This window comes from Thermobia domestica, chromosome 7 (genome assembly GCF_964235325.1).
Source record: "Thermobia domestica chromosome 7, izTheDome1.hap1.1, whole genome shotgun sequence".
Lineage (NCBI taxonomy): Eukaryota > Metazoa > Arthropoda > Insecta > Zygentoma > Lepismatidae > Thermobia > Thermobia domestica.
The window spans coordinates 186851232-186973738 of record NC_137460.1 but is presented as its reverse complement, the minus strand read 5'-3'; the positions used below and the strand labels follow the sequence as shown (position 1 = coordinate 186973738).

General features: G+C 35.3%; 1 protein-coding gene across 3 annotated transcripts; it reads left to right on the top strand.

Annotated features, from left to right (window-relative positions):
• The first annotated feature begins 4815 nt into the window (after positions 1-4815).
• LOC145690619 (valine--tRNA ligase-like) lies at positions 4816-109080 on the top strand. 3 transcript variants are annotated; one of them, XM_081765683.1, is made up of 19 exons: positions 4816-5070; positions 6923-6996; positions 12499-12706; positions 21170-21416; positions 23775-24003; positions 31472-31651; positions 32750-32874; positions 45225-45370; positions 51453-51569; positions 60187-60430; positions 62536-62658; positions 64678-64785; positions 77328-77487; positions 83643-83929; positions 85600-85809; positions 89251-89365; positions 100156-100334; positions 103393-103542; positions 108942-109080. In XM_081765683.1, exons 3-19 carry the CDS (start codon positions 12621-12623, stop codon positions 109008-109010), a joined length of 2775 nt encoding a protein of 924 aa, XP_081621809.1. In that variant the 5' UTR covers positions 4816-5070; positions 6923-6996; positions 12499-12620; the 3' UTR covers positions 109011-109080. The 3 variants fall into 3 exon arrangements, with proteins under 3 accessions (XP_081621809.1, XP_081621808.1, XP_081621810.1); XM_081765682.1 differs by lacking the exon at positions 6923-6996; XM_081765684.1 differs by lacking the exons at positions 6923-6996; positions 12499-12706.
• The last annotated feature ends 13427 nt before the right edge of the window (positions 109081-122507 follow it).

Sequence of the window (122507 nt, the reverse complement as noted above, 5' to 3'; positions counted from 1 at the left end):
AACGAAGTAGATGAAGACTGAAAGTACTTATTACTTACATAAAAAAGTAAAGAAATGAGTATAATAGAGTTACAAATGAATGTCATATATCGTGCAGCCCTTAGATCCAGAATTTTCAGGATGAAAAACGTGAATGTTTGTCCTTCGTAAGGAAATTCATCATCGTTACCTTAGAAAGTGCTCCCTAAGAATTCCTCTGTACGCATTCACTTTGAAAGGAATTTAAATATGTACCATTAGGAGATCCAATTCAATACATCCCTATTCCCTAGGGGGCCATTTTGTAACATTACTGGTTTGATTTTTGTTCGCCTCTGTAAGGGGCAAGCAATTTTATACGTCGGTCTGGTTCAAAATATGTTAGTTCCTATTTGGGCATCGACATTATCTAACGATAGGTAGTCTCAGCGTTGGCTCAGAAATACCAACAAGGCCGATTTTACAGCCACTGAACTAAACGGCTATATACACACACACACACTCCACAAGTCTTCTTTATATTAAATATCGAATTGTTAAATCTGATGGAAAATCATTTGCAAGTGATATATCATTGACTCCTATCAATGATTTTTAAATATCACATTAAGTGAAGTGAAAGTGTATTTAAATATCAAATCGAGTTTATTTCACCTAAGTACATTCATATCTACCATACAGCCAAAAACTGTTAAGTTGTGATGACTTTACTGAAAATACATATCTACATTGTGCAATGTGGTTTCAAGATACCCCTTAACAAATGTATGCAGCAACCAGTGATAATAAAGGATTTCAACAATACTACAACTATTAAACATCGTACAAAATTTGACATGTTTGAACACATTCATTGTTATATTTTTAACCAGGAAAAATTTTTAACTAAAGGGGTGGAACTACGCATCAAATTGATTCCTGCTAAGCAACATTTATGCCTCATCGATATTGATCCTTCTATCTAAGCAAAGGGGAATGGTTTAGACGCTACCTTACAAATCAAAAAGTATCTAATAATTGTAGAATAGAATTAGCACACAACAAAATACTATCATGAGTTATTCAACACCTACGAGATATCCTCTTACAATAGTGTAGATGAAGTAATTCACACCAGAGGAACATCGTCATGGATTTTCAAAAGAACATAAGAATACATTATGTTTTTTTAATGATACACTGCATGTGGAATTATTAACAGCTCTTATATCAAATTATTTATCCCATAACCAGGCCCGACGAGAGGGTGGGGGAGCTGGAGCTTTTCTCCCTGCAAATACAGCGGCAAAAGAGTGGTCCGGCTAATACAGAAAGTGTTACAACCTTTGTACTAGAAAGAAAATAGCAGGAGTAATCTTCCGGGGCTAAAATAATGTATCAGTGATCAGAAAGAGTCCAAATTGAGTGCTGAAACTCTGTAGGACAAACGGGATTGAATGTTACTTGTTTTAAAATACTAATATCAATCAACAGGAGCATTGTCTTGCAAGCAAGAAAAATTACTTTGGATGTCGAAGTTGTCAATATCAAGCTTGATAAAAGATCTAATACTACTACGCAGAAAATGGTAAAACATTTTGGAAGAAATCTAGGAACAATTTCAGCTTATCCAGAAAGCGCATAATCAAGAAACGTTTAGCAGACGGAACTCTTGAAGTACAAGAAAGAAAGAATTTTGAAAAATTTTCAAACAATTTTTGGGTTATTCTGGATTGTGTTACAGTCTACCTTAAATGCTGCTACAAGGGTATACATGATCTAAACAAGGGTAAGCATGATCTAAACATGCTACAAGGGTAATTTAATTTCCTTTTGAAGTATCCAACATTCAGCAATGATGAACTTGAGGGAAAAGTAAGAACTTGGTTAGAACTATACAGCAATGATGTACCAGATGATATCATTAATGAAATGGTTCATCTATAAGCTATTCAATCTGCTAAATTTAGTGCTATTCTGACACCATTTCAATTGCTCAATACAAATCTTGACCAAAAACTAGTCAACATTCTTTCAAATGTTACTATTGGTCTTCGTATTTTTCGTACTCTACCAGTCTCTGGCGGGTGCTGAAAGATCGTTTAGTGCACTTGTAAGAGTAAAGAATGTCCTTCGGTCATCCGAGATTATCTGACTTGGAAACTCTTATAATGGAGTCTACTTCAGTCCTTCAGCTAAACTTTAGTGATATAATAGATACATTTGCTATAAGGAAAGCGAGAAAGGCTGTTTTGTAAATTACAAAGTGTAACTCTAGTAATGTAATTAGTGTATGTCGTTGATGTAATTACTATAATGTAACTAGTAAATATATGAGATATACCTAGGTAGTTTGCCAGTTTTTATACCGGGCTCAATGATAACCCCGGAGCCCGAGTTGGCTCTCGACGAACCTGTCCATAACCATTATGTAGAGATGTTTGCAGTGTGAGAATTATCATATTATCATCAATTACCTATAACTATTATAGTAAATACCGACCATTTTCCAAAATAAATAGTACATTGGATAACAGCGTAGTATATATAAATAATAAAAGATATTTGCGATTAGTTTGATACATTCAAATTTCACCCTCTGGCATACAATATACTCAAATTTTAAAACGTAATTGTTTGTATTTTAATAATAAACAAATACAAAGTTCGAAAGCACATTCTGCGGACATTATTCGTACCTACATTTATGTTATAAAGCTGCAAAAAGAACATTAAACGATTTTCATCAAATATTCTCTCCTATAGCTTTAAATTTTTATTTTATCTTATTTTATTTATTTTTATTGCTATTATCTTCAATAAAATAGATAAAACAAGTTTTAATTTTTCGTTATTTTCCCTTCATCTTAGACTGCCAAAAACTACGTACCCTACCATCTTACCTCTTATGAGGACAGAATAACCATTACTGTAATGGAAAAGAAAAGAACAGAACAATCTACATCAAGACTTTAGCAGCAATAACAGCAAAAAAAACTATTAGAAACATCTTGTAAAGGTGAGCTTTTGCTGTAAAGTGAAGATTCAAAAAGAAATTTAAACTAATAGCAGTGAGCAACGAAACTCGTATAAACGACAACTATTATTCTAAACATTATATCAAACGAAATCGAAGAACTTTTACATAAGAATTGAATAACATTTCATTAGCACGTTTTTAATATAAAACAGACTTTTACTCTCTTATGCAAATATTAGTTATAAATTGCTTTATTATTATTATTATTATTATTATTATTATTATTATTATTATTATTATAAGAAAAACACTTTCTTCCATAATATAATACCTGCTTTCCAGTAAGAATTGTGTTTTATGTTAGATTTCTTCACTTTCAATAAAAACATATCTCTCGTTTTATGTACACTGAATTGAAGTATATATTATTTCTACATAATCAATCAAACAATCAATATCTGAACTGAGTACAATAATCATAAAATAAGTCGCATACATGTAAATATATAAATATTATTATTATATTTAGAAAGAAAATTTACGTAAACTTATGTTACATTATGTGATTTTAGAAATAATAAAATAATGAATTTAAACACTTAGTATACATTTTTGAAACACTTACGAGATTTATTATTATCAAAATAAAAAAATGATAAATCTGACAGGATTCTTTAAAATCCCTAATCATTACATTATTTTAAAGATTATTAGTATTATTCTAAAGCTTTCAATTTGTCGATGTTTAAAAATTTATATCATATGTGAAAGGATCACAGGACATAAACACAGATTTCTTGTAAACAAAACATATGGTTTTCCTACATTTTATATGTTGCACAAATAATACACTAAATTTAATTTATTTTTGAAACTTTTTTGTTTTAAATCTATATTTTAAGCACATATATATTTAATAAACCCTCCAAAGGTTATGTAAATAAGTAAATATTGTTTCCAAAAACAAATCTTACATGTAAGCGATTTTTAAGAATAATAAAATAGTAAATTAAAACACTTAGTCTATATTTTAAAAACAAGTTAAACAATTCCTAATAAAATAAAGGAAAAGATAAAAATGATGCAATTGTTTAACATTTCTAATCACTCCATTAATTATTTTAATTATATTATGATTATTCTAAAAGTTACAATTTCTTGAAATTAAAAAAATCCTATCATATTCAAAAGATCACATGCACACAAACACAGATTTCTTTTTTACATAAAACATTTGATTTCACTACACTTTTATAGATTGCACCAAAAACGCATTTCGTTTACACTGTTATTTAAAAATTGTTATTCTTCATTTAAATGCCTTTTAAACACATGTCTACTTCATTAATATCCACCAAATGTTATTTGTTTTTCCCCACGAATGGGTTGTTTATATATGATCTAACATTTCATCTTAAATTTGATCAATTAATTGGTCTTTACACTTGCATTTCTAATTTTCGTCTCTCATCAATTTCAATACCAGTAATATGCACAAAATATCGATGCTCATTGAATGTATTTTACTCTGTTCATCAACACATGTATGTAGACTAGCCAATCCTCAACAAGTTAAAACGGGCGAATTCGGATTCCACACGCGCCATTTTGATTATGATCTATCATGACCATTTTTTTATTAATGCAAACAATTTCAATATTTACTACAATTTAATCTTCTAACAAATTTTTAGTGTAATAGTGGATATAGCTACTAATTCTGCCTCGTAATAATTTTAACATTTTATAGTGTAATAGTGGATATAGCAACTACGGCTGCCTCGTATATATTACATTTCTAATATTTTAATAAATTTTATTATTGATTTTGGATCTAGTATGGCAACATTGAAGTTTGTTTCAGTGTGCAATTCGTTCTTCATTTCTTTAAATGTAAATATACTCTTGCACTTTACTCAAGTATGTTTCTCATATTTAAATTTCAATTCGTCATTAGATGATATTGGAATAAAGTGAAACTGTGATTAATAGATAAATTAAGTCAATGACTCATTGCCAGCTAAAAGCACTGTGTAATATCATCACAGACTGAAGGATGAACAGAAAATTTATAAGAATTCCATGTTTACACTTTAAACGGCATGTACATGGGAGGAAATTCAGTGATTTACGTAAGTTTTATAAATATAGTTGTTGATGAAAGGGAAAATGAAGAGTTAATGTGTAATAGTAAATTTTACGGCATTACTCGAGCAGACGGTTCTACCTTTTTTTTATTTTTTACATTCTCTGGTTAGGTTAGAGCTTTTAATTTCTTTTAACAGAGCCTGCACGAAATGTGAAGCTCCATTACTACTTGTAGATCGACTTTAGGAGGGATCAGTATATATACAGTGTGGACGTATAGCATAAAAACTGCAGTGCATAAAACACAAACCAGCTTGTATTGGGTGGCCCCTGAAAAGCACAATGTATCCGAGTCAGGGCAGGAGCGCTTCTGGGCGGCTCGAACGGCAGCGAGGAGACGCGTCCGTAGGGAGCAGGCGCTTCAGCGACTGGGGTATACGCATAAACGTGGTATTATTTATTGGGTAGGACCGTCTGTTCGTGTGAACCCAATTTTACATTAGCGTTGTGAGTCTGTATCCTTATGCAAAAGGTAACGTTGTAACCAAATCGTCCTTTATGTGCATGTCCACTCTCGCTAACATACCTGATCCAGCGGATCCATGCCCGCCCGGTCTTCAATGGGATCTTGAGCTTTACCCTCCCTTGCACCGCACAGCATGTAAAAGTGGCTCGTGCTGCGCTTCAGCCTTGACTCGGTTAGATAACATTCATGCATAATAGTGGCCGTCTAGCACAAGTTGATGTGTTTTAAGTGAATTTGGGTTTTATTCACTGCAGTTTTGTGCACTATGTGCACATGTTATAGTTATACTCAGTGCTCCTAAATTTAGTCTGCAGCAATTAATGGAATTCCTCCCTTTAACACTTTCTATGCTGGTGATAGTTCATTTCCTTCTAAGAGTAGTTCATATTCCTTAAATATAGGTATCCCCTTGTTTGGCAACCTAGTAATTATAAGAAAGAAATATTTTTGTATGCGTTTTGTAATGTTGATGTCCCAGGAACAAGTATTTGATAGGGGGCTCCACACACAATACACCATTTAAATGTTTATTTACATAATACTGTAGTAGGGTGTTGTTTATAGTGTTAGTTGGAAACTGAGAAGATAAGAATTCATTGTTTCCGGTATTTCTGAGTAGTGCGTAGTTCGCAACATTTGACAGTTGAAAGGTATCAATTTTGCGCAGGAATACAATACAGATGATTACGTATCTAGTGACGAGTAAGGAAGCATGAACATTAGTAGTATTTGTGGTTAAAAATTAAAAATATACAATAAAAATGAAAAAGATACATATTAAAATAGCAATAAATTAATGGAAATACAACGTTGAAAGCAGACTTTTGTGGGTCTAATCCGGAGCCGCCATCTGAAGAATTGCAGAACCCTGCTCTAATTGAACTTATATTTAATACCATTAGTGTTTGCCCCCTTTCTGTGAAATACATGGCCACCATACCTAATCACAGAACTATACCAACTACAAACCAACTTGAAAAATTCTTGTACAGCAACACTATTTTCTGTGGCAAAACATCAATTGGCGATGCTAATATAAAATAATAGCATTTATACAGATGTACCAGTTTGTAATTTGTAGAGGTACAATTGTAACATTATTTTATTATTTTATTGGAAAATGTTTTTTAAAAATGTCTTCAAATATTCCACTTTTTGAAGAATATATTTATTCACCCTTCTTAGAATAAAAGGGCTACTTTTAAAAGAGAAAGGCAGATGTCCCGTTGTGGACACAAACCTACGTGCCCAGGATAAAAATGAAAAGTGATACAAGTACAGTGAAAAACCGTATATTAGGTTAGATTTTTCTACCTTAGTTCGTTTATCTTACGACTCGCTTGAAGATCTATTCTTTGCTTGGTCACTAGGCTAGATACGACACAGCTGGTATTTCACTGAGTATACGAGGAACAAGGCAGATATTGAGAATGAAGGAATCTTTGTGAGTACAAAAACTTTACATCCCATAAAAAGGTGCAACATTGTATTTACGGTAAGAGAATAGTTATGTCTAAAGCCCGGATTTTTATGTAAAAACATATTTTTTTATGTCCAAACACGCACATGCCCAAAACAAACTTTTTTAACCCAATTAAGAGTCTGCAAGTGTAAATTACAAATTTCATTTCACATAAAAGTACGTACGTATTTTCTGAAAGAGTTATGTGAATAAATATTTTACACATTTTTGTTATAAATACATATTTTTAATCATTTTTCCGTTGTTTTATTCTAAATTTCACAATGATTCTTTCTTTTGCTCGAAAGAAATTAACATCGGGAAAAGAATATGCTACATAGATCTATCCATCGTATTTAGAAGCAATTTCCCACGTTTAGAAACAGCGTCGTCATAAATTCTGCTTATCAGCGCTGGAGTAACTTGTGCCAACCAAACAAAGAGCTTCTAAAGAAGAACTTTGTACTTTGAAGCCAAAACTGAAGGGAGGAGGAGTGACCGTAGGTGAAGAGAAAATAATCATAGGCGCAGCACTGGTAGCTTTTAAAAAAAACTTTCAGTTACGAATCACGTAACAATTGTCAGGCTGTTCGATGAATCTTTGCACATTTTTGTGGCCGAATGGTGTGAAATACGACAATGTTTTGCTTTTTCTGACTGATGGTGCTCCTTATACGAGGAAAGCTGGTAAAGCTCTTTCCGTATGCTACCCTAACATGATTCACATGACGTGTCGTACACGCCCTACATTGATTGTGTGAAAAAATCCGAACCCTTTATCCGAAAGTGGACAAGTTAGTGTCAAATGGGAAAACATTTTCGTAAAACAAACTAGAATTGAGCTTTTTAAAGGAACAAATCCCGATCTTTCACTTCCTACAACACCCATAATCACGCGGTGGGATACCTGGCTTAATGCAGTACTATATTATGCGGATCATTTTGAAGCATTTGTACGTGTAGTAACTAAACTAAACCCAGACGATAGTTCATCCTTTTAGTAAGGGGCAATAGCTTGAAATGTGACTTGGCTTTCATATCTCCCAATTTCGGTTTCTTGACTCACTCTATAAAGAAACTAGAAACTACGGGCGATTTATTGAGTATTTCGGGTAAAGGAGTAGAGTGCGTTGAAAGAAAGCTGAATGTTCTTTCTGCTTCGAAAGCTGAAGTCGTAAGAAAAATAATTTAAGGATTTGTTTGAGAAAAACATTGGATAAAACCCATGTATAATATCTGAAGTATGGAAAGGCCAAAACACAGTGAAGTTGGTGTGAATATTCGTGGTATACCCTTTTTCAAATACGGTATGCTAGGTTAACATCGTGTAATGTAGAACGTTCCTTTTCTCAATATAAGGTATTATTCCGTGACAATAGGCATGACTTTACGATGGACAATTTGGAAAAGACGTTAGTTATTCACTGTAATGTCCATGGAATTTCGACAGCTGATGAATAGGAGCTATTGGTAAGTACCAGTATTTGTTTTTCTTATGTTGGGCGTTTTCCCATACTTTTCTTTGTTATTTTTTGTTAACTATTTTTTAATTTTTAGTAATTTCTAGGAAATATTTTTTTCGTTTTTTAGCACATAAAAATAAATATTATACAGCTTTTTAACACATAAAAATCCGGGCCCTAGTTATGTCCAATAACAGGATATTTTCGTATGTCACACAGTAAGATTTGATTTTATAATTTCTTACTGTAGTTTTAATTGACAAGAATGTAAATTTGTTTAATTCGTTATATATCAGAAAATTAATATATAATATTAATATTATTATATAAATTTAATGTTATTAATATTAATTATTTTAATAATTTTATTATACTGCTGTTTATTTTATTTTATTATAACAAAAACTATATGGACACCAGCATAGAGGATAGTCTTAAGCCTTAACCCGACAAATGGAGTACCTGTGGGAAAATATTGGCTAGTAATACATGAAAAAAGAACATTATTCAGATTAGTTACAGTTATTATTAGTGTATCAAATTTCATCAAAATTTAAGAAAGTAAGGTAGAATTTGTGTAAAAATTGTGTTGATTTGACATGGAATGACTCGGCTTAAGAAAAGAAAAAAGAGGATAATATATTTCGGCTTGGAAGGCACAGCAGGCAGATGTAATATATTTGAAAGAGTGCATTTACCATCTGCCATTTCCTTTATTAAAACTGAAGTTTATTAGTTTTAGCTGATATAGGAATGCATTAGTCCTTGATTTGGTTTAAATATATTGATATAAGATAATCAGAACAGGAATAATAATGCCATAGTTTTATATACTCATTGAGGTTTCAATAGTTCAAATACGTGCTTATTTATCAAACATATTTCCATGTGATCACAACTTGTAGCATGGGATAATCTGTTACCTAAATAAAAAAAAATGGTATTTTTTGTATGAGTAATGCTGCTTACTCACGCAAAACAGCAGTTTTAAAAAATAATAATGTTATTGATGTCATTTTTCGTATATAAGATACTACCTAGATTTCTAAGAATTTCCCTGTAGAGAATTTACTTTAAATTTTAATTTCCACTCTTATCTTCAAGATATATCACCTCGGATTTGTGTGCAACGATTCCAGTAATTTTCCTATTATGGAATTCAGCTGGCTGTAGCTTATTCAAAAACCCTTGCGGTTTCGCTTGAATCTCATCTATGGAATTAAAACGCCAACCGTTCAATTAAAATATCACTTTAGCAAAGAGGTAGACATCGGAAGGGAAGTTGGGCGAGTAGAGTGGGGGATAGTCTTTTTTAACCTGAATTCGATGGTCTCATTGATCGTCGTTCAAAAGACGATGAGCAAACTTGGCTACAATTTCTCATGGTCATCTCATCCACTAAAATACGTTGACATGTTCCGTATGACAGTCCAACTCTATTACAAATATGGATTGTCTAACTAACTAACTAACTAACTAACTCTATGGCCTATGGAACCCGGAGGTTCAGTGCCGCGTTCACAAAAGCTCTCCACTGACTTCTATCCTTAGCTAATTGCATCCAGTTTCTACTTTGTATTCCTATCTCTGCGAGATCCATCTTAATATTGTCCTCCCATCTGCGCCTAGGTCTTCCTAATGGTCGTTTTCCTATGGGTCTACCAGTCAAGACTTTGAAAGCGTTTCTACTTTCTTCCATTCTAGCTACATGACCTGCCCACCTAAGCCTCCTAGACTTGACGACCCTAACAATGTTGGGTAAACCGTATAAACTATGTAGTTCCTCGTTATGAAGCTTCCGCCATTCCCCATTCTCGTTCCTCTTGGGTCCGAATATTCTTCTCAGGATCCTGTTCTCAAATACTTTCAGTCTATGTTCTTCCCTCAGAGTAAGCGACCATGTTTCGCAACCATACAGAACAACAGGCATGATTATCGTTTTATATATTTTAAGCTTCAAATTCCTCGACAGAATTCGCGACGACAAGAGATTTTGAACCGAATAGTAACACGAATTCCCTGCTTTTAGTCGACATTTAATTTCTTCGTGAATATGATTTTCGTCTGTTAATATTGATCCTAAATATTTGAAAGTATCTACTTTATCAAAAGCATTATTTAATATTTTAACGCATCCACAATTTGCCGTATTACGGTCCCGACGCACTTCCATGTATTTAGTTTTATCTGCATTTACTTCTAAACCCATGTCCCTGCAAGCGTTTAATAAGATCTCTGCATTTATTTCTACTACTGTTCTCCTATCATCCCCTATTAAATTTACATCATCAGCATATGCCATAACCTGGTGAATGCCGTTCAACTCTAGGCCCTGGTTGCTATCTTTGATTTTCCTTATGGCGTATTCCAGCACAAAGTTAAATAATAATGGCGACATAATAATAATAATGGATTGTCTATCTTCTGTAATTAGGGATCACTACACACATTTCTGCGATTGTTTCCGCGGTAGGTGTACGGTCGAAGGAATGCCGTATCGAACAGTGGCACAATGGGTGAAATTGTTTCGGGAAGGGAGGAAACTCGCTCGGGAGACAAACAAACATAAAATTAAGTTTTATTATTATTATTATTATTATTATTATTATTATTATTATTATTATTATTATTATTATTATTATACTGGAGGTTGATCACTGATGAAATGTGCGTAAATTAGCCGTGTACGTAGTTTTAAGCCACAAAACAGTGTTCCACATCCTACATAACTTTCTTGGATTTTACAAAAAAAGCAGTGTGGCGGATACCCCATCAAGGCACCGAGATGTGAAAATAACAATTCTATACAAATGCACTGGATTTGCTGCATGTTATGAGAAGGAAAGTGGCAACTTCTTTTGGCGCGTCGTCACTATTGATGAAATCTGGGATCGCTCGTATGAACCGTGCTTGAAGCAGCAATCCAGTGCGCTGAAACATCCTGGAGCACAAAGTGGTGGTGGAAAGATTATGCTCCTAATGTACGTTGTGGCATACGACATTATGGGGAAATCCAGGGTCATTCCATATGTCACTGTAGATTACTGCAATTTCTTTCGATATCATTTCAACTGCCAACAGCATTTGCTGACAGCGACGCCCATCATCTTGGATGACAATGCTAGCTGTTACATAACAAATGCTATACAAAATCTGCGAAACTAACAGTATGAAGTCCTGGGACGTAACTGTATTTCCTGGATAAGGGTCTGTGCGATTACTATCTCTTTGCTAAGAGGAAAAAGCACTTCATGAAAAGCATTAGATACAAGAGAAGCTATCAGCGGTGCCAAACATTGATAAAATGGACATGCTGACGGTATACGGCGCTTTTCACGAAAGGTCGTAGATATGGTGGAGGATTACAATGAAGCCTTGTAGCTACTATTTACTTTGCTGATAAAGGCAGGTAAGTATTGTGCTAGTTTGGAGCTACTTCTTATGCAGTTCTTCTATTATAGAGTTTCCAGACCTTGTAGGCTGTTGCTGGCGCTATTTCATTCCGTAATGTATGGTCACATAGATTTCCAACACATTATTTATGGCGTTCTCAATCAACAGTCTTTTAATTCTTAATTTAAATTGATAGCCATTTGCCCAGTGATGATGGGTTAGCACCAAAATTGTTTATGTATTCCCGCACTATCCGTTCGAATATACATCATTTGTAGGAGTGTAAATAAAATATTTCAAATAGTGACACATAATTATTCATTATTACAATATTATTTCTGTTGACAATAAATACAATGTAAATCCATTCTATAATAAATACTTGACCCTGATGACATTCTAGCTCATTTAAGAAATTAAAATATACTAAAAAGCATATTTTGCTTTTAGTCTTACTATTGCTATTACTATTTCAAAGGTCATCATGTGGGAGCTCTTGTTAAAAGGAAAAAGCTTCAATTTTGTACTCTTATTGAATTGTTTCTATTTTGTATTACTGTCAAACTATATGAAAATGAGCTCTTATTAAGAACTTTTATTTTATTTTTATTTACTTTTTTATTTTCAGGTAAGGCAGCACACTTTCCGTCAGTATATAACCCTAAAGAAGTCCAAAATGATTGGTACGAATTATGGGAAAAACAAGGACATTTCAAGCCGAGTATTAACGATCGGCATGAAACATTTAGTATGATATTGCCTCCTCCTAATATAACGGGCACTCTGCATTTAGGACATGCATTGACATGTACTATTCAAGATGCTTTAGTGAAATGGTAAATAGATACTATAAGTTATCAATTGTACTCTTAACCTTGAATGTTCAGCAGATAGGGTCAAGAAATAACATCTGATTGTAAGGAAAAAAAAAAAGATTTTATATTGCATATACATATATATATATATACAGAGTGTTGATTAATTCGTGTGTCAATTTCATTTGTTCACTGTGCAAAAGTGGTATGAGGCAAAGCCGTGGAATTTGGCGTAACTTTAGACGAAGGACATAAGTTTTGTTTCGCCATAGAAGCATTTCACTTGTACTGAAGGTTGAAGAGATATAGGGTCAAAGATCAAATTTCGATTTTTTCCTTATGGGATTTCAATGTTAAATTCTGAAAGAGCCTGAAAAAACGTAAATCGAAGTGATAACAAAGAAAAAGCTGAATGTTATGATTCTACGTCGCAGGCCACGCAATATGCGTCAATCAAGTGTCAATATCAGAGGTCACTGTCAGATCAAGGTCACAGGTCATCTTGAAAACCCATTTGAATACTCTGAAAACAACGCAATGTCCGTACCTCATCATGTCAAATGGGTTCTCAAGATGACCTGTGACCTTGATCTGACAGTGACCTCTGACCATGACACTTAATTGACGCATAATTAGTTGGCTTGCGACAGAATCATACCATACAGCTTTTTCTTTGTTATCACACCGATTTACGTTTTTTCAGGCTCTTTCAGAATTTAACATTGGAATCCCATAAGGAAAAAATCGAAATTTGATCTTTGACCCTATATCTCTTCAATCTTCAGTACAAGTGACATGCTTCTATGGCGAAACAAAACTTATGTCCTTCGTCTAAAGTTACACCAAATTCCACGGCTTTACCTCATACCACTTTTGCACAGTGAACAAATGAAATTGACACACGAATTAACCAACACTCTGTATATATATATATGTAACTTTCAATCAACATCTTGCCGGCTTTTTAAAATTTCTTTTTTCATTTCCATACACTATTAATAAATGTAAAATGCACAAGAAGCTATTATTAAAATGTTTCATTCAATTGATTTAGTTTTACTAAAAAAAGGCTTTATTCTAAACATAAATGTCATTGGAAAAAAAAAGTGTGAAGGTCAAAGAAACGTGTAAAACCATCTATGCATGATCTGTAGCTTTAGGAAATAACTCCAGAATAATGGCTTATGATAGAATACTCACTTCTTCTGCATGGAATCCCTGGTTCGATCCCATCCATGTGAGGTTGTGGTGAACAACATCGTGCCTGTGGGTTTTCTCGTAGTCTTCCGTTTCCTCCAACATTCGAATGCTACAAATTGTTTTATAATCATTCACTTCCATTAATCAATCTTCTGCCCTAGCCTAGAGGACATAAGTGTGGACGTTAAAGATTTTATTTCATTTTCAGGTCTTAGTACCTAGGTATATGCGATATGCATAACGGAGTATCAGAGGAAGAATTTTAAATACGTTAGTTCTTGACAATAATAACTCTAAGACATTTTGTAAAAGGAGAGGTTTTAAGGCAACACATTATGCAACAGATAGGGTTGCATACTGAAATGTACAACTTTTGGTAGATGTTTACGTATGAAATATAAGTGTACAATACTTACAGAGCGTATTCAAAAGAGGGTCGAACCTTTTGAACAAGTAGCCAACCAGCACGCCCAACGAGCTATTAGTACCGAGCACACGTATTGATAGGTTTTGAATACGAACTGCCATTTGCTCCGTTTTCTGTGAGTATTAGTTCTCGAACTATGTTTCCAGAAGTGAGCACATACATAAGCTGTCTGTCACATTGATAAATAAGTTGCAATGAAAGAACTTGAATAACGTGGATGTACAAGCGAACCTACGTTGTTTTAGCTTTGCTTTCTTGAATCCGGGATAATGAAGTGAGATATAAACTGTTCAATGTGAACCATGAAATTTGTGACTACTTTTAAACCGTGTATTTAGTAACTTAATCGCGTAAACTATTAAACAATTCAGATCGTACGAAGCTAAATATTTGATGGCTGTATCAAAGCAGTAATAGTCGAAGACCGTAGTTGTTCACGTTTAATTTAAGACCTTATTGTTCGATAAATATTTCGCGAATCTTCTGTCACTATCAAACGTAAACAAACAGAAGTAATTTTTCTCGATTAGACGCGGCTGGCTGCAGCTAAATCAAAGTCCATTAAATTGCCGACGTTTAGACGATGAAATAAAATTCAACTTCAGAAATGAATGAAAATGAAATGTTTCAGTTTAACGTTCCACGATTATGCTCTTTAGGCTAAGGAAGACGGATGATTAAGGCAGGGAATGATGATGGAAAAATTGGTGGAATGAAATGGGAGAACCACGAAAAAACTCACGGACACGATGTTGTCTACTGCAAACTTACATGGCGGGGTATCGAACCAGGGACCACACACCAGAGGTAAGTGCTCTACCACTGAGTCACCATGCCCCCTCCAACTTCAAAAATACCCGTATGATACAGAGATTGAAGAATGTGTTAGTACTGTATGTATATAATTATAATTTAAAAATGCAACGTTCCAAAGGAATGAAAACTTGCCTTTTAAAAATAGCTCTTCCACTGACTTTTTTTTTACTGGAAAAATGTTCATTCTTTTTCTTTAAAATTTTAAGTATAAAACAAGTTTTTTGTACTCTTTTTTTTTCTATTTTAATAATAATAGGAATAATTGTATTCTAAAAGGGAAAAGTTTCAAACATTCCAAGAACTAAGGCAAATGAACTATTCTACAGAAGAAAATGACAATAATTTGTAATTTAGGATCGTATACAACTGCTAGTATAAGATTCAAAGATAAATATCGCTTAGGTAAAAGAATTCATGTAAGTTTTGAATAAGATAATGTGTACATATACAGATTATAATGCATCTATAATTGGCATAAATTTCTCTGCATCCATACCATTTCCGCATCAGGAGTAAAGAAAATTTATTTCCCGAATTAGACTTCACCTTCTTACATTCCTAGTTTGCAGGATATTAATATGCAACGATATAATAATATAATAAACAATCTCTGCATGTTTTGCTTCTTTGTAATCATTTCATGATAAAGGCTTCGAAGTGTCTGTTTGCATATTGTAGTATCCTGTCAAATCTTTTGTGCACTCCTATATTATAATGATAAATAAATTTTATACGTAATATATTTGTGATTCTTTTCTCTTTGGTGCAGTATCATTCAGTATCTGTTAATTCAGAATTATATATAGTGTATAATGTTAACAACCAGAAATTTATTTCATACACATACGTAAATAAGGTTCTTATTCCATAAGTACTGATTCATTTCCAATAAAATTCTGTATAAGTTGAGTTATAAGTCTTAACTTTACAATAGTTCTATAACTCAAACAACAAGCATGTGTATACACCGTGATTCACCGTAAGTACAAAGTCAAACTGGCCCAAAAAGTGGTGTAGCAAGCGGATTGTTTAACATGGAGGTCGCCACTCCATCAGTTTTTAGTGGCGGTGACGATGAGTTCTCAATAACGTCTGATAAGTGAACGTGAACTGGGCATAACGCCGCGATAGCAACCTAAAGCATTTGTCATGGGAACCACAGGTTATAAAAATGTCGGAGATCAGGCAAGATCCGGTCACCACAGAGTAACAAATTCTGAGGACATGCGACACGCCATTGAGAAAAATCAATCTACCAGCAGAGGACGATTGTCAAACCAACTCGACATAGCCCAGTCTACCATAGTACGTCGCTTTCACGAACTCGGTTGCCACATTGTGTCACATGAGTTGACCTCAGTTCAGATCCAGAGGTGTGTGCCGACAGCTGCTGCAAAATCTGCGTGATGAGGATTTCCTGAAACTGTTTGCCACATCTGATGAAAAGTAAGTATTTTTGTGAAGTCCAAATGCGCAAAAACAGTGGTTGAGCAAGAACCGGTCTTCAAACGACCGTTTCGAGTATAAAGTCCTGCTTTGTGTGGTGGAATTACAAGGGGTGACTTACCTCAAGTTCATTACTTACGGCCGTACCATCAATGCCGACCTTTATTCCGAACAATTGGAGCGACTGTATGCTGCACTACGCCATAAATTTTCTTTCCTTGGTAAATCGAAAACGCTCCCTGCTGCAACAGGAGAAGCAAAACCACACTCTGCTCGAAAAGCGCAACAAAAGATCAGGAACTTGATGGCATCAGACTGATGCCGCACCCAGGATATAGTCCTAACCTTGCCCCTTCGGATTATCCTGTTTCAGTCCTGAAATTATGATGCTTCACCAACCAGTAGGACATGGAAATAGAAATAACTGATTCCTTTGTCTCTAAGGACAAGACGTGGTATCGGCATGCAATCGAGAAACTGACTGGAAGGTGGCTGCAGACAGTCGAACACGAGGGGCTATACTTTGAATGTTAACCTGCCTTCATTGTGTTGTAGTAGATACAGGTATCTTGTGTACCAGAATATTGCAACACTTATGACTCCCCTTGTACAGTATTACTATAACCGCTACTCTTACGGAGGCCTCTTTCCGAACTGGATAATGTGGTTTTATTCATCATGAAACCTTACTACAACTCGCTGCTTACCTCAAGGATTGTTTCCATTAATCAGACTAGAATACACAGCGCTAATCTCCCGTCCACCATTACGACCATTAAAATAGGTAATCTAAAATAGACAATGGTTTTCACTTCTCAAGCTGATCACCAACTACCCAGACAACATCAAAACCATTACTTACCGACTGCTCTTGGTGGAAGCAAATACATTGACCATAGCATCAAATGTATATAAATTACAACTCGGTTGTACACAGCAATATTGGCATTTAAAATAAACTAACAGTTGCTTTAATAAAAGACAGAACATCTTTGGTGCGTCTTGGGGTATTATTATATAACAGTCCGCAATCTCACTGGTTTCGTATTCATGTAATGTCGTATTAATTCTTAAACTGCCTCCTAATTCATGTTTTCTAACTTGCGTTTGGGAATTGTAGAATTATAAATTCTAGGAAGAAAACATACAAGTTACTAAATTTCTACCGTAAGTGCTGAAGTTATCCTTTTTCCCGAACGCAAGAAAAACTTGAATTTACAGGAAGTTCAAGAAGTAGTCTGGAGATTACATAAATAAGCAACAGTTTACGAAATATTATAGAAGTCCACAAGACGCACGACACAGATAAAAATATTCGCTCTCTTTTACATGAATTAGTGCATTAAAATACAAATATTGATATACTACAGTTGCTTCTTTAATTACAGTTGTTTCTTTAATTTTGGCATTTTTTTCAGGGTTCGCTGATTTAAACCAGATGGATAAAAAAAATGGTTTAATAAATTTTGGATAATTTAAACCAAAAATTAAATTTGAAAGAAAAAAATGTCAAAAATCGTGTGAACTTTATGGTGAAATTTTCTCATATCTCAAACCATTCAGAAGATATCTTCTCATACGCTACAAACTTAGATCTTCTGTACTCTGTAGTCTTTTGAAATGGTCCATTCATTTTAATAATATGTCTAGGTATCACTGTGTGCATTGATTCCGCTTGTACAGTTGTTTGTCTTTTTTTTCTTCTTTCTTTATTCTAAAGTGACTCACAAGTATGTGGAATGAGAACAACGTATTTGTATCATAGAATCGTCCCTTTTGTTATCAAGAGATCCCATGTTGATTCCAGATAAAGGACAATTTCTCTCAGATGCAAATCAAGTAGGGTTCAGATTCCACTTTAAACATTAAAGTTGCCATATTTTTCAGAGAGAGAAAAAAACTAAGATCTTACCTTTGGGTGAGGGGGCTGGAAGATGCGTAGTATTGAGCATTTACATATAAAAAAAACATATATAGTAACACAGAATAATTTTCATTGTAAATTGTGGCAGCTTCATTAACAAAAAAGTATATTACAATTCCCAATGGAAGATCATGTGGCTCGCATTTCACGTTAAACACACATAACGTCGATCCTCGTCTTACATAACGTCGGTGCTGAAAGAGACGATACACTTAATCCAACCAACCAAGTGTGTTACACAAATCTTTGTTTACTTTCAACTACATTTTATTAAAGATTACATCTCTTAACAGGCTACTTTTTTTTTTTTTTTTTTTTTTTTTTTTTTAATATACGGTCAGAAATACCTGCAGGACATATCGAAATTCAGATGTTATATGTTGATAGACGAGGGCTAAGATGATAAAACCACATTATTCTTAATCATAGTTTGGGATGTCGGCTAGATAGAAGGTAAAAACAGAACCTATTATATTTTCTCTGAATGCTGGATTACATCGCCGGGTTGCATTGAAAGTGTGCAAGAAATCAGTTCCTATAATTAAAAAGAAAGAAAGAAAAAGAACTAATAAAATAATATAAAACATTTTTAAAATTTCACAACTGACCTCTTTTATTTATTTAGAAAAAAATAACCGGAAGAAATCGTTTTACAGAGAAAGTAAAAACTTATAACTTAAAACGTGCCAAATAGAAACCGCAAAACTTACGGGAAAAATGTAAGATGTAGCAACTTAAAGTAAGCTGTAGGTACCGTCTTTCATAACCTGGTTGTTGCATAAGGACGTTAAGCCCAATCATATGTAATTAAGTAAATAAAGCATTGCTAATAAAACTCCAACTGACCAAAGCAGTATATATATATATATTTAAGATTATGTGTATACTGCTTTGGTCAGTTCGAGTTCTATTAGCAATCTTGAATTTTCCAAAGCTGCAATGAATAATGAATTTATAAATAAAGCAAATCTTTTTAAACCAGAGAAACCTGGTTACAAAAACTGGTTTAAAACAAAATAATTTAAAATAAATGAATTTTGCCAACTGTTTTCTTCTAATTGAAATGTGCACAATTTCATAGTACTTTAAAGCATTCCAACGTTTGTTCATTTTGTTGAGTTGATTGAGTTGATTTTAGTTTAGCGTCCCTTTCAGCAGCGAGGCTATATGAGACGTGGACCTACTGATTAACGTGGAATCCGAACCACATGAGCTCCCGCCGGGAATCGAACCCGGGTCTCCCACGCCAAAGGCGCGTACGCTAACCGCTTAGCCACGGATTTGTTCATTTTGTGTATGCTTTCATTGTTAGTCGTTTATGTATAACATAATCCGAGTAGATGTATCTTTACTTATCCTTGTATACGAAGTTCAGCATTTATCATTAGAAAACAGCCATTTGCTGATCATATTTGATATAAAAGTAATTAGTGAAAGTAATGTAATAATTTAGTAGTATAGTTCTTGATGTTTTGTGTTTCGGAGGTTGGATGGTTTGACATACTTCATATTACCCGTGTGTAGAAAATCATTTCGCTTATATCTTTGTAGTATTCAAGCATGAGGAGTTGTAACTTAATAATTGCTGTTGTAAACACTACTTAGCAATTAACTTTCGCTAATAAAAGAGACAAACTTCTACATTTATGGATCTTCAGTTTTAATTTCTTCGATATTGGTGAGGACAATAACTAGTTTTGTATCATAAATTATCTGTATTTAATCTACTTTTTATTCCCTTATTTACGTATGTCTAAGTAATTGATTATTCTAGTTATAACAAAATAATAATAATAATAATAATTTTGTTGGTTTGCTTAGTGCAGTTTCCGTGATATATCTTTACTATCTTTGCTTCGAAACCATTTTTGTACCCATTGTTAATTGACCTCTATGAAATTTACACAATCGATATATATATAAACAGCTATATAAGACCATTTAATAATTCTATTGCCTTCTATTGCCATGTTCAATCAAATCATATCGAAATTAAAGGCGAGAATGTTAAGACAACGCACATTAATGTTTTTCCATATGTTAACCTTCATTATAATGGCTATAAAATTATCGACTATTGGCTTTCCATAGATTTTTGTACGAAACTTGGTATTCGTCGTGTATATTAATAATTCTAGAAAATGGAATTAATTGCTGTATTTTCTCTTCCATTGTTTGGTTTAATCTTAAGATATTAGCATTGAAATAATTTCTCAAAAATAATACCCAGCCCCCGCCAAGTGAACTTTGTGGTGGACAAACACCGTGCTCGTGGGTTTTCTCGGGGTTCTCCCGTTTCCTCCCACTTTCTTCATTCCACCATTTCACTCATCTCTCATCATCACCGTCTCCTTTAGCCTAACCGGCATAACCGTGGGACGTAAAACTCAAAGATTTCATTTCATTTTTTTCAAAAATAATACAGGTAGCTGAGTTTCATTTTCTATAAATAGGAAAAATTTTGTCATTGTACTTATTACATTTGGTAAAACAATTGTTGAGTCTTTCAGATAAAAAGAAAGAATAAAATGTTGAAACTGGTATAAGACATTTTTCGTGGAAAATGGAGACATAAGAACTATTGTTTGCTATAATTCCTAATGCAGCGTATACACTAGAAACGTTATGTAGCACAATGTTGTTAAATAAAGAAATGGTTTCTTTAATGCAGGTACCGCATGAGAGGAGTGCCAGCCTTATGGATTCCTGGAACTGATCATGCTGGAATTGCAACACAGATTATCGTAGAGAAAATGCTTTGGCAGGAGAAAGGACTAACACGACGTGACATTGGACGAGAAAAGTTTGTGGAAGAGATAATGAAATGGAAGAATGAGAAAGAAGGTGTAATAATTCAACAGCTAAAGAAGTTAGGCGTATCTCTTGACTGGAGTAGAAAGTTTTTTACAATGGATGAAGTTAGTATTATTATTATTAGTGTTCTTCCTGTTGGCAGGGCCTGGTAGAAATGATTTTATTTATTTATTTATTTATTTATTTTACCTTTAAGGTTCGTGTCTGGAAATATTTCTTACACATTTTTCGATCTTTAGCGTGTTCCTTTAACCAAGTGATAAAAGCAAACTAATATTCATGGACTACGTAATGATTTGGGAACAGACTGAAGCAGGAGTACAAAGATAACCGCGTGCTTGGGGTAAATGTAGATAAGAATATTTTCTCTATATAAACCAATAGACAAATGAAGCCACAATAATTTGAAGAAAGTATTTCCAATAAGATGAGTAAACAAAGGTAACAAGAATACCATTGATAAAGCAAAAAACTTTCAAGTATCTTGGTCCAAATATGTCGGCCGAATGAGAGAGATTGCTAGGGAGCTGCAACATGAAGAAAGATTTTACCGAAGTGTGAAGCATATGGTATAAGATTGGAATATACCTAGAATAATAATTAATTGATACGATGAGATGCACATCTACCAACAGTAAATAAAAAATTTCAGACATCTTAAAACATTCAAAAGACATAAAATCTGCGTACAGTTTCGAGGTATTCCTCTCCTCTTCCTCGGCGCATCTGAAGAAAACTTGCTGCTACAAGATAGATATGCTAAGTTACAGAACGCACAGACAAAGAATTTCATACATCATAATCTTTTATATAGCAGTAAGTTTTCTTCAGATGGGTCAAGTAAAAGGTGAAGAGTGCTTCGAAATTGTACACGAATTTTGTCTTTAGAATGTTTTAAGATACGATTTTTTTTAAAATTTATTTATTTACGGATATACCCAGGATAGCTAAGATACTACTATACAACATGTGATTTGTAAACATGATAACCTACGCTACGGAAATATGGATTATGACAAAAACAGTGAAGCAGAATATAAGCAATGGAAATCGAACCTCCAGGAAGTATAGACAAGAAAATATCGAATTATCAAAAATGGAATCACCCACTCAACCAAGAGAAAGAGTAGGAAAATTTAATCTTCACGTATGGACGGGTATAAATAGTGGGAAAAAAAAATCCAACTTGTGATAATAACAGAATAACAGAGTCAAGATCAGATTACAGGTGTCAGGGCAATACAAACGGATGTGGAAAGTAGAAAAACATCCAGGATGAAGAATAGTGTAGTGAAAGAAGACTTTGGCGAGAAGTCGTATACATCTCGACCCGGCAAGATACTGAAATCAGATATTTACGACAAGAATGATGTACACATATATATAAAACCATATGCGAGAGACATACAAATTATCAAATCATTTTGAAATTAAGATCAGGTAAAATCTTAGTTTCCCCCAAAAAGTTTAGAAAAGCATCTCACGGGCTTTAAAAGTTGTTTTATTGATCCACTAAATAATTCAGGATATTTATCGCACTCAATGTGAATGTAACTCCTCATATATAGGTCGAACGAAGCACAATATTAACACCCGAAATAAAGAACATATTAGACAATCAAAAAAGTCATGAGAAGAATGTATGTCGGGATTGTCACTTCACTTAAAGCAACATACGCATAATATAAAACAGTTTAAAATGTAATAGGTTCAGGAAAAACAAAAAAATAACCAGAGATTAAAAAATCACTCGTTATTCATAAATATAAACCGGATTTAAATCTGGATTCTAGAAACATTGATAAAATCTGGCTAACTACCTTTGATGCATATTTTGGTTCTAGCAATAATGACGTAGCATAAACACCATGCCTTTTGAAACTTAACTCTTACTTTCTTTCACTGTACTCTACTCGTTCTTTTTAGTACCCTTTTTTTACGTTATGTTCGTAGTATGTATTCCTGTTCTCATACCATATTTCTCTTATTCGTTTTTATCCTTGTTATCTGATCACTGAGGACGGAACTAGCTTATTATCACTGTACGTCCGGAGAATATTTAGTTTTCACACAGGACGATGTATTGCTAAGTTACCAACTTTTTGTTGAATTATAATCTTAGAAGTTAGAAATTCGTCTGAATAGAAGCTAATTTATTTAGGTCTTCAGACTTACTTTATTAGAATAAAATCTCGGTTTGTTCTGTGATCTATTAACCAGTGCGGTAAAATTACGTCATTCTGATAGGTATTTCTAATGTAAAGCGCAGACTGAAATTCGGAAAATTTAGAACAAAAATGTTAAAATGTTAGAAAGTAAATGTTTGGATACATTCAAATAAAAATAATAATAATAAAATATTGTAGCAAACTTTCACCATAATGGCGACAAAAATTGTTGTTAGAGCAGCAAAAATTGTAATATTCTTTTTTTTATTATTTTATTTATCTATTTTTACGCAGAAGCAGTCATCGGCAGTAATAGAAGCTTTCATGTTGTTATTCCAAAGAGACCTTATATATCGTTCAAATACGTTGGTTAATTGGTCATGTATTCTTCAGTCTGCAATATCAGATATTGAGGTGGAATTAAAATCGATATCGGGACCAACGCTACTAAATATCCCAGGACGTGAAAAACCAATAGAATTTGGAGTATTAATGGACTTTGCTTATAAGATAGTTGGTGAAGGTAAGTGGAAAGATCATCAATTGAATACGTTTTTGTCACTAAAATAGTAAAAGTAATATTTGCCTGCAAAATAAAATCATTTATAAAGAACTTTACTCCTTACTTCATGAAAATATTTTAACTTCTTATAGTCAATGAATGTCTAGAACTAGATTTTTGTTTCCTCTCTATTTTAACTTCTGTAAGGAGATAGTCCAGGGTGGCAACAAACTTGGAAAACCAGAAAGTGTCAGGAAATTTAAGAAGACGAGAAAAAGTCAGAGAATTTCGATTTGCTAAGAATAATATTTTATAAACGTTTAAAGTTAAAATTCTGAGACTTTTTATTATACCTATTTTTTTTGTTCTTAACAGTATGTATAAAAAATAAAAATTTTACACAATTTATTTCCAACAAAGTACTTAAGTGAATTTCTACATTCCACTTTTTTTTTTCTAAGTAATAGTTCTCAATACTTTACTCAGAAAAATAATTAAGACAAAAAAAAAAAAAAAAAATTAAATCCCGTAACAATTCCAGAGGTAACCGAAATATACAAAATGATATACAAAGAATCAATGCATTACATAATATACGAAATTCCAGGCAACACTATGCTGTGCAATGTGATATAATTGAACCTTCATATAACAGTACTTGATGGTAGATGTGGCTAGCGTGGAACGGGTTAACTATTTAAGATAAAAGCTTGTTCCATAATAGGAGCAGAGGGGAATGATTTAAAAATACAAGTTGCGTTTCCCCGCTGAATTGCTAAACTGAGTCTCTGTATTAAAAATTGTTTGCTCCGCGGATATCCTGAACCAATTTGTTTTACTAGATTCTTTGCCTCTTTGCTGAAAACACCCATTGTTTCAACAGAAAAGGGAATGAAAAAATGGTCCTCTTTTAAGGATTTATATTTTAAATGTTTTCGTCTGCACGCTGTTTCTGCCGCACTTCCAGCTTCCTTAGATGTTGATACGATATGAGAAGCTGCAAAAGTATCAACACAAGTGACATCCCATACTAGACATTGCCCATTTTCCCAGGGGATTAACGTGATGCCATCTGGTCTTTTCCCATCATCCCTTGATAAACCTGATGGTTCTAAAATTGAAGGCACGTCTATGCTGGCCAAAGCTCGCTTTAGGATATCATTTAATTCAGTGTGACGGGACACTCTGCCTGTGCTTTTGGGACAGCTCAATGGATGCAAACACTTTTCATTGTCTTGCTCCCGACAAATGCATGTAAATTTTTTTACACGTGTTTATGCCAAGGCGTAGAGCAACATAAAGACAAAAAGAATTGTTATCCATGAAAGTTCCTATATTCCTCGATGGAATTGATTGCAACTATGCGCCAGATTCTTTTTCTTGTAAGGCCTTAAAGCGAGCTATATCAAATACATTATCCAAGAATAACTCTTGTTCAACAATTGATTTTAAGATTATTTTGTCCCAGCTTTTCTGTACTTCCAATGTGGATGGTATATCTTGTCCAAATAAGAACTTCCGTACGTCAATTGCCTCTGTCAAGTGATGAATAACCACATCATCAACAGGAATGTTAAGAATGTTGGAGATGAGTGGTCTTACCCCATAACAGGAGGAAACAAAAGCTGGAAGACTGAGGTCGGAGACTCTGCGGATGTTCAAACCTCCGAAACGAATTGGAAGACTAGCCTGTGTCCATTGTATTTGATTCATAGATATATTTACGATGAACTCTAATACTCTTTTCAGGCAGGCATCCATTTGGAGAAGTAGAGATGGCATATACCATGTTGGAGTAGTTCGAAGAAAATATTGTAACTTTGGTATACCCATGCAGTTTTTTAGAAGAAACATGCCAAGTGAGATGGTAAAATTTTTAAACGTTCAATAACAGTTTTAAGCTGATTTAGGTGCTTATTAAGAGCTATTTCGTAACCTGTTTCATGCAGTGGAGCACCTAGAAGAAATAACTGGTTCGCATTAACTGTTCGAAGACCAGGAAGAAGCTGTTGAAATTGCGATAAAATAGTGGGGTCCACTTGTCCAGATGTGAAAAACAGTTCACATTTAGAAGGATTAACTTCTAAACCAATGCGTTTAGACTCTGCTAATAAAATATTCACATCCTGAAAGACGGATTGTGGGGAACCACCCAAAGTACCATCATCCAGATAAAGTAAATTCAGTTCAGATGTTAATTTGTGCAAACTATAGGATGGATTGATAAGCTGAAAAGCATTGGGCCAACGGGATCTCCTTGTTGGCAACCGACCTGGGACAGTATTGTTTTCTCTCCAAAAAACAGCATTGATGGACAAGCATAGCTTTGCCAGAAAAAGGGGTAGGTGGCAGGGAGCTGTTGCTTTATTTCACTTAACATGATATCACGTTCCACCGTATTAAAGGCATTTTTATAGTCTATTTTGAGAATGACGTGCTGTGAATTTTCATGGTTCTTGATAAAAGTTCGAGTTGAATGAATAATTGCTTCAAACCCTCTTTTCATTGCGAACCCTAATTGGTTGGCCTGAAAATAGGAAGAGCATTGCTGATAAACACTGGAGCATGCGAGCTTAGAAGCCAATCTTCTTAAGGTGCAACCTACAGCTATAGGATGAATTCCGCCTTCTTTCTTACGGAGTGCGCAAAGTGTGGCTCCAAAAAAATATTTTCGTATATCTTGAGGCACTCTTCCACACAAAATGAGATTAATTAACCTCGTTAGGTTATCCAATAATATTTCAGCTGCTTCCCCTGCCGATTTTGATATCATATCCTTTAAATGTTGTGGAGGTAAGCCATCAATGCCTGGAGCTGAACGACTGGGAAAACTGTAGATGGCTCTCGAAACCATCTTAGTATCCACCGTTTATACAGGGTCACTTTCTAAAGGAGGATGTGGAAACGAGAGTTCCCTAGATGGCGTGGGGTGTTTGTTGGTGAGAAGCTTATAGGTCTCGTCGTTCACTGGGGCCAATGTGTCCTCTGAACTTAACAATCGAATTGCACCTTTTGTGTCAAAATCCAAAATTTTCGCTGCCACTCTTTTGGAAAGCTCTGACTTTTTCTTCTTTTTGAAGCGATTTGTTGGTGGAGAAGACAAATTTAGGTTTTCTTTCACGAGGTTTGTGAGAGATTTATTCTTTCTCTCAGTTGGTATATGGAGAGAAATAAGGGAAACTTAATAAGGGAAACTTAATAATTTTTTCCAGGCAAAAAGATCAAAGATCACATTTTCAAGCCCTAATATGGCGTAAAGCACATATTACGAGTTCTGAACTACCTACAGTGACTGACTGAGGTTGGACTGTTAATGGAAAAGTTCAATACGAGCCAATAATGTGTGATATTCCTTGTGGACCTAAAAAGCTTCTCTCAGCGATGAACTTGAATCATGGATATGAGATGGATACCTCGAAACGGACTACGCAGATACGGTACTTGTTATTAGGATAATGCGAAGGATAATAAACTTTCGTAAAACAAGAAGGAACTGAGCACTGTCATAACTCGATTAAGGGAAAGCCCTTGTTATGTGACTTCTTATTCTACTCTTTCGTGAACCAGTCCGTTCGTCTTTCGATCTGCTTCTGATCGTTTGAACAGCTTGAACGGAAATCAGGAAGTGTTTGTGTGTTTCCCTTCCTCCCTCTTAACCATTTCTTGTTTTTTCTTAGTGCATTCTGAATGTGGTGTCATGGTGAGTGTACTGTATATTAAAAGATTAATAAGAATTAATGTTATAAAGATTGAAGTAAGAAGGACAACTTCGGATTCTGGAAGTGTTCCGATAATTAACGTGTGGATTCACATCATAAGAAGAGTATCCTTTACTTTTCAGCAAATGAATATAATAAGAAAACACATGACTGGAGCACTTATTCCATGATAATTAAAACATATTTCTAAAATACTTACGAACATCTACAGAATTAACATTAATATGGATCACATAATATAATAAATTGTATTAATAGGTGTAATGATAACTGAAAAATATTAATTGCTTCTCTTGAGAGAAATATTAGATTTTGTATACTGTTCTATTCCTTACGTTTTATATAACAACGATTTCAAAAATTTTAAAAAGTCGTATTTCCTGCTCCTTTTATAAATTTAACTATTTGTCATAAATAAATAATACAAAAATGATTATTTGTCAATTGAAATATTTTCTCTTAGGAAAAATTCTTTGTAAAAAATTTTAACCAAAACGGCTTCATCTATGTAAAAGGTGATAATAACATAATGTATAGAACGTACTTAGACCTTCCTTTCTAAAATAATAATAATAAAAAAAAAAGTAAATTAAAATCGAATAATTAGGAGCGAAGTTATAAGGGATTAAGCGAGCGATGACTCATCATTTTTTCCCACCCCTCCTCCCTCCCAGTCGCGTGTCTGACATGTCCACCATCACTTTTCACATTCTCTACCTTGTAAGAAACAAAATGATACCATCCACCATAATCTACCGTTAAATTGTACACGGGATGAAAAAGTGATCATTACAAAACTGACTGTAGTCTAGCCTAATTTATATTTGGTCATTTAGAAGAGTTGACTGTGATACTAATGACTCCCTAGCAGCAGCGAGTAAAGATAAAGATTATCGTTGAAAAGAGAAAATAATCAGCATTTAATACCGGAGAGGTTTAATATAAAGAATTAGAGGAGGATCAGATGAGAAGAGAATACCAGATTGAAACACCGAATAGATCTCGATATTAGAAGGTTCTAAATACACTAGTGTTAAGGATACTTAGGTTAAAATTAGGGATAGCATTAAGAGTAAAAGTGGGACACCGGGAAATATATAGGAACAAACCATAATTCGACTAGGAATGCACGAAACTAGTAGAGAAGAGAAAACTGGCAAAACTGCATAGCCACAACATCCGAACGATAGAACAATGTAAAATTTAATTGATATCAAGTTGAAACTTTCAAATCCATAAAGAACATTATTTTTGAAAGCTAACGTTATTGAACTTGAAGATAACTGAGAACAAACGTATTCGGGACATGTATAAAAGCATCAGCATATTTGAGAAAGTTCGTCAACCTTGCTCTTATATATTAAAGAAAACAGACGGAACACTTCCCACGGATACGGATAGTATTTTGAATATATATAAATATTTCTTTGACAATTTGCTAAACACGCAGCCAAAAAATTCATGGAGAAAGTAAAAGCCACATATTCCAGAACCTAAGCGAACAAAAATACAAATTGCTATAAAGAAATTAAAGAAACACAAATCTCCGGATGTAGTTAACTGAGTTAATTGTAGCTGGAGGGTGAAAATTGTGGGAGGTGAAGACTCAAATTCTTCCTGAATTGTAACAAGAAGGAATTGCCACAAGAGTGGGAAGAATCAATCATTGTTTCAATCCACAAGAAAGCCAACAAAACTGATTGTAATAATTATCGAAGCATCTCTCTTTTGTCTATAAAATCCTCTAAAATTTTTGTTAACATGATAGACCCCATACTCAGATGAAATTATTGGAGATTATCAGTGCTGATTTAGGCAAAATCAGTCAACTGTCGACCAAATATTTACTGTTAACCAAATACTCGAAAAGAAATGGGAATACAACTCCCGAGTACAATTATTTATTGGTTTCGCAAAGACCTACGACTTGGTAGGAGGTAAACGTAAAACATTCTTACCGAATTTTGTCAAAAAAGCTAGTTAGATTAACAAAGGTGTTTTAAATCAAATCCAAAATAAAATCGAAGTACGGGAATACTTCTCCACGACCTTTCATGTCGAGAATAGCCTGAAGTAAGGGGATGAATTGTTCTCATTATTATTTGATTTTGTTCTGGAATAGGGGGCGCTGTGGCTCAGTGTTAGAGCGTTCACCTCCGGTGCTTGGGGTCCCTGGTTCGATCCCAGCTCACGCCGTGTGGACTTTGTTGTGGACAAACACCGTGCTCGTGGGTTTTCTCGGGGTTCTCCCGTTTCCTCCCACTTTCCTCATTCCACCATTTCACTCATCTCTCATCATCACCGTCTCCGTTAGCCTAACCGGCATAACCGTGGGACGTAAAACTTAAAGATTTCATTTCATTTTTTGTTCTTGAATACACTATATGGAAAATCAAAGATAGCAATGAAAGCCTAGAGCTGAATGGCACTCACCAGGTTGTGGATTATGCTCATGTCAATTGTCATGTATCTAGGAATAATATTAATATACCAAAACCCTATCCACAAAGAAATTAAGTGTCGACTAAAAGTAGGGAATTCCTGTTGTGATTGAGTTGAAACAGTGTTGTCTTCACGAATTCTTTCGAAGAATTTGAAACGTAAACCATATGAAATGATCATTATGCCTTTTGAGTTGTGTGGGTGCGAAAGGTAGTCTCTTACTTTTAGGGAAGAATATAGACTGAAAGTATTTGAATATAAAATTCAAAAGGGGTAAGAAAGGGGAACGGCGGAAACTTCATAATTTATACCATTACCGGTAGTGTATGTTGTTAGGGTCAGTAGATTCAGAAGGCTTAGGTGGAGGTTATGTAGTCAGAATGAAAGAAAGTAGGAATGCTTTCAAAATTTTAATTGGAAACCCAATCGGAAAAAGACAATATTAAGATGAATCTCTCAAAAATAGGAATATAAAGTAGAAACTGTATCTAATTGGCTAAGGGCAGAAGTCAATAGAGAGCTTTTTTGAATACAGCATTGAACCTTCGGGTTCCTAGGTCATAGGTTTTGGTTGGGTAGCTAATAAAATAGCGTTAGAGCAAAACTAACATTGTTCAAAATTAAAAGGTAATCCTATATTCTATTCAGATCTAGAAAATACTATTAAGGAGAGAACGAAATAATTAAGTTGCAAACATTATTTAAATGTCAGTAAAACGACAGAACTTAAAAAATAATAATAATAAAAATTAAAACGAAATAATATAATAAGAATAAGAATAAGAATGAAACTTGATTGTAGTCATAAGAGATACTTTGAATGTGGAAAGATTGATTGCTTAGATTGCAGTTTAGCATTCCTTTTCAGCATCGAGGCTAGAAGAGATGTAGATCTAAAGATCAAGGTGGTATCCGAACGACTGTAATGCTTTCAGATTTCAAGGCTTTCGCACTGGGAATCAAATCCGGATCTATGTGTCTCAATTACGAGGATTTAAGCACCAGACCAGAAGTAGGGTGAATTGGGGAAGAGATTGATGAGTGATGAGTTCGTTTTAAAATCTAGTTTCCAAGATATTATTCGGGAAATTAAATTGATTTTTATCGATGATGTGATAGAGTACCTGTACGAAAAATCAAAGATATATTCGTTTATGGTGTTGATTAAAGGAAGGAAATGAAATAATTAAAGTCAGGAGATCTTTAACATCCAATCTCTTGACAGTAGAGCCCAATGATTGGTAAAATAAAGTTCACATATCTCATGTTTGTTGTGTAATTTTTGTATTTATAAGCTGTATATCACATTTAAGTATTCGATATTTTAGAATCGGAAATAGTGGTTTCAACAACACGAATTGAAACAATGCTTGGTGATGTAGCTGTTGCAGTTCATCCAGAAGATCCTCGATACACTTCATTACATGGCAAATACGTTTGGCATCCTTTTAGGGAGGAGCAACTTCCTATTATATGTGATGATTTTGTTGACAGAGAATTAGGCACAGGTAAGAAAACCAGAATGGTTTGTGTATGTGAAAGCTAAAAGTCAGGCTTCCGGAAACTTTTCTTGTTTTCTATACTTTCGTTATGAATCATAGCTACTCGTAGAAAACACGATAATAGATTAATACCAAAAATTAATTTTGTGCCTTCATCAGGAATCAAAGCCAGGGCGAGACGTAGAAAACACACGTGATGTAACTGCTCGATTGACCGAGTCTTATTTATCTAATAATAATCCAGAGGTAAATCGTCTTGGAAGTGAATGTTTAAGTATGGAAATACCGATAACCATGGAAATGAATATTTATAAATTTGCTGTATTTTGTGTTCCTCTGGGTGTGTCAGTATTTAAGATTCACGACATTATTTAACATGCGTTCAGAAGTGAAATGTTACTACCTACATATGAAACGAGGATAGAGTTTTTAGTCATCTGCATAAAAGAAGTACTTTGGTCAGTAACTGTAAGCAAAGATTATGCATATCGACTGAAGAGGGTAGTACCGTATATTTCTGATTTATTTATTTATTTATTTACTTATTTATTTATTTATTCTTTAAATTTTTGCCACAATTTCATGTCCAAAAGTATGTAGTCTTGCTTTTGCGAAATGTGACATTGAGTTTTTCTTTACTAAACAGAATTACAAACTTCCATTAAGCTCTAACTTTACCCTTTTCCTAATCTATCGCTTTAGCCCTAAACGTTCGTGGATTCAATAGACCCTTCTAGTGTGGAAGACTAAGATAGGCTTGTATATGATTTGATTTTTAGTGTAGTTTTATAGTGAATTTTGAGAATACATCCAATATATGCTGTAGGTGTTTTATGATAATCTTTTGTGAGAAAAAAAAAAAAAAAAAAGGAGTTCGTCTTGAATTCAGAAATATATGGTATTTTGTTTCTTATGCAACGATATGGAAATATTATAAAGCAGTTTACGTAGTTATTATGTTATCTTTTAAAAATATTCTAACTTTATTAAATGAATGACCATTTTCCCTACCGTCGCATTTATTTGAAAGAATAATTATAATTACCTTTTTTTTAAAGTCCTTTATATATTTTATATAATTGGCTTTATTTTATTTTATTTCAGGTGCTGTTAAAATAACACCAGCACACAATACTACTGATTTCGAAGTAGCCAAGAGACATAACTTAAGATTGTTGTCCATTATTAATGATGATGGCAAACTTAAAAGTAATTGTGGTAAGTTTCAGGTAAGTGTAATTTAAGATCGAGGTTGTAGGAACACGCGTTTCAAATGAGATTAGCTTAATTTAAACGAAGCTGTAAAATCTGAACTAAGCTCATGATGAAACTCAGAATTTTAAAATGAACGCGCCCAATTCAAATTTTGCAGTCACGGATAATAATAATAATAATAATAATAATAATAATAAATAAAACTAAACGTACGTATAAAAATTTAATAGTAGTGATAGTATGTATGTATACTTGAGAATTTTAAAAATCCACGTTTTACAACTGATGATGATGCACTGCAACTGTAAAACGCTTTAAGTATCAAAATATTTATCATCCTGCACAAATAAGCTACGCACACGCTTTTGTCCACCACAAAGCCCACTTAACGCGAACTGGAATCAAACCGAGACTCCACGTATTAGAGGTGAACGCTTTACCACTGAGCCACTCTGGCCCCGATATAATTTACCGTGCGCTGGTCTGCAACTATTTTTTAGTAAGCAGGTTGACATTTGTTGTCAGTGAAATTGATAACTTGAGTTTGTGTCTCAATTGTGAATTTATAATCCATCCATCTCCATTTTTACTTATCTATTTTAAGTAGTAATACTTCATACGAAGAAGAAGCATTGTTATTTTTTTTCTTGCATTGTACAGTCAATTGCAGAAGAATATATTGCATGACTCAACAGCTTCCGTCAAGTATTTCACATACCCACCATTTCAAAATTTCACCTACGTTACTGATTGCCTTCCATTGATATCAACACAGATGAACTTAGGTGCCCAGGTGTAAGTTGTTGTTCTAATCTTACAAATTCGTACTATAGTAAAAACGATCTTTCACCTCTGCTGATAACAACAAAACATGCAGTTAATATGACGGCTAGCTAGACGACGCAGCGTGGGAATGTTATCCACTTGCAGTTTACGGAAACAGTTAATATGACGGCTAGATGTCGTAGTGTGGGAATGTTATTTACTTGCAGTTTACGGAACAGGTTAATATGACGGCTAGACGTCGTAGTGTGGGAATGTTATCTACTTGCAGTTTACGGAAACAGTTAATATGACGGCTAGTCGTCGTAGTGTGGGAATGTTATTTACTTGCAGTTTACGGAAACAGTTAATATGACGGCTAGACGTCGTAGTGTGGGAATGTTATCTACTTGCAGTTTACGGAAACAGTTAATATGACGGCTAGACGTCGTAGTGTGGGAATGTTATTTACTTGCAGTTTACGGAAACAGTTAATATGAGGCTAGACATCGTACTGTGAGAATGTTATCTACTTGCAGTTTATATAAGATATCAATCAGCTTCTTGCTTTTCTCTGAATACTATCTTACAATGCACAGAAATTTTTTACACTCTTCACTTACAATGCACTTGTACACTCTTCATAACTCAAGAAAAAAAATCACACAAAGATTTTAGTTCTTGTATAGCATTATTCATAGACATAAAATCAACACAGTTGAACACTTGGGAAAATAAGGAACTTTTGCCAACGGAACCTCCAATCTGTTCTGACAATGTTATCACATAAGGCCTTATTACTTGATTGTGGAGCTTATCATAATCTTCGAAATCTGCTTCCAGTAAGTGTACAGGCTTTCTTCCATCACATCCAACTGTAAACCAAGATTAATGACACGTTCATATTTCGTTGTACGGGGAATGCCATTCTTGAACATCAAGTACGCTAGTCTTATGAAATCACTTAAAATTTTATTTATTTATTTATTTATTTTATTTTATTTTATTTTATTTTATCTTATTTATTTTCTTGTGTGTGCGACATCAATAGTATATAGAAGGAATGTGTACATTCATGGTCTCGCAATCAATGTTAAAAGCAGTTCTTTGAGATTCGCTTTGTTCATGTTTCAAAAGTTCGTTATATTTTGATCTTTTACCTGTACTTTTATCCCAGTTTGTGAATCCTTCGATATGAACTTACCATTTGAACTTGTCGGAAGCGGTGTATATTGATAAAAGGTACTCAACAAAGAGCATTATAGTGCGGCAGTTTAGCTAGAATATTTCAACATATTGTGCACTTTTTGATGAGCCGCCAGTGGACACCCGAAAGACAACAGAAGTTAGATAAAGTTTGTTGCTGAAGGTTTTAGTGAAGGTATTGAAGAAAAGTATGCCAGATAATTTGTAAGTTATATATATTTAGTTCATAATTTTACATTGCAGGGCACTGCCCGTCGCAGGCACCCAGTGGGGTGCATTCCAGACTGGCCTTCTTGCACTTGCACTTTTTCATGCAGTCTTAGCATTTGCAAGAGAAGAGCTCCCAGCAGATCTTGGATGCTTCGGGTAGCGTTTTCCATAAACTTTCATACACGTCGGTTGTCTTGATCCAACCCCAGTCGGTTGGTGATGGAAGTGTTGGTGCAGGAACCAGGATTTGACACCATACATCTCCGCCCTGATGTACTGCTCTTCGGACATGCTGTCCCATGGCTACTGTTGTCGATGGGATCAGTTGGACGTTGCTTTTCTTTGCAAATAGTTTGCGACATGCCTTGTCAATGTCCATTTCTGTGCTTGTTCTGTCATAAAGCAGTATGATGAACCTTTCAATTATATGCATGGCGTCTTCATTAATACGATCTGGGTGAGCGAGTGAGCGTCTGGGTGAGCTCAGGTAGCGCTGTCAACACTGCCCATGCTGTCCTCTTTCCACGTCCGGCTAAGCAGGAGACCGTGTCGCAGCCCGTCAAAGCATAAAATATCGGTAGTGCCTGAGCTTTATCAAGACTCAGAGCCCGAGCAATCATGGGCTGCCAAACAGCGTAACGTCTTCCCCGAACCGAAGGATACTCACACTTCAGTTTCCTCATTCAAGGTGCCTGCCAGAGCCACCGCCAGGACAACAACATCAGTGTCTACTTTGCAGATGAGAATCTTCTTATGGGCATTGTTAGCGTGGGCGACATGCAACATAATACGGGTATCGGCCTCCTCGTGGTTGCAAGGTGCCAGGGCTGAAGTATCCAGAAGCGGTGGCTTTCTCAAGACATCATCTCCTTTAGTGATGAGCAGTTCCTTGTCTGCAAGCTGGAATGAGTCGTAGAGGATGTCAGAGAGGAAGATGAACAGCTCTGTTTTGTTTTCGTCGACTCTGAGGAAGCTGGCCCAGTTCCCAGGTATAGTTGAATTACCCACCACTCGTTTTCTCACCGCTCTTCCCCGCTTGACTGTTGCTGCACCTTTCAACGAGTTTCTTATGGAGCGCTTCCACACCAGGTCCAGTCGCGTGGCTTGATGAAATTTTGAGAATATTTGAGGCACAAAAACTTGCTGGGCATATTCTTTGAAGGTTTTTGCCGTAGCAGGCTTCAACAACTGGAAGATGACTGCTCCATCTAGGACAATGCAGCTTGTTGAAGAAACCTCAGACCTAGGCTGATCTCAGACTTAGGCAACTGAGAAGATCACTCTTTACACCAAACCGGATGCAACCGCCTTCCGATAGTGCAAGAGGGAAAGCTTGGTTTTCATGTTTGAAGAATTTGTCTAGATTTCCATCCCGGTTCTGGCATCCGATATACAGACGAGAGAAGAGGTTCACGTCGTTTCTAAGGGATTTCATTTGCTGCTTGCCTTTTGCCTGAAGTTTTGTGGTAGGCTGACCAAATATCAAGGTTGTTTCTTTTGATAGGATCTTTTATGGGTTTCGTTCTCTTCACCAGGCGTTCTCTGACAAAGTTGTAAAACTGCACCTGTTTCACTTTATATGCACGACGGAGGTCGTCTATAGCTCGAGATGGCGCGATCTCCTTGGTGTCGAGTACCAACAGATCTTGACTATCCTCTTCAAATGGATTCCCAAAGTCTTCCTTCACTTTGATCATTGACTTTACATCATTTGGAAAGCAGTTTACACACTTGATATTGGTCATGATGCTTTGTGTCTTATGATCGTTCTTGGTTAGAGTCCTGGAAATCTTCGATGAACCTTGCAACCTCTGGTCCTGACACCATCTACCGTCGCAGTGCGCTGGGATTGTCAGTCAGACTCACTGCACCTCCGTCTCCTTTTGTGGCTGCAATGTTCTGTTCGTGGGCCTGATAGGGATGGCGGAGAACGGCCTGGTCGTTTTGTGGACTGTGAAATTCTGTGCGAAGAATTCATCGGCAATTTCAGGATGTTTAGTCGGCAGTTCCATGTCTCGCAGATGCACAGGAATCCAGCGCGCGTTGTTGATGTGATCCAGGGCAGGGAACCACATTGCTAGTTCTTTGAGGGTATCGACGTACAGCGGAAACGACGCTTGACGCAGAGAGCGCACGTACACCAAGATCGTCAGTTCCAATTCCAGTACAGTTGCTCAGTAGTGGAACTGGGGGCAAGTCTCCGCCTTTGCGAACTCAAGCTGCTCGGTGCCGGCGTCACGCAACTGGTCAATGTAGTGGTTGTAGGCGTTCTGTTCCAGGGTGAAGAGGGCTGCTTCTGTTACTTGATGCGCTCTCCTGATTCGAGTGGCATGTTATCCCCGCAGGAAAGGAATCCACAGTCCCGGCACTGGTGATCTCTGCCTCAACCAGTGCTTGCACCCATCCGCACCCTCGCAACAAATCACCAATGGTCTTCAGCGCTGCGATCTCGATATGAAGACCTCTGAAGAGGATGACGAACTTCTCTTCACCGTACACCTGTGGCCACTTCCATGGGGTTTGCTTTGCCAGTGCAAAAAGCGGTTGGTCGAATATAAGCACTGGAATCTGGACAGAGTTAAGATGTTCCACTGCGTTTGTGACGACATCCATAGAGTGCTTGATCATAGCGACGGTATCGGCACTCTCCAAGAAGAGTGGGAGTAGTGTGCTGGGGCAATAGCTCAACTTGTATTACTGGACTGCAGACTTGCGTTCCCATGATATTTTTTCGGCTAATTGGGAGTGTTGTAGCCAAAGATACTCTGTTTCAATATGTTGCTTGAGACCGCTGTTGCCTCTCAGGGATGTCACGTTGGTAACCGGTACCTGTGTGTTCTTGATGCTACTTGATGCCATCTGTATAGTATTGTGGCAAACAGTCAACTGATTTGAGGTCTCTTTCGTTCGACCCTCCGAGGATACTAATGCCGAGGTCAATACCGGCTCCATGGAACGCAGGATGTTGCACCAGCGAAATAACAGTCCCATGAAATGACTGTTTTGAGGTTGTAGAACTTGGATTACGGTCGATGTTGTCTACAACGGCTGTGGTGAAGACTTTGCCTCTCATCTTTGGAGGGCAGACTACTTGCTTCTGGTGGTAGAAGTGGCAGGCACTGTTCCCTAACTGTGCGGAGAGGGACAGGACTCGGTCGTAGGAAATAGAAATTCCCATATGTGCCAGTTTGTCAACTAGCTCCCTTTTACGAGTGTGTGCATGTAGCATAAGTCCGATATAAATGGGAAGTGGCGTCTCCTGTGTGGTGGCGTATCGGATAGGTCGGGACGTACTGCCTGTGTCGGATCTTCGGTGCTTCAAATAATTGAATTTGAGGAGTTGACTGATAGACAGTGCCGCTTGTGTAGTGCTTCTCTAAGGTCTTTGATACTTGATCTTTCCAGGTTCATAGTGACTAGGGCAAGCAACACGGATGGTACGGAATCCTGTTGATATTCTGGAGGAATTCCGTTGAACACATTGTCATCTCCGAAAATGTGGCGTTGCACAATTTGGGCAGCGTGCGCCAGATGGACAGCATCAGTATCTGTATCCAGCTCACAAGCCTTTGCCACGGCATCGCCGAGGTCTTCATTAAATGCAAGCAGGATATCGTGCCCCTGATGCTGTACACACATGTTAGGAAAGTAAACAAGCAGTCTCTGTTTAAGACGGGTCGTGTGCACTCTGCCTTCATACTTGACTTCCAACATTTGTTCCATCCGTGAAGCATATAATTGCGCAGGTCCGCAAGTTTAAAAACCGGAGCTGTCTCGCCTTCTGCTAAAGCTTCTTCAATAAACACGACTAATTGTGCAAAGGCAAGTCCTTCTATTTCTTGTTCATCATTTGAACTTTTACAAAACATTTCCTTAATCTTCAGAATGCGATTGTACAAGTTCACGTGATAATTGCAGTGGTACATCGCATCCTGTGCAATCATGTCCCCAGCATTGTATTTCGTCTGTAGGCCCATATCGCCCAGAATCATTGCACACGACCTGACACGCGAGTCCAGTTGGAATGTCCCAGCTTCATGAAGAGGGGCACGACCAGCAGTTTCTCCGCAAAAGAAACATTTCACTTCTCGTTGTTTAGGCTCAGTAGTTGATTGTCGTGACAGACTGCATTTTCGCTTGCTGTAAGCAGCTTTCTGTACTTTGTAATCTTCGCCTATTTTCAGTTGCCTCTTCTCTGCTCTCTCTAACTTTGTTTTGTTATACCTCAGCATGCAGGTTTTGTGGTGTCGTGCATTGTTTGCAATCAATGCTGCTTCAACGACACTTCCTTCATCTAGTCGGCTAAAAAGAAATTATTTGGGGAGAAGCTCAAGGTCATTGAACCTTTTCAGATAGCTTGCGAGAATGCTGTAGCTGCTCCCTTTGTCTTTACGTGTATTCCTGGATGGACATGTTAGCGACCCCTGCATTACATCTTGATATATGAAGCATAATGACCAGTCTGTTTCTGTTCTTGCTGTTCGGGCGGAGATAGCCTGTACTGTTTCTGTTTCTTGATGAGTTTGAAGACCTTCGACATTGTTCTGGAAACATAGGAGAAAGAATGAGTAAATATGTAAATTAGTATTAAAAAGCAGCATCTTTCGAAATTTCAAAGCTTGCTCAAATTAGTGATTGTTTATTAATAGTACGTCAGTTTAGCTAGGATATTTCAACATATTGTGCACTTTCTGATAAAAGCACCAAAATTTACACTCCGGTAATATCGTATCTCAAATGACACTCCGGGAAAGTTTTTGTAATTTTTCCAAAATTGTGGTTGTATCTGTAGTTATGCAATGGGAATGAAAGGGTTAAGTATTACTGTTGTAGGTGTTGCTCTGACATATATATATATATATATATATATATATATATCTTACAAGGCGGCATGTTTTTATTCAAAACATTCAATAAACATTCACTAAAACCTTCAGCAACAAACTTTATCTAAATTCTGTTGTGTTTCGGGTGTCCACTGGCGGCCATTTTAGAAAATGGCCACCACAGCCGCCAGGGGTCAGTTGGCCGATGGCTCCACATCCAAATTTGGTGATTTTATCAAAAGGTATACAATAGATTAGCTAATCTGCGGTACTATTACCATTATATAGTGTGAGCTTTTACCTCTTTAAACACAGCATGATAACAATGTTCTACTAGGTTAAGTTTCGTATACCAAAAAAAAAAAAAAAAAAACTGTAATGTAAAACTTGAAACACTCGAAGCATTACCCTCTCAAATCACAAACGCACTCTATCAACAGACTAGTAACCTTCCGTCTTTGCTTACTATTCAACCTCAGAAAATATCGAATTTTGGAGGGAATTTTAGCAACAGATTTTAACGGCATCACAAAGAAATGTGAGAAATATGGAGATGATACCGTGAATGAAAGAAATGTGAAATTTTGCGGAAAATAAAAGGAATACACTAACAAAAAGCTTTTAAAAAGTGGAAAAACTTGAACTGTGCGTGAAATTTTAAAATGATACGGAAAATATATACTTACACGCTACACCGGCATCTTCAAAATTTGAAGAAGGGGAAATTATATAACTTCGGAAGGAAAATTCTCCCCCTTTCCCCGTAACATGTCTGTATAGAAGGCTTCTTGATTCTCATTTCGAACGTTTCTAATTTTCTGTTTTCCTATGTGTTTATATTTCTGATCCATCAGAGATACACCTGCTCTAATTGAATTTTGGTCGTTTTATTTATTTTCATAATACACACTAGCTAAGGTATCTTGTAAGTGTTCTTCCTTTTCACCTGTAGTAGTTTTTCTAATACATTTTTCACTTTCTTGTAAAGGAAGGCACCACAATCAAGAGGTTCATTAAAATTGCATCTGCATTTTCTTCCTTTCTCATCCCGAATTGCCTTGTTTGTCAGTTAACTAACTAAACCTTTGCTACTGCCAATGCTTTTATTATTTTTAATTTTCCACTTTTTTTTAACATAACGCAAATGAGAAAACAAGAGAAAGAGACGGTAAAGTTTTTCTTCTTTCAATCAGACAGGTGCAGGGTGAACATAGTTCTCACTACTCTTTTGTTACACTTTACGAGACAGTTCGCTATTAACAACATTACGAGCGCAGCTACTATAGCAGTGTGATTTAATGTGGAATCTTAATCAGTATCAATGGTTCTAAACAACTTTCGATTTATCTTGATATTGTTTTCGGTTATTGGGGAAGAATAATTGCGTCATTTCTTCGTATATATGTTCTTAAACAGTAGTCCACATCCTCATCGCACCAATTTTCATATTTTTGCAGTCTTTTTTTTTTCTTCTTCTTCTTTCTTTCTTTGTTCCCATGCAGCTGCCTCCGCGATCTTCAAGTTACCAGTAACTGTTACATATTGTTCTAATCTGCATTCTCAAACTCTTTTTTTTTTTAAGTATCTATAAATACTGTTTTCTGTACCATTTTCTATTTTCTTATCTTTGGCCATAAACTGTGGCCAAGGTTTGTTAGCTAAACACAAAATCCAATAATCGGAGTTGAAGAAATGCTGAACCCCATGGAGTTTTCTAGCTATCGGATAAATTTTACAGACTGGTAAATTAGCTATGAGTATTTTTTTAAACAAATGTCTGAATCTTTTAAAATGTCCGAGCTCCTTCGTGGCTAAGCGGTTAGCATGCGCGCCTTTGGTTTGGGAGACCCGGGTTCGATTCCCGGTGGGAGCTCATATGGTTTGGATTCCACGTTAATCAGTAGATCCACGTCTCATATAGCCTCGCTGCTAAAAGAGACGTTAAAACTCAAAATCAACTCAAATCAATCATTAAATCATACGAACGAAATTATTTGTTTGTGTAACGTTGATACTCAGAATTTCTGTGTAACAGTTTATATATCCCAATGTTAAGGTAACAAAGGGAACTGAAACTAACATCAGTATAATTCTCCTGGATCTATTTTGTATTGGAAATTAAAAAAAAAAATAATAATAATAATAATCTTCATCATTTCAAGGTAAACCGTATAAATACGATGAGCATTCATTATACATATGCAAATTGGACACACTCAAACAAAACGCAAGCTAATATTTAAAAGAATTCTTTTGCAGAGCTTCAATTCTACTTTTCAGTGACGATAATAAAATAATTAAAATCAACGCATTATTAAACATAGGTAAGAAAAATGGCTGCAGAGTTGATACTTTGAAAGAAATGCTTACCAGATTGAAACTTCACTCGAAAGGGCCAGTACGGAAACAAAGGTAGATACTGAGAAATGGACAGGAATGTTTTTACTTCATTCGACTTCAAACAAATTGAAAAGAAAAAAAAAATCATGTATGTATCAAGATATTTACATAGGCATGATGAAAAAGAACACCAGACGAAAGTGCAGTATTGATACATTTATCGTTGTTATCAACTATGAAAGAAACAGTTGCTAATGTTGGCTTAAGATTGCTAATGTTGAATTTTAAGAACCCACTCTGGAAGCCTCTAGATATTTCTGTTAAAAATGTTAATATGTTAATCTATATAGTTACCTGTCTAGTCAATCCCCATCCATAGTATCTCCACTGAATTCGAATGTCTTGACGGTATTGACATAGTCAGTGAATACTTGATGATTAATCATTTTATTGAACGAATTCGTAACGGAATATAGAAGCATAAGGTAATAAGTTTTGCATTTATTAATGGATTTTCATCTTAATTCCTCTTTCTCGTTTCACGTGTTTTGTGGGTATATGGGAGTGGCGAAGTTGCGAACCGAGATTCCGGATCGAAGTAATGTTGTTGAAATCAAAATATTCATAATAATGAAATTTTGAATATTGTTCGTCTAAGTAGCTTTCTGAAATATTTCGCTACGATATGTGGTACTTAGCAAAAGGAAGATGACGAGTTCGAACCCTGCCAAGCACAGTGATAGTTATTTTTAGTAACCACATTTTAAACGTTTTTCTTTATTATACAGTAGTTCTTCGAAATATCGGTTCTCATCCAAATTTGGAGATAAGTTCGAGCATATATTTCAGGTTCGATTCTTCATAAGAGTTTCAGTTTCTAAGGAAAAAAGTTCTCGGCCGCGGACCACACTATACTTAATTTTAAGAATGTTAACTAACGTTACTTAAAAAGAAAATATAATATAGTTCGCGTATTATTCATGAATATTAATTCGTGTAATGTAATCCAGATTCAGAGATTTATCGAAATATTTTGTGTTTGGCTCGAATCTTAAGAGCTGCAGTACTTACTTGCAGTGATGTAGCGAAGATGTGAGATCCCTTGGTCAAGGATGCGCGAGGAACAGTGTTAAGTATTTTAACTAACATTGAGCGATTGGGCTAATACTTACTGTACCAGTGCGCTAACGACTATGCAGCCTATCCTTTCCGCAGACCAGGTGCATATTTTAGGTCGTTGTATCTACAAGGAATTTAGTGTATTATTATTATTATATCTTCGATCAATTAATCAATATCAGAAACAGATCATCATGAAATATGTTATCTTTTCCCTTGATCATCCTGAATTTCATTGATTTAAGTTGTTATTAATTTATGTTGAAGATCACCAATACAAATATTTTGATACATTTTTAAGTTATCTAAGAATACATAGATTATCTGTAGCTATCATATTTGTTCCAAAATAAACATCGGACAAATAAACAATATCATTCGGGTCTTTAACGATTTTGAGTAACAAAGCAAAATCTGTAGATAATGTTGCTACCACTCCCAAATTTACCGGTATTAGCCATGACTTCCAACAATGTATATTTATCCAAACTGGATTCAAAACATTCTTCATGAACATAGTCAAAGTGGTTGTCAGCCTCCTCGGATATGTCTCCTTCCGTCTTATTGTGTGTTATAGAAGAAAAATCTCGTCCAGTTCTTTACCAGGAGGTAATGTGCCTAAGATCGATGACACATTCCCGCGCTGGATGGCGATGCTGATACGTTGGAAAAGGAATGCAGTAGCTCGGGGGTCACCAGTTTTGATTGCTATTCGATGACCAACTTCCTTAATGAAATTAGATCCTTCGTGACCCCAAGACCCACTGGTTTCTATTGCTACTGTTACAAACCAATATTTGTCCAGTAAATTTGAGTATTTTAGTCTTTTGTCTGATTCTCTGTGAGCGGCGACGAGACCTGCCTGAATTGAAGAATGGGGTAAGTTGGAAGGAGCAAACGTATCGGAACATGTGAAATCCCAGACTAGTGCTTTTCCATTTTTCCACGGTACCAAGGTCATGCCATCTGGCCTTTTACCATCAGAGCGGCAACAACCATTTGGTTCTTTTATTGAAGGAACTCCCGCTGAAACGAGGGCTCTACAAATAATGTCGTTTACAATATGATGTCGAGATTGTCTTCCCGCACTTTTTTTTACATGAAAGGCCATGTAATCCTTTATCAACATATGCGTTGCAAGCAGGACAAAAGTGAGGCTCACAAATATTAGCACCTAAGCGCAGAGCTGTAGCAATACGAAAGCTCTCATTAGAAAGGTGTAGGCCTAGTGTGTGAGAAGGTAGGGCTTGAAGCCATGCTCCGTTTTTGGAGGAAGAGACAGCTAACAGCCTGGCTTTGTCATCTGGGTTATTAGTTGATGATAGGAGTGAAGATAAACGAAGCTTGACTATAGGTTCATCCCAAACAGACTGAACATGTCTTTTGTCGATAGGTGGGGGATCCATTCCAACCAGACTAGTCCATTTATCGGTGCATTCTTGTACATCTCGAATCGAGTCTAAGTCAACCTCCTGTTGAAGAAGAGATCCAATTAGTTCTCGTGAGCCATAGAATGATGCGAGGAAAGAAGGTATGGCGATATCCATGGCTCGACGAATTATTATTGTCCCATTTTCATGTTCGCTTTGTATGCATTATACGCACTAGTGTTGCACTGAAATTACACATTTTGTTTTGCTGAAACATTCCAAATAATTTTGATCAAACATACATTAACTCTTTGCTTCCTGTAATTCACGTAATGAAAATCAAGGCAATTTCAAAATTTAGGCAATTACATGAAAGCAAAACTTCTTAATATCCTTAATTTGTTAAACGAACGTTCTTTATTGGAAATGACATGTACGAGTATGTCTATAATTGATTTGACCTTAACGTTTCTTAAACAATGTGATAGTCTTTAATTCGTGTTTTCTTTTCTCTTAATTTCTGTTTTATAGGGTTTGGACAGATTTGACGCTCGAGATGTTATTTGTGCTAGTCTTAGTGAAATGAATTTTATGAGAGGAAGGAGAGACCACAGTATGCAAGTGCCAATATGCAGTAGATCAGGAGATGTAATTGAGCTTCTTTTAAAACCTCAGTGGTATGTTTTTGTATTGAGTTGTGCTTGTTCATTTTACCAGTATAAGCCATCTATTGGCTTGTTGAAAGAAGAAAGAAGATATATATAATGCATATAATATTTAGTTCAGTTGTAAAAGTTGATTCCTCCCCCCCCCCCCCCCGCCCCCCAAGGTGTTGAAACCGAAAGTCGTTAACTTCTACCACTTCGAGCTGGAATCAAAAATTAATCAAAGACAAGGAAATTATTCTTGGGACGTTGAAATGATTCCAGTAAAAACGCTTCGTATTATATCTTCTTATCCTTTTAACTTCTATATTTTTCAAAGAATCATGAAATGAGCAGTTAGGCTTGCGTCACATAGTTACACATGAACAATACTTTTTGTCCACTAGATGTAGATTTCATTCGTACACTAGAGTACAGTTTTGTGTTTAAAAAAAAAAAAAAAAAAAAAAAATTACTTCTCACTTTCGACTCCGCGTACGTGTTTAAGGTCTTTCATTAAGCTGTACGAAATGCTATGCTATCTTCTTCTACTTTCTGTTGTCTATGTTCGAAATCATATTTTAAGTTGGCACGATAAGTAATACCAGGTATGGCGTCCTGTAATTTATCCTTCAATTATTAAACTGAAATATTTCATTCCATTTTTTGTTGTAAATAAACTGACTGATAATTGGTTTCAAGACCCTCCCAAATACGAAACTGTGAAAAAAACAATTAGTATGTCAGAAATTCATACAAAAACATACAACAATGGAGATCGGGAGAGGAGTCAGAGAAGGATGTAGTATGTCGCCCCAATCATTCAACATTTATAGTGAATGTTTAATGAAGAAGCATTAATGGGAATTAGGGATTTCAAGATTGGAAGGCAGACTATTAATAAGATTAGGTACTGATTTTTTAAAAAAATATTTTGTTTTAAGTTTAACGTCCACGTTTGTGATTCAAAGCTAAGGGATTCAGTGTTGATGATAATGGACAAATAGTGAAATGAAGAAAGTGGGAGGAAACGGGAGAAATCCCAACAAAACCCATGTATGAGTTTTACATGGATTTTGTAAAAATAAATAAATAAATAAATAAATAAGAAGTATATTAAATATAGAAGAGCAGGTTAAAGTTAAAATAAGAAAGCAGGAAGTAGGTTAAATAAGAAATTTGTGTTACTACTTTGTTCAAAACGATTTGATATTCGATCCATTACTCATAATGAATAAAATAAAAGTTTAAAATCTAGAAAACGGTGATTTTCAGTATTGTTCTGTGTAGAAGTGAAAATTTTGCGCAAGCTAGCAAGAATGAATACACGATTACCACAGTATTTACTCGTAATTGAATATATACTAAACTAGTCTTGGCGTTAGAACCCACAATGGACTATGACCGGCCAGATGGATTTAGAACAGATAATTAAATTAAGACATCTAAGATTAGCGGGACATGTCGTTTAGATGTGAAAAAACACGAGGGTTGAATTGAATGTTAGCGGGAAATATCTGGAAGAAAACTATTGGTTAAGCCAATAAAAGGACGGTATGCTAATATCAAGCAGTATTATCGAAAGTGGGTAATAATAATCCTGAATGGGTTGACCTAGAATAAAATATTACTTAAGGACGGACTTCTGTTTCTCTGGCAATGGACACATTTCTTGCAAAAATAATCAGACGTAATAGATGTCATAAAATCGCAGTGGGATTTGCTGATCATAGTGGTAGTGAGAAGGAACTGACGCTAATGAGAGGTTTTCTTGTAGTTAACAAAAGTTTCATTCTAGCTTCCGACTGATTAAATACTTTCTGAGCACGTGATATTTGATTCGATCTCTTGTGAGTACGCATATGATTCCAATACCGTGATGAACTACAGATTCATACCTCATACACCCAAGTTGCAGAAAAGTGGTAATTCTAACCAACCAATTCTAGTTAACCCTCCTTGCACGAAAGGAATTTTCGAGAAAGAAGACTGGGTCAAAAGGAAACAATAGCAACTGTCTTCGTCATAAATAATGTTACCTAGAGTGAAAGATCTCCTTCGCGCTACAGTGGTCCATTTTAAGAAAAACAAAGGCATTAAATGTTCTCATGTAAATCCACATGATGGCATCGTTTTAATCTCCCTTCTGTCGGCCGTCACAGTTTGGTAAATATAATGCAGTTAAATCAGTTTACATTTCAAGAAGGTATATAGTATTAGATAATATATAACAGCTAAATTCCATTGACCATTCGTGCTGTGTGAAAGATAAAAAGTTGTTAATTTTCTTCCATTGCTCTTTTTTTTAATACTACACTATATTCTTCGGTCAGAGTAAACTTGGTGTATGTACCTTGTTGCTTTTTCTTTGGACGTGGCATTTTCCCTTAATCCTGTTTTTTCAATACAGTGCATAAGTAAATATGGTGATAGTGCCCTTCATTAACGTTCAAACGAATTTTTCAAATGTTTAGTTAATGTTATTCACAATATTTCGATATGTTCACCTCGTTTGTGGCCAGTATCCCGTCCCTCTGTTAATTTCAAAATACCTGGAAAATATCAAGCAATTATTATTCGTAAATTTTTCTAAGTCGGTTGAAACACATTTAAGAACATTAGTAGATTGGTTGGTTGGATTTGAGTTCAACATCTCTTTCAGCACCGAGATTAGAGCTACTGCTTAACGAGGGATACGAACCACATGAACATTTAGTAAGAGGAATTCAGGATCTGACCTAAAGTTGATAAAAGAATTAAGTCATGATGGGTGGTAGTGATCCCATCGGATCCCGAACGTGTTATATAGGGTATTAAAAAGCATACAATACTCACCTGAATAACAGATGTAGCAACCATGAGTGACGGCACAAACAGTTTTCAGCCGGATAATCGGTCGTAGAGATTCTGAATGTTTACGAGATACTATTAGTCGTAGATCTTGGCATAACTGGGCGATTGGTCATTACTGGAGCCCAACTACTAATCAAGTGTCGATTCACTATGCTCCATAAGTACTCGATGGGACTCAGGTCTGGAGATTTAGGAGCCCAGAATAGAATTATAGTTCGACTAGAACAGTGGCTCTAACCTGTTGTGGCGGACGATACACCTATTTATTTTGAATAATTACTAACTCTGTGGAAGCCGGAGGCTCAATTCCGCATTTACAAAAGCTCTTCATAATAATAAAAATAAGAATGATAGTAATAATAATAATAATATTTAGTATCTATTTCTAAGTGACAGACATCCAGTGTTCGGAGCATTCTTCTAATTATAACATAACGAGCGGCATCGTAGAAATACAAAGTAAGTCCCTCGAATATTGACCTATCTATGCAGGAAATCTGATTTAAACTAAAATTAATGTGAAAACTACGCTCGGTGTGTTTTCCAGAGTTTATCTACACGTAGCCTTAGGTTGGCAGGCCAACACTCGAATCATCGTCAAGATATAGCGGTCAGTTCTTCTGTTTAGATTTCACTATTTTCATTCTAGAAAATGTTTATTCGCACAAATATGACGTTGAAAACGGCAGCGAAACTTTTATGGGCCTCTTTGCGTATGTATGATAGTACTGATATCGCGCAGAAAGCAAACAAGACTCTACTGAAACCCTAAAGAAAATAGTTTTCATTCTAGAATCGCATGACAAGTCTGATTTTTTTTTCTTTCTTCATTGACAATTATTTTACTAGATGTACCCAAAGGAAAAAGTACCCATTATAACTCTGAAACGGACAAGATAAAGAAGTATATTACTACTGAAGTGAAGACGGCGAAGACATCAGTTTTTTTACAAAATCCTTCGAAGATTTCGGCCAGTTTTTGTAGCTTCGCACACCAAAAATAAATTACCTTCCAAAAGTGTTATATAATCTGCTTTTTTTTTTTTTTTTTTTTTTTTTTTTTTTTTTTTTTTTTTTTTTTTTTTTTTAAGCATGTAAACTAGTCGTAGTCTACCATTCGCTTAATGATTTACCCCTCGAAAACCATCACATTTCCGAAATCAGCAATGGATCAGTATATGTGACTTCCATAAAACTGCAGAGCTTTGTTTCTATGTAGTTGATCATTTCCATACCAGTTCTTGCAACCCATTCTGAAGATTCCCCCTCAACAGTTCTCATAATTAACATCTTTCTACGCAAAGAGCAATGATTTACCACTATAGTTAGATTCACTTCTCAAACGAAACTTACAAAACGTTCTATTTTTTTTCATAATGCTACTGTTCCATAAGTACAAACAGAAATGTGATTTTTCCAAGAAATATGATGTTTAATAAAATAATTATTAATATATAAATATCTAACACTAAGACATGAATATCCTCGCCGTAGTAGTTTTAAGATCTGGAGAAACTATTTCTTCTTCTTCTTCTTCTTCTTCTTCTTCTTCTTATTATTATTATTATTATTATTATTATTATTATTATTATTATTATTATTATTATTATTATTATTACTACTACAAAATGCAGTTGCCTCGAAGGTTATATAGGCTCGACAATAAGCAACTTAGAAGTACAGGTTAAAGAGCATCTTAGAGATGCTACAAAAAAAAAAAAAAAAAAAAAAAAAAAAAAAAAAAAAAAAAAAAAATCAGGCATTTCAAAACATTTAAAAGAAACAAAACAATATTGCTGGTTCAAGAATTTTATTTACAGCCAAGAATGAAATCGAAACACTTGCCTTTGAAAACATATATTTTCCTAATAATAATTCAAAGCTTACCATAGATAGGGGCTGGTTAAGCAACAAATGGGAGAGAATAATTAGGAAGTACATACCATATTGGCACAAAAACCAAAATATTAACATGAGCTGACAACCTTCACTTCCGGAACAAGAGAGCATTCAATTTGAGGCCATTCTTGGGATGAGAAGGCAATAAGGGTAATTATGCAAGGCGAGCACGGGAACGTAAACTTACCTGCAACAATTGACATCTAATGTTCGTTGGGCCCGCCACTTTTCAGTTAGGGCGGCCGAAACAATCGTTGTGTCCAAGCATTTCCTGATGGTGACGGAGAAGCTTAGTCACATCTACTGTTGGAACCCTTACGGTCTCATTGTATACACCATCTATAGACCACTGACACATTACGACCCACGCGAACCCTAGTTATTCGGAATGGTCATGTAGCAGTTTCACAATATGGTCACGCTCAGTCAATTATACATTAGGCATTTGTTGTTGTCGTGCTGCCATTACAGACCCAGGCTGTGATCGACATAGAACAAGTTCGCCATAAAAGTACACTTGTCGTGTTCAACGATCGTCAAAATACTTGTAGTACGCCCTGTACCAATTCTGTGATCAGCCTGCTTTCTACAGTGATCAGTTTGCTAAAATCGCTAAACCAAAATAAGGATACACTCTGCTGATACGCATTCTGTAGTGCAAATAATTTTTGAGTAGAGTGATGTATGCTGGGTGTTCTTCAAAATTTTCGACCATTGTATTTAACGAGTAGTGCAAATAACAATTTATAAGATTTTTTAAAAATATATGCACTAACCACTGAAATAATATCTGCTACGGTTACAATATGTTTTCCAGACATCGAAGCCATTCTTATTAGCACAGAAATGAAATGGAAGAATGCAACAGAGAGGCATAATAAAGGCGTAAAATAAACATTTTAAATTTAGAATAACCTCGAAATGAACATATCCCATCCATCGAAATAAATTAGGCTATTTCACAAAGTTTCCTAAAGCGATAAGGTGGATCCAGTGAGATCAGTTAAGTACTGCTTAAGAAACTTGTGTTAAATGTAAGTTGTAGGTTATTGGTAAGTTCTCATGATATAATTCACTAGTATAGAACAATGACATGTCTTTGCAGTTTAATTTTATATTTCGTAATTATTGTTATTCTTTCCAGTCTTGAATTATGAGATTAAGGTTTCCCGACAGTTTTGCCAACGTGGATAATTTGGTAATTGAATTTAAGTGAGTGATTTCAAAAATGCTTATTTTGAGAATGGAAATATTTGTCCTCGAAAGCGATGTTTCATTTACTTGGTTCATTAGCCAATAACATCTGTTCAGTTTTTCATTTTTATCTGAATTGGTTTATAATACTTATATTAATATCCCATAGGTACGTGAAATGTCGTGATATGGCAAATCAAGCTATGAATGCAGTGACGAAGGGAGACTTGAAAATAGAGCCCCAGCATTTAGAGAAAGTGTGGTTTGATTGGCTAGGGAATATCAGGTATTAAAATTATGTTGACGTTTCTGTAGCATAAATAAATTGAAAATTGTCTTCTAGAATGATAGGTTTCATAAAATTGTAATGTTGCTTTAAAGTTACGTAATAAAATACCTCATTCCGTAGCAGAATATATTAAAAAATGAATAAATATATCTTTGTTTCTAAACACTTCTACACATTGACTGTTATACATTATCTATGAGAGCTCGGTAAGGAATAAACATGCACTGTTATCTTGATATCACGTACACAAATTATTTAGAATACTTCATTATTTAGAATTCTTGGTACCTCTTCATCAATGTTTGTGTAATCATGCTAAAGAGCAGTTAATTGTATGCATGGTAGTCTGTATGCTGTGAGATATAGTCTTGCATATAGTTCAGTATAACTGGCATAATTTTAGGCCAAACTGGGACATAATTGTTGAATTTCTGAAACTTTGCATACTGAGTCTTTAAGGTAAGCGCAACACTATATTAAAAGTCCCTGCCTCTCCCACATTTGCTTCATCCAATATGGCAGACAAACATGGCTGTGGGCATAGTGATGGGACAGAATAATTTTGTGTTTTTCTTGCTTTTTGTTGCATTTGCAACAAAAATCGATCTCAATTTCATTCCAACTATACTGAACTATTTGTGTACTGTAATTTGTTAGTGCATTTTCTTTGATAGTGACTAATTTATGCTCATTCTTCTCTTTAGGCATCAGCTAGACTCCTCGAGTGTTATCCATTTTGTACAAAACGTTCATATTTCTTCTTCGTACGTGGCATTTGGACTCTTTGTAGATCTACTTGTTATTATTTTCTAATTAATTATTAATTTTGTTTTATTCATTGTAGGAAACAACTGAATTGCATGTAAATGGGTTTTTGTTCAAGAACTGTAATCGCTAACGCTCTCTCCTTTGGTGCAAGCGGCCACAGATTTGATTCCCGGTGTGGACACTCGGTCGAAAAAGTGTTAACATCTTTTTCAGGCCAACCACCTTGAGTGAGATTTTCCTAGGTTTCCCTCATTCCCACCAGGCAAATGCGGGGGTGGTACCTAACTTATAGGTCCCAGGCCGCTTCTTTCCTTCTCTTTCCTCGTATTGTAGGATCTTCGAGGGACGTCATCCCTCATACGTGACGGGCTAAATGGCCTTAGATGCCGAAAGCCCAGAAATCTAAATCCTAATTCTAATCCTAATCGTCAAGAAGTAATTTCCAAATATACTTGCATATACAAGAACTTTCTGTCTTCTTTGTGGTAAACCCTTAAAAGATACATCGTGTAACGCCCCCTCCCCTATGAAATCGGGTGATTCAGAAATAATCAACCAAACAAAAAAAGGAAGTTCAATATTGGGATATTTTAAAACCAACCCAAGCCGCACCGAAGAAGGGACTACGACGCCTGAACTGCTACAGCCAACTGTTGAAGTAAAGGAAGGTATATTAACTCTTATTAAAACCAGTAAGCAGAGAGGTAATATAGTTATCTAAGTATATATCTCTGGCCTTACATATTAGGTGTCCCAAACAATACACTCGACAAACATCTATCATTTCTGATCTAAAGTGCAGTGCTAGTGATAACACAGATACTACAACACCGGGACCGTCCACTCGTTCTATGTTCACTCAATTTGACTTTAAACGACAGTGTATCTTTTGTGGTGAAGTAGCAGATGCAAAGGCAGAAAGGAAACTCCCATGGCAATATCGAAAAAAGCATGAGTACGGTAACTCTCTTACAGGTAAAGGAAATTGTCAATAAGTGGGCTAGTGTTCATAGAGACAAGTAGGGAGCAGAAGTACAGTCACGCTGTAATAGTACCATCGATCTTGTTTCAGCCGACGGACGATACCACTAACAATGTTACAAGACATTCTGTTATCCTAGATCATTACCTCCACCACCCTTTCGAGTATCGACTGAGTCCTTAGGAACATTGGAAATTCACTAATTTCGGTAAAGCAAGTAACTGTTGAGAAACTGTGTCAGTTCATGAAAATTGAGGATAAGTGTCAATATTCTATGGGTGAGTTAATAGAGAAGATAGTTGAATATGGAGGTGATGATTTGACGTACAGTGAGAAGCAGCTACTTTGGACTACTTTGAAATGAAACTTTTGGACTACTTTGGAGATCGCGTAATCATTACAAATATTCCAAGAAGGAGAAGAATAGTGACTCTGAATAGTGAAGACAACCAGCAGTTAATATTCTGAACGATGCTTGATATTGTGAACGTAAAGCAGACCCGACAAAAGAAAAAGAGCTCATTATACTTACTGCACCACAACTTATTAAACAAGATACGTATACAGGGATGTACATATTCCGTGGATAAATACCCAACAACTGACTATATGGAGAAAGGAGGCGCTTCATCCATCCCAGCCTCTGTTTACATATTTCTTCAAGAAATTATAATGAAGACGAAAAAAGACAAGGCATCACGGGAAAGAAAATGCACGTCGATACGCAATTGCATAATAAAAGCAACCAGACCCCTGTTTCTTGCTACAGGAGTTCATGTTCATCGTCGATACGCGTCTCGCCAACTGGTAGACTTCTTCACAGCATCAGTTTCAGTGAAGACTATAATGAAGTTATGTGGTATGAGACATGTGCTCTGTCATGCCATGTAGAAGTTTCTATAGAACCAAAGGCTTTTGTACAGTTCGTGTTTGACAACGCCAGTTTTAATATCAGAACCATAGATGACCAAGGAACATTTCACAGCCTTGGTGGAGCACAATGTATAAAGCCAGGTAGTGCTGTCAAATTTCCTACCGGTGTAAAGCAAACAAAACAAATACCAACTGTAGCAATTATTGGGGAATTCGGTGCTATTCCGATTCCTCCTTACAAAGTCCATGCCTGAAGAGAGAAATTCCTACTGCAGCTGTACGGTGCTCGTACTGATGATACGTTGGACAATTGTCGTTATTTCATGTATAAGAAATATGTAGCAAGCCAATGCCTGTCTTCAAACTTCAACCTTGCCACGCTTCCAACGACCACAAATGAAAGTAAACTCCACTTCTTGCACGTCTGTCATCAAGTGCAGGCATTGTTAGGGAACAATTTAAATCCAAATGAATGGGAATGGAATTCTGTGAATGGACAACTTCTTCCAGTTCCGTGCCTACAGCCGATAGCTCCAGACTTTCTCCTTATATTAGTTTCTTGTGCATGCAAAACCGCTGAATGCATGCGTGCAGGTCTTTTATGTGTAAGTTTATGTACTTATTGTCGTGTTATCACCTGTGGAAATTCTCATACCCACAATGAATCTGAGACATAAAGTTCATATGATGAACTCTGTGATGAAACAAATGTGTGTTCAGAGAACGAGCCCGGCGTCAATGATTCAGGTTAGGTGCTTAATAAGTGAAACATTTTTAATAACTCCATTTGTTGAATTGCTTTTAAATACAGTTTTGCGAGGTACTTTTTGTTTAAGGGAATATTCCAAAATAATTCAAATGTGTGAGCGGTCTAGGTAGCCAGATTATCATTGATGAGGTCCGGACATGAGGTGTTTGTGAACTTTAAATAAAAGTGTTGTGAAACGGCAAAAAAGCCAATAAGTTACGTAGGGAACTTCTAGTAATCCACAAATATCACAGTTAATAGTCAAATGTAATCTATGAATATATTTACATGAGAGTAAATATATGTTACCTTACTTTGACCTTTTCATTATTTTGAGACAACTTCTGACCAAGGTATACTTTAATAATATACTTCACCTCATGATAATCTTTTATGTATTAGCTGAGAGACACTCCCACTATAAATGCAACAAGTAACCAGAAATACAAAATTGAAAATTATACGTCCAGTAAATGTGGTTGGCAACCATGTTGGAGTGACCGCCATATTGGATGAAGCAACAGTGGGAGAGGCATAATATTTTAATATGTTGTTATATCCATATATCTTGGGGATTCCGTGTGCAAGATTTCACAAACTCAGCAATTATATCCGGGTACACCTTCCAGCTACACTGGGTTTTAAATGTGGTTGGCAGCCATGTTGGATTATTCGCCATATTGAATGAAGCAAGCATCGGAGAGGCGAGACTTTTAATATGTTGTTGTGTGCAAAGTTACCTTAGGGACTGTGTGCAAAGTTTCAGAAATTAAGCAATTATGTCTAGGTTCACCTTCTATCTATACTGGGCAAATAAGTCTACCAATCAATAGAGGTCTTTATGTAACAATAATGTGTGTGCTACAGCATCAAAAATATTGTATGCTGCAACGAAGATTAATGTTAAGAAGAAACTTTCCGAAATGCCGTGGATTGAAAAATAATCTTACGGAATGCAGAAGTAATTGTGTAGAGTCTGAGATGAGTTCTGGAGTTTACAACGAGATTTCGGGTGTAATGGAAAGTACACTGGCGTGACGAAAAGCAATATAAAACCAATAATTAAAGAGCACATTATGAACTTGAAAAGAAAAGAATCAAACTATGTCTTCAAGACCGTTATTGAAGAAAGAAAAAAAGACATGAAATCGACATCAACTTACGACATTACACAAATCTAAAACACAGAGAGCAAAATACACTTAAAATGATGAGCCATTTTGGATGTAGGAACGTGTGGTCTCATACTATGTAGTTGTGCATATAAAGCTGCAATGATTTGAATTAATATGTAATATTGTACAATTTTTATGCGCTTTGCACAATCTATGACATTTAAAAGGAAATATGCCAAATATGTGCAATTTGCATATGAAATACGCTTTTTTTTGGGGGGGGGGGGGTCGGGGGGTCGATTCTGTAGTATTGACTGTTTAAGAAATATGCTTGAAATATTTTGATTTACACCTTTTACATTCAGACTAACTTCTAAATAAAATTACTCATTGTCGAAGTAGAATGTATCTAAAATAGTAAGAGCAGAAAAAAAAATCACCAAAACTGGATCACTTCATTTCTTGTACTGCTTTGAAAGGTTTCTCTTCGAAGTTGTGTGGTGTTGGTTTATTAAAAACGTCGATGTGGTCACAGAGCTTTTGACATAGTTTCTAAATTATTAGTTTGTATTTGTGCTCTTAAGAAAAATATCTGGCAGTTTCAGGATTGCTGAATAGTTTGTCAGTTGTCTCATTTCGTAAGCTTGTTACGGTGATTAGAATGTAAAATTCAAACTTAAAATTCTAGTAATTCTCCTAATTGATCATCTAATTATCCATAATGAAGTTGTATATTGAATATTAACACTTCTAGACATAAGTATGACATACTAGTACATAAGCTCGGGGTCTTTAATTTTACTAAACTTGCGCTAAAACGTTTGGCTTCATATTTAGAGAATGCCCGACGTTCAGTCTCGTGTTTCAGAGATGAAACCTAGGTATTTCTTTATACATCATTGTCAGTGATATTCTCAATTCTGTAAAAACATCTAAACATCTATAACATACAGAGTGTGAAAAAGCGACTGACTGGATCGAGACTTGAACCCGCGACCTCCGGCATACCGTGCCGATGCGTTAACCACTACGTTCCTTCTACAGAGGATCTGATGTGTTAAAAGAAATAGGTTGTTTCCTCTTTCATTGATATATACGTATCTAAACACCTATTTGTGGTTACCTGAAAATACAAGGGCTAGTCAAGAAAGACTTGGACTGATTTTTTTTCTAGGCAATTTATTATTACTCAGCAACAGGCACATGATCCTTTTCAAAGTAGTCCCCGCCCATTTGAATGCACTTTTTCATTCGAGTCTTCCAGTTCTCAAACACGTGTCGCAGGCCATTCTTTGAGAGGTCCTTCAAAACCGCCTCCGATGCCTTCAGAACCTCGGAATTATCGGAGAAGCGGCGTCCACGCAGTCTGGATTTTAGGGCAGGGAATAGAAAAAAGTCGCACGGTGCGGTAGGCGTCTCCACCATCCTCAAACCTTTGCAACAGCTCCCTGCAAGTCTCCACTCGAACGGCCTTCTGCTCTGGTGTCAGGAGTCGCGGAATCCATCGCGCACACACTTGGCTCATGTGGAGGTGGTCATGCAAAATTTTGAAGGCACTGCCATGAGATATGCGTATGTTCCGAAATTACATCGATTTATGACTGTGAGAACCTACAGGAAAATTTGATGAAGACCTTCAATTGATATAGAGAAAGTAACTTATATATAAATATCAGCAAATATAAATATGTTTTCTTTATGCTTGCTGAGAATTTATAATTCTATTCGTTAAATAGAATTCCATTGATCAAAGTGGAAATGATGAAAAATCTTAGGGGTTATTTTCGACAGCAAGCTAAAATGAAGCATTTAGAAATTCAGATCTTGAAAAATATTTTAGAGACATATTCCGTTAAAGCTCTTTACTTCCTACATGTTAGTTCAAAACTGAAATATACTTTCCAAGTATGCGGTCAACATTATATCAAATACATTGAAAAATTTGAAAATATAGATTAAAATTCTAACATTTGAGTAGGCTCAAAACTATCCGAAGTTTGTCTCAACTTCCCAGCTAAATGCAGATTTCAACCTTTCGATAAAAGAACAAGAATTCTACAATAATATAATTAAAAATAATGGGGAATTATGATTACTCAAATCAAACTTCTGGCAGAAATATTTTGGTTAACATAATGGAAGGTGTTTTAAAGCAGGAAAATCTCGTCTAGCTGTTTACTTGGTGGTATGGTTCCCAATATAGAGATTACATTACCTCTTTGTACTGCCATACTTATTTTTTGAATTAGGAAGATGCTTGCTCTAGTATAATCGAAAAAACGTGTGATGCGTTTACTTACTTACTTCAAGTATGTAGATGTACGTATAAATTACATCTATTATAAAATACTATAATTGAGCATTAGTCTGTTTTATTCTTATACTAAATTAATTATTTACAATATGTGTCTTTGCTAGTCAAATAGATATCAAATATGCCCTTACCTATTAAAAATAGTGTGAAATATGCTATTATCTTTAACAAGATCACTAACTATGTCCATAAATATTTTTCTTAACATCTGGTACATTTACTAATAGTTAAATTGTAATGAGTTTACATAAGTATGGGTACGAGGGAGAAATAAATTCAATATTATCAATCCAGAAAAGTATTACTTCTACAAGTGTTAAAAGTAGCTACAGAGCTTGCAATAAAGTTCAATAGGGTTCTACAGTTGCATCAAAATCTTACGAAAAATTTTCTTTTGTTTGATATGATCTGATGTACCAGACGATTTGTTTTATAGGTTTTGATGACCTTTCGAGTAAAACAAAATCCCTTAAAACAGTATCTGACCAAGTTGTACAGCTGTACTTTATTATCTGCATTGATATAAGATATGAATTTTTAGTGGAAAGGTATTTTAAAAATTCAGTATTTTTCTTTAGGTGGGAAATAAGCTTGAAGACGACTTTCTGTTTACATAGTGAGGACCGTTTGAAGATTTATTTTTTCATTGCTGAATTCAGTTTAGTATACTAATAATGCACTGCAGATCATCTTGTAATCATCTCGGATTTTGATTGCTATTCTAATTTAGTGGATAAGACCTTTTCTTACTCATAGAAAAAAAAAATTCTGAAAGATTTAGCTGCAGCTATAATTGTTCCTTTAGCCATTTTCATGCTCAGTTTAATCTTCAAATGATGGATCTCGTAGATAGGAAACAATCTAAGACTTTAAAGTAGAAAATAGTAGAACTAGAACAGTCTAGTTGCGTTTCCGTGATTTGCACCTTCTACATACCGTATTATCCTCGAATAAAGCTATACTTTATTATGTAGCTCAGACAGTAAGATTTGGGTGTAGTTCGCACGGAAAATAGAGCTTCAATTTGAGCACCGAAAATTGGAGGATGTGTTGATTTCAGTAGAAATATGTTAATACTGAAATATTACAGAGCAGGAAATAATGCATTATTCTATGAGGAATAATAATGCAGTATTCTGTTTGTGAAAACTTATGCATACAAGGCATTGTTTTATTTCAGTAGATTGAATATTTAATATGTTATTATATTAATTTGTTGTTAAAACAGGTCAGCGAAAATTAAACGAACGTTATTCCTCGCTTATCCGTTCCTCTAATTTATTAAATTTTGTTTTGTTCAAGCGTAATAGTCGACTTCACAATCCTCAGACTAGTCACTAATTTGATTAAAAAAAAAATCAGTACGTAGTTATCTGTATATAATCGTATCACTTTTATTAACCCCTAACAAGTTAAAACTCCAGCAATTTGAACTTAGTATTTAAATTTTGCATCTGTAAAGTAAGTGTACAGTGTACTGTGATCATGTTACAGTAGCAGGGATTAAGTTGAAACTTTGAAAACGTTTGTTTATTTATATATTTTATTTGGAAGGAAATTGCCTTTAGCTAATATAATGTTATTGAACAAGTTCGTCTTCATTGTGTTGAAAAAAGAATAATGGACAACTTCCGCATTTTGTTTAGAACAAATAGGAATATGTATGACAGATATTAATAAGCTGAGTGAATTCTTAATTAAAACTATGAAGTAATTTCTTTGAAGACCCATATTACTGTTACACTTAGCCTGTTTTTTGAAAACAGAACAAAATAACGTCAAACTAATCATGTTTATTATACGTGTGTTTCCAGAGATTGGTGTATTTCACGACAGTTATGGTGGGGACACCGAATTCCTGCATATTTATGTACTGCTATCGATGGAAAAAGTTCGTGGGTTGCAGCAAGGGATGTAGATGATGCTAGAAGACAAGCTGTAACTCAATTAGGAATTGAAGAAAAGGAACTGAAAGAAGTACATCAGGATCCTGATGTATTGGATACCTGGTTTTCTTCGGCATTGCTGCCATTTTCATCTTTGGGTTGGCCAAATCAGGTATTACTGACGATACTGCTGATACAATGAGATACATATTCAGTAACAAACAAGAAATTCATCTTGTACTTTAATTAATTGAAATAACAGCCTCCGAAACAGTTTGCTAATATTTCAGTTAATGGCTTTAAAAGATGAGCTCTCAGCGGGAGCTCATGTGGTACGGATTCCTTGTTAAGCTGTAGATGTACGTCTCATATAGCCTCAGAATGAAGTATTTTTAGTTTGCACAGAACTTGATTATAGTTCGATGGAATGGCCTAATTCAATCATTCCCAACTTTAGTAAAGGTACTGTCCTTCATATTATAATTGAATTTGAATGAATGGTTATGATTTAATGGGGACGTCAGCAGCGAGGCGGTTTGTCTCCGTCAAAATATCGAATATAAGGCATATGTAGAAATATCGTCGATAAATGACTTCAAGAGAATGTTTTCGTTGTTTATTTAGTATTACTTCGCATCGGTAACGTTCGATGAAATTGAGGCATAGATAATGAATTTCTGTACTAAATCGTTAATTACGTCAGGAAGTTTTTCAAACGAATGTGATATATCCAAAACGAAGATTATGGCGAAGTACACCAACTGTTTCGTTTGCATGCTGCCAAAAAATGATATACCATCTGCTATTGTCTATTATTATGCTTACAATCATTAACAATCATACTGTATCTTCCAAAAGTAAAATAGTAACTTTATACATATCATGAAATATTATAGATGGCGTTTTACGGCACTGTAGTCAGGATAAGAGTTAATGTGTGAGTGTTCGGTTCTTTTGCGTTGAACCCCGTACTTTTACCGTTTTCTTATTCACTGAAACGTCACTAAATTCACAGTTGATCGGTTGTTATGACCAATCAAGAACAACAGATGTTTTCTTTACAGAGGAAGATCATTAATCGTAAAAAGTACGTTCGTTGTCACCGATAAATTCTTCCCAAAAGCAATGAAGATTTGCTACAATACACGCGCATACAAAATCTAAAGCACTGTTCTGCTCTAAGCACCTTCTCAGTGTTGTTATATTTGTAGTAATAAATGTTTTTACTCGACAGGATACATATACATTTTTTTTTTTCTACGGAGTAAAGGTTATGATGAGCAGTCACACATTCTGCAAATATGGAGCTAATTGGATCATTTCTTGGGGTTGCATTTTTGATACCCAGGAATCTCGGAATGGGAATGGAAATGAATTACTTACCAGAAAGTAGTAAAAATGTAAAAGTGAAATGAAATCCGCCGTATAGGCTAAAGGAAACAGTAATGAATAAGAATGAATGAAATGGTAGAATAAAGAAAATAGGAGGAAAAGGGAGAACACCGAGAAAACCCATGCACACTATGTTTGTGCACCATTAAGCCCACTTGACGCGAGCTGGAATCGAACCAGGGACCCTACGCACGAGAGGCGAAAGGTCTAACACTGAACCACCGCAGTTCTAAGTAAGAATATAATTACAACACTAAAGCGTAAAACATTAGCATTTTCGGCAAAATTGTGCCACGAAAGTACTTCATCAGATAGTAGATGAAAGAAAGAAAGGAACTGAAAAAAGGTGGCCGCCACGTTCAAAGCTTCGCAGATTCTTTGATTTACAGAGATATATAAGTAAGAGAACATTATAGCCATTGTAACTAGATTTAACTTAAAATCTTCGATATGAGAGACGCTGCTTATATCATGCGATCATTGTTCAGGCTTTCAGTGATATTAATTTTTTTCCAAATGTCTTTGTATCTTATTCTCTCTGTTTTTATTTGTTTCTTGTAATTAACTCTTTCCTTTTGTAGCAATGGATATAATGTTATTGGCGAACATTTTAATATATTTTGAATACAGATACTGAAAATAGTCTGTAGTAATTAAAATCCACTCATTTTTCTTAAAAATGGTAGTTACTGCAATACTAACTTTTGTACCATATACCGTAATTATTATTTGTTTAGTCATTTTTCTATTTTTCAATTGCATCGATATTTTGATTTTTTTTTTTTTTTTTTTTTTTTTTTTGTTATGTTTGTATAGGTCCAGCGTGCTAAGTCTCTCTAAATGATGCAGTCTACTTTGAATAATTTATGCTTCCTTACATTGCAGACTAATGATCTTAAGAACTTTTATCCTCTGTCAATAATGGAAACTGGGCATGACATTCTGTTTTTCTGGGTGGCACGGATGGTTATGTTAGGCAGTCAGCTTACAGGACAGCTTCCCTTTAAGGTATTGCTTTAGAATAACTCAATTTCTGGTTGTATTTGAAATTGTATATGTATGTAAGCCGTACGCTTATATGATTTTATACAGTGTATCTTAATGAAATTCCATTAATGTACTTTAGTGTTTCCACGTTTCTTTAAAGTATGATTGTTTTCCTTTGTTTTAAAGAGCTTTGCAAATTTGTGTTTAAGTATATGGACAAAGAATTCAGTGAAACAGTTTTAGCTGTATTGTTCTTATGATAGAGTAGAAGTGGCAAAAATAGTTCACACATATAGAGGAAAAGAATAATTAAAAGTTATGAAAAAATGATGGAATGAGAATGGGGGAGGAAACGAGAGACCCCGAGAAAATCTTCAGATATAATATTGTACACCACAAACTTGGCATGGCCTGGAATTGAACTACAAACCTTACTTACAAGAGGTGCTTTACCACTGAGCCATAGTGCAGACTTTTGGTTCCCAAGTTAAGGGCCCTAAAGTTGGAGTTTGGTCAAATTTTCGCGAAAAAAGAAAAAAAAAAACTCTTATTACTGTTTAAAACAACAGTTATAGGAAAATAGGAAGAATGAACCTGTTAAACGTTGCAAAAGGCAATGTATACTTATAATAAAGATGTGCAAAGTAGTTACATTTCAGCTCAGGAATTCTGAAGGAGGGAAGGAGACAATGGCTCAATAGTCGAGTGCTCACTCTGATGCTAGGGATCCCTAAGTTGATCCCAGACCATGAGAGTTTGTGATGAATAACATCTTGTCGTGTGTTGTCTAGGGATTGTTAATTTTGCCCCATACCCTTGTTCCACCAATTCTTCCATGATTATTCACTTGCACTTATTATAAGTTTCCTTTATTTTACGTCATCCTATTCTGTATCAAGAGTTGGGTATATGTACACTCATGTCCAAAATTATTGCCCCATGTCTATAAATATGTTGTTCTACGAATAAAATTTGATAACGAATTCGCCCGATATTTCTTATAATGTTAGTATGTGTATAATCGGGAAAGACATGTGTGTGGCAAATTTCATGTCAAAGTAGCAGTAAATGAGAACAATAAAACGAAAATAAAACTTTCTTGTCCATTTAGCAACATTTTGTTTTACTCATTCTAATTTTCGTTTTTATAATTCTTTTCTTATGAAATTTACCACAAATATACATTTCCCAATTATACACATCGTATCAGTATTAAAAGTACCCTGCAAAATCATTATCAAATTCTATTCTTAAAAGAAGACAGCTATAGATATGCGACAGTCATTTTGGACATGAGTGTACATGTAGATACTGGTCCTTTATTTTCACGTTTTATGTTGCACCACTGCGACATAAAGCTTGCAATCAAGTTTTCACAACGCAATATAGTACCTAATTATTATTTCTTTTCTATTATGTTCTGGTGCATTCAAAATCTGGAAGAAATTTTAAAAAATGAGATCATCTTCGCCCAGAAGTGACTACAGAATGCTTTCGCCAAGTTTTAATAAACATTTTTATTGAACATTAGTACTAAACTTACCAAAGTTTGGGCGTGATTATAAAATTTTTACAATTTACTTCGAATTTGGATATTTGTTTTTATATATATATAAAAAAAGCACACATCAAGAATTGTGACTCTCACCCGAGTACCCTAGTTTGCGCACAGTTATAGCTTTCATCCATTTTGTACACCTTACTGAATCTGATTTCTTTAATTTTTTTTTATTATTTTATTTATTTATTCATGGATGTTGCTCATTAGTGTTTTGATTGAGCTAATACTTGAAAGCAAATATTTCTCAGTTCTTTTGCAAATATATAAATATAAATAACATAAATTCATACAATTATAGATAACTGAAAATGCTGTAGTGTTTGACTCTGTCTTACGCCAAAAAAAGAAAAAATCAAATACGTTCTATATGTCTCTCTTTCATTTACTAGTATAATATGTAATCCATTTTTATAATAACCATATTTTATGATCTAAACTGAAAACAGAATTATTAATATTAGTTTTTATGTATATTTTAGAAAATTGTACTTCACGGTATCATTTGCGATTCACATGGAAGAAAGATGTCAAAGTCGCTGGGAAATGTAATACACCCTGAGAATGTTATAGAAGGAATTTCTTTGAAGGTTTGTAAATAACACAAAAACATGCATTTGATCGATTGATTTTATTATTTTCTTGAATGTTTTGTTAAGAAACTTTTTATACTGTTCAAAAATATAACAATGCAGGATGTTTTAGAATTGTTATATTATGGGATATGTATTTTGTTAATTACACTTCACGAATATGTTTTTCAAGCCATGCTGAAAGTGGAAAAACAGACGTCTGAAAATAATGAAATCAGTGACGAGGCCTCCGGTCATCAGGAGATGCGGTGATGACAAAACAATATAATAAAAATGTTGTGCTTTAAAGATCAGTTAGAATATAAGCAAGAACTGAGAAAGCAATTAAAATGTATACATATTTGTGTGATGCTACTCGAGAAAAAAAAAAAAAAAAAAGGCCACAAATAGGCAAGGGTTACGCTAAATTCTGGCGAATTGAAATGGAACCCATTACCATACTCCACATCCAATTCCTTCCGCAGAATCGTAAAAATCCTCGTTTTTATTAAAAGTAGTAAATTTGGTAAAGGGAAAGCCGATGAAAATTTTAATTAAAAAAAAATATCTTCGACAATGCACAGCATCATTAGTGGTATTACATTTACCTTTTAAATTTGAAGTGCAATTAACTTGTCATTCACCGTGGAGAAATGTCATGACAATCCATTCCAACATTCAACGACAATTCTGATATTCGACCAGTCTTCCGATGACTACTAAACTGCCACGCCTCGCAGTGGAGTGAAAAATATCACTCACATTGAGGAATGTACAACATAGTTTTCCTACATGAACCCCTTTGCTAAACTCGTTACCAGATAGAAGAGAAAGAAGCAGGAAGAAAATTAGGAAACAGAAAAGTAGGTGTGAAGTGTCCAGGTGAGCTGCATTACTCTGGAATGCAAGATCTACAAACAGAAGAAAATAATTCTTGTTAACGATTTTCAGAAACTATAAACGAAATTTTGAAAGGCAGGCAGGAATTTGATGAACTAAGACAGGTATAAGTGCAAATGCAGAATCAGAAGTAGGACAGAAATTTGGAGATTCATCTTAAAGCTATGGAGATGTTTTGAATGGATAAAAATTCTATGGACGAAGACATATTCTGGCCGCACGTAAACCTGTGGTAAGAAACCAAATATACAAAAATAGAACAAAAGAGAATAGAACCAGTACCATTCCATATAATTCGTATGCTTTTTATTACTAAACTTGACAATACTTTACTTGTGTTTTGAACTCAAGAGTTTTGAATAAACATGAAAATTTTTTACACTGAATCTTTGCCAGCTCTTCATAATGTCTCTCTATAACGGGGGGATATTTATGGTATACAGATCTGAACGTGAAAAGTGCCTCTTACCAGCACGTGATTACATATGATTTAACATCCAGTGAAGAATCTTTTGTGATGACATTCCTTCTCAGAGGTATCTGTTGGCACCTGTAATTTAAACAAGAATGATGTCCGTAACGTTAGCAAATTTACGTCTTAAAAACGTAAACTTTTACGTAGTTGATATAGTTCTTTATTCAAGAAATTAAGAGGTTGAGGTTTTGAGATGTGTAATTGAAAGATTGAGAAACGTAAGACTAAAATGGCCTGTATAAAATTGTAAATTTCTCCAAAATTACATATTAGCTTTAGGATATGTCGTCTGTACAATGAGATTTCAAAACAGTGATAAAATTATAAATGTAATCAAAACGTTTCAAACTCCAAAGTCACTTTAAAATCTAAAATGATTTATGGATTAACAAATTATGTCCCTACATATTGTAAAGATTTCGCAGAATTAGAAAAACCTTTACAGAAATGATTGCGTAAAGGCAAGAAGTTAGAGTGAACCGGGGTCCGTATTTTTTTTTCTTTCTTTCCTAGAAGTTTACGCAAGTTTCGTTAATATGATCGTATGAACAAGGGGAAACCGTTACACCTTTGTACAAATGCAGTTACAAAATGCATTGATAATGTCCTGTTATAGGAACAGGGTAATGGCGGTGGGACACCACCTGAGTATTACGTAGGCTAATAAAACTTGACGACACATGCTAACACTCGAATCGTATATAAATTGAATTTTAGTTTAGGAATTCCCTCAGCGAGACGTAAACCTATACCTTAACGTCAAGACTGAAAACTCAAAGTACTCGCGATATTAGCATGATATAAAGCATTCAATTTCTATTTATATTGAAATAATTTTAAATTACATACTGACCATAAAATGTTAACATTTCTAAAAAGCACAGTTAATTATCACCTAAAGTGATAAGATAAGTTGAAAGAATAATACAAGTAAGTACCAAAGCCTATTAGAGGATCCAAGAATCCTGCCGATTATTTGAGCAGAAATACAAGTGTTAAAACAGTGAGACAACAGTTTAGTTGGAACGAATTCAATGGAGCAGTGTCATCCGAAGTCATAAGCGGCATGGATGTTACCGATTTACAGCACAAGGGCAAATATTTTGGCCCGATTTTTGCAGCGTTAGAAAAATCGCAAGATAGTAATAGACGGAAGGAAAGGTAAGCAGCAGCATTCTAAATTCGAGACATTAGATTGTATAGGAAATATCGATTCGTAAACAAAACTAACTATTAAGTATTCCGTATTCTTTGACAGAATGTGTTCAAACAATTACACTCGGAGCAATATGAAGGGATATTCATATTTGATCATATTTTAGTATTCATATTTTATATAGTATGACATTCCATTGAAGAATAGATACATTCCGATCATGAAGATGATTTTCTATGAAAAGTGCAGAAGTACCAGTTGCCAAATAAATGAACTAAATCAGAAGACACTTCATTTCGCCCACAAACTTTTCCATAGTTTAAGCTTATGAAATCACTTGTAATAGTTCAATTCCGACTCTACCTTTATTGAGTACATATCGACATCAATATGATTGTATAATGCTAGATATTGCAAGAAGGTACGTAATAGCAAGAACTAAGTGTAGGCGGTCGTGGATTTGTAGATACTAATAAATAGAGCCTGACAAGAGATCTGCGAGCATAAACTAGTATATGGAATTTAACTTTAAAACTTGATGCTCAAAAACTATTGCTACTCATCTTCTTTGCAAGATTAAACTCTTAACAATGAGTATAGTATTTAAGCACTTGAATTTATATAAAGGTTTAATAGAAACAACGAATACATGATTTTGTTTGATGTAACATTACCCGTCAGTAAGGACACACTACAAACGTTTAGTAAAGCGATTATATAACAATAAAAAAAAAAAAAAATGAATGTATTTGCATCGTCGCTACGAATCTTTGAAAACTGTGCTTAATCATAAGTTAATTAAGCATTCGTATTCCGTTGAACTGTTTCGATTTTGCTGAAGATACCTGTGTCTCCGTATCAAAATCTCACGGAGCATTGTAATGTGACAAATTATTATTACAGCTACTTTAAAACATCTAAACACAAGCATATGCAGATTTAGTATAAAGTGTACTAACTGAATAGCGCTTTTTTTTTCTTGAATTTCAATATCTCTCTTCAAATTAGACGATTTTTTTCATTACTGATTTGAATATTGCTGTATAATTTACTTTTGTTAATGATGTTCTTGTAATTTATCAAAATTTTGCCATGGCAATTTTCGCCATTTTCAGATGTTTCTCTTTACTAGTCTCACGGCTCTGTTTTCCCGGCCAGAAGGCAGAGAAACATGAGATACTACAGGTTTAATGTTGTCTAGGATTTAGGGATCAAGATACACCCATCTAGTTGTACCCTACATTTCTATCCTAGAAAGGATGGGTTTATGACTAACATAAAGGCAGAACTCTCTTCATTTAACAATATACAATTTATTAAAATAAAATAAACATAAGAAAAGAGAAAGAAGAAAACAGAGTAGTTTGCAAAACTCTGAATATATGTGTAACAGCGGAGTGCTGACACAATATTTTGAAAGCTTTGACAAATTATAACAACTTAGCTGTTTCAAATTTCAAGTTCAAGTAATTACAAAATAGTGAAATTACAAATTACAATGACAAATAATAAGTTCAACCATTTTCAATCTAACTGGTCATAACTTTTACTATAGGATTTACGTTATTCTAGTATTTGAAAGATAATGAATTTTGTTGAGAGTTCTCCACTAATACTTTGCCATATTGAATTTGTTCCGAAGCTGACTGCCAACAAAAGGTAACTTAAAACAGAAACATATTTACCTGAGAACTGATGTTAGGCTTCGTACAAGGTGTTGACACTTGATGAACACTACACTGTCAGTCGCACTGAACTCACACAAAGTCTGACGGATTCGGTTATTTTATCATGTTGACGCATGTGGTGGTGTGATATTCTGGATTTTTCCAAAAATTAGGATGAGTCTCTTCTTCACCTATCAATGTGAGGAAGGAAGAAAGATAGTACAAGAGTCATACGCAATTGCTTATCCGGAATCTGTTTTCTTCAACAATCAAAATAAGTGATTGTCTAAGGAGGGAGAGGAAGAAGTCGGATATTCGGGAGATGGTATCTCACTTGATCGGGAACAGCACATCACTCCTAGCTGAAACTTTGTGATATCATCATACTGAAATTTCCTGGATTGTGGCATCGGTTGATTCATATCGAGTCAATATCCTGTTTGTTTCAAACTAGGTCACGTAGGCACTGGTCGTGCAACATAACCTTGAGTTGTTTTTGTTTGTTTTCTTTTCTTGACTAGTCATCCGATGCCTTGCGTCAGGAAGAAAATGAAGTGTTTACATAATTTCCAGGTTTGGATGAAACCAGAATGTATTGGTCATCCAACTGTTATCCCTCTATTTCCTCTCTTCTTGAATCATGCACTCCTTGAGGTAAATTGAAAAATTTGAGGAAGTGACAATCAAACATTAAGACTGTTGTTCCTATAAGCAATGCATATGTAGAACAAAGAAAATAATAATAAAAGGGCCTGTGACACATCCATAAGGTGTCTGGACCACAACAACTAATTTTGATAAAACTTGGTAGACTAATAGGGCACCTTGCAAAACTAATGTAACTAGCAGGAATTTGTCGAAAAAGCTGTAGTTTCTGAGATCCAGTAGATTCATTAAAGATGACATTTGTCGTGATATCTCGAGAACGGATCCAGCGAGATCAAGCAAACTTTGCAAGGCATAGTAGATACATGATAGCTTTAAATGAAATTAAAACGAATTGTTTGCACCTGCGCAGAATGCGCAAATAATTGTGCACATGCGCATATCTCGAAAACGTAAAGACTGCGATATATTTTTCTCTTGCTTAGTTCAAACTATATGACGAGTATAACATAATGCAAGAAAAAACCTAGACTCAAAGGTGAGCGTTTTCAAGCAATTGAGGTGAGAAGTTGTTGGGGTGGTCTGCTCCCGGACACCTGCCTCTAGTTACGCACTCTGTCTGGCTTCTCAGTCATACATTTCCATTATATCTGTGTAGAAGTCATATAGTTAACGTTAATAGTCGCCATATTCGGGTCGTAGTGATATCAAGTACTGTAAGTCATCAGTGTTACACAACAGTAACACAGTATTAAGAGAGCGTAAGGATAAACTATCAGGCCTATTGTCACGGTCTATTGGAACACGTCAGTGTGATGCAGGCATCTATGCTTCAAAGAAACTTGCAAAATCATAGGCCATATCGTTACCTATATATAGTTAGTATGGCTATGAGACGAGACCTTTGGGGTTGTCTCATCTCGTCGCGTGAAACAGTCTCGTCACAAAAAGTATAGCCTGGTTCAAATTAGGGATGGGAAAAACCAGTTTTTATAAAAACCGGAAACCGGTTTCTAGAAAAACCGAAATCCGAAAAACCGACATTTCGGTTTTCTCCAAAAACTAGTCCGGTTTTCACCAAAACTGATTTCTGTGAAAACTTTTGGAAAACATAAAACTATTTCTGTGGAAACGGAATCGATTTCCGGAGAACAACAGATACTATTCTGGTCAGAAATAGAACCAATTTTGAAAAAAAAAAGGAACCGGGTTTAAAGAAAACCGAAACCGAATGCGGTGAAAAATCGAACCGATTTCGGTTAAAACCGGTTTTGGTGAAACATCGGGTTTTCGAACCTTTTCAAAACCCGGTTTTGGTTTTCCTAAAAACCGAAAACGGAAAACCAGTTTTTGTGCCTACCACTAGTGTCAATAGATCGCGACTATAGGCCTCATAGTTTATCCTTACGATCTCTTAATTCTGTGTTACTGTTGTGCAACATTGATGACTTACAGTACTTGATATCACTACGACCCGAATATGGCGACTATTAACGTTAACTATATGACTTCTACACAGGTATAATGGAAATGTATGACTGAGAAGCCAGACAGAGTGCGTAACTAAAGGCGGGTTCCGGGGGCAGACCACCCCAACATTTTCTCACCTCAATTGTTTGAAAACGCCCACCTTTGAGTCTAGTTTTTTTTTTCTTGCATTATGTTATACTCGTCATATAGTTCAAACTAAGCAAGAGAAAAATATATCGCAATCTTCACATTTTCGAGATATGCGCATGCGCACAATTATTTGCGCAGTTCTGCGCAAGTGCAGACAATTCGTTTTAATTTCGTCTTAAAGCTATCATGTATCTACTATGGCTTGCAAAGTTTTCTTGATCTCGGTGGATCCGTTCTCGAGATCTGACGACAAATGTCATCTTTAATGAATCGACTGTATCTCAGAAACTACAGCTTTTTCGACAAATTCCTGCTAGTTACATTAGTTTTGTAATGTGTCCTATTAGTCTACCAAGTTTCATCAAAATCGGTTGTTGTGGCCCAGACACCTTATGGATGTGTCACAGGCCTTTTGTTTCCAATAAATTTAAGGAGAATTGAACCAAGGACCTAGGAGTAGGTAGTATGGTCACGAAGATATAGCCCGTGACACTAGATATCTCGTGATTGGCTCTTCACATGGTAATTTTATCATATGAAGCGGTGTTTAATGTTGCCAGGTAAATATATGAGATTCTTTTTCAAACTTCACTCTTTCATCCTTCAAGAAATATACAAGTTTGAACTCAGCAAAATTTAATTGAAAAATTATATTTACACACTAAGCAATGCAAAAAGAAGGAAGTGGAAAGCATAGTTTTTGGTCGCGTTCACTTAAAAACATGAAAATTCTCTACATCAGTAAACTTTGAAAGAACACGTTTTTTACTTTGTTTCTGTAAGATTTACATTTTTCTGCAAAATATATATCGACTTACCCATTTGGATTGTAGCCTAGTTTAAAACGGAGAAATGCTCTGAAAGGCGCTTGTCATTGACATGTCGTTCATGAACAGATGAATTTTGTGTCCACAAAATTCTCAATGATCTAAACAGAGTTGTTTCCATTGGTCGGAGTATAACTTCCTCGATACCTTTGCGTACTGCTTCCTTTAACAAGTTGCCAGTTGAGATGCATAATTTAATATATTATTTTTTCACTTCTGTTATCTTATTTGTTGTTATTAGTTTTGAATAATAGTTTACATTTAATAGTAGCTCTACATTTCTATGCGGGAGCACTAAGTACAGTTCTGAACAACAGATGGCAGTGAAACAAAATCCACTTGAATGAAAGTTTTCGTTCAGCACCCTACACCAACATACTGTCCATTGGAATAGTGTTGTCGAAATCATAAATAATTACTTCTAATACATAAATAACAATTACTTCTAATGTATACAGATAAGAGACATAACCCTACTAGCGTCAACCTTCAACGTATAATTATTTTGCGCGTCCAGCAATTGTTCAAAGGTATTACCATTCTCCTCAATGCACTTTACAGTGCGCGTCAGTACATGCAGTGTTGCCCGATGTCTTCTCGGTGCTCTTTAAAGGTGTTGAATGCCTGTAGAATGATCTGAATTAACTCTTCTCGTAAGTTGGCCTTTCGTCTGTATACAACGTCCTTCAACCACCCCCACAAGCAAAAATCCGGGGAGCGGGGCGGCCAATAAATAATCGACCTCCGTCCTTCGCGACCCATCCACCGATAAGGAAACTTGGAGTCAAGATATTGACATACAGCTCGTGTTGCATGAAGGGAGCCTCGTCCTGCTGGAAGTATATGGACACCCAAGTTTGAAGAGTCATATCTTCCAGCAGTACTGGTAATTCATGGCGCAGGAAATACAAATAATATTCACCGGTCAAGCACTGGGGCAGAAAAAGGGACCAATGATCTGATCACAGATGATCCCCGTCCAAACATTTACAGAAAATCGTTCCTGATATTGTCTTACTGTGATCGCCCTAGGATTTTCGTTACTCTAACGATGCCAGTTATGGGTGTTGTTTATCCTATTCGTGGTGAAAGTGGCCTCATCGCTGAACAACATGAATGGCAAAACATTAGAATGCTCCTGTACCCATTGGGAGAAACCAACACTTAGTTCGCTCTCTCCTGGATTGAGATGTTGTACTCTTTTGACATGGAACGGATAAAGCCCTCTTTCTCGCAGTACATCATATACATACGTACATGGAAGAAGTGCGAGTTGATTAGAAAGTCTCCTAATGCTGGTGGTTGGACTTCGCTGCACAGTCTGAATAACATTGTATTCTTGTTGAGGGTGTATTTTGAGACTAGTTCAAATGTTAGCTTCACGCTGAAAAACTTACCAGTTTCTCGTAGTTTAGTATACACGTTTGTAAAGACCCGTGCAGTAGGGACTCTGCGGGGAGGAAATCTTCGCTGGTATTCATCCACCGCACCTTTGGCATTACCATCACAAAACCCGTAGACGTACCTCATATCTGCATATTCAGCGTGGGTGTATTGGAACGGCATTCTATTACAATACTGTCAAACTTCTTTCACAGTCTACCCACAAGCACTTTGCACTTTCTTACGGTACCAAAACTCTTGCTATCACTTGCGCATACGAGACAGGAAATAATTAATAAACAGGGTGTCTATCAGTCACGGAATCAGAAAACAGTCATGAAAGTCAAGAAATTTAGTTTTCGGGTCACGATTTTTTTTTTTTTTTTTTTTTTTTATGTGTACAAATATAAGTATAGATTGGAAAATTTCAAAATTCACTACGTCAAATATGTGTATGGTCGGCTTTAGACGCTACCAAATCGCAAGCAAAGCACGCTTCTATCGCATGTATGAAAATACGACCTAATTCGTACCCAAATTTATTCTTGAGAATGTTGTGAAATTTTATTGTTTGATGAAGAAAAGGTCACGAAATTTCATTTTAGAAATATAGTAGACGCCCTGATAAAGGACCCTTTCAAGTTCGATGCCCCGCTTACAGCAGAAAAAATCCAAAAGCATTAACGAAGGAATTGAGCATAACAGTGGCAAAGTTTCTGTTGGGTGTACGTGAGACAAGCAAAATGTTTGTATGTATTTGAAGTAATTATTCATGATTTCGACAACCCTATTCCAATGGACATTCTGGTGTAGTATATTGTACGAGAACTTTAATTCCAGTGAGTTTTGTTTCACTGGCATCTGTTGTTCAGAACTGTAATTAGTGTTCGCACATAGAAATGTAGAGCTCTCGTATGTGTATTTCCAATTTTGCATAAAACATTCGTTTATTAATATTCGTAACTATTATCATTTATCGAAAGTCGCGAACGATGTGATGGTGCATTATCGTCCAAAAGAGTCCAACTGCCGATTTCGCGATATTCGGGCCGAATACGACGAATTCTTGCCAGCAAACGCTTCATGACGCCCAAGTAAAACTCTCCAGTGACTGTCTGGCCGGGCTGAACAAATTCTTTGTGGATAATTCCTTTTGAATCGTAAAAACAAATCGGCATCACCTTAACTTTTGACTTCACCAAGCGACTTTTTTTGGGTGTTCCTTCATCCGGCGCTCTCCATTCAGCACTTTGCCGCTTTGTTTCGGGCTCATATTCAAAACACAACGTCTCGTCACCAGTTACAATCGATTTCAAGAAGTTTCGATCCTGCCGAGCACTTTTAACGATGTCTTTGCAATGCGAAATTCGATCAACTTTTTGGTCTTCGGTGAGTTTGTGTGGTACAAACCGCGAATTAACCTTCTTAAGGCCCAAAACTTCGGTCAAAATGCGGTATGCGGTTGTTTGAGGAATGCCTAATTCCATTTCAATAACTTTCACCGACGATTTTTTGTTATGTTTGATGAATTAACGCACTTTTATGATGTTTTCTTCCGATAATCCGGTTCTGGGACGGCCTGATCTTTCGTCATCATCCAGCGTCTCTCTACCCGATTTGAATCGCCTGAACCACTCGTAAACTTGCATACGGGATAGACACTCATCACCATATGCATTTTGTAGCATTTGGTGCGTTTCACTAAACGTTTTACCCAGTTTAACACAAAACTCAATTGCAGCTCGTTGTTTGAAACTCATTTTCCGACCGATGTACACAACACACTGACAGTTGAAACGCAATAACTTTGTTGCCGTGCATCCAAATGTCATGACATTTATACCAGTTGTCAATGAGGGACTACGTCATCTACCGGTAAAATATTACAACAGATGGCACTAGTGGTACTATTTGTTTTCAAAAGTTCGGTTTCTTTTGGAATGGAGGGTGTATATATATATATATATATATATATATATATATATATATATATATATTCAATTCCATGTGAATATAGCCTAACATGCATTGAACAAAACAGGACGTACAATAAAAACAGATGTAATGAGCACACAAGATGTAAACGATTAAATCAACCAGAAAAGTCAGCATTAGTTCAACATGCACTGGAAGAACAGCATAAAATTATGTTTGAAAATGCATCGGTTATGTGCAGGTCTACTCCTGGATATAAAACGCTATTAAGAGAAGAAATGGAAATAAAATTACGTGGTAGCACATTAAACAAAGAGGAAGATTTGAAATTAAGTTTGTAAATATTATCTTAATCAACACTATCAAATTATATATATGTATTGTAACAACAAAGCAATTTTTGCCTAATTATTTACATTAAAATTTAATTACGGTTTCTAATGAAGCTAAAAACTTGACACCTCACCTGACTCAAGAACAGTGCAAAATTGTTTAAAAAATGGAATTTTATAGGAAAATTCAAAAAAGTTCCCTTTGTTTGCAGCACTGGGACAATCTGTATACCACCTGCAAGCCTGTTTCATTAGCTTTCAAACGAGGTATAATATTCTATATAACATAACTCCAGCTACAGGGTGTGCTAGAATGTTTGAAACGAAAATCGGCAAGTGCAAAAGGCAAAAAAGTTACTCTTACCCCTATCTCCAAAACGAGAGGGAATAGACCCTAAGTTCATATAAGCATTTTTGCTTAGAATGACCTCCCCTATCACCTCCCAAACTTTTTTACTTTTCTCACTGGACACCCTGTATATATACTATATATTTAAACACTAAAATATAATCGACTTTATCTCCATGTGAAAAACGCTTTATTAGAGTGATTTTTTCCGTGATGTCCACTCTGAAGTTAATCCCGTCGCAGAGATTCCATTTGTAAACTAGACTTAACTCGAATGTTCATAGAAGCTATATATGTGTTTATATTATTTTAAAGTTTATTCTATTTAATGTTAAATTTTGCATCTTAACACACTAATTTATAATAAATATCAAAGCAAATGTTGCCTGTGAAGACATTGGTAAGTTGAAATCATCTGCAATATTTCGTTATTACTAGCATTTGTTTGATATATATATATATATACAGGGTGTTTCAAAACAACACTAACAATGTTTGTAAGGTGATTCCTGACACCAAGATAAGACGAAAAGTATAGACCACCTGGGTGCACAAATGCTTCCTTTCGGAATTATAGGCTGCCGAAAACACGAAAAAATGAACTTCAAAGATCCATAGCTCCGAAATTTTGGGACCTATCGTAGTCGGGTCAAGACTTTATTTAGGAACTAGTATGTGCCCTAACCAAATATCCATGTTTCAGAATCCTGCGATACTTCCGTAACAATTTTTATAGAGGTAGTTTGTGAGTACTTCAAATGATAAGACCGTAGCCAAACTCCCTCTCCAAAAATTGTGTGAGTACCTTAGGATTCTGAAATATGTATTTTTGGATAGCCCACGTATTAATTCCTAAGTAAAGTCTTGATCCGACTAAGGTAGGTCACATAGTTTCGGAGCTATGGACCTTTAAATTTCATTTTCTCATGTTTTCGACAGCCTATAACTCCGTAAGGAAGCATTTGTGCACCCAGATTGGTCTATACTTTTCGTCTTATCTGATTTCAGGAATCACCTCCCAAACGTTGTTGATGTTGCTTTGAAACACCCTGTATATATAAACTTTAAAGTTTCTCGTAAAGTTCTGTAGGAACGATCAATACCCAAAGCTATTTTCTTTCAGAATCTAGAGTTGAATAAGGAGAGCAAAGTAGTGATAAAATTGAATAATGAGGTTAAAACAATGTATGTTACGAATAAGCTGGTTAAAACTCCATTTTTTTTTCTTTCTTTTCTGTGGGCGCATATGCAGATGATTATATGCTTTCGGCTTTGTGTATCCATAGCTGAAGTATTTTGTATATCTGTAGGAAATGATCAACCAGCTGAATAAGGCTCACGATAGCGGATATTTGTCCAAGACTGAAGTTAATAGAATGATCGACACTCAGAGTAAATTATATCCTGATGGTATTCAAGCTTGTGGGCCTGATGCTTTAAGATTTACATTATGCTCCCAAAACAACAAAAGTAAGTAACTTTCCATCAATATTCTAATCAACTTTTCAAGTTGAACTATAACATCTATTGTATTGAGATATTATTTTTTTTCTTTCTTTCCTTCTTCAGCTAGTTTTCCATTGTTCTCGTAATCACTTGAGTGTATTTGATTGTTGCGTAATATTTTATGTTGATCAGGTATTGGGCTCAGATTTTGTGTATTCATTGGTATTTTTGTTCATTAGATATAGGATTCAGTTGGCTTTGAAATATAATGCTGCTTTCTCTGGTTAGTTGCTTTACTGTCATTAAATGACGTGTCGTTGATGTGATAAGTTTATCATTAATTTTGAAATTTATTAAACAGTAGAGTACTGTATAAATACATGTTTTGAGTTGTTACGTTTTTAGAACAGAGAGATTATGAAACACAGAGATTATGACCTACAATTAACGAGAACTCTGAATAACGACTCGGCTTCCCTTCGGTGCAGTTGGTGTGTGAGCAGACCATCAGGCAAGATCAGCTCTGACGATATTATCTTCCCCAGCACACTATTTCACCTCGAAGAGAGGGGAATTACAGGACCAAGCCATCTGCCCCGGCAACATATGTTGACTTACATATAAGTGTGTTACATACATTATTTGGAAAGAGAAGAAATTAAATTAGAATTTCACTTCGGTTTGCTCCAGTTGTTAAGAGATTTTAGTAGTAGAGATTTAGTGATTTGAATGCAATAATTAGAATTAAAGACAATTATAATTTCCGTCATAACATTTGGGGAAAAACGATTGTTACCTACAGGCAAATAAAAATATGTCTGCAAACAGCAAAATAAAAGTAATAAAGGTAATATATTAATGAAAGGAGGAAACAATCGAATTTTTTTACACACCAGGTCTTGTGTAGGTACAAATTCAATAATATACAAAGAGAGAAAAAGTGAATGACTGGACTGAGATTCGAACCTGAATTATCCGGTATACAGTGCCAATGCGTTAACCACTATGCCACCCAGTCCCAGAACCGTCAAAAAGGCGTTCTCAGTATATGGACACTGGATTGTCCAAGCACAACAATTAAGTTGTTGTACAAGCCATGTGATCGTAATGAAGAGCACCAACTTCAAGAGTGAGAGAGTGAGTGGCTGCTCTGAGAAGCAGACTGGGTAGCGTAGTGGTTAACGCATCTGCACGGTATGCCGGATTCGAGTCTTGGTCCAATCAATTACTTTTTCACTCTTTGTGTTAATAAAAGGTAATGTTTATTAAAGTAAAATAAAATATTTACCTTACTGCGTTGTAATTTATTTCCTTACCAATATTTCAGTAAATTTTTGGCTGACATTCTTCAGTGAGTGTGAATTCGAGGAGGAGGATTATTACATTCCACAACTATTATTACATTCCTACTATTTTCCCAAGCACTCTGTGTCCAATACTTGTATTTCGGATTTTTATGTATACTAATATGTCGTTTCTCCAGTCTTATATTACGTGTCTGTTAGAATTTAGCATAAATAATGTACAGACAATAAATGTTAAGTTTATATGAGAAACAATCACTATTTACAACTTCCATTGGTCCCATCCATGTTTCAGTATTGCGCACTCCCAAGGCCATCTTTTACCTTTTTATTGGCTTTTTTTGCTGAAGAAAATGATATTTCAGAGTTCTTGAAATATTGGGGAGGAAATGAATCAAGACACACGAAGGTAAATATTTTATTTACTTTATTATATATTAATATACAAGTATGTAAAAGAAAATCAATACAGTATGTTAACTTATTCTTTTATTGTTTAGAAACTACACAATTAGTTTTGAACATTTCTTAGAAAAGTTAACATTGTTAATACATTCATCAATATTTCGTTTAATAGATTTTAGTACTGTTTTCAAATGATCAAGCAGCAATTGAAAAACAATTACATCGGTACACAAATGAACAACTGTTTGCATACGTACACTTCAAAGATGAATCTACTCACATTATACATTTTTAAAAGCCTTATTTTCTCATTCGAAGTTGTACTGTTAAAGAAACAGCTCCGTGAGTGGCGTTTCGATAAACTAGAAGAGGTAGAACAGGCTACGGTTACCTGGTTAGGGAACCTAGAGCAACATTTCTTGGCAAAGGGCATGGATGATGTGGTATGCATATTTGAACCTCAGTGGTTCCTATGTCGAATGTTAGTATGATACCATGTGTCAAATATGATATACCGGTAGTTTAGATATTTATATCTGCATGCATTTTAATACATCGCAAATTCACCTTGCTTTTGATACACCTTTATAGATTTCTCTTACAAATTGTCAGATTTATGTGAAACAAGTGTACTTTCTTTGAGGCTTCCTATTGTAATCTTTGCTTACCGTTAACTTCAGTCAGAGTCAAGACAGTTAATCTACTTACATTTTTAAGAACGTATTTCAGGATAACTTTCGTAAAATAGTAAAAATAGTCTGATTTTTCAGGAAATTTAAAGAGTTTCTGGAAATTTTTAAGAATTACCCTTGTTAGTTGATTGTAAAATTTTTGAAGGGTAGGTCGTAAAATTACTTGTTCTAGTTATCAAATTTGTCACATATCTTTCTCTAACTTTAACTGTTTCGGGTCGAAATCATTCGAGAATAAGGTTTTATGATGGAGTTAAATTAACCCCCTGTGTCAGTTTGCGCTTATGTATCATGTATTCTACCATTATTGTAAGGTCATTTGCCGCAACTGAAAGACTTCCATGCACCACGATCTTCAGCTAATCTCTTCGTCTTCACGTATGATTTTACTGTTTAATATCGTCCATGAACTGTATTTTTCGCCCTTTGTGGTGGACAAACGTGGGTTTTCTCGGGATTCTCCCGTTTCCTCCCACTTTCTTCATTCCACCATTTCATTCATTTCTCATCACCACCGTCTCCTTTAACCTAACCGGCATACTGTGGGACGTAAAACTTAAAGATTTCATTTCATTCATTTTGTATCTTTCACCCTTCCCTCTTTTTCGTCTCACTATATCTTTTACCACGTCCCTCATGGTACAGTTCCTTTTAAGCCATTGTTTCAATCAGTTTCTCTTCGTCTTTTCAATTAAATCTATAATTATTATTTTCCCCTTACTGTTCGTAACACTTTCTAACTGGCTTTCCGTTCGACCCATCTAATTTTCCTCATTCTTCTCCACACCACATTTCGAAAGCTTCCGGTTATTTTCATCGCTTTTGCGTACTATTCATGATTCTGTCCCGTAAAATACAAAACTTCGCACAAAACATTTTATGAATATTTACGTTAACTCGTTATTCAAAGACCCACAAAATAGACGTATACGAATTGCACATATACATAATGCGATAAAACAACTTTTACAATAAAACAACTGGTAAAAATTTATTTAGTTTTGACAAAATATGGTGTATATTTTCTTTAGGGTTTCTCAATCATCTGCATTCCTTAAGGTTGAAATAAGTAAAGGATGAAGGAGGTTAAATTAGAATAAATTTAACTCAAAGTTAGAAATTATCTCATATACATGATATTTTCCCACAGTAACATTCATAGAAATTAATTTATTTTGTCGTCTTTCATAAAAAGTGTCAAATTTTCATGAATCGTGGCGTTTTCTTTCTTGTATGTTATTGATTTTTGATTGTTAACACTGAAGAATTCTCCCTTACTTAAAAAAAAAAAAAAAAAAAAATCCACAATAGATTTCATAAAATTTATTCGATTTTTGGAAAAGAAAGTGTTTGTTTTGTTTTTGTTGCACACCTAAAACTAACTCTTCTTTTCGTGAAATTAGTCAAGAAGCGAAGGTATGTATTCATTCCATCTTTAGAAAAATAGCATGCTTACCGTGTTTTTATTTATTTATTATGCTTCTCAAAAAAATCTATCGTTTATAATCAGTAAATGAAAAATTAGTAAATTCGACCCATCTTGAGAATAAAAAACGGTTAAACTATGTCTTCCCTCGATCTTTGCAAGTTTATGTGAACCATGGCGTTTACTTTCTTTGAGGCTTCTCAATATACTCTATCGGTTAGGTTTGACATCAATTAGGGTCAAAGAGTTCAAACCGTGTTCAATTTTAAGAATATTTCAGGACAATTTGCATGAAAGAAACGAAGGAACTCCGGTTTTCATGAAATATTGTGCGAGTTCCCTAGGAGGCTTAAGAATTATTCCTTAAATGGTGACTAGGCTGCGGTTTCTCAGTGGTAGAGCGTTCACCTTTGATGCTTGGGGTCCTTGGTTCGATTCCAGCTTGCGCCACGTGAGCTTTGTGGTAGACAAGCACCGTATGCGTGGGTTTTCTCGGAGTTCTCCCGTTTCCTCCCACTTTCATCATTCCGCCATTACATCCATTTCTCGTCATCACCATCTCCTTTATCCTAGTTGGCATAACAGTGGGACGTAAAACTTAAAATTAAAGATTTGGATGGTAACTAAAACTTCCCAAGGGTAACATGTTGAAAGCCTCCAACTTAAAATATTTCACTTGATTCTGCAGAGCATAGCACTACTAGTTGTACATACTTATTACTCAGAGTTGTTTAATATAGCAATAATGTCTACCACGTAATGTAACTGGCATTTTGAAATTATATACAAGTTATAATAACAGTTCCTGTGTTTAGTTCCTGTCTCAGTGAGCAATGTGATGATGAAACTTTTAAAATTAATAATAATAGCTCATCTATCTTTAGTAACATGAGATGTTTTCCTTTCCGTTATGGCAGTTTTTACATTTACGAACAGCATTCTCAATTAGTTTTTCTGTTCCTACATTTCAGTTCCACACACTCAAAAATAGATTACAAAGAAATTGATAACTAATATTAATGTTAATTTTCGTGGTCTTCGCATTTATAGGAAAAAGGTAAATTTCGTACAGCAGTTTACAGACTCGGTACCACAGACACTCATTATATTCATCGTTCATCAGTACACACTAGCAAACTGAAGAAAATATTTGGAATAATTTCTTTGGAAAGACATTTTAGTGTTTTGTAAGAATGAACTAAACGAAACCTTGAGATTGTTTTTTTTATTTTAAAATGTTATAGAAAATAGTTACAAACCCAACAGATGACAAAAATGACGTCAAATTTTCAGCTTTCTCCTTATCAGGTTCTTCCAAACATAATACTAGTACAAAGAACAAAAGTTAAGTGACACTGTGTCGATTTCCACAAGTCAATACAAACTACGCCGTATCAACGTAGCTTTAATTCCTGTGAGAAATATTGAGAAACGTGTTGCATGGATTTGTTTTTAATCCACTGGATAGCAGTGTAGTGTGGCAAACTTCCTGAATTGCCCACAGACCAACACTAGCGCGAAGAAAGAAATGTGCATATGAGAATTAAAGAACAAATTCCGAATACAAAATATTACGACTTACCGTATTTAGGATTATCAAAACAGAAAAATAACTCACGCATACAGACTACAAAGGCAATGAAAAATACATACCTATAAATGGAGAGGCAAATATTTGGGAAGATTTTATGGAAATACATAGTCAGCTTTAAATGTAGTTGTTAGGAGTTGAGACAAAAATTGGACAAACGTTATTGATACGTATATTAACGAAAGGAGGAAACAACCGATTTAAACTTATTTTTACACACCACAATCCTCTGTAGGCGCGAATTCTATAAGTTACAAAGAGGGAAAAAATGATTTAACTGGACCGGGACTTGAATCCAGGATCTCCGGCATACCGTGCCGATGCGTTAACCACTATGCCACCCAGTTCGCTTCCCAGAACAGCTAAACACTCCGTCCAACCGTAGAAAGGTGTTCTCAATATATGGACACTGGATTGTCCAAAAACAGCAGGTAGGCTGTGGTTTGAGTGGAGAGCACTGACTGCAGGAGTGAGAGAGTGTGAATAATAATAATTTGTGAATGTTATGGATACGTACGCACGCATTCCTTGCAGCAACAAGAAAGAAAGTATATCATTAAATTACTTAAACGATAAGTACTCGTTATCTCTAATATCGTGTAAATTCTTACCGAAGTTATTACTTTAGTAACATTAGTTTTTGTATTTAGGAACTCGGAAGTCAACGTTTTACAGTTAGAAATTAGTTTCTCAAAAAAACGTACTCCTTTTTTTTTTTTTTTTTTCTTAATTTGTTTTTATATTTTGCGTTCTGATTTCAGATCATTACATAAACTTCGACGTTGATCAGTGTGTTGCAGTTAGGAACTTCTGTAATAAGATTTGGCAAGCAACAAAATATGTTGTGGGATATATTGAGAAAGTACCAAACGTGCAGTTTCTTCACTTAACACGCAAAGAAAATCTTTCCAGGTTCGATAAGTGGATACTTAGTCGATTAGCTGATATGATTATGCAAGTCAACACTGGGTTTAAAACTTGTGATCTTCATATAGCAACTGCAGCGATAAGAAAATTTTTGTATAACGAATTTTGTGATATTTATCTAGTAAGTATGTATTTTGTCTTTAAATAGGTTAAGTCTGTGTTGTAAGGTAGAAAAACTTAACAGAAGGAAATGATTCCTAACAAATGAAAGGATGCAAATAAGATACTCGTCTTTTCTGTACTTTAAAGCATGTATAAAACAGATTAATGTAGATTCAGCACAAGTATATAATGAAAATGAATTTTTTGTCTTAAGTTATCACTAATTTAAGCTAAGATTGGTAATGTGTTTTCAACCAGGTGAAACAAATAATACTTGAAATATCAATCTGACATGCTTCACTCATTATTCTTATCTCTGCACTTTTTGATCAAAAACAAAACACTTCAGTCAATCTGTTTCGAATACACGTCAGTGCTTATCAAGGCCAAGGCAAAACAGTTTTAAAAAAAGTACATAGAAATGTTTGAGATCGCTGAATTCGAATTTGATATTTCTTGAAAAAACAAAATGGGATTCAATATGGCGGTCTCAAAATGCAAAATAATTCGATTTCAATAAAAATTGGTATTGAGGATGTCCGAGATTCTCTGATTTCAAATTTTATATTATCTTTTAAAAAATAAATAAGTGAAAAGTAGATGTCATATGGAAAAATTAAAGTTTAAACAAGTCGATTCAATAAAAGTTACTATTTTGTCGGAGGTCGCTGCCTTAATTTTAAATACCTTAATGAAAGAATAATTTCTTGTATTACTTCTTTGTATTGGATATTTTTGTTCATTTTACATCAACCAGAAAAGAAAAGCTTGCAATACGCGCCCAAAAGTGAATTTGCATATCGCCACAGAAGAATTTTAATAAAATTAAATGGAGCAAACGGGACTTTTGCATATTTTAGTTCTCGTTATTTGTAAATGTTCTAATTTAATAACAATCAAATCTTATTGTATTTTATTTATATTGAAATTTACCTATTTTCAGTCGTCGACTTAAACTGCGAGAAAATGACTACAAACATGTCGAAATAGAACGCGATTAAAAACTGCGTTCTGAGCGAGATCTCTATGGGACAAATTTGGTTAAAACAGATTTGAACAGCAGCATATGTGCATTTGCCCTCGAAAATGGTTGTTTCTAACGATAAATATACCAATCTAACACTTTAAAAATCTCCAAATTGAAACTATTTTGGCCACGTTTTTGGAAAATCGGGACCACTGTGCATCGTTCCAATTGTGGATCTATTCGGTTAAGTTGGGGTCAGTTGGCCCTGGCCCAACTCATATTTAGCAGGTCATCTAAGTTGGCCATCAGTGACACCCTTGCCAATTTCGATCCAAATCAGTAAAGGTATTTTTAAAGAATAAAAGTTGAAATACAAAATGTTCACCAAAAAAAAAAAAAATCTTTTTGCTCATGTCTCAGTGAAATATTAAATCGATTTTTTTTATTTTTTATTTATTTTTAAGACTAAAACTTTATTTTATTTCTACCTTGTAAGCAATATCTTAGATGTTTCAATCAGAATAAACATTATTGAACTCCAGACATTTAGATTTATTGTTGTGTACATCTAAATAAATCCGATTTACCTTCTCTTTTCTTTGCCATTTTCAAACTAAAGAGAGGTTTTACTTTAACAGCTTTTACTGTGCAAATGTAGATTTAAACATTTATTTAGTGCAAAGATTTTCAATTACAACCTAATTGTCCTTCTTTTATTTCAGGAAGTTAGTAAGGCTGTTGCAAAGAATTCATCTGCCATGGATGTTCGAATGACTTGCCTAGTACTTTTTCATTGTCTGGAAAACTCGTTAAGAATATTAGCACCTTTTATGCCGTTTTTGTCGGAAGAACTTTACCATCAGCTTCCTATTTTGCCTGGTTATGATTTTGGAAAGAGCATTATGGAAATGTCTTATCCGGAAGAAAAAAAGGTGAGCATAGAAGTTGACTGAAATTTATTAGTAAGTAACAGCTTTCATACTTCGAAGAATGCACAATAAATGATTTGGAGAGCATCGTATGGTAGGTTTAGGATGTACGTATATCTAGTCCCTTAAATTCAGAAATGATGGAAAATGCACACTTTTTGAATCAATTGTAAATTATTAAGATACAGGCCAATATTGATTATTTATTACATACCCAAAAATGTTCTATTAGACTTTCACTCTACAAGGAGACAGAATAATATGAATAAGACTACCTGGAGAATCAGAAATTCTCCTCATTAGCAGACTATGGATCTTACTAGAATAGAACCTAGCGCAACGTGAACCGAGAAAATTGTCCAATGTGTGGTCACCTTGCCGAGTGTTCGGAACCGTCGCTTCCGCAGGTTGTCATCTAACGAATGGAACAAATAGAATTCGCTGTTACAGTGTTCGTAGAATATGTGGATACATTATCGTTTCTCAAACAAGTCGGATAATGTTGTCACGGCTGACCTTAGCAACATGAGACTTTCTGCTATCATGAACAGAATAACACCTGTTATTCAGAGAAAGAGGCTCCATAGTTTTCAGTTCTCCATGCACATCTTCCAATTGCAGCGAGCTCACAGTTACATTGATTGTAGGATGGATGCTAGCAGCTGGCGATACGCAATACCCCGAGAAATGTAGTGATGGTTTTGGTTGTTCGGAAATGAGTTCATATGGCGCCATCCCACTATGATGATTGCGCTAAGAAGTATCGTAAAGAACTCATTTTTCATTGCATGTCAGTACTGTCACCAGAAATGGATCCTAACCCAGATGAGATACAAGTATTTAATTATGTCTCTTACTGAGCCGTATTAAACTCATGTAGGACTGATTGTATCGTTTCCGAATCTGATGGAAATATTGACAAATGTTTTCTCCACTGCAGTTAAATACTTCACATGTTCAGCCATTATCGGCTTTAATGGCCGCCTTAATAATGTCTCGTTATCTATGACTAGACTTTGTCTTGTAGACGTGTGTGGGAGTACATGTTGCATTGTTGAGGAATTCATCGCCATTCTTAAATTTGTTAAACCACTGTTGTACTCAGTCCATTCTTTTATCACATCCCTATCGCATCGTTCCTTGTCGCTTCAATATCTTTTGTGTCTAGCTTCAACTCATAAACCATACAGGCTCGTATAACGCTATTCTAAGGTTCAAATGTCACCTGCTCCCACTAACCTTTCCATGAACATTCACTAATGCGTACCTTCCTTTATATTTATTAAAAAAAAAAAAAAAAAAAAAAAAAAAAAAAGCAGGGACAGTGTCACCACATGCAAAAATTCAGCAGAACTGTTATGAATATCTAATAAATAGGACATTATATTATGATATGTGAAAATAACATAAAGTAAACTTCTTAGCAGGCTTCGAAATACCATCGCGCTAATCATCTTTAATCAACTTTTAGGTTTACTTAGTAAGCCTGAACTAACCTTAATTTCCACTCTCCTTGTATTTCGCTCATTTAAAGGTTGTACCGTTAACAGAAAAATAATTCGCCTCCATTGAAAAACGTTAAAAAAAAGAATAATAAAAAGAAAATGATGAGTTTCAATATTCATTACTAATAATTATCCACCTCGCTAACATAGAATTTTTGAAAACATATATATATATATTGTGAAATAATTATTGCACACTTATTTCTATGTGTATTATTTTAATGCTCGGATGTATCCTAAAATTATTTTTTCCATTAAATTATACGTATTCAGTTAAATAATGCTTATTGCATTAAAAAAATGGAATCCAAAGTGTCCACAAGGAAAGACTTGTAACCAAAAAATTCATGATGCATCTTCATGTAGGCTGTAGTTTGACAACTTAACTGTGACAAATGCGGAAGGTTAGGCCTATTACTAAAGATAAGCCTCGACCGTGGATTGTCATAAGAAATAGAGTAGTTAGTCCGTCTCCTCATTGCGCAAATCAACTAGGTAGAGTGCTATCATGAGGAGGCCAAACTTTAGACCCAAAAAAAAAAAAAAAAAAAAAAAAAAAAAAAAAAACTGATAACTGTTTTTTATGTGTTTGTAAGCAAAATTCCAAGCTTCTGAGTGCAATATTTCACTGGTAATTGATATAATAAGTGTTATATAACTCTTATAGAACGGAATTTTCATTTCTTTATTGTTACGGGTCTTCTAAAGATATGATGTGCCTACAACACAATGTTTCTTGTAATATTTTTATTTGCATTATATGTAAATGATATTATTATGCTTGTTTCTGATTCCCTAAGTTGTGGACTTATACAATACGGTATTACTTTTTTTTTTAATTTAAAATATTTAATAACAATATGATAACGGTTTTACAACTAAAGATGCATTTCAAAAAATGTTATCCATAATACCAACTCAATTTTTTTTTTTTTTTTTTTTTGCACTTTTTATAATATTTAATTGGAAGATAATTTTATAAACACTTCTTCCATCCAAATACATCAGTTGTAAATTAAAATTACATTTTTGCAGTTGAAACAATAACGAATAACAATGAAAAATAATTAGTATACAACAATATGGACACATTACTCTTGTTTTTAAAGTAAGAAAATCTTCTCCAGTGCTTTACCAGAAGGTATGGTTCCTAGTATTGAAGCTACATTACATCTCTGCACCGCCATGCTTATTCTTTGAATTAGGAAGCTAGTTGCCCTTTCATCACCGGATAACTGTGTGATGCGTTTTCCTACTTCCTTTATGAAGTTTAGGCCTTCCCTTCCCCACGAGCCACCGGATTCAACTGCAACTGGTACGAATTGATATTTTTCCATAAGGTTGTTGTATTTTCTTCTTTTCTCTATCTCTTTCCGACCTGCTGCATTGCCCGCCTGGATTGAAGAGAAAGGAAGGTTGGAAGGTGCAAAAGTGTCTGTGCATGTGAAGTCCCAAATTAAGGCTTTACCTTTCTTCCAAGGAATTAAGGACATCCCATCTGGTCTTTTTTCATCTGTTCTACTACAGCCATTTGGCTCCCTTATTGCCGGTACACCTGCGGAGATGAGTGTTCTCACAATGATGATGTTGCAGCTCGAGTGTCGAGGATGTCTACCTGTGCTTTTTATGCAGGAGAGACCATGTAGTCCTTTTTTGTCAACAGGATTTTTGCACGCTTGGCATTTATGGAGTTCGCAAATATCTGCTCCCAGTCTTAACGCAATTGCTATTCTAAAAGATTCATCATTCAGGTGAAGGCCTAGAGGACGTGAGAGAGAGGATCTGTAATAATACGGCATTACAGATATTAAAAGGAAGCAGAAAAGGAAATTTTTATTATTATTATTATTTTTATTATTATTATTATTATTATTATTATTATTATTATTATTATTATTATTATTATTATTATTATTATTATTATTATTATTATTTTCAGTGGTCTCATTGGCGAGATGCCAGTCTAGAATCAGAAGTTGAAAAAGTAATGGATGTAGTTGTATGTATTAGACGTCTTAAAACTTCCTATGTAAATACGAAGCAGAAACCAAATGGTGAGTGTGTTTCTTTACTTATTTATCTTTCGTGAGGGTTGCATTTTTCTGCTTGAAACTATTTTCGAAGAAATTCATACATATAAATTTCCTAGAAGATTATATCATTTTAATCGTATTATGTATATTACCTTCTTATTATGTATAATGAATGCTAAGCAGAACTGTAGTGAATCATATGCTCCATAGTTCAGATTGAAAGTCGTTACAAGTTGTTTCTAAAAGTACTGGAGAAGTTTGAGGAATGCCTTCGAATCTCATCCTAAACGAAGGGAAAATCCCAACGTACATCTCCTCGCGAAAGAAAGCGGGCAACGTCTTAGGCGGCCATTGTTAATGGGAACTGACTGACTCCCGTGTTAAGGAGTCAACCTCTACCAGGTGCCAATGGCCTTCTCGGAGAGCGAACGGAGGTCAGGGCACTCTATTGTCCTTATGAGAGGAAATTGTTCTAAAATACAGATAAACCAGAACGGGGTCAACGGCATGGAGATGTGGAAAGGAAATGGGAATAGTACCACATTATCTTTTTTCCAGGAGGGACGAAGGAGGGGAATAAATACAATGATGGTTCTTCCTGAGGTAAAATATTCTTCCTTTCGGACTCCAGGTGGAGACTACTTCGGTAAGAATCATCATAGTAGAAAATAATGTTATAATTTTCATTTCAACATAGAAACCTGGAACGTACGAACTTCACGACGTGCGGGTAAACTTAAAAATTCAAAGGGGAAATGGATAAATGGAAAATGAACATAGTGGGGTTCTGTGAAGTCATATATCAGGAAAAGGTGAGATAGAATCGTGCAGTTCCACAATATTCTATTCGGGTGGCGTTAAGCCCGAGAATGGTGTCCCAATATTCATGAGAAATGAAGTAACAGGAAGGGTAACCAAAGTGGAATGCTGCAGTGACCGCTTGGTGTTTGTACGGCTAAGTACAAAACCAGTGGATATTGTAATAATATAAGTGTATATGCCAAACGACCGACCATGATGACAATGAAGTAAAAGTAATATGTTATGAGATAACAGATATTGCATCAAGAGGGAAGAGGTAATGTCAGCGCCACAACAGCGTAGTAGGAGCAGGAGTTGTGCATAAGGTGGTGGAACTATTTGAACGAGGTAGAAGAAACACGCGGTACCAAATGCTTGTCAATTTCTGTAGACAGCATAATATGGTGGTAATGAATATTGTGGTGTTAATTGAGCGCAAAATTATGGATGATGTTTCGAATCACTTATCATGATTGGTATTCTCTCATATAGAAGTGATGAAAATGTAATCTTCAGATGCAAAAGGTAATATTTATTTAGTCGTTTGCTGCTCCGAACATTATATATAAACAATCAAAATAGGGGAACAATGGAACAGTTAGTAAATAAGGTGGATCATGAGGATATTTGGGAGAGTTAAATGACAACAAAAATGAAGTGCAAGAAGAAAATTATAGAATATCATAAAATTGAAGTGCAAGAAAGAAAATAAGGCGCAAACAGAGGAATAATTTATACATAAAGACAAGAAGGATGCTTGAAATAACCAAAGCATCTTTGTAGAATGTAAAGAAGCATAAAGGAAGTATCTATACACAAGCATAAAAAGGAAAAAAAAAAGTTGAAACAAGAAACTAACGTAATGTAAATAACATCCATTAATACTAGTTTTTGCATGTACGGGTGCTTCAGACACGTCCAGTGCTGATAAATCAAAAACAGCTGGAGATAAAAGGATGTAACAAAAAGTGAGGTAGAAACATCTCAGGCGGCGCATCGAATGTAACATTCCACTTCTCTTACAGGGTCCTATGTTATGGGGTCATTTGAGAATGATTCGAAAATTTTAAATGGAAATATATGCCATCTGATACTTCATTGAAATGATCATGAAAAATATAACTTTTGCACAGAAAAATTGTTCGTGTGGGAAACCACTTACGAAGACCGGGAGATGATTTCTGATTTGTATTTCAGATTTCCACTTGCATCATGTCATTGACAACAACAGTTGTGAAAAAAACATACGTTTAACTGGTCATTTCGTGAATGATGTCCCACATGAATATCTTTTTCCTCTTAAAGTTCTTTCTCTTCCCTTTGAAATCATCCATCTTCCTCAAGCTTCTTGATAGGGTACCCTGTTGGGCAAGCGATATGCTTCATTCGATGCACCCTGTAATATTTTCGCATCTCACTTTCGGTTTCATCCGTTCATCTCTAGCTGTTTGTGATTTATAGGTACTGGATCTTTTATCTTAAACACATGGTATGATTAGTTACTTTAGTTAGTGAGATTTTTTTTAAAGCAGTCCAAATATGCATTCTTGTCTGATTATGAAAAACCATTTTTAAAATCTAAATGATAAGACATACTATATGTATGCTCTACAATTTCAGTGAAAATGTCCCTTGAACTTATGCTTAAGTAGGGCACCTTTCTCAATGATTCAAATAGCAAATACTTCAAATTCAAGGTAATGAAAATGATGGACTTTAGTGTCTGCAGTGTTTATATACATGAAGAATGCAACCGATTCTTCGGTCTCGGTTCGGGCTGCCGATTATTTGTAACCGTCAAGTGTATCGGGTCACTGTTCGGGTACCATTTATTTGTAATCGCCTGGTCGTAGTCTGTCCTCCGTGGTCCTGTCAATGAGTATTCTCCTGAGACCTGGACTTACCTGGGTAGGACGTTGAAGGACCTCTCCAAGAAGGGATTACAAAATTGTTCCCAAATTACTCGTCGGTCTCGATGATGAGATCAGCATTAGGCGCCGAGAGGTTCGGATGTCTCGTCTCTGAAACCTCACGGACGATCAGACGGTCATCCAGACCATAACGCACACAAACATCACTCATACACACAACGAAAACGCACTGGGTTAAATGACACTATACTTATTTATTAAAATGCTATTAAAAAGAAAAATAACGAAGAGAGACGATCACAACACTTAACACTGATTATGTATAATTATTTGCTTTATTAAAATGACACTTTGCTTTTTACTATACTGTAGCCCTTATCACTTTGATATATATATATCGGGCAAGTGATAAGGGCTACAGTGAAGGCTACAGATAAGGGCATTGGACCTGCTTATCAATACAGCAGGTATGACTTCTTCAGTAAAAAATTCACTGAAAAAGTCATACCTGCTGTATTGAAGTTTGCATGCTTCACAATCCTACTATGCACGCGCAAGGGATTCCCCAAAGGAACGTACGGAGTCCCGGATAATCTGCCAAATGAAAATTGGTCTAAATGGATATGAATTTATAGGGTTTCTACCAGGTAACAATAATCCGTTTGTATTAAGTCGATATCTGGAACAAATACAAAATGGCGGACACCTTCAAACCCGTTGTGTGTGGTTGCATAATCGCCAGGTACGAATGCTGGCCAACAGTGACGTTCTGATTATTAAGTGTACCGAATTTGTACTCAAATATTCTAGAAAGACTTCCGGAGTGTCGGTAGATCACAACAGAAGAAGCAGGGTAATTTACATGTGTGGAAACAATTAACGAAAAATGCCCAGAAATGCACTCATACTCAGTAAACGTGAGTTCAAAGCATCGGAAATGTAAGGATTAGCGTCAAGAACATGAAAGCCATTGCCAATTCACCAATAATATTCCCTCAAACCGATGCAATATCATCTGCACGGTTACATACCAATAAGAATGCAATAACTGATGCCAAGTTGAAATTGTGCAAGGGGACTCACTAAGAAACTGGGTAAACTCAAGGAATGTCAGTAGTGGGATCGCATGATCGATATTGAAATGCGGCCAATGTGTGTGTTGATATCAACATGTAGCTAATGGACAAACCTCAACATGTCCCACTCCTGCTGGGACACCGTCCCACGTGCGAAACATAGGAAAATAACTACTCAGGTCTTAAATCTGAGGCCGTGGGCTCCCAGTAGGATTGGAAACTGCGACTACTCTGCTCGCTTTCGCTCGCGCTCTAGCCCTGAGGCTTCGAGGGAGCCTCACTTCCTCTGTATTCATTTCTTTGAAGAGTACCCACTTTGTTTAACATGCACACTTGTAGAGCCTCCCGACATGTTTGTGTGTTTCATTTTGTTACTCCTGCACAGTTGTAAACATTCAGAGCTTTAAGACGTTTCTTCCTATTTCTCATGTAGTTTTATTTTCCATATGTATGGTGTTCCAGTAATAGTGTTACATGTACCAAATTGGTTCATTTTCGTCTTCGTCTTGGCATGTGTACTGTGTGTAAGATACGAATTTCTGGAGGTATTTTCCTATATTTCGCGTACGACATATGTCCCAGAAGACGTAGGACATAATACAAGTTGGTTATTTTTACACTCTATCAGAATTTTCATATGTGTCGACTGTGGGACAATGTCCCGAACAAGATGGGACATTGATACAATCGTGTTCTAGTTACGTTTTACCAAAAAGTGCACCAGATGTAATAGCAGAATGTACAACGTTGTTTTCCTAGTTTTCGCATGTGGGGCGGGTCTCAGTAGTGGTGGGACATGTTGACATTTGTCCATTAGCTACATGTTGATATCAACACAAACATTGGCCGCATTTCAATATCGATCATGCGATCCCACTACTGACATTCCTTGAGTTTACCCAGTTTCTTAGTGAGTCCCCTTGCACAATTTCAACTTGGCATCAGTTATTGCATTCTTATTGGTATGTAACCGTGCAGATCATATTGCATCGGATTGATGAAATATTATTGGTGAATTTGCAATGGCTTTCATGTTCTTGATGCTATTCCTTACATTTCCAACGCTCTGAACTCACGTTTACTGAGTATGAGTGCATTTCTGGACATTTTTGTTACGTGTTTCCACATATGTGAATCACCCTGCTTCATCTGTTGTGCTCTACCGACACTCCAGATGACTTTCTAGAACATTTGAGTACAAATTCGGTACACTTAATAATCAGAACATCACTGTTGGCCAGCATCCGTACCTGGCGATTATGCAACCACACACAACGGGTTTGAAGGTGTCCGCCATTTTGTATTTGTTCCAATTATAGACTTAATACAAACGAATTATTGTTACCTGGCAGAAACCCTATCAATTCATATCCATTTAGACCAATTTTCATTTGGCAGATTATCCGGGACTCCTTACGTTCCTTTGGGGAATCCCTTGCGCGTGCATGGTAGGATTGTGAAACATGCAAAATGCAATACAGCAGGTATGACTTCTTCAGTGAATTTTTTACCCGCCCTCTTTACGTTGAATAGTTTTTGCACTATTGGCGTCCGAAAGTCATTTTCCCACGCTTTCGGCTCAGTTACCGAGGATGCACGAATTGCAGTGTTGTATACTATTACCCATACGAAAAATAACATAAATGTAGCGAGGTTGCTTTAAATGCGGTTTCCACGGATATGAAAGTAGGAAGAACAAGAAATGACGCTTGTGGGTAGCTTGGTTTTCCAGTCTCTGGGTCATTATTTGATGTGTGATGCAAGACGTGCCACACGGTTTTTAATGAAAAATTGTGAAGACGATGCTGGGAAAGAATATTGAGCACACAATAAACGAACTACTGAAATTTCATTCATAATGTATCAAAGAAAAATTTCCTCTATTCAATGTGTGTGGAATTATAAAATTTATTATTTACGTTAATATCATGATGAGTGATGATTTGAAGATGGGAAGTAAAGAATGCTCCATTGAATCTCAGTTGCTCTGTGATGTGGAATCAGTTTATATCAAAGAAGAGCCACGAGAAGAAAATGAGTTAGGATCTATTGGAGACAAAGAAACGATATTATCATTAATCAAAACTGAACATAATACTACTTATGATGGCATAGGTAGTGCTTCGATTTCCAACGTAGAAGTACCTGGGATGAAGTCAGATTTTTCGACGAACGATAACGTTAGATATCTTAATGTTTTTGACAACGAATTGAAGATAGAAGAAAGTGATGTGCAAAAGACATCATGTAAGACATCGACAAATGAAACAATACAATGCAATAATGAACGGAATTCATACGAATTGGAAATTAACAAAAGCGATGACAACAACTCCAACTGCGTGAAGAATCTATTTTCTTGTATTAAATGCGGTACCTGCTTGGGTGACACAAGTAAACCGAGAGGAGAAGTATCAACAAATGTAAATAAGAATTCAAATATATGTAATCATTGCGAAAAATCATACGCTACAAAACATACCATAAACTTACTATTAAGGACTAAGGACCCACATATATGTAACGAGTGTGGTAAATCCTTTATTCGCAATGAGTTTTTTAAGAGGCACTTGTTAACTCACACAATTAAGGAAGAATTTTCTTGTTCTTTATGTGGTAAATGCTTTACTTTAAAAGGTAATCTGACAAAACACCTATTGCTTCATGCGGGAGAGAAACCATACTTATGTAGCCAGTGTGGCAAATCCTTTACCAAAAAGAGTCATCTTTCAAGACATTTATTTATACATACAGGTGAAAAACAATTTCCTTGTAACTTATGTAGTAAATCTTTCTCTCAAAAAGTTAATTTAATGAAGCATCTAGTAATTCATACATCTGAGAAAGCGTATCCTTGTAACCAGTGCGGTAAATCTTTCAGTAGAAAAGATTACCTTGGAAGACACTTATTAACCCACACTAGTGATAAACCATTTCCTTGTAACTATTGTACTAAATCTTTCAGTAAAAAGGAGTATCTGTCAATACATTTCTTAACTCACACAGGCTACAAACCGTTTCCATGTAACCACTGTGGTAAATATTTTGCTCGCAAAGATAATCTTAAGAAGCATTTGGAATCACATTCTCAAAACTAGTAGTATTTTTTTTCAAATTTGCTTAATTGTTCACTGGCGATTGTAGTCTTAAATATAATGCAATAAGTAAAAGACTCAGGTACTATATATTTTTTTTTTTTTCTTATTTTAACGTACTACATAGGTTATCACAGCATAACGTAGAAACTACATGCATTGCAAGGTACACAGGAAGAGAAAATTTTTAGTTCTTAATTATATATACTGTACACTTGTATATTTGTGATTAAAACTTAGTACGTAATCTTATCATTTATTTGTAACCGCCAGGGTGTCAAGTCGCTGTTCGGGCGGACATTTATTTGTAACCAAATGAGTTCGAGGTCACTGTTCGTGGCTCGTGGTACTGCCAATAAGTATACTCCCGATACTTTAACTTACCTGGACAGGACGATGAAGGACCTCTCCAAGAAAGGTTACAAACTGTTTCCAAAAAGCTCGTCGGTCTCAATAATGAGATGAGCATTAGGCGCCGAGAGGTTCGGGTGTCTCGTCTCGAAAACCTCACGGACGATCAGACGGTCATCCAGACCATAACGCACACAAACATCACTCATACAAACAACGAAAACACACTAGATTAAATAACACTATACTTATTTATTAGAACACTATTTAAAAAAATAGCGAAGAGGAATGGACACAACACTAAACACTGAGGATATATAACAATTTTAGTCGCTGAAATCACACTTTGCCCTTTTCAGGCAATATAGCCCTTTATATATATATGATTATGATTCAGATATCACCACAAATGCTTCTCTCACACCATTGACACACTTGGGGGGTTAGCACTGGGGGAAAGTTGTCTGGATCGTCCCACGATGAATCCAGTTGTTACGCTGAACAGTCCTGCAGCGTAAAGGTGAATCTTCAGTGAATAAACGAAAAGAAGATCTTCACAGTGGAATACTGATATTGGAGGGCGCGTATATAACTTTTTAAACGCACAAGGTCTGCGGACCTGGGATTTCACTAGTTGGGGCTAGCCGTAAGAAATCGTCCTTCACCGGCTAAATAGCTTGTGCCCCTTCACAAAACTTAACCCACGCAACGTGCGTGGTGGCTGCGTACAACACCGGAGTCGAACTCTCTGAGCATCCAAGCTCAAGCTACGGGTTGTAATGGTCAACGGAAAAGTGTTCGCAGTTCATTTCAAAAATCACTCAGTTAACTCACCTGTATGCACATACAAACAGAATATAAAAAACAATTTATGTTAAATTTTAGTCAACTGCCCATAATGCACTAGACACGGCGATAACACTGGCGTGAGAAAGTACAGATAACGAACTACGAAAACTGTGAGGCTGGTGCCACTTTGGCTACTGGGACATCTGGTCAGCCCGTATTTCTCTAATCTATTATAATGTTTCCATAAGCGATTAAAGAAAGCACTTACTTCAGTTCCCAATAACTATAGAATATATACTGTGCATATAATAAGTCAGGAAGAAACACTGAAATGGTTAGTCACTAACTGAAATGTTCTCAGCAAAAGCAATGTTTTAAATATACCTACCGGTATATATGAAAAAATGATGAAAGACTTCTTTGTCCAATTGTGTGGGAAAGAAGCAATTCCCACCGAAGAAAGAACTTATGTGCGTTGCTGAATAAAGTATAAATCGAAAATAATAATCACTGGCTTCACGAAATATACAGAGTATCCACAAAAAATCCTTCTATAACCTGGTAGCGGTTATATAGATTCGAAACTATGTCCGATAGCCGAAAGTTCAAGAGAACTTTTTTTCTTGTCTCAGTGGCAGGAGTCACCTCCCAAGAGTTGTAACACTTTATTTTGCAACACCCGATATATATATATATATATATATATATATATATACATAGAAGATTTTAATTGAGATTTCACTATAAATGCTTTTCTCACACCATTGACGCACTTGGGGGATTAGCACTGGGGAAGTGTCGCCAGGATAATCCCACGTAGTAATCTAGTTGCTGCTCCAAACAGTCCTGAAGAGTCCACACGAGTCTTCGGTAAAATAACACAGTCTCCAAAGTGGAATGCTAATGTTGGAGGGCGCGTTTAGAACTTCACGCACTAGGTCTATGAGCCTGGGACTTATTGATTGGGGCTAGCCGTAAGAACACGTTCTTCACCGGCTAATAGCTTATGCCCCTTAGCACAATATTGTACTTGAAGCTCGACGCGACGTGCATGGTTGCTGCTTCGAAACGTGGAGTAACACTCCCCGAACCAAAAGGTTCGAGATACGAACTGCTTTGGTGCATTCGTCAATGTTGGCAGTTCATTCTTAAAAGCACTCAGGTTAAATCACCTGCATGTACATGCAAATAGAACGTAAGAAAGAGTTGACGTTAATATTAGTCCACTTGCCATGACGCACAAAACGTTGCGATAACTCGGGCGTGTGAAAGTACAGATAACGAACTGCTAAAGCGATGTGGCTGGTGCCATTCAGTCGCTTCTTAACCTGATGTGCTCCAAATCGCAGTATTTCCATAAACGATTAAAGAAAGCACTTAATTCAGTTCCAAATAACTGTAGAATATAGACTGTGCATATTAATAAGTCAGGGAGAAACACTGAGAAGCTTCGTCGGTTACTGAAATGTTCTCACCACAAAGCAATGTTTTAAATATATATATGAAAAAAGAACAATGAAAGACTTCTTTGTCCAGTTGCGTGAGAAGAAGCAATTCCCACCGAAGAAAGAACTTATTTGCGTCGCATAATAAAGTATAAATCGAAAAAATAATCACTGCCTTTACGAAATATACATAGCATCCACAAAAAATACTTCTATAACGTGGTGACGGTTATAAGAATGTAATATAATCTTTTATGAAGGGAGTGTTAATATTCGTTACTCAGTACTTTCGTACTAAGAAAATCACTGTATGTTAAGAAATCGACATGAGATTTTATTTTTGAATTCTAAAAAAATACTTTAGCTCCCTCTTGGCCATATGGTTAGCAAGGGCGCAATTTGAAGCGAGAGCTTATGTGGTTTGCTTGTCACGTTAAGCTGTAGCCTCTATAGTGAAACGGGACACTAACTGAAGTAGTAGTAATAATAATAACAACAACAATAATAATAATAATAATAATAATAATAATAATAATAATAATAATAATAATAATAATAATAATAGTTATTATTATTATTATTATTATTATTATTATTATTATTATTATTATTATTATTATTATTATTATTATTATTAAGAAGAAGAAGAACTAAAGTTGTAGAAGGACATCTGCCAGTAGATTATGGCACCTGCCTTTGGAAAGGGGTTGAAAATTTATGAAGGTGTTCTGTGATCAAATACTACAAAATGGAAAATTTTCTGTTTAACCACATGAGTCTTCCTTCCCATCATTCTCCACTCTAAGATATCTCCCCATTTAATCTCCAATCTAAGATTGGTAGAGATAACAAATGATGTAATGTTATTTATGATTTCAGTTGGAGTAGTAGTCTGAAGAAGGAAGTGATATACGTCCAAAACTGTAAAATTTCTAGTTAATTTATAATAAAGATTATAGACAGTCTTGTAAGAAAGTTGTATTTAGTTTGTGTTTAAGATATCTCCCTTAATCTTATCAATCCTATCAGCAAACAATTCAGTCGTGAAATAAAAAAATAAAAAAAAAGAACACTGAAAACAAAAGCTCACCACTGCAAAATTCTTTGCTTATAATTTCCTTATCCAATACAATCTCAACCTCCACTCTCTGCAAAAGCCTGATGACTCTTGATTACCTCACACTCATCACCTTATCTGACTGAAAAGCTTTTTCAATCCGCCCTAAAATTGTTTAATGTCTTATTAGGTGGGCTTGTAACCATATCTACAGTAGAGATAATCGAAGATGTCAACTTGCAGAGAAACTTAGAATCGCTTTTAAAACTGCTTTGAAACACTTCATTTTCTTAACTCTTATTAACGTTTAATCTTGTTCGTTTCAGTCGCAATTTCTTCGTCATGCAAGGAAGATTGTGCTATTTTCAAAGAATACGTTAAAGTAATTCAGTTTCTTTCTGGATGCGGTGAAATATCTGTGGAAGGGACCGAGCAACATTCTTTCAAGAAGGATTGGGTTACTGATACAGTGAATCATGGTTGCTCTGTACATCTTAAAGTAGAGGTAATGAAATATTTCTTTTAAAATTTCGTTTGTATATTTCTTAAAGGACTGCTTACCCAGGAGAAAGAAGCCTAGTAATCACTTATCAACATTCCTAAACAGTATTCATTGAAAAGTACGTACGTCAAAACATTCAAAATTGTTTAATTGTGAATATTTGTCCAAATAGTTATTGCCTTCTTCAGCAGATAACTTGTTCAGAAAATTATGTGGAACTACGTCTCATTTATTATCTTCTTCTAGGTAGCATTGCTTTCTTTACGTCAGGGGGGCGCGGTGGCTTAGTGGTAGAGCGTTCACCTCTGGTGCTTGGGGTCCCGGGTTCGATCCCAGCCCCCGCCAAGTGAACTTTGTGGTGGACAAACACCGTGCTCGTGGGTTTTCTCGGGGTTCTCCCGTTTCCTCCCACTTTCTTCATTCCACCATTTCACTCATCTCTCATTATCACCGTCTCCTTTAGCCTAATCGGCATAACCGTGGGACGTAAAACTCAAAGATTTCATTTCATTTTTTTCTTTACGTCAAGTAGTCTTCCATAATTTTTTTTATATTTAAATATTTTTTTCTTCATGAGTACTAACCGGTATCTTATGTAGCTGATCCTAATAGCCAACGAAACATTGTTTTTTTAAGACTCATTTGTTATTTAGACAAAAATAAATATGAAATTAATTTCTCTATAAAATATTTTATTTCAGAGAAACTCTTTGGAACGAAATTCCATGTAACCATTTTGATTGATTTATTTATTGAAATTGTAACTTCATCGTTTGATAATTATTTTGAAGCTATATGAGAAGCTGATAAATGCAGATAGATTATGAAGCAAATCAAAACATGATAATTGAAGACTAGTACTATGGAAAAAATCACGGTGTTTGTAATAAATAAATAAATAAATAAATAAATAAATAAGTTAAAAATGTCAGCTCAAGATGCAAATGTACGCTTCAGAGATGAACGATGTACACTGAGCCACCTTGACTTCAGCAAATAGTTTCTTTACGTGGAATAGTTTCTTTTACCATACACCCTCCATTCCAAAAGAAACCGAACTTGTGAAAACAAATAGTACCACTAGTGCCATCTGTTGTAATATTTTACCGGTAGATGGCGTAGTCCCTCATTGACAACTGGTATAAATGTCATGACATTTGGATGCACGGCAACAAAGTTATTGCGTTTCAACTGTCAGTGTGTTGTGTACATCGGTCGGAAAATGAGTTTCAAACAACGAGCTGCAATTGAGTTTTGTGTTAAACTGGGTAAAACTTTTAGTGAAACGCACCAAATGCTACAAAATGCATATGGTGATGAGTGTCTATCCCGTACGCAAGTTTACGAGTGGTTCAGGCGATTCAAATCGGGTAGAGAGACGCTGGATGATGACGAAAGATCAGGCCGTCCCAGAACCGGATTATCGGAAGAAAACATCGAAAAAGTGCGTGAATTCATCAAACATAACAAAAAATCGTCGGTGAAAGTTATTGAAATGGAATTAGGCATTCCTCAAACAACCGCATACCGCATTTTGACCGAAGTTTTGGGCCTTAAGAAGGTTAATTCGCGGTTTGTACCTCACAAACTCACCGAAGACCAAAAAGTTGATCGAATTGCGCATTGCAAAGACATCGTTAAAAGTGCTCGGCAGGATCGAAACTTCTTGAAATCGATTGTAACTGGTGACGAGACGTGGTGTTTTGAATATGAGCCCGAAACAAAGCGGCAAAGTGCTGAATGGAGAGCGCCGGATGAAGGAACACCCAAAAAAAAAGTCGCTTGGTGAAGTCAAAAGTTAAGGTGATGCTGATTTGTTTTTACGATTCAAAAGGAATTATCCACAAAGAATTTGTTCAGCCCGGCCAGACAGTCACTGGAGAGTTTTACTTGGGCGTCATGAAGCGTTTGCTGGCAAGAATTCGTCGTATTCGGCCCGAATATCGCGAAATCGGCAGTTGGACTCTTTTGGACGATAATGCACCATCACATCGTTCGCGACTTGTAACTGAATTTTTGGTCAAAAATCACATTATTCGGTTGCATCATCCGCCCTATTCACCAGATCTCGCTCCGTGCGATTTCTATCTGTTCCCGAAACTGCATTTGGCGATGAAAGGAAAGTGGCACGTATCGATTGATGCCATTGAGAAGGCGACGACCGCCGTCCTAAAGACCATTCCAATAAAGGACATGGAGAAGTCGTTTGACAACTTGTTGGAGCGTGCAAATATGTGTATCGATGCAGAAGGGGAATACATTGATTAATAAAAATGATTTGTCCCAAAATGTACATTGCTTTTTAACGTTCGGTTTCTTTTGGAATGGAGGGTGTATGTCGTATACAAAATTCATTCTGCACTCAAAACTAAGTTTAGAATTTGCTTCTCAGGATGAAATTTATTCCATTTTGTCAAACTTGAGTACTGATGTCAACATTTTAGTACTTTGATGTTATTTTTTCAAAATTATAGTTTTACTCTTCATACACTCCAATTGTAAGAACGTAAGGAATTCTTACTTGAAAAGGTAAGAAAGTCAGGTTTTATTTCTTTAGTTCCTACTATTTGTATTACGTTTCATTTGTATCTCCTGCGTGTTGAAAGTTGAATTTTCTATTGATAGATGTAAAACTGTTTTAAAAATATATGGTATATATAGTGTAGTTTGCCAAACTTCTAATGGCAGTATAACAGTAGTTTTTGAAAGCTGCTTACCTCACACTTATGACAAAACTGATATTCTTTCCAGTGTGAGATTGGTTTCGAATATCTTGGTCAAGTTCAACAACACTATTTTCCTAAGTACAGAACGAACAGAAATAAGATTTTTAACAAACACGTTATAAGTTATTCTTAAATGAATGCTTCACAAATCATAGAATTTTCTCTGTGAATCTCGGAGACTACGCATACTAAATATAAACGACATATCCTATAATTTCATTTAAATGTAAATGTCTTTTTTTGCCCATTTTCTATTGCATTGCAAATGTTACAATAAATTATTTTGTATGGGAAATATCACGTTTGTTTAAACTCATGTTCTTTTCTTTACATAGGATTCAATTAACGCTGCAAGCAAACTGAATGAAGTTAAGAAAAAGAAAGAAAAGCTTACGAAAGAGCTTGAAAAATTACAGCAAATTGTTGCGTCATCAGGATATAAAAGTAAAGCACCTTTGGATGTACAAGTGAAACATTCGAATAAGGTAGATATTGTAGTAAATGTTTTCCATTACATTGACATGATTTCTTATTTACGTTTCACACGCACCAGTATATATAAAGAAAGGATTGGTACTTATATAGAAAAAAATGTTTTATAACTTTCGATTTCAAAGTACGTAATTATTAGTAGTATTTCGTCTGCTCATCTCCAAACATCTGCTACTAACAAGATATTTTTAAGATTTAATATTGGTACCGTGTGGATCTTAATTGGATGATTTGATTTTCTGGTATGATTTTGGAAAATAATCTGGTTGCCATCGGGTGCCAGCCACTAAATGAAAAGCTTCAGCTTCACAAAGATTCTTATATGTTACTTATCGAAGTCTTTTTTCAAAGGAAAAAATAAATCAGCGTATGCGTTTTTCACTGTTGATGATCACCTGCCTGCACACACTAACTCAGAACTTGACATTGTCAGTTATACATGAATAAAAACAATCGTGGATGTAATTATTTACAAACGCTATTTACAATTTGAAAAATGTAAGCTTGTGTAAATAATTGCGTTCGAAAAATTGTTTTTATTTATGTATAATTTGTACAGTATCTAGGTGATCAGCAACAATTAAAATGTAAATAGCTTATTCTTAATTACGTCCAAGATTGTTTTTCTTATTTATGTGTATTTGGTACCGTCGAGTTTTGAGCTAGTGCATGTGTGTGATTGCCAATAGTGCGAAAAGCAATTGCCGATTTTAGTGTTTTCCTTGAAAAAGGATTACGTAAATTAAATAACATGTAGAAGTCTTTGTAAAGGCAGAGCTCTTCATTTAGTATTGGCAGTCGACGGCAACAGGATTGGTTACCGAAATCATGCCAGGAAATTAAATCATCGGATTACGATCTCGAGGGCTCATATAAAGGTTAGTGTTTGCTATTCTTACAAAATGTGTCAGACATATTGAAGTAAAAACGTTGTAACAAACTAATAAATACTAGGTACAGAACAGAGAAACTCAAGTAAAATACGAAGTAACAAGATAAGTACTATATACAAAAATATTTTCGTAACATTTTCATTCAATTAAAAAAAAAAAAAAAAAAAAAAAAAAACTAATGCCTAATATTTATTTTGATGGACTTACAATGTCCAGATTTAACTTCTAATATATTATGTATGGAGTGTGCAATAAACTATTCGAGTCATTCATATTGGTGTCCTTAAATGAAAACAATAGCTTAATACGGTATACAGTTTTACCTGTTACGTCCTCCTAATTCCAGCAAAACTTAGTTTACACGAAGGTAAATAGTTTTTTTTTCTTACATTAATTTTACATTAATGTGTTAGGAAACGAAATGAAATATGTAGGTAGTGTTGAAGGTATGAACTGTAGGCTAAAGAAGACAGACAGTAAATATATTTGACTGATGAAGATAAAATAATTTATGGAATAAGCGAATAAGGAAAAACAGAGAACCCTGGGAAAATTCCCAGATACGATGTACTTCACCTCAAGATAGTATGCTCTGAAATCGAAGCTGCGACCGTATTCACAAGAAGTAAATGTTCTACTACTGAAGCACCGTGACCTCTTATCTTATGTAAATAAATTAGAATAAATTTACAGGAAGCTTAGGCGGTCCCATTCGCGTATATTACATAAATAAGCCCGAGAAACTAACTTTATTTGTCCTGCAATTGCCTCTACCCAAAAACCTTCGAAATAGATTCCGGAAGACATCATTGTCGTGACATTGAAAACAGCATAGCAAATCGACATTGAAAACAGTTTGTAGGTATCTCTTCTTCTTCTTAAGGTACAGGAGGTTAACGAACGCCATATCAAACTGGATGTAGAAACAGCTTTTGTACCCTTGCAGAGCTAAAAATTGACTTACATTTGAAAAAACATTTACATTTGAAAATACATTTGAAATATTGTATCTAGCCACTGGGTTAGACGCGATATAATAGGCTATCAGCACTGTAAAACAAAAGAGGTTTTTTCAAGGCAATAGAAGGAATGGCTTGAGAAGGTAATAAGAAACTCAACTCGGTGCTTGTTGAAACACTACAGTTAGGCAGCCATTGACGACCTGTTAAGTCGTTAAATTTATTTTATTAAATTATTATCCAGATTACAAATCTGAAAGTAATCCTGAGGCAACCAAAGCTCTTTAAATTATCAATATTTCGAGCACGCTTCTCAAGCTCCCCTTATCAGAATGATTTAAGAAGCCTTATGTCATGTAACGCAGCAAGTTAATCACATATTGTGGTTCCAAACTTCTCTGGATATAAAGTACTTATCAGAACTGTTGGATACCAATTCGTAATTACAATAAGCGAAAATCCAATAATCTTAAAATAGTTCTGTCAATGGTTATCTAACCACACATACATTATGTCAAATAACAAAATGAAGGCTTCTTGAAAATCACGTAGAGATTCATGGTGCCAAGCAGATATTTACGTGTGGTCCAAGTTAGTGAATTTTGTGATTTAGTTTCGTATCCAAAGTTGTTAGTGGCTTTTCGTATAGTGCATAAATTTTCGTATACTGACTCACAATTGTTTCATAAACTACGCATACATATTTCTGGCTCCGGCCCATATATCTACTTTGAGATATTCACTAAAATTACAGAAAGAAAAGAAAAAAAAATGAGTTTCGCTTCATAGTGTGAAATTACGGTTGACTTCCAAACTATGCGAATACAATATTCAAACTTGAAATAGTATATTCATAACTACCGATTGAAATAGAGGAATAAGATTAAAGACAGAAACTATTCGTCGGACCCTGAGTCCATATCAAAAAGCCATCTTACTATTTTGGCTCTTTGGAGGTTAGAATTGAAACTAGAAGTGCTAATTGATATTTATCACTTCCTGTTGCAATAAAAGAATAAAATCAGAAGTGAACATATTCTTGTGGTACTGAATCCATATCAAAAACTGCTTGTCGCTATCTACTTCCATTATATGATCAATGTTGTAACCGAGAAATCGTAGATTTTTACCACTTCCGGTTTCAACAAACACATCAAATTCTAGATAAAATTCATTCTTGGGACGCTGAATCTGTGTAAAAAGAAAATAAACGCTTTTCGAAATATCTTATCGTTTTCACTCCACTTCCGGTTTGAATACATTGTTAAAGAAGGAGATTTCATTTATTTTTTGGATGCTGAATTGATTGCAGGAATCGGTTTCTCGATATCTTTTACCACTTTTACTTCATGGAAATCAATATTAAAAACGGAAGTACTAGTAAATTTCAGCCACTTACGGTTTCCGTAGAGTTTTCTGTGTACTGATGGCATGTTCTCTTGAGACACTCGATTGCAGAAAACCACTTCTCGACATGTGTTACCGCATCTGTTCTATGGGCATCAAGGCTGAAACTGGTGATTTCTATCATTTCTGGTTTCAATACAGGGTTAACGGAGGCGATGAAACCTGTTCTTGGGACGCTGAATCAACTGCAGAATCCGCTTCTTTTATCTTTTTACCGTTTTTTGTCTATGAGGATCAACGTTAAAACAGGAATAGGTTAATTTCTACAACTTCTGAGTTTGAATAGAAAGTTAATGGAAGAGATGGAACTTATCCTTGGGATGCTGAATCGACTACGAAAAACAGCTTCTCGGTATCTTTTAGAGTTTTTGCTCTATGAAAATCAGTATTGAAACCTGAAGTAGCAGTTAATTTTAACCATTTACAGTTTTGCTGGTGCGGGGGTACGTTCTCTTGAGACACTAAATCGGTTGCAAAAAATAAGACAGTACTATAGCTTTTGTTCTATGGCGATAAACATTAAAACCGGAAGTGATTAATTTCAACAACTTTCGGTGTGCATTGAGAGCTGTGGGTAGTGATAATATGTTCTCTTGAGACGCTGAATCGATTATTAAAAACAGCTTCTCGATATATATTACCATTTCTGTTCTGTTTGGATCAATGCTGAAACTGAAGTTGTTGATTTCTACCACTTCTGGTTTGGATAGATTGTTAACGTATGAGATGATACCTATTCTTCGTACATTGAATGGGTTGCATAAAACCGCATCTCAATATCTTTGACCGTTTTTGCCCTATGGAAACCAATATTGAGACTGGAAGTAAGGAAATTTAAACCACTTCCGATTTAGATAGAGCGTTGCTGGTGGTGGTGATGCGTTCTTTTGAGACGCTGAACTGATATAAAAAGCAGCTTGTTGCAATCTATTACTGTTTTAATACTACGACAATAAACCTTAAAACAGGAAATGGTTAATTCCATTCACTTACGATTTGAATAGAAGGTTAACGGAGAAGATACAACCTATTATGTGGACGTTAAATAGATTGCACAAAAGCGCTTCGTGATATATCGTACCGTTTTTGCTTTGATACCTGTTAACAGACAAGATAGACGGACGGATGGACATACATAGCCGTTCTATAAGACTTCCGACGCTTAAACATTTACATAGCTTAGCTTGAAAAAAAAAAAAAAAAAAAAAAAAAAAGTTGAGGACCCTGCAGAGCTAAAGAATTCCAAAAATAGAAACAGTTTTACTACATTAAGATATTGTTGGGAGTAGAAAAGAAAAATATTTCCAGTGTTGCACATTCCTACATGTTCATCAATATTACCAATTTTGGTTATTTGGTAACTATGTATGTTAGTCAAAAAAGTTTGTGAGGCAACAAGCCTTAGTGTTTTATAGGTACGAGATTGTGCAAGCAACTATCTCTTTTTGTATTTTGGATGTTATTTGTTTTTCAACCCTCCATTAATGGATATTTTTGTTGGAAGCTAGTGTATGAGAAATAGGGGAAAGCGGTTGATTTTTCGTTAACCGTATTCTCTAACTAGTATTCTCTATAGGTTTGCACTTTTTGGATCAGAAGATCCAATATATTCAAAATTTTCTTGTAGATCTTATATCTGGAGAACTATATATAGCGTACCCAAACCCAAATTATCAGTTAATTAACTCAGTATGATGTGCTTAGTCCGTAGAAAATACGAAAACTCAATTTAGGAGCCGCTCAAAAATTTTTTGGTCCCTGATCCAAAAACTAGTTATTGACTAAAATCGCAATCTTTTTGATGCATTTTTTGGATCATTCCTAAAATTCTTGACCAAGATCGCAATCTTTGGATCCTCTTTTTAAAAACTTATTTCTTTATTTTTCTTTTTTTATTATCATTCTTAAAATTCTTGACCAAGATCGCAATCTTTTGATCCATTTTTTTGCATCATTCTTAAAATTCTTGTTCATTCTTTGAATTTCGTTTTGTTGAAAGTCCTTTACTAGAGAAGTATTGACAAAGTTAACTATGTTTTCTCCATTTATTTATTCTACCTAACACACTAGTGTATTCTATCTATGTATAATTCTCTTCAAAGATTAATAAATTTGCCCTCATTTCTTTTACAGATTGAATCTCTAGAAAGAGAATTGAAGAAGATAGAGAATATGTGTGATACAAAAACATTAGTGAATTAGTATTATTTGTAAATACTCTTTTTATTGTAAGACTGAGATAATTTTGTAAATACATAATTAATTTTAAAAAGTTAGAAGTTATTCTATTCTCAATTTTCCTCGTTAAATTAGTAGAAGTGACCGGAAAATGCGAAACTTGTGCAGAAATTCTACCTACTGTGTGCTGTGCGAAAATTATGGGAGCTTGTTTCCAGTGAATATATATATAGTGTCATCCACTTATAACGAATTTCAAGGAACCAACGAGTTCTTTATATCCGAACTTCGTTATAAACAAAATCATGTATTTTTCCGAATTGTGGAAAAAAACAGAGGATTAGATAACAAGCAGACATATTTAAAAAAGAGTATACAGCAGTATAGCATTACATTTGAAGATAGTATTATTAATTGAATTGTTATTTAGCCTATCATATATATTGCAGTTCTTCTTACCTGTTCAAGCACGCTTGAAGAAGTCTGTAATTTCCTTCTGAACCGTGTCTGCTGCTGCTGTTCGTAGACCGTGTTGCTGTGTTCGAAAAGATAGTATTCCTTTTGTTTGCCATCTTTAAATCTAGCGATGCACAAACACGTGTTAAAAATATCAACTTGCGGCATGTTCCTACCGTGCAGCTACCGAAAAACGCACCTCACTTTCTCTCCGCGTCTAACACAATGAGCTCCAGTGAAAACAGAGATTTATTTTTAACCTCGACCTTGAACTCTTTTGGGCGCGCGTTGCAGGAAATATCTGTACCTGGGGCGATTTCTGCTGTCATCGGAGTGGGAGGAGTGAGTCATGCCTGGCTTGCACAGCGACAACACCTGTGAAAACCAGTTTTGTGGTATCTGAGTTATCCACGAGCAGATGAAAAGAAAACGACTCCGTTCTGAAAATTTCGCAATAAGCGGTCATTACGGAAAATAATGTTCGTAATATACGGTTATTTCTTCCATGTTTTAAATAGGCGGTGTGACGGGATTTCATTTATGTTCGTAATATACGTTATAAGTGGGCTGTACTATATATATGTATGTATGTGTGTGTGGGAGAGAGAGAGCTTATGTTTCTTTCTTTTAATGCGAATTTTTCAAAGTGATTTTCATCGATTAATATTAGTAAAAATATTTGTAATGAGAAAATGAAAGGATTTCAGAATTTCATTCAGAGAGAACGAAAATAGTAATTTGTGTTGAAGAAAGCAATCAAGTAGACTGTCACATAATGGGTTGAATTTGAATTTTTCTGAATGAAATCAATATATAAACTTAGTATGAAGATCTTACAGGTAAGTAGTAGCTTTTTAAGATATCATAATACATTTGGGTACTCAGGATTTTATTATTAGCTTTAGAGACTGAAGTGTGTAGAAACTCTCCAATTTGAGGCAAGTGATATTCCAATTAGGCTAAAATAATTATTATTACTTCTTTTACAAATTTCGTTAACATTTACGTACAAATCATGCAGCACAACAAGAAGATGGCTGTTATTCTTATATAAGGTACCACGGAAAATTCTGTCGTCTTTCTTTATCTCCTGTTCTAGCCTTGTAGTCACATTCAAGATATCGAAGTCCTACATATATGTAAGCACCTGAAGATTATCAATAACAAATATCTACTGTATTTCATCATATGCAATAAAAGATATCGTCACATTGCAACAAGAGGTATGGTTAATGAAAGCCATGCAATAAAGAACATAGTAGCAATAGAAACCAGTGGGTCGTGGGTTAACGAAGGATCTAATTTCATTAATGAAGTTGGTCATCGAATAGCGATCAAAACTGGTGACCCCCGAGCTACTGCATTTCTTTTCCAACATATCAGCATTGCCATCCAGCGCGGGAATGTGTCATCGATCTTAGGCACCTTATCTCCTGGTAAAGAACTGGACGAGATTTTTCTTTTATAACTCACAATAAGACGGAAGTACAGACATCCTAGGAGTCTGACAACCACTTTGACAATGTTCTAAAGAATGTATTGAATCCAGGAACGGAAAATAGCTGTAAAGAGACAAGCCAAGCCTTTTTTCACAATTTTAGTGTAAAATTTGTTGAACCTTTAGGATTGTAATTATTACTCATATCCTAAGGTCATTGGTAGCAAACTTACTGCTATAAATTTTAATTTTCATTGTTGCATTTTTTCACAAATTGATCTGAAATATCCATATAATGATATGTATTTTTCTTACTAAAAATGAAAATTATTATATTATATTTGTATATAAAAATATCTAATATAAATTTAAATCAAATTTGAAAAAATATGAAATCAGTGCATCCTAATTTAGGAACTTAAACTCGATATAAAATTAACTGGAGCACGCAGAACATATATGTAGTATTTGATATGAACTCGGTAAAGAATCGCCGAGCCCTTCTAGTTTATTAAATTTCATGCTGAAAAACAGACCTGTTAAGATGTCTCAAATACTTGTAGAAGCAAGCCTTGTAACGTAGAGTAAATTGCTTCTTGTGGCCATAACATTAAAGATACGTATCTACTAAGCAAGAAGGCCATCAGTATAGGTTTCGACATGCTAATTTACCAGTTGAAGTAATGTGAACTTCAATTGAAATACTTGTTTAATAACAGATAGTGAGATGTCAGTTATGTGCACCATTTATTACGTTCTAGCATAATTATCATATATGGTTTCAGTAGATTCGCCTGTCATCCTTATTAGATTGAAGTCTTTCACTGGAAAATCATCTTACATTTAAAACTGAAATGTCATCTTGCGCTTTTGCATGCACAGAATTGGAGAAGAGTGAGATTACGAATCTTAAAAACCAGGTTTCGTACTCTTCAAAAAGTCTTCAAGTGGAGAACTATTACCTGTAAAACATAAACACGAAAATTACTCTTATTTGAAATTCACGAGGGGAAAAACAATATTCAATTATACTATACACTTGCCATAAATTCTATTTTGAGAAAATTTTTGAATCAATCAATAATAATGAAGACTACGTTAAGAATTAATATCCTGTAGTTCTTGGACTAAAAACTACCTTTAACAATAAATTAGATTGCTGTTAATTTTAAAATTTATTTCCAGTTCAGATTGACATAACAATGATCTTCATTTGCCTTCGTTACCAGAAGTAAGTAAATTCTGGTGACCTCTAGTTTGATCTTCTGGAGTACAAAAGGAGGTTAGGAATGATGGTAGTAAAAATTAATTAGGAAATAAATTTGATTTTAAATTTGATGTATAATTTTGATGAACAAAGATCAATTAAAAATATAGAAATTGTGGTTATTGATTATGCAATCTTATTGTTTATCCAATTCCTCTTATCTAAATTTAAACAGGGCTTTTAGCACTGGTGGAAAATAGAAAAAAAGACTTCAACATGTACAGAAATAATAGTGTTAAAGACAACAATGTTAATAACAGAAAATAGATATCGTTACATCTTTATCCTTGTGTAACACTTAAATTGCAGAACATCGCACGAAGATCCTGAATCATCGTTTCGTAAAATCTTCAGCAAACTTAGAAGCGGCTTAGCAAGAGAAAAAATCATTTCGTAGTCACATTAACACATTCAGATATATACCAGGCGGATTGTGAAGGTAATGAATCTTACATTGGAATGGCCGAAAAGAACAGAAACCAGAATCAAAGAACATAGCGTGGACGCAAGAGAAGAAGGCTCTGTAGTATCGAATTTGTCCAAGTATCATAACTCATCTAAACACAAGACTAGGTCTGTCGAATTTTGTTTTTGGAGAATGAATTTTTCAGGCCCTTGGTCAACAGCATTACCTTCTAACTTTACATTACACAATTTTCTCGATCAAAAGTAAATTGTAATCATATAAGAATGCCGTAATTTTTTCCATCTTCAGTTTAAGAATGCATTTCCTCATCTAAACATATATCAATATTGTAAGGTAGAAACGATAGAGGAGCACTTCTCGTTATCTCTACTATATTGATGGAATTTCCTCTTCGAACCCTGTAGATGTCATTGATGTCTATAACATATACACCTGAAGCATAATGCATGTCCTCGAATATACTTTGAAGCGTGTCAAATAATAACGCGACTGGAATAAATGTAAAAAAGCACAAAGAAAAGTGTTGTTTGTACATCTGTAAACAAAAGTTCGTTCAGTTATGAGAAGCTATGAGAATTCTTCGTCAATATTTCATAAGTCGATAAAGTAAGCTTCTACGCCAATAGCGTGAGATTAAATACTATTTTCGATTCGAAATTTACAGGCCAGAAGTGTTTCATATGGAAATAAATTAGCACGTTTATTTGGCCCACCGAGCTACTTGAGCCTCAGCCTACTAAATGGGCTTTTGTACACTTCTCCAAAATACAATTGTGCGCCAGAATTTGTCTGTCCCTTAAAATTGTCAACTATCACTGGATAAATAGTAACAATAAAAGTACTTTGGCTTTTCGCAGATGAGGCTTCGGGTCTGAAATACTCAGCAGAGTATTAACACTAATAAGTTTGTTGAACGTTGGAAAAAGTAAACACGTTTTATCTATATATTAGGGTCTAGGTCAAAACTCCCACACTCAAGAAATGTCAAAACGCCCACACAATCGGTCATAGCTCCCACACAAACAGACAAATCTCCCAAATGCACGAACGGTCACAACTCTCTCAGCCAAAACCCTCACACTCAAGAAATGTCAAAACGCCCACAGAATCGGTCATAACTATCACACAAATGGACAAAACACCCACACATAGCAACGGTCACAATCCCCACATAAATGGACAAAACTCCCACACGCAGAAATTGTCACAACCACCACACAAATGGACAAAACTCCCACTCCTGGTTGCGCGTCTTGTAAGTTTCACACGCTGAAAATAATAAAAAGAAGTCCAAGGGAGTTTTGACCGTTGGTGCATTTGGGAGATTTGTCCATTTGTGTGGGAATTATGTCCGATTGTGTGGCGGTTGTGACAATTTCTGCGTGTGGGAGTTTTGTCCATTTGTGTGGCAGATTTGTCCATTTATGTGGGGATTGTGACCATTGCTATGTGTGGGAGTTTTGTCCATTTGTATGGGAGTTATGACTGTTTGTGTGGGCGTTTTGACATTTTCTGAGTGTGGGAGTTTTGACCTGCTCCCACATATTAATAGTTTAGCTTTTATAAATTTTGTGTTTTATATGCCCAGGTATATAGAACATTCAAAATGACATAATAGCTGCCACTGGTCTTCAAGAAGGCATTAACTTATGTTGCTGGCCCGTTCTGAAATGGGAATAAAATTGCATCTTTTTATAAAATAAAAGTCACTTACAAATATATGTACAAATCTGTATTTGAGATTAGGATTTACTTGAAAACGCCTAGATAGAAACTAAATATCAAGGACAATACTGAGAGTCTTGAAGAAAGTTGGAAGAGGGAACAAACGAAGAAATTGGATGCGGTGTAGGTGAAAATCAATTGGTAAAGTAGTTATTCAATCAGTCACTACTGACGAATCTTGTCTTGAGGAAATATAAGACAGTGACGATGTGAAAGCAGGAGGTAAGAGTTATTTGCAGTGCAGTTTTATATTACAATCTTGAAATAAAAGTAGGGAAAAAATACATTCATTGTCTTCGTGAAAAGAATCTTATCCAGTATCACATTTCTCAACGTGACACTAGTAACTTTTCAGCAGATTCGCATTTAATCGTCCAACGAATTAACTTTGTGATACGAGAAAAGAACAGATGAATAGAAACTCAGACGTGGAATTGGAAAACAACACACTACAAAGTCAGTAAACGTGAAACAAACAACTGAGTTTTGTCACAACTAATCGGAGTGTAACTTTTGTCTGAGAAGTAGTTAAAAGGTTAATTGAGGCTAGATAGAGAGCTTACATTCCAACTTATGTCACGAACTCCGTTGGATTGATAAAGGGGATAGATATTATCACGGATGCCGAGATTCAACAAAACCTAGAAGATAAAGTAGCAATAAACCACATTTGCCGCATTCATCGACGGCAGAACAATGAGATACTTCTCACCACCATTGTAAGACCACGCCTCCATTTCTTCCGAATGCGAATTTCCCAGCACATGTAAATAAATTGGAGTGCCTCGAATAGTTACGACTTGCGAATTGCAAAAACCGACGAAAAGATGCGAATGCGAACGATCCCAACATGCTGAGATTGTTCGTCCGAATTCGTGCGAATGGAGAGTCGTCTGCAGAGGAATTCAGCGCTACGTGAGAGAAGAAAGTTTGTTTTGCGTGAAAGCAGACGACGTTGTGAGGTGCGGAGTTAAAAAAAATAAAAAATGAAAATAAAGATGGAAATAGGTTGATGCTTTAATAAATTGTGTTTTTGATAAAATTCCATTGTTGAACCAAGCTCATTCAGATTACACAAACGACACGTCGTGAACAAATTATGGGCAGATGTAAGCAAGGAACTTTGAATGGAAAATATGTGTATTTTCTTTTGTCTTTAAAATATGAAGATTTAATTAATACACGAACAACAACATTTTATTCAATTTATATTTCGTTTTTGTTCCTCAAATAATGATTTTACGAATATATGTAATTATTGAAAAATATGTTTGAAATAGCAAAAACGGATTTCTTTACTCTTGGAGAAAATTTTCTTAGAAAGTAGATTGATCTCTGTAATCTCTAATTTTATTTAGCTAATTTATTTTAAAGTGGAAATAGTAGCAATTACCACAGAAACATAATAATAAGGGAAGCGACATTCATTTTATTTTGCACACAAAGGAAATTAATAGATATTATTGTTATATAGGCTCTCAAGACTTTAAGGTACGAATTTTCAAGCAAAAATGTTTCACATTGAAGCTTTGAAGGAGACATTACAACTAGATTCGCATTCGCAAAACTTCGGATGTAGTAGAGGCACATAAATTCGCATTCGCATTCAGAAGCAATGAAGGCGCAGCCTATGCTCCATTTGCTATGCAAAATTTCATATTGCCATATATTCCCTCAGCCAAACAACGTTGGGATGGATATTATCGCTTAGATGACTGTAAAATGGGGTCGCTTCAAAATATCGATCTGCTACAAATGCGAGGACGATTATGATCCCGATACTTACACTCAACCACTCTGTTGTCTCAATTGCCACGGACCATATGCAGCCCAGAACGAGCCTGTTCACCCCGTAAACACCATTAACGAATCAACCAATTCGTGGTGCTGGAAAACTGTCATATAACGAGACGCAAAAGCACCTGCCTCCTCTGCAACGCTCCTTATCTACTTTTTTTTTTTTTTTTTTTGCCGTACCTACCTCCAAATTTACTCCTCACAACTCGCACTTCCTTAACAGTCCACGCCCCAGACGCCATCTCTTTCTTCTTCTCGCGAGTAATGTCTCTTATTGTTTTCTGAAACCACAAGGATCTCTCTTTTACAAACTATAATCATTCCATGATGAACTCCGTCACATTATTCATCTAAAACGACTACCTCGACTGCCCACAACTCCACACCATTGCTGCATACTGAGTTTCTCACCACCCTTGGGATGATCACTATGGTGAAGTCGCCTTGGGTATTCGCAACTCATCCCCAGCTCGTGAACTTTCTGCGCTTCCACCAATTGGCTCCTCAAAATTACAAATTCTGGGAGTACTAGATTTACTCTCATCAATATTTATGCTCCAGTAACAGTCCCCCGCTACTATCTTCTATCAACTTCGATCCAATTTCCTGTATCATTGGAGTGATCCTAATCTTAAAAGTGTACAACCAACTAGTTGCCGGAAATCTCACTGCGATGGACAATATAAATATCCTTATCGCCAACGATAGCATTGCTACTGACCTTACGAACCTAAATAGACATCCCAGTGCACCTGACATCACTATCATCAGTTCTTCTCTTTACTTAAACCACTGCTGGAATGTATATGGATAAACTGGCTGCAGTGATCATATTCCTATTATAACTACACTTAAACAGCTTTTTTCCCCACATGTAGACCCACATCCTACCAGATTGCAACAAACTATCTTTTCAAGCACCTCTCTTCTCAAGAAACTTACCAATACTTTTCGTTTAATGCACAGAACCAAAAAGTATTTTTCAAAGAGGAAAAAATCGATTATTATCGAGGAGGATTATGACTGTGTAGGAGGAAGCCCTACACAGTAATAATCTCCACATTAGACGCCCTTGTCATAAACAATTACTTTGGCTTTATCGGACATATGTTAGTATTCATACTTGGCTAAACCAACTATATCGAGGACCGAAATTACCATGTTATACCGCAGTATGCAACCCTTGTATACACCTGCAAACTTGAACAACTAATACTTTTCTTCAACCAATATCTCCACCCAAATACTATTCTGATCTACACGGATGCTTCCAAACAGCATGGACCTATGATTAGAGCAGAAATATACATATCTGCTCTCAACTACGCAACGATTCACAACTATTCCTCCAAGATGTCAGGTTAATTCATAATTCAGGCCCAGTGCAACATCTCAAGGGACGAAGTCAATGATATCCTTAGTAAATATACAAAGCAACATGGCACGCCCTCTGATCTCGATCTCCCAGCATCCATCTTTCCCGAGCAGTTGCTAGGTCGACTGCAAATCGAATTACCAATAACAACAACAATCAGGACCTGGAATTTATTGCTGACAAATGGAACCTTTCCTACAAAGAGAAAATAGGAATTAGTGTGTCTTCACATGGTTCTAGGCCACTTCCTTCCTTCACCATTTTTTCTTCCTCTTTAGTTCCCTGGGTAGTGTCATCGTCGAAGGACGTCATCCTTCATATAAGTGATGGGTTAATATGTTCATAGATGCCAAAAACACATTATTCTAATTCTAAGTCTACTGTGATGTTTTCCATTGTATGAGATTTGCTTTAGTAAATCCGATTTAAACTACTAGCTGAGCAAAACAATATGCCTATTACATGGGCACCCGAAGGTGGGGGCAGAGTGGCCCCCCTGTAACTGTACCAAATTTTTGCTTAAAATATTTTTCGTATATACGCAAATTTTGCATTAGTGCATTATGTGACGTTCATCTGAATTTGTACACTTTGTGTGGTATATGTTTCTCATTGATCGTGCTGCCGCCTGGTGGTGCAAAAAGACAGGGTAGAAGAAAAGGAAAAGGAAAGAAATGAGAGTTGGAAACGAAATATTTAGTTTTCGATGTAAGTGTGTGTGTGTAAACGATGACTCGACAAAAATTCTAGAACAAAGTCGAGCCTAGACCCCAATATACTTTGAAAAATATGAATATTAATATACTTTTTCAAGAAATATCAATATTCGCAAAATTGTTTAAACAATCAGTAAAAATATTGTTGTTGATATGGACGTTTTGATGGTTTTTACGTAAGTCGTTGTCAAAGTAAATCAGCCCCAAGTAATATTTTATAACGACAAGGGGGCGTGATCGAGATTACGAGTGAAACAAAGGACTTCGCAAGGTGCACTTGAAGGTAATGGACTCATGATTACCGACTAAAGTGAAAACGTCTGAATAACATATTTTCTACAACAGTAGCTGCAACATAATGCTGTTATTACGTCGGCCAGGAAAGACTGTTTCATAAACTCTTAAAACTGGAAGAAAGGACAATTTCTACAAGAAGATTGTTTCGGATTCTTAGTGTGTCATCTTAAAATGTGATCACAAAAGCAGGCGCCACGACGAACTAAAACTGTTCTTGTAAATAATTCCAAAACGTATCTACGAACTTGCTACGTAATTGGGGCAATATATCCAAAATACTCAATATGTTACAGGTATGTTTAACTATTGAATAAATGGCACTCTAATGTTTAGATTTGTTTGTTTTCTCTTTTCTAGATCGCATGACGAAGTAAGAATATGATTGTTATGTCACTTGTGAGCAATCTATGAAAGTGGGTGATGTTCTCATCTATTTTTCATAACACGCCTTAGGTCTTCGCCCAGGTGATCCCGTCCGAATCTGGACCATTACGGTGAGGTGTATCGCGCCTTCCTTAAACAATTGTCGTGGGAACGAACTTTCTGAACCCACAAATAAAATAGTGCAAAGCTATATTATTTGAGGGCGAAGAGTAGAGAGTTCTCCAAGGTGGCCGGTTAAGGATGGTGCGTACCGGGCAGCGCAAAGCTGTACCGTAATAGAATGGCTAAGCCCTTCACAGGGACAGAAATCACAATCGGGAAGGTACACGGATCGAGCCCGGATACCGTAAAGGAATGGCGTTTCCTCTCAGGGACGGATCAATTAATAATAATTCACGTTTTTATTAATTGATTCGTAACGGATGTAACATCTGGGAGAGGACCTAGATGTTGTGATATTTGACAGGTTTTATTTCTCATGATATGCTATATGCGCTAACTTGAAAGCATTATTGGTGTTTGTGTATTTGTAATGTGCAGTCATGGCAAAAAGTGAGAATTTAAGCTTGCAAACTTTGCTTGAAGCTATTAATAAAATTAATGATACTGTTAGTGACACCAAACAATTAATGCAATCACTTAATCTTGCTGTCAATGACACCAAGCAACAAATGCAATTACTTAATGGTGCTGTTAACGATACTAAAGAACAAATGCAATCACTTAATGGTGCTGTTAACGATACTAAAGAACAAATGCAATCACTTAATGGTGCTGTAAATGATACTAAACAACAACTCAATGATATTATTAATGAGACAAACAATGAAATCCACCAACAAGTAGAAAAATGTTATAATGAAACGAAACAACAGTTAGAAAAATGTTTTGACGGTATTACAATTTGAGTATCAACGTTAGAGGAATCTTCTGTTAAATTGAAAAAGAGCTTAGAGCGAAGTGTAGACAAAATCAATCGTGCAGGTTCAGATAGCGTTAAACGATTTTCGATACAGTTCGATAATAAGTTTGAGTCACAAGAGAAAGAAAGTGATGAAGTAAATAGTGTTGTAGTTACTAGTACTTGTACAGGTAAAGAATATGCGAACACTCCTAGTCCAGTTATTGACGAAAGTTCTTGTTCTCAGATTGCTGTAGCAGACACACCTAGTCTGAAAATAGTTGAAAAGCGACAGGTAAGAGAAAATTGTGTGTTGTGTGAAGGGTTGAATAACATTCACGAGCTGTGTGCATACCGTTTAGCGAAAAACAGCACTAATGTCGTTGTTTATTGTAATGAAATTCGAGGCAAAGACACCTCAATGCGCGTTGGTAGCTTGTTATCGCAAACATTTAAAAGTGTCTTAGGTAGTGTACCGCTTAGTAAATTAGAATGTATCCCCGTCCGCACTAGTTACTTTTACTTTGTTAATGTAACGATTGTTAAACTAGGTCATGTTGAAAGTAATCTGCACTGTTGTGAGTTAGTAGTCAGTCAAGTCCAAGTTAAGCAAATAACTTTCTTTGTATTCGTATGCACGATGTCTGTACATTCAAAGATCAAAGATAATAGTTCTGAGTTCAGTAAGCTTCCCAATTGTAGTAACAACTTTGTCTCATGGAAAGAAAAGAGTCTAGTTTGTCGTGAAATTTTCAGTAGCGTAAAGCATATGTGCAGTAAACTTGTCAAAAAGCGCATTCATTTACTAGCTTGCAGTAAAAAGAGTAAGAAAAATAAACAAAAGTTGCATAAAGTCCGTAAGAAAGTGAAAAAACTATTCCGCTTATTGCATAACTTTCATAAATTCTCAAACAAGGTCCTGCGTTCCAATCTTAAAAGTAAATTTGGATACCATCGTAGTGTAATGATAGAGCATGGTACATGCAAAAATGCTTCTGCTTATGTCTCTGAATTGTCTTCCGAAAGTACTTGCACGAATGACAGTAATTTGAAATCTAGCGATCATAGTAAATCATTAAGTATTGAGAGCTCCTCCGTGGCTAAGCGTTTAGCGTACGCGCTTTTGGCGTGGGAGACCCGGGTTCGATTCCCGGCGGGAACTCATGTGGTTCGGATTCCACGTTAATCAGTAGGTCCACGTCTCATATAGCCTCGCTGCTGAAAGGGACGCTAAAATAAAATCAACTCAACTCAACTCATTAAGTATTGAATCAGCTGTTGCATTAGGTGCAAACCGCAGATCATTTGTAACTGGTACGTAAGAATTGTAAAATTTTTCAAAGAACGTCCGTCAAGCTATTGAGTAAATCACACGCACTGGTAAGAACCAAAATTAAAAATAAAAATAAATGCAAAACAAAATGTAGGTCAAAAATGCTTGTTGATAAAAAACCGTATGTTAATTGCGTCATCACAATAAAAAAACCCAAACATGCAGGTGCATCAAAAAACCGATCTAAAATGAAAAGTCGAATTAGTGATCGATTAAAATTTCAAAAAATGCTAATAAAGCGTGTTAAAAGTTTTCGAAAGAAAGGAAAAAAATGTGAAGATTGTGGTACAGTCCAAAAGTTAGTGATTCAATCTTCTAACATAAATCAGTGTTTTGATTCACAACTTGGTATGCGATCCAAGTATCGACGCAGTGTTGCCATAATGAATGAAAAGTTAAAAAATGCAAAATTTAATGCTAATAAAGTGAAATTCAAGCAGTTTAGTGTGTTAAAATGCAAAAGAAAGAGCAATATTTTGTGCAATGTTGCCATCTGCAGTGTTGAAAAACAAAGTGCATGTATAAATATGGTGTGTTCTAAAAGTAAAGCTATGATTAGAAACCACTTAATCATTTGTGATTTTACGTACTTGATGTTTTGGCAAATGAAACCGTATAAAATTATTCCTGAGTTAGAGAAACCGAAAGTAGGCGTAGGTTAAATAGATTATTACCTTCCGCCGAATTGATCATTTGGAATATGTGATATTTGCAATGATTTTGGAATAGTTGAAATTTTAAAATTATTTTTGTAATCGTTGTCATAGAGATACCTACCTAGAATTGTCATTTTGTTGAATTATTCTGTGTGTAGTAGTTTAGGCGTCAGCCCTGCCAGTCTTCATTTAAATGTAAAAGCAAATTATTCTGTGTTGAAGCATTTTGGCATTGTAACAAACGAAAGCTATGATGAAAATGAACCTGTAAATTGGGAAAATAAACTGATAATGGCTGACTACCGTAGAAGTGAAAAAGTTAGAAAAAGAAACGAGAAATATAATGCATCCCAAAAAAGAAAATATAAAATAAAAGAAAACGATTTGGTATTCTTGTTGCAATCACATTTGAGTTCAGCAGTAGACAAAAAGATTCGCAAGTTTTTCATGCTACACAAAGGTCCCCTGTTTTGTAAAAATAAAATTTCAGATAAAGTCTTTGAACTTGTAGATCCTTTAACTGGAGAATCTTGTGGCGTACATTCTATTGATCGTATGAGATTGTGGAGACCCACTCAGAAAACTAGGAACATCTGGTTAGAATTAGCTAAGAAACATATACATGAAAAAGAATTTGATTCTGTAACTGATTTTGAAACTGATTCTTGTGAACCGGAAACTTTAGTGAATGTGAATTCTTTGAATATAACAAAAGTTAGTTTGTCTGTTTTCAACAAGTGCGAAAGTAA

Bases quoted from the DNA above. Each gene is read 5' to 3' on its own strand.
- LOC145690619 (XM_081765682.1), top strand. From the start codon at position 4,995: ATGAACAGAAAATTTATAAGAATTCCATGTTTACACTTTAAACGGCAT. The intron at 62,659-64,677 runs GTATTGCTTTAG...TGTATATTTTAG, and splicing joins CAGGACAGCTTCCCTTTAAG to AAAATTGTACTTCACGGTAT. The intron at 100,335-103,392 runs GTAATGAAATAT...TTCTTTACATAG, and splicing joins CTGTACATCTTAAAGTAGAG to GATTCAATTAACGCTGCAAG.